Source organism: Callithrix jacchus, chromosome 21, assembly GCF_049354715.1.
Source record: "Callithrix jacchus isolate 240 chromosome 21, calJac240_pri, whole genome shotgun sequence".
Classification (NCBI taxonomy): Eukaryota; Metazoa; Chordata; class Mammalia; order Primates; family Cebidae; genus Callithrix; species Callithrix jacchus.
Window position 1 is genome coordinate 27271878 of NC_133522.1, and position 121896 is coordinate 27393773.

General features: G+C 34.9%; 1 pseudogene; it reads right to left on the bottom strand.

Moving 5' to 3' along the window:
• Positions 1-49760: 49760 nt before the first annotated feature.
• LOC100403769 (condensin complex subunit 2 pseudogene) lies at positions 49761-118460 on the bottom strand (annotated as a pseudogene).
• Between the last annotated feature and the right edge of the window lie 3436 nt (positions 118461-121896).

Consider the following 121896-nt stretch of genomic DNA (forward strand, 5'->3'; position numbering starts at 1 on the left):
CCTGTATTTTTTTTTCAATGATTATCAGAGTTCTTTCTACAATATGGGTGTTGAGTCATTATAAGTACTATATAATATAAATATGTTGTCCTATTTAGTGGCTTGCTTTTAACTTAATGGTATCTTTTCATAATCGGAAGTTCTTAATCTTAATATAATCCAATATATCCATTTGTACTTTTATGAATAGTGATTTTGTGTCTAGTTTTAAAAATTATTACCTATCTGAAAGCCAAGAAAATATTTTCTTGTATTTTTCCCAAAAATCTTGCTTTATCTACATTTTACTTTTTGATGAATAATCCACTTGAATCTGATATATCTTTATGTGAGTTGGAGTATCAGGTCGTTTTTTTTCATATGACTATCCAGTTAACCTTTTTATATAGTTCTACAGTGTCATCTTCATCATAAATCAATTTGTGATATATGTATAAATCTATTGATGAATTCTATTCTGTCTGCTTCATTAGTCTGTGAATATGCCAATACCACACTACCTTGATTATTTGGCTTTATAAACCTCAATGTCTGAATTTCCTCAATGTTTCTTTCTTAATCTTTCTTTCTTAGCCTTAGAATTGATTATCCTTGGCTAATTGAGTTTCCATGTAAATTTTATAATCAGGTTATCAATTTTTACAAAAAACTTACTGGAGCTTCATTAGGGTTTAACTAAAAATGTAAATCCATTTTTGGTGAATAGACTGCTTTACAATGTATCTGATATATTCTATATTTAATTATTTTGCAGTTTTGAAACTAAATTGCTTTATCACATTCTGAAGAGAAAATCCCTATATTAAATTTCAAATTGCCTTACCTAAATTAGAGAAATGAAAAACATATTTCAAATGAATATACATGAGCAATTGGGCTTTCAGGAATCAGGCCTATCATACAAGTAGAAAGGTTTTGCATCCTATTTCACAGTTTATGTGGGAAATATTTGGAAGCTCACATAAACATTCCAATTTCATTGATTAGTTTAATTCTTATCTTGGATTTTATAAGTACATTAATTGTCAATCAGATACCAGGATTCAAAAGAGATATTGAGAGAAGACAGAAGATAGGAAAACCAATTAGCTACTTTCCCTTGTAGTGGGCCCTACTTTTTATTGAATTGTGTAATTAAACTGTATATGAAGACAAATGAAAAGTTAATTAAGTCAGAATACAAACTAATATATAACGAGTTAAGATAGAAATAAAAGAAAACGAATATTTTTTAAAAAAACTGAAACTGTTCTATTCAGTTCAAATCATAGTCTCAAGATTTCAGGTCAATATTTCATCTCAACAAATTACGCAAAAGATCTCTGGTATAATAGACTATAAAAAGCAGCCAAGTAAGCCAGTTGTTAATAACTGAGAAAACTATATTCTCTTTATCTGTTTCATAATTTATTTATAATATTGTATCATATTTATTGACTGATTCTGATAGTATGTGCCTAAATCATCTCTAATTGAAATTGTGCATTTTAACTCAACATATCAACCAAAATTGCATCTTTCCTTTTGCTCGGATAAATTTGGCAAAAGAGATCATTTTTACGCCCAGTTTTCACTTGAAAGGAAATGAAATGTACTTTCTAATTGCATTTAACATTTTTTACGTACTTTATTTAGTTCCTTAGATAAATTAGATGTCTGCAGACCGCCTATGAACAGTCAAGAAGAACAACACTGCTCTCTTTCTTAATGATATTATTTCTTTTATCTCAACCATGAATGTGTGTTGTGAACAATCGGTCTATTATTAACAGAGAAAATATTTTAAGATAGAATACAGTATTGTTGAATTTGGACAACATAAATTGAGCATTGTTGAATTTGGGCAACATAATCATGCAGGTAAATGGATGATACCTACTGATCTTACTCAGTCTCTGAACTTGCTCAGCTAATTAAGGGAACACTTTATATTTCTGTATCTTAATGGGTTTACCAAAAAGGCAGACCTTTTAAAAATTAGGTCTTACCTTAAAAATATACAAAGGGATTTTTCTTAATGTGGCTTCTCTCTTTAATATATGCCTTAAATATTTTAAATAAAAAATGTCTTTTCCATGCTTTTTGAAACAAAATACTGTTTTTCAGTTATATACTTATCAAATTACTTAGATAAAATTTTCTTTTTTTGAAGAGAAAACAAAATACATGTTCCATACCAGTAAGCATCCATGATGTCCATATGTCTAATGATTCTTCTAACCATATTTTAATAGGGTTAAGAATAAATCATAAGATTCTAAATCTCCAAAAGTTTATTTTCTGCCTTTCTTAGATCGAAAGCACATTTAGCACTTTAGGCACTTGCTCTCAGGCATCAAAAACGACCATAAGTTATAAATTAACATGGCCTAGTAGAAATAGCAACAAACAGAGAACTAGAGGATGTGCTGTTTGGTCTAGAGCTGTCACTCCTCACAGTAGAATGTGGACAAGGTGCTTAACCTTCCTGAAGAGGCCATGTTTGAGCAGAGTTTTGACTAACAAAGGGAAGACAACTAAGATCTGTGTAAAAGGCTGAGGAACTACATACCCTGCCTTATGTTCCCTCTATGGCTACATGCATGAGATTTGTAGGATATATAGTTCTTATGCTTTGTGGAATTATTAATATGCTTTTTCTTTTTTAATACACCCCTTCAATTCTCAGAACATAATGTTACAAGTAAAAGATATTGGGGTCAAACTTAGAGACCTAGAGTTATTAATTAGGTTAAAAAAAACAGCATTTTATATTTTTATCTTCCTATACAATGTATTTTTTTCTTTTTTTATTTTACTTTAAGTTCTAAAAAATATGTGCAGAAAGGGCAGATTTATTACATAGGTACAAATGTGCCATAGTATGATAGTATACTACAAAATTTGGTTTACTTTAAATTAAATTTGTACATAAGCCTTCCAGTGTTTTTAAAAAAAATTCCTATTTCGATATCTCAGAAATCCCATAATAAATCTTATCCTGTCCCCAGCATCATCAGTATGGTGATTTGCTTACCCAAAGATTCCGATATTTCATTCCTCTTGATAATCTTGAATTCTCGGAATAACCATGAAATATGGCACTGGGACATTTAAGTCCCAACTGAAAATACCATCATCTTCCTGAGGACAGTATTTTCTAAGAAATAAAAGCTTATTTACTGAATGAAAAATTTTCAGTTTTATTCATTAAACATGTATGTTAGAAAACGATTAGAATAATTCAAAGAAGAGTAAATAAATTATCTAATTTTATTTAGTGCACATTTGTAAGTTATATCAATTTTTAAAAATTAATTGAAAGTTTCAGATAACTTAAAAATCTTAAAATTTAGGTTGTCTTTCACATAGGAAAACCTAAAGTTATTCCAAGTTTCTAAAATCCTAATTAAAATTTGTGCCTTTTTTTTCTCTACCTAAAAGTCCCATTGAATCTGAGGACCCAGCCTAGATTTTCTTGTCAAGAAACAGATAATTTTTGTGAGATTAATGAGTAATAGTAGAAAACTTATTTATACAGTTGTGTGATGACATATGTCAGCTTATAAATAGTTGATTTTTTGTTAAGAAAAAGATTGTTTTCCTGTATTCAGAATAGTAGACACACAAAATATTAAAGTTATAATTTTATCTAAACTGTAAAAGCTACACTAATTACATTTGCCAAAACATAAAAGTGGCTACAGGAACATTGGTGCAATTCAAGACTTTCAATTCTATTAGAAAATTCTCTCAAATAACAAAGCAGAAATTACAAAATTGACAGAATAACTTTGATTAGGTCAAGTAATTTGTAGATGGGGTAAGATTATATTCATAAATCCTTCTGAAATATAACAACCTATTCAGTGTTACTTTTAACAAGCCCTTCTTGTATCTCACACATGATGATGAACTGTAGAAATAAAGAGATTAATGATATTAAGACCTTTTCTCTCAAAAGAAAATGACAAAAACAAAAACGTAGAGCTCTTTCTAAGGTTGAAATCAGCTGCTTTTTTATGGAATTCATTGTGGATTTTCATCTGAATACTTCCAACCAATAGAATAGACTGTTGCTAGAAATTCATTATGATGTATACATAAATATTATTTATATAACCCAACCGTGCTGTGGTCAATTTTAATAAATTACTTACATACTTTCAATGTTTATGTTTAACTGAAATATGCCAATGCTTTTAAAGTTTGTTAAATTTGGAAAAAAGATATGCATGTATACAAGAAACTTGACTATATCTTACCAATTTAATGAAGTTTGATATAAGGCAGATATATTTTTCACCCTAGTCAAAAAGCATTAATTATAGAGTTAATGATGATCCTTTTCTTACACATCATATTGCACATATATATTTTAAAAAATAACATGAAGTTCCTTTGGAAACACAATTTTGTTTCAGTTGTTAATTTGTTTTAAATGCATTTTGGAAAATGATTGCACACTGGGAGGACAGTCCAATCATTTAAGTGAAATTGTAATTTTTTAAATAAAAAAGAGTTACTGAATCTTGACTAGATCAATATTTACTGTATAAGAAATATTATTTCAGTGGTTATATTATGGACCCAAATAAAGAAGCTTAATTTGAAACAGATTTTGACCTGCATATTGATACCACCAGAGAAGCCAAAAGCACAACACCAAGGTGTAGCTCACTGTTCAATTTATTTATTTTTTTCATTATAACAAGATTTTTAGAAAAATAACAAGAAGACAGAGGGAACTAGAGTAAGAGTGAGAGAATCCCCCGTAGTCCAATAGGATTTGGTCTGGCATGAAAAAATATTTCAGTTGCTTATGGTAAATAACATTGCAAATATTTGAATATAGGAGTTAAAGACTGTGAAGAAAAAAAATGCAAACCTCATTCGATGTTTTGCTGACCTCCAGCCTGGAACTTTTCACCCACTTTAATATTCAAAAAAGCATATCAACCACACAGCTCAGAGTCAAAATAGGCATCTTTATCGTGAATGGCATTAAAAGGCATGCTTTTTGTGTGTGTGATCTCATTATGGACTCTGTTTTTTGAGTCTAGCCTCTTCATTTCATGTAATGTATAACATGGGCAACTAGCATTTGGGATTCATGTACTCCCAACATCTCTGTACCAAATATATATCTATACACACACACACACACACACACACACACACACATATACGTACACACACACATATGTATATGTACACACACACACATATACACACACTTATGTGTACACACACACACACACACACACACACATATATGTCATTGCAATATTCTAATTCAGGCCACGTTGACTGAAGAATAAAACTATTATGTATACCCTATATCAAAGTGTAGTGGGTTTTGAAAAATTCCAATAAGTAAAAATATGGAATTATCTACAGAAAAACAAATGTTGAATGCAATACTAGGAATATTAATAGGAGTTATTAATTGATATGGTTTGCATTTGTGTCGCCCCTCAAATCTCAGGTCAACTTGTAATCCCCAGTGTTATTGGAGAATCCTGGTGGGAGGTGACTGGATCATGGGGGTGGATTTCTCCCTTGATGTTCTCATGATAGAGAGTAAGTTCTCAGGAGATCTGGTTTGTAAACTTCCTCTTTCTCTCTCTTCCTCTTGCTCTGGCCATGTAAGACGTGCCTGCTTAGGCTTTTTTCTTCTGCCATGGTTGTGAGTTTCCTGAGGTCTCTCCAGCCATGCTTCCTGTAGAGCCTGTGAAACCATGAGTTAATGAACCTCTCTTCTTCTTAAGTTACCCAGTCTCAGGTAGTTCTTTGTTGCAGTGCAAGAATGGACTAATACATTCATTATAAAGGAAATATCCAATAGCCAAATGGAAGCAAACTACAAAGTAAAGTGATGGGGCATGTTTGTGATAGCAATAACAACAACAACAACAAAACAACCTGTAGAAACTAAGCTTTTCATGGAGAAATGCAGAACAAATAACACAACACTGGCCTTTGCCACTTCTGGGGACTGACAATACAGGTCACCCCAACTCTTTCTGTATATTGCTCTTTATAAGCCTTCGCAAAAACAAAACTCAGAACACCCTTCTAAAAAAAACTAGTCTGGGATTTCCATGAACTAGAGTTGTAAGTGGATTCCAGGACTAAAATATTTTAATGCTTTAGATCATCAAAATATGAAAAAATAGTTTTCAACAATGTGTTTGCAGTTTTGAAAGATTGTTAAATATAACTGTTTTTTTTAATTTATGCTGGACTCTTGGCCCTTTTTTCCCCCCTACCATCCAAAACCTTTAATAAGAAAAAGAAAATTCCATAGTTCACATCATGTTTTCTTTTATAGATAACAGTTACTATATTTTCCCAAAAAATATAAATCTAGCTTAGCATTTTTGTGATTTATAAAAGCCTCATGGACTTTTTTGAATAGAGCTATGTCACTGATATTAAAATTGGCAGTCTTAAAGGGGTTTCTTTTATTTGACAAAACATATTGTGTTCAAAGTTAATAATACATTTCAGCAATGTACACAGTGCTCTTGGCAGACGTGTGCTCAGTTTCATCATTTTGATAGGCATATTCCATTCTTTTCTTTTTCATAATAAGTAAAATCCTGCCAAAAGTTAATGCTCTGAATTGCTTTAAAATTCATTTTAATGTAAATTTGGATAGAACACTCTTTCCTTGCTATCAGACTAGCTAGTCAGTTTAAAAAAACTGGTTGGATGGAAAGGAAGTTGGTAATTTTAATAGGAAACTCTCTACAAAACAATAAGTGGCATAAAATCCTACTTTCATGCTTCTCGGAAAAGTCTGAAAGGTTTTGTTTCTTAGGGGGAGAGAGAAGATTATTTCTAAAACCGAATCCCAAGGCACCTTTTATCAATAAAAGCATAATACTAAATGTCAATATTTTTAGCAAAAAATAACAAAGTGCATGTATTGAGATTCTGGAGGACATTACACAAAATGTTCAATATAAATATATATATATTTATAAACAATCTTACTGTTCTGTTACTGGAGTTCATTATAAATATGGCCTCTAAAAGTAGTGTTTAGGTCAACCCACAATTAAAACAACATAGAATTAGGATGGGTGTGATGGCTCATGCCTGTAATCCCAGCACTTTGGGAGGCCCAAGTGGGTGGATTACCTGAGGTCGGGAATTCGAGACCAGCCTGACCAACATGGAGACACGCCAACTCTACTAAAAACAAAAAAAAGTTAGCCAGGGATGGCAATGCATGCCTGTAATTTCAGCTACTTGGGTGGCTTAGGCAGGAGAATCACTTGAACCTGGAAGGTGGAGGTTGCGGTGAGCCGAGATTGTGCCACTGCACTCATGACTGGGTGACACGAGCAAAACTCTGTCTCAAAAAAAGAAACAAAAAAACAACGTAGAATTCCAACATGTTTTCTCTCATTGAAAGATAAAACTTAATTGTCCTACTTTGCAAAGATTATGAGTCTCATTTTGTTTGGCATCAAAAACTGCAAAGAAAAAAATCTACCATAAATTAAAAAATATTTATTGGACCTTCATAAATGTGCCAGCTTCAATGCCAGTTATGGGAAAACAGATTCAATTATGTTTCGTGCTATTTTGGTCTTAAAGTGTATCTGGAGAGCAAGTCAATGAAAGTAGGATAGCAGCAGCTCCTGCTATAATTGTCTGTGATTGTTTTGCAGAAATTTTAGGGTATTGGCATAAAAGAGACTGTCAATAGTAACTTTTTCAGAAAATTTCTCTACAGGCATTGTGATTTATAAAGAACACATTTGGACAGCTTGAATGGAAATATTTATCACAATGGTTTTCCATCTCTCTGTTCCCCTCCATACCACCACTCTCACTATTGAGAGTTACTTAAGAAAGAATGCAAAACTTATTGTTTTCTAAGTACTAGAAATAGAAAAGATAATCAAGAACATTACAAAAAATTATTTTGTAGCCTTCAAACTGGCATGTTTTTAGTTTCATAACTGTTTCCTAGTATTAGCCAAAGATGACTAAATTGATAAAATATTAAAGAAGTATAAAAATACTTGAAAAGGCAAATAGTCATACACATCCAAATTAAAAACATTGAGGAAGAACTAAGAGATCATGCAGAAACTGTTCTGTTTTTGACCTTATACACTTTACATATATTCTTTTAAAAGGAGTTAAACTTTCTTTTCTAAACCCTGGACAGGACATCTGTATTATCACAATGTTGTATGCAGATTAGAATATGTTGTCAGGTCTTGAGTAAATTGAGTTGCAACCTCCCAGGGAAGTTGAACTTGTCATTCTGACTCCTCCAAATCAGCTAGTGATGCCTATCAAGTAAGAACCTTCTGGGCTGGCTAACAGGACACCCTGGCTGAAGAGTTAGTGCAGCTTCCAAAAGTTCTCACATTCAGTTTCTCACTGGAAAATCTGGCTCATCACACATCCGGAATGTATGAAGCAATTTAGATCTACAGACAATAGCCAGATGGGCTGCCTTGAAGACAAAAGTCTCTTGTTTAAGGATAAAGTAAGTAGAGAAATGCCACCTAAGTGCAAATGCCCAAAAACTGCCTAGGCAAGCTTCAGAGGGCTAAGTTCCCAAACTCAGCCTGCTGTCTCCAGAGGATATATTTTTATATTAGAATGTATTACAGAGTTCATGAGAATTGATTGTATTCTATTGAAGCAACAGCTCATTTTGCATGGATTAGAAAGCCTTTTACAGAGATATGTCATGAGGAAAAAAAGTTGCCTTTGATATAACAAATAAGCAGAATTCACCTTGAAATGAAGATTATAATACATTATAATGCTATGTAGAAATTATCACTGAAGTCAGAAGTAAGTTTGTGAAGAGAGTAAAAACCGTGACAACACTAATTCTTTTTCATTTTTTTCCTAGAAGAGAGATTTGTTATTTCTCACTTTAAATGATGTAGGGATGAAAAGAAATCTCATTCTTATATACTTAAAATTATTCACTTTATGTCATTGAAATGAGACAGGTACATAACAAGATATCCTACCCCTGTTTCTTTAAAAAAGAAAAACAATAGCATCTTACAAGAACAGTAATAAAATAATAAATCTCCTAGATGATGGCTTGGATTTGAAAAATAGTCAAATTTTATCTTGTTTCCTATATAAATTTTTGAATCTACTGCTCCTTATCAAATTTTGTAATAGTTTCTTCTTCCCTTCTAATGCATCCTTTTGGGGAGTCAAGATTTCTTGAGTTTGGGAAAATGTAATCAACTCAAATTTGTTCAACAGCATAGAACATTGCAGCATTTATGAAGTGAAAACACAGCCTGCTGGGAGGTGTTGCGTCAAAGAAAAAAAAATAATTAAACTTTAAAAATCCAAAAAGCCTAGCCTTGGGGGTATAAGCATAAATTTGTTTGTGTGTGTGTGTGTGTGTGTGTGTATATTTTTACATAAATGAATATGTCTGTTAAAAGTGGCCTATATATCCAAAGTATAAGCTAGGCATAAACACTTGGGGTCTGTAAATAGTATCTGGTAATGTGTTATAAAATGTAAGATAGCACTATCTTGAGCTTTGCTTTTTCCAAGAAGAAATTGTCTATATCTGAGTCGAGTTTGTAAAATAAGAGTAATTGTAAAAGCAACTATTTAAAAGATGTTTATCTTTAATTATCTTATTTAAATTTTAACCCAAGGTCAGCAAAGCAGTGAAGAACAGGTTATGTATTTTAAAGGTAAGAACCACATTGCCATGTATGTACCTATGCAATAATCCTGCATGATCTGCACATGTACCCCAGAACCTAAAGTGCAATTTAAATATATATATATATATTTTTTTTTAAAAAAAAGAATACTTCTATCCTTATAAAGAAGTGGATACTATTCCAATCTCATCAGAAAAAAAATAATCTGCAGGCATAGAGAAGCCTTAATCAGCATGTATTGAGCATCTACTTAAGTGCAACATTTTTGTTAGACACTGTTAAGGATAAATGAAGAAATAAAACAGCGTCTCCAGGAAAGGTGACTCTAAACTTTCCCTGAGCATTAGAGTCACCTGAAAAGTCTTTCAAAATACCAATTTATGTTATCAGTCTAATAATTCTAAATCAGATTCATCTGATTCTAGATCAGAATCTAAATCAGATTCCAAATCAAAATCTAATGATTCTAAATAAAATCATTTGACTGTGGAATTCAACAATCATATTCCCCAAATGATGGAGGGACGATTCATCTAGAAAAATACAGTATAGGAGAGATTCTTCCCAAATATCACTGTTCATAAGAATCACTTGGGAATCTTGACAAAATACATTTTCTTATGGATAGGTCTGATTTCCATGCAGAGATTCTGTGAGAAGCTACAATCTTAATGAGGTCTACGTATTTATTTAAAGTTGGAATTTAATATTTAGATGACAGAAGAAACCATAAAGTAACCAAGTTTATTTAAGTGATTCCAGAATGATAGTGCACTAATATATTTCAGATGAAATATACATTCCCTCTGTAGTAATTCACCACTATTTTGACACTCAAATAATTCCCACAAATAAATTGTAAAAAAACAAAGACTTCAGGAATAACACTCTTTTAAGGTAGTGATCTTCTTTGCTGAAGTAAGATTAAACTGAGCTTTATTTTATAAAAAGATAGTTTTGATGGTTGGGGGGGAGGAATATTTGAAAATCTAGACTAAAAATCTGAACTGAAAAATGACGCTGGAAACTGTTCATAGTAAATGTTAAGTGGAAAAGAGAAAGCTACAAAATTATGTACATGGTGCAATCCCATTTGCTTAAAAATATGTATATATAAAAAAGAGGTAAGAGCTAAAAATTCACACACCAAATGTTAACTTGTCTCCAGGATAAATAAGCATGTACTACTTCATAATCAGAAACAAAAACCAGTGTGTTCTCAAAAAAGTGGAGCACTAAGTCTGACTTCTTGCTCTCATTGTTGACAGTATGTTTATGTTAATTCAGCACCATCAGTGGCCTCCTAGCCAAGCATATCCTGTTTGTGACAGCATAATTCATTGTAATGGAAAAGATTATGATGCACTGGCCTGATCTATGACTTCACTGCATTCATCAGCAACAGAAAACAAAGACATGCATTTTTTTTTGTATAGTTCTTTTAGTAATAATTGACAATTGGAGGAAATGAATACCAGAAAATAATATGGGCCAGACAAGATGGTCAGCAAATCAAACTGGGAAATGTATCGGAGCCAGTCTCAGCTTTATTCATGTGGTGATTTCAGAGCATTACAAAGATATTATTGTTTTGTTCTCTGTCTACTCCTGAAATCACTGTTTTTACCAGAAGTTTCACAATTATTTGCTGGCAGCAACGACCCCCAGCGTGTTTATAATTCAAGAATCCAGTAATTCCACAACAAGGATTTGGTGCTGAACTTTTTCTGTTTAATAACATTCAGGGTCATTTTGAACTCCTCCCTGTTCACATATCCAGTAAAAATGTGCAGTAATGTTGTGGTAACTTTTCCTGCCTCTGACTAGCTGCCTGATGCCCAGGCATAATATCTTAAAAGTTTTATTTTCTATTAAACTTAAAATATCAAAAGAAGAGTCAGGATAGAATCATATTGACACGTAATAGACACGAAATTGCATAGGCCACCAGAGGCTTTCAGGAAAACTGTAGATGTTGGGAAGGTCTTTCAGAGCCTACCCCTAGAGTCTTTGCTCTGATTCTGTGTCACAGACAAGGAAAGTGCATTAGGGATTTCATGGGTAAAGGCTCTAGTAGAGAGAATTCAGATGTAGATCCTGAAGCACATGTGACTGGGTCTTGCCACTTTTTTGTGAATGGTGTTAAACCAGAAATAACAAATTTATTACACAAGCAAAAACTAGAAGGAAAATTAGTTCCATTGCCAGACTTATAACAACAATCTGTGCATTTTGAAGAAGGCTCACAAAAATAAATCTCATAATGAACTGTTGGCTTTTAGAAAACAAAACTTGGGAATGACCCTACTGCAGTCATTAACTACAGTAGGATAAAGGATTCTCTTGGGAAATATTCTTATAGATTAAAAAAACAGAAAGTACTTTGAAGAAAAAGTTCAACTTATATTAATAAGCTAAAATTTAAAAATTGAGTGATCAATGGAGGTGCTTAAAGGTAAAATCAGAAGCCCGATTTCTTGTTTTACCCTTAAACTCACAAAAACACATTTCTCTAAATAATAAAGGATAACATTACAAGATTATTGCTGATACAGGTAGACAAATAAAACTTACCGTTATATAGCCTTTCGCTAAGCATCAACAGATTATTCCCCTGGTAATAATCCTTAGATGCTTCCCCTGTCCCAGCCTATAAATATCACTTCTGTAATTAGAAAATATTAATTTTTCCCCTGGGAAACTACACCTAACTTAACAGGAAGGAATCCTTTGTACAAATAGAATTGCCAGAATAGTGCTCTTCTAAATATTTTTATCTTGGAATCCCTACCCGAAATAGGTCATAGCTAATTTTGAAATAAACTTATCAGTATTTTTGTACCTACATCCCAGATTAAAAATTTAAAGTTGATGATGGACTTTCTATGAGCAAAAAAATTCTACCAATTATAGACACGAGTGAGTATTTGGGCTTAACATATTTAGTTTCAGCTTGACCCAACTAAACTTCTAACCAAACTCACAAAATAACCTCTTAAACTTCAAGACAAAGAAGGAAAAACTACAGTTGAAGGCTAATTGGTTAAAAGATTCATCATACCTTGCACCAGGCCTTTTAACACTTGAATTTTCCTGTTCAAAAATCCCAGTATGCTATTCTCGAGTTCTCAACCAGAACTTGTAGAAAGGATTTTAAATTTCTCTTTAGTATGTAGATTTTATCTCATGTGTGGTGACCTTCTGTAGTAATCCAAAAATATGCTGAGCTCTGAGTCTGATTCCATTTACCTACTTACACTTCCAGCTCACAAAAGACAAAATGTTTCTAAAGACAAGTGAACATTTCATCCAAAGTTCAAATCCAGACCATAATTTATCTCAAGGAAACTTTTTTTTTCTCTTGAGAGCATGTTGACTATTTATAACTTTTCCAGACCCCATAACTAAGAGAAAATTTGGAGTGTTTTGGGATCTTCCTAAAACCTGCAGGCAATGAGGTCCTAGGGTTTTCTAAAACATCCATGGCACTCTATGACAGCCAAGTCGTCAGATACTTCAGTGAAACTGTAACACAAGTTGTGATATACTAAACATGGTCTTCCATTCCTTCTGCTGGAAGCTACCTTGCACTTGCTTTTCTCCCCTGGCTAGCTTCCTATTGGTCACTTTTGCGTGTTCATGCAGTCAAGAGTAGCTTATGCACAATCACAAAAATCAATGTAAAAGTCTGAACCTAGCTCACTCCTGGATCCCAGAGAGAAAAATAATTTTCTTCCATATTCAAGTTAGTCCTGCCTCAGTGAGCACCTCTGATACTGCCTCAGAATTCAATCTTTCCAGCATGACATATATGTTTCAGAAATTTCTAAACACTCCACAACCTTAAAGCTCAGTCAAGATAACAATACAGTAGTTCAGTACTTCCTTTCTTAAAGTCATTATTAGATACTATTTTTTTAAAATCTCAGGTTATGCATTTATTTGCCCAGACATTAGTTTATTATAGGCTAAAAAAGATGTTTAAGAATATGCTTGCAATAATTTCCATCCAAGTGCCACCTCTCTAAATACCTGCTTATGGAATTATACAATATAAACATTCAAAGTTTTCTAGGAACAGAAAATACTAGCTCTAGAATAATAATAAAGGTATTTATTTATTTATTTATTTAATTTTGTGGGTACATAGTTGCACATATATTTATGTGGTACAAATGATATTTTGATACAGGCATGCAATGTGAAATAAGCCCATCATAAAGAACGGGGCTATCCATCCCCTCAAGTATTTATCCTTTGAGTTACAAACTGTCCAATTACACTGAAGCTTTTTAAAATTTACAATTATTGATGACTATAGTCACCCTGTTGTGCTATAAAATAATAGATCTTATGTATTCTTTCTAATTTTTTGTACCCATAAAGGGAGCATTTTTGCCATAAAGCTGTAACTGTCAAGTTTTATATGAAATTTGTTTGTGGATAAGGTTGGAAATGAATTTTGACACACCTTGCAGAAATTGATTTGTTAGACTGCCATATACACAAACCATATACATTAACCAGAAGAATGGCAAGAGGAAGAAAAATAATAATAATAAGAGAAGAATATTTTACCAGGGCAAGGGGAACCTGCGGAGGATGTGGAAAGAGATAAGCAGAAAAACATAAGCAAATTTTTAAAAATGCACATATATATTTTCTTTCTTATTTTTTCTTCACTGAGTTTAGATTTTGCCAGTTAAGATGTTATTGATATTAATAGTTGCAACTTCTGAGGGAAATGTCAACATCAGACTGTGCTGTTGATGCCTAAAACATGGACCAGTCAATTGAATGATGCAAGTTCAGACCCAAAGAGTACAGGCATGAGATTTAAAAGTGTATGAAGACATCTTGCTGTAACTTCAGAGGACCTGTCTGAGACAGGTACTTGTAAGAATTGGTGGATCTTCTGAGAAGATCACCATTTTAGGTTGAGTTATACAACAACAGGTGCTACTGGAGGATCTTAGAATCAGCAAGTTGGATGGAGAACAATAGCAGAAATTCAGGATCTGCTTCTGTCAGGGCAGATGAAGCCAAATCAGTAAGCAAAAGTTGCCAGGTTTTGAATCAACTGAAAAAGACAAATTAGATGATGAGTTCAGTCAAAAATGGATTTCACTTGAGGTGAATGTTATAGACCCAGTGAAGGAGGTGTCGGAGGACAATGCAAAGATATTCTGGAAAGCCAAGTTCTCTCTCTTTGTCAAACACCCCACGCTTATGTAAAGGAGTGAAGCAGGTGCACATTTTAGAGAGGTGTAGATAGCTAAAAGCTTGGATACTTTATCTAGTTAACAAAGCCTTATATATGAAGACTGTTTAAATTAGTATCTATGATAAATGTCACTAATGTTTTAATGTCCCTGCTATCCCTGTCCCTGTAAAAGATATGAATTCATCTTTTTTTAATGGCTGCATAGTATTCCATGATGTGTATGTGCCATATTTTCTTTATGTAGTCTATCATTGATGAGCATATGGGTTGGTTCCAAGTCTTTGCTATTGTGAACAGTGCCACAATAAACATAGGTGTGCATGTGTCTTTATAACAGAATGATTTATAATCCTTTGGATATACACTCAGTAATGCAATTGCTGGGTCAAATGGTATATCTATTTCCAGATCCTTGAGGAATCACTTCACTGTCTTCCACAATGGTAGAATTAATTTACACTCCCACCAATAATGTAAAAGGGTCCTATTTCTCCACATCCTCTTCAGCATCTCTTGTGTCCTGATTTATTAATGATTGCCATTCTAACTGGAATGAGATGGTATCTCATTGTGGTTTTGATTTGGATTTCTCAAATGATCAGTGATGAGCTTTTTTTCATATATTTGTTGGCTGAATAAATGTCTTCTTTTGAAAAGTGTCTATTAATATCCTTCATCCACTTTTTGATGGGGTTGTTTTTCCTTGTAAATTTGTTTAAGTTCTTTGTAGATTCTGAATATTAGCCCTTTGTCAGCTTGGTAGATTGCAAAAATTCTTGCCCATTTTGTTGGTAGCTGGCTTACTCTAATGATAGTTTCTTTTGCTGTGCAGAAGCTCTTAAGTTTAATTAGATGCCATTTGTCCATTTTGGCTTTTGTTGCCATTGATTTTGGGGTTTTAGTCATGATGTCCTTGCCCATGCCTATGTACTGAATGGTATTGCCTACATTTTCTTCGAGGGTTTTTGTTATCAAATTTTTATCACTTTGTTTTGTACTACACTGAGTCTTCCTCAAAATTCGTATGTATCTAGTATCTCAAAATGTGACTGTAATTATATCTAGAGTCTTAAAAAGGATTGCATTCATATGAAGTCATTAGAGAGGACCCTAAGCTCATGTGACTATTGTACTTATAAGAAGTGAAGATTTGGACACAGATGAGATAGAATAGGAAGGCAACTTAAAGAGACAAAGATGATGTGAGTACACAGAGACAAGATGGCCATCTTCCAGTCAAGGAGAGCTGCCCTAGAAGAAACCAAACCTGCCAGCATGCTGATCTTGGAATTCCAGCTTTCAGAACCATGAGAAAATAAATTTGTTGTTGATGTCACTCAATCTATGATATTTTGCTATCGCAGACCTAGCAAATGAATGCATGCTGTTTATGCAAATTGACTACATTTATCAGCATCACTATTTAGCAAGTTATTTTACTATCTTTACTATAGACCTCATGTGGCTTATTGTAAGAAGTATATATTTAAATTGACAAATGAAAGCAAAGAAATAATAGAAAAATATTAAAATCATAAAGTTACATATTATAAAACATCAGTTGCACATTATAAATTACATATTAAGTTTAAAAAAAGATGATTACTATTAAATCACATGATATTTGGGTGCACTAAAGGAATTTTTCTACTTTTGAAGAATACTATACAACCATTTTATGTAAAATAATATTTTTTCAAGAAAGATTTTAAAAACATATGTTAACTTATTGAACAAAACTAAATATACCAGTTTTTACTATTAACCATCCAATTGTAGTTTCTGAAGAAGTCAATATAACAGGTTATTACAAGTTGAAAATGCTGTTTTCCTTATATATCAGAGTTTTCATGAACAAATTTAGAAACCTCACTGTACATGCTTTTATTATTGTTGTTTCTTCCACCTCCTACATTGAAAAAAAATCTACATAATTTTAATTTTTTGTCTAATTTACTAGTATACTGCTAGCATTTAAGTAACGCCTGAGATACAATATGTACAAAATTATCATTGTTAACTAAACTAATCAATATTTGTTGAAGATTTTTGCTGCTTCTTTTGTGAGTAACTCATTCCATTTAGTGCAGCTACATTATAAAATTCATATTTTTACATTAAAATATGTATCTTTGGTAGAAAATGATACTTTTTTTCTAACATAGAAACCTTCAAAATCAACCAGAAAAAAAAAATGTTTCCTCCAAAACTAAACACAGAAAGGGAATACATATAAGCACACATATGCCTCAAAGTAAGTTTTGACAATATAAATATTAATAGACAAAAATACACAAATCATTTTTAAATTTACTCTATAAATACAGATAAATGAGGGAAATTTCAGGCACTGATAAAACAAAAAAAAAGAGTACTTGTTTATTTTAATAATTTCAACTTTTATTTTAGATTCAAGAAGTACATATGCAGGTTGGTTAAATATAGGTATATTGCATGACACTGAGTTTTTGAGGAACAAATAATCTTGTCACCCTTGTAGTGAGCATAGCACCCAATAACTAGTTTTTCAGCTCTTGTCCTCCTTCATCTCTTCCCCTTCTATTAGTCTTCAGTGCCTATTGTTCTCATCTTTATGTCTATGTGTACCCAATGCTAACCTTCCACTTAAAAGTTTTGTGTTTATGTCTGTGGGTACCCAATGCTAACTCCCACTTATAAGTGCCTCCACAACTCTGTGTCATATATACCCATATTAACAAATCTGCACCTGGACTCCTTGAAACCTCCACTTATAAGTGGGAGACTAGCATTGGGTAGCCATAGACATAAAGATGAAAACAGAGTATTTAGTTTTCTGTTCCCGTCTTAATTCACTTAGGGAAATAGCCTCCAGATGCATCCAAGTTGCTGCAAAGAATGTGATTTTATTCTTTTTCATGGCTGCATTATATTCCTTGATGTGTATTTGCCACATTTTCTTTATCCATCCATAACACATGTTGTTTTTAAATCTCAAACAGCTTACAACCTGCACAGTGTACTACATATGAGTAAATACTTGTGTAAGTAATGATAATAATCATTCACAGATTTTAATATGTGTCCTATATTGTTCAGAACATTCATACATATTTCCTCATTTAATCATTAATACATTGTGATTTATTGTTATTATTCCTACTTTTAAGATAGAGGCACTCAACAACTGAGAGCCAAAAACTCTGCTAATATTACAGAGTTTAGAAATTTCACACCTGGTACTAAAACACAGACCATCTGATTTCAATGCCCCTCCTCTTAAATTCTATCCCAGTAAGTCAAAGAGAAAACTGAAAATTGGCCAGAAGCTAGAGGGACTATTACATACAGTGCAACATTGTCATATGGCTGACTTCTCAGAAGTAACGGAGACTAAAAGGTAATGAAGTCACATATTTAGATTTCTAAAACATTATTTTTAATCTATCTATCCAGAACTATCTATCTAGTGGAACAGTCCTTTAAAATGAAGCAAAAACAAAAGAATTTTCAGACAAAAATGCCTGAGAGATTTTGTACACAACAGAGAGAAACTGACAAAAAATGGTCAGTGAATGAAGGGAAATAATATCTGATGGAAATGGAGAACTTCAGAAAAGAAATTACTAGGAAAGTGAAAATTGAAGCTTACTATGTATTACTTTTTAATTATTTTTATGAGTAATTTTATGTGTGTGTATTTATATACAAAAATTTCTAAAATATTATAGACTGAAGCAAAATGTTCCAGATATATTTCAGGTGTTACGTCATATGGAAAATAAACATGTACAAATAAAAAAGCACAAAGGATTATGAAAAATGTAAATAGAATCATACTCGTGAGGTTTTCACAATAAACTAGCATAATACTATTTGTTGATTCAATGTGCTAAATATTCATACTACAAACTTGAGAGTCACAATATATAACAAAACTTTCTATGATGGTGAAATTTTTTGATTAATTTATGCTGTCCAATCCTGTGACCACTAGCTACATGTGGCTAATAAATCTTTGAAGGTGGCTAATGTAGCTGCAAAGATGATCTTTCAATGACATTGAGTTTTAATTATGTTAAGCTTTCATTTAAATGGCCACAGGTGACTACTGGCTTCTCTTTTGGTCAATCCAGTTTTTGTACAACCAATACAATTCAAAACAGAGAGGCCTAAAGGTTAATACAGCAGATGAAATGGAATAATAAAATATACTTACTATATCCAGAGATATGGGAGGCATAGAAGACAAAAGGAGCAAAAAAACAGCTGTATTCACAATCCAACAATGTAAAGACGTTAGACTTCAACATACACATATTAACAAACTGATTACATAAATGAATTGAGTCCTCCAGTTAATAACCAATATTTTTAGACTACATAAAAATGTATGATTTCAAGATAGGAAGGGGAAGATACTTTAAGAATAAATACAGAACGATATTACAAAATAAATATCAGAATACATACCAAACATCACAACGTTGGTCTGGCTATACTTACATCTGTAGAAATATCTTCAAAACTTGCCAGACATGAAGTAGGACATTTCCTCATGATAAAAGTGTCAATTATCAAAAAGCCACAGATCACTAAATTAGCATGCACCCAAAGTTAAAGATTCATATACATGACAAAAAAAAAAAAAGACAAATCCCCAGATTTTAACCCTCTGTATTCAGTAACTGATAGAAAAGTAAACAAGGGATTAGGAAAAAGAAAGAAGCGTATTGACCAAATTGACACTGACAGAATGTACATCCAACAACTGCATAAACACCTTTTAAAAAATAAACATGAAATATTCAACAACAGATCATACACTGAGTCATACAATTAATCTTAACAATATTTTTAAATGGAATTGTTCAGAATTTGTGTGCAGAGTACAATAAAATTAAATTAGAATCTAATAACTATAAGACATCTAGAAAAGTTGCCAAGTACAAACATTTCATTTTATTGCATTTTGTTTCATTCTACTTTAGATATTTCATGTTTTACAAATTGAAGATTTGTGGCAACCATGTGTTAAGCAAGTCCTTCTGCACTATTTTTCCAGTGGCATGTATTCATGTTTCTGTCTCACAGTTTGCAAATTCTTGTAACACGTTAGGCCTTTTCATTATGATTGTATCTGTTAATGGTGATCTGTGATCAGCCATCTTTGAGGTTATTCTTGTAATTGTTTGAAGCCACCACAAACCACACCCACAACATACTGTGAACTTAATTAATAAATGCTGTGTGTGTTCTGACTGCTCTACCCTCTTGTCATTCACCCATCTCTCTCCCTCTCCTCAGGACTTCCTATTTCCTTACACCCAAGAATATTGAAATTAGGATAATCAATAAACCCACAATGGCCTCTATATAGTCAAGTGGAAAGAGGTTGCATGTCTCACACTTTAAGTCAAAAGCTAGAAATAATTTGGCTTAGTGAGAAAAACATATCAAAAGTTGAGATAGGCTGAAAGCTAGGCCTCTTGCACTATATGGTTAGCCAAGTTTTGAGTGCAAAGGAAAAGTTCTTGAGAGAAACTAAAAATGCCACTTCAGTTAACACACAAATAATAAGAAAGCAGAAGTGGTCTTCATAGAAGATCAAACCAGGCACAACATTCTCTTAAACAAAAGAATAATCCAAAGAAAGACCCCAACTCTCTTCAATTCTATGAAAACTGAGAGAGGTGAGAACACCACGGAGTAAAAGCTGTTAGACAGTAGAGGGTGGTTCACGAAATTTAAGGAAAGAAGTCACAACAACAGCACAAGATGAAGCAGCAAGACCTGATGTAGAAATTTCAGCAAGTTGGCCAGGCGCGGTGGCTCACGCCTGTAATCCCAGCACTTTAGGAGGCCGAGGCGGGTGGATCACGGGGTCGACAGATGGAAACCATCCTGGTCAACATGATGAAACCCCATCTCTACTAAAAATACAAAACATTAGATGGACACGGTGGCACGTGACTGTAATCCCAGCTACTCAGGAGGCTGAGGCAGGAGAATTGCCTGAACCCAGGAGGCGGAGGTTGCGGTGAGCCGAGATCGCGGCATTGCACTCCAGCCTGGGTAACAAGAGCGAAACTCCATCTCAAAAAAAAAAAAAAAAAAGAAACTTCAGCAAGTTATAAGATCTAGCTAAGATAACTGTTGATGGGGTTACACTAAACAAAGGAAATTCAATGTAGATGAAACAGCTTTCTATTAAAAGAAGATAATATTTAGGACTTTCATAGCAAGATGGGGGAAGCAAGAAGCATCAAAGGACAGGGTAACTCGATCTTGTTAGGAGCTAATGCTACTGGTGACTTTCAGTAGAAGCCAATGTTGATTTACCATTATAAGAATCCTAAGGCCTTTAAAAATTATGTTAAAGGCACTCTCTCTGTGATAAATAAATAGAACAATAAAGTTTGAATGACAGCACATCTGTCTGCATCATGATTTAGAGAATATTTTAAACCCACTATTGAAATCTACTATTCAGAAAAAAAAGATTATTTTCAAAATACTACTGCTCATTGGCAATGCTCCTGGTCATCCAAGAGTTCCAATGAAGATGTGCAAGGAGATTAATACTGTTTCCATACCTGCCAACACAATATCCAATCTGCAGCCCATGGATCAAAAAGTCATTTTGATATTCAATCTTATTATTTCAGAAATACATTTTGTAAGGATGTAGCTGTCATAGATGGCAATTCTTCTGATGGATCTGGGCAAAGTAAATTGAAAACCTAGGAATGATTTATCATTCTAGATGCTTCTAAGAACATTAGTGATTGATGGGAAGAGGTCAAAACATCCACATTAACAGGAGTTTAGAGGTTTATTCTAACACTCATGGATGACTTTGAAGAGTTAAGTACTTCACAGGAGGAAGTAAATACAAATGTTTTAGAAATAGCAAGATAACTAGAATTAGTAGAGCCTGAAGATGTGGTTGAATTGCTGAAATCTGATGGATGATACTATAACATATAAAGAGTTGCTTCCTATGGTTGAGCAAAGATAGTGTTTTTTTTGTTTTGTTTTGTTTTGTTTATAATAGAGTCTACTCCTTATTAGAATGCCAGGAACACTGTGGAAAAGACAACAAAGTCTTTCGAATAGTACAAAAAATCTTAGTTGATAAAGCTTAACAAGGTTTGAAAGTATTGACTCCAATTTTGAAAAAAGTTCTAATGTGGCTAAAATACTGCTATATAGCATCACATGTTACAGAGAAATCATTCATGAAAGGAAGGGGTCAACTGATGTGGTAAATTTCATTGTTTTATTTTAAGAAATTTGCCACAGCCACCACAGTTTTCAGTAAATATTACCCTGTTCAATCCTCAGCCATTAACATCATAGTAGTTTACTAGACCCTCCCTCAGGCAAAAGATGGTGCCTCAGGGAAGGCTTAGATGATTGTAGCATTTTTTTAGCCATAAAGTGTTTAAGGTATATATATATATATATATAATGCTATTCCCCAGCTAATAAACTAGTATATTCTACATACAACTTTTATATGCACTGGGAAACCAAAAACTTGTATGCCTCACTTTACTGAGATATCTGTTTATTGCAGTGGTCTGAAACTGAACCTGCAATATCTTCAAGGTATACCTGTTATTTGACACTTAAGCTATATTTTTCTATGTAAATTAGGTGTCAAAATTAATTACTGAAGAATGTAGAAAACATTTCAATGTTTTAAAAAAATATACTATATGTCAGTATATGGCATTAAGAAAAATAAGTGTTTCAGAATAAACTTATAGGCATAAATATAGAAAAATGGGAATGTATAAACTTAGGGATCTAAGTTTTAATCTTAAAAAGCTAGAAAAACTAGCCAATATTATACTAAATATGTACAAGGAAGAAAATTATAAAGATAGAATCATGAAACAATGAATAGAAACAGACCAGAAAAAAAGTCAACACATTTAAATTAAGTTAAAGAGATTAATAAAATCAGTGAACGTTCATCAAGACTTCTCTCAGCAAGGAAACAGGGAACATCAGTCCGGATATCATCAATGTTAGAAGGAATATGATAAATAACTTTATGCCTATGAATCTGAATATGTTGAAATGGGCAAGTTTTTTTTTTTTTAATTACAATTTACCAACCTTGTTTAAGAAGAAATTGAAAATGAAAACCTAAATGGCCTAAGGTTTACTAAAGAGATTGAAATTAAAATGAAATCTTTCTGCCTGAAGAAAATTCCAGTTAATTAGAGAAAACTTTTTCTAATGGAATCTCGCTCTGTCACCCAGGCTACAGTGCAGTGGTGCAATCCTGGCTCACTGCAACCTCCGACTCCCAGGTTCAAGCAATTCTCTGCCTCGGCCTCCTGAGTAGCTGGGATTACAGGTGCCTGCCACATGCCTGACTAATTTGTTTTTGCATTTTTAGCAGAGACAAGGTTTCACTATCTTAGCCAGACTGGTCTTGAACTTCTGACCCCGTGATCCACACACCTTGGCCTCCCAAAGTGCTGTGATTACAGACATGAGTCACCGGGCCCTGTCCAAACTTTCAAATTATAATTTATAACAATTAGAACATTGAGGGAGAGAAGGAAAGGTTTTCAACCCATCTTAGAAGGTTAGAATACACCTAATAAAATAACTGACAGATACTAACAAAAAATAAAATTATAGATCCAAATGCGTCATGCAATAGATACAAAAAAATGTTGAATATATTTGTGAATAAAATTCAGCAATATATAAAAATGAGGATACATTAAAAGATGAAGACATCAAATTTAAAATGAATGCAAATAGATGAAACAAATACAATATTTGTAAATGTAAGATATATATTCAAATATATCAATATTTATATTAAAACTAAATATTAAAATAGGTGTAAAATAGATGGAAGAGAATAATAAAGGTAAATTATGATTATAAAATATATCAGAAGCAATGTAGGGAAAAGGCAAATTAAAAGACCCCTAAAAGGTATAATTGTTTCAATTATAGCTTTCTTGGAAATATCAAGGCAATGCTATATTGAAGTGTATAGAAGGAAAAACGAAGTATGAAAAAGGAGCTAGGGGTTATAGACTTACTTTTTCTAATAATAGTTTTTTTTAAATTTTTAGTACAGAGAATAGAATAATGTAACAGTTCAAGAAGATAATACGGTCAAAATAGAACATTTTGTAAAGTGAGATTGAGTGATTTTATATGTATTTTTTTTAAGTCCAGGCATAGTGTCCCATGCCTGTAATCCCAACACTTTGAGATGGCATAGATAGGAGCATCATTCAAGCCCAAGATTTTGAGACCTGTCTGGGCAACATGGAGAGATATGTCTCTACAAAAAATAAAAATTATCTAAAAATGGTGACACATGGCATACACATGTAGTCCCAGCTACTTGGGAGGCTGAGACAGGAGAGTCCATTGAGTCCCAGAGTTTGAGGCTATCATGGCTATAATCAAGCTACTATGCTCTAGCCTGGGTGACAGAGCAAGGTGATGTATTGAAAAAGAAAAAAAAAAAAGATTGGAAAATGATTAATTGGATCTACGGATATGAAAGAAGTAAGAATTGTTGAAATAAATGATTAAAGAATACAAGTTTCTTTATAATGAAAACCATGTGTAGAAGAGATTTAAATTGTCCATATTTGAAATAATATTTGTCTTTATGATAACAGCATAAAGACAGATAAAAAATAATCATACATTTGGAAGTGGAACAGAGTAATTTGGAGAGGTTTGATCCTAGTTTCTTAAAGTCATGAGATATTGGGTCATCTGCTGAGAAGTTCCAAGCAGAGGCAAAGGGGAACCCCTTGAGATTATGAGAGGGATCAATTTAGAAGCACTATTTTGACATGGGAGAAGCAACTGTACAAAATCATATAACAGAAATGAGAGAGAGAGAGAGAGAGAGAGAGAGAGAGAGAGAGAGAGAGAGAGAGAGAGAGAGGGCAGGCTGTAGAAAAAAAGCCAAAGATTATCCTACAGAAATTCTGTGTTTTATTCAACCTTCCTAAACTAAGGAAAACCATATATAGAAGTATCATCTAAACAATCACTTAAAATGTTTATTTGGATTTTATAAAGAAATATCAATGTCTATTAGAAGGATTATAAAAGAGAGATTTCAACACATATTTCTTTTGTCCCCTTTATCATATTATGGTACAAATGTCACAAATTTTAGAGTCCTAGTAATGCTTTAGTCCAAAATGTATTTTCTTTTATCCAAAAGAATATCACCCTAAAGGAGGTGTGCATGTGTAATATAAATTACTTGTTATGTATTTCACTTTCAACATGTTTAAATATGCTCAAACAACTCTTTGAAACAATTACAATTAAGCCCTACTAGGCCAGGCTTGAGCCTGTAATCCCAGCACTTGGGAGGCCATGGGAGGTGGATCACTTGAGCTCAGGAGAGTCATGACTAGCCTGTGCAACATGGTGAAACCCCCTAAACTCCACCTCTACAAAAAGCAAAAAATTAGTTGGGTGTGGTGTTGCCTGTCTGTAGTCCCAGCTACTTGGAAGGCAAAGGTGGGAGGATGGCTTGAGCGCAGGAAGTCAAGACTGCAGTGAGTCCTATTTGTTGTGCCACTGCACTCAAATATGGGCAACAGAGTGAGACCCTGGCTTATAAAAAAACAATAACTACAACCACAACAAGACATAACTAAACCTTACCTGAAGAAAAAGGAAAATGGAGCATAGAAAAGTTGAATGGTATATACAAGTCAACTAGAAAATAAGTAGTGGAGACAAGGTTTTGAACTCTAGATTCAATGTTGGGAGATCCAGAATACCGGGTCTCTCTTTGAGTCATTTTACCCAGCCTTTCTATTAAACCATGGTGAGAAAGCACCATGTAATGGTAATTTGGGCAGATTAAGTCTTCCTTGTGCCAGATTGTTTCATGCCTTGCAGAATATGTAACATCCCACTATAGTTCAGAAGCACCCTCTTACTCACTGTGAAAAAGATTTGAACATGTTCTAAATTCACTCCTTTTGATGGTATTGCCACAGGCAGAAAGTTATTCCAAATGTTCCTATAGCCCAGGGCTGTAGGGAACCAGCCCTACATCACCCATGGGTACCCTGTGTTTGGTGGTGACAAAGCAATGAGAAAAAGACAGATTAAGAGAGACAGTGGAACCAGGTGGCCATCACTTATTACTTTGGAGGAGACAGTCAAGGCCCCAAACTCTGATCATCCTCACTATTTATTGGTTACCATCACTTTGATCTATAGGGTAGGATTGGAGTGATGGTGGAGAGAATCAGTGAGCCAGAAATTGTGTGTTATCCTAAGGATTGATAACAGTGGTGGTTTGGGTGTTTCGCTAAACAAGAACATGTGGTTATCTTTAGTCTATTATCTATGTACAACTGGTAGAATGCCAGCCTTACAAGGAGCGTACAAGTCTGGCTTCCTCGTAGTGCTACAAAGTGGTTTTACATCCTTGAGCACAATGTATATGGTAACAGAGCCTAGATCACCCTGCACCAGAACATGCGGCATGGAGAGGCCTTCCTTCTCAGAGACCTCCTGCGGTCTTCACAGTTTGTTGTTCCTTATTTATATGTCACTCATAACCAATTTATGTAGGCACTCTGCAGGTCCTTTCTCCTTTGCTGCTTTTCCCAATACAGGGCCGTCTTCCCTCCAGTACATTCCTGAAGGCAGGGAAAGAAACAAGCCCCACTGATCCCGAACTTCTTAATGTACCCTACTCTCATTCACACATTTCTTTTTCATATCTTCTGCTTTCTTGAGGTGGCTTTTACACTCCTCCCTATAATGTAATTACAGAGCATGCCAGAGAAAACAACCAATAAAGGGATTCAAAAATATTTTCCGTATGGATACAGGTCTGTCAAATCATTGGTCATCCAATTAAAGAATCATCTCCACTACAAGAGTCTGGAAACATGTATTCCTTCATTCAATTTCTTATTATTTCGAGTTGTACCAAGTATGGGCAAAATTACAAATGCTAAATATATGTAAGGCAATTATGTATTGCACATTCTGTGACATGCTGCCTAATTTTCATACTATTCCATGAAATACTCTATTTTGAGCTTTATATTTTCCTACTAGCTGCCTTTTAAACATCTGTCCTTGTAGTTCTCTATTGGAGGTTTTAAATTGAGGAACTAGTAACACAATAATTTGGGACAAAAATGACATTTCTGACATGGAGCATAAAATAGAATTCCTTGTTCCCTGTGCAATACAATTTGACATATATTTCACTCAAAATACACACAGACATATACAGGCTAAACAAATTGATACATACACCCTGTGGCCAAAGAAAATCAGCATTAATATTGTTGATTTCACCATTGCTGAACATGCATTACAGACGAATTTTTATGTCTCATAGTTATTCACTATATTGTTTCTATTAGATGTTCCCTTGTACATCTAAAGTGCCTAAAAAAACCACAAAAGTAGAACCTTGTACAAAAAGGTTGGTGCAAAAGTAATTGCAGCTTTTGCCACTACTTTTAATGATAGAAAATGCAATTGCTTTTGCACTTACCTAATAAGAACGATTGTAATGTGTAGGTGATCTTATGGACCAGAAATCTGTGCAAATCATTGTGGGCTCAGCTCGGTTCCACAATGACTGAGCTTAGATGGTTTTATGGAGATTTTATGGACCAGAAATCTGTGCAAATCAACCAGAAATATGTGTAAGTCATTGTGGATTCAGCTCGGTTCCACAATGACTGAACTTAGATGGTTCAAACAAGTGGAAATGACTGTCATGGCTTACTGAGGGCCACATAGATGAGGACTTAGCTTTGGCTTTTGTTGATCCAAAATGTCTTATTCAATCACATATCTGACACCTGGGCTAGGCTAGCTGGACTAGTGGAGGTAGCCTGGGCACCCTTTTCTCCTTGAATAGTACAAAAGTCTCAAGGTTGGACTCTTCACATCACAATGGGGTTCTCCCAGCAGCAGCATTCCAAGAGGCCTGGGTAGAAGCTAAAAAGTTCTTTGTAAATTTGCTTTGAAAATCTCAGAATGCCCTTTTCCACAAACTCAATTAATCAAGTAAACAATTAAGGCAAACCCAGATTCAAAGGAAGTAGAATTAGACTCCACCTCTTAATGGGAGAAGTAGCAATAATTTGAGGCCATCTGCACCATGTGGCAGACTCTGATGTGCCTAATGTGGCTCAGAACACACAGTGTTGAAGAAAAGTATAATCAACTTGATTACACAGCTGTCATAGTTTAATTCATGCAAATCATACTAAAATACTTCCACATGTTGACTCGTTTTCTAGTCCCTGATTTTATTCTGGGTTTTGTTTTATCAAATTATTCACATCAGCCAACAATTAAAACTTTTCCCCTCCTCTCACTCTTCACTATTAAACAAGTTTTATCTCATGTAAAACTGTTAAATGTAATTCATTTTTATTGTAATTTCATACCCAGAGTTTTATAGGCACTATGTCTTTGAAACTATTAGCAGAAGGATATAATTTTCCTGAGCTCCCATCAAATGCTGTTCCTATATTGTATCTTTTTTTTTTTTTAACACAATGCAAGAGACACTTAAGGTCTCAGCTGGGCATGATAGTTTATGCCTGTAATCCCAGCAATTTGGGAGGCTGAGGCAGGTGGATCACCTATGGCCAGGAGTTGGAGACCAGCCTGGCCAACACGGTGAAACCCCCATCTCTATTGAAAATACAAATATTAGCCTGGAATGGTGGTGAATGCCTGTAATCCCAGCTACTTGGGAGGCTGAGGCAGAATAGCTTGAACCCTAGAGGCAGAGATTGCAGTGAGTCATTTCACTGCACTCCATTCTGGCCGACAGAGGGAGACTCTATCTAAAAAACAAAACAAAATTTAAAAAAAAGATACATAAGATCTCAAGGAAAATAAAAGCAAACACACAAACAGGAAAAAAGGAATGAAATAAATAAAGGAGTGATATTGGATGTTATGTTCTATTATTACATGTCTACCTAATTGACTCAAAAAGGATTATTTTAATATAAACTAAGTAAATGTATTCTGTGTATGGTACTCAGTTGCTCTAATTTTTGAAATGTATAGAGACGAAATTTTTTAGAGACTACATTTTACAATTTTAATGGATTGTAAAATCCAAGCTTTCAAATACTATGGTGAGATTACCTGCTTTTTAGAATCATACAATTTCTTAATTTAAATTTGTCTGGGTGGAATTTAATATATTAACAGGCAACTGATAGAAGGAGAAAAGAAACAGAGCAAAGTGCGACATATTTTCCATTTCAATTTAAGAATAGTTTTACTTAGAATTGTTACCAAGATAATCCTCCACAGCTTTGTTTAACAATTATGGCAACACAATTTGAGTAGCACAAGCAGTGTATCTAGGATACTGCAAAACAAATTATATGGCTTTCCTATTGAGAATATATTAATAGGTTTAAAAATGGTAAGTTCTAGATATATTAGGGCAAAAAGAAAAAATATCATAATGATATTTATCCTCAAGTACTTTATTATTTTATCTTATAGAAATCAAAGTGAATAAATATAACCAAAACTTTATTTTTTGAGTATTTCTTACTTTGCCAATTGATAACTGTCAAAACTATATAATTCAGTATTTGGCTATTCTATAAGCTTTCTGGTAGCTTTTTCATAAGAAATTCATGTGTTGATGTACTTTTTGTCCATTTATTTAACCCATATTTTATCATATAAAGGTAAAAACAAATCAGAGAACATATGATAACAATACTAATTTGATAAATTGTCTTTCTCACTAGTAGAAAAAAATGCATTTGATACATAAACATGAAAAGGAATATGAAATTAGACAAATATGCATACACACATATCCATAGTTATATAACTAGATAGAAATGATTATATATCTCACAATTGTTAAGTGATGAGAAAAGTTCTATAATAATGTGCACAACAGTTAAAAGATTCTTGTTTCGCTTTTTCTACTGTGAAATGAAAGATATTTTCAGCATAATACAATTCTTCCATTTACTTAACAATTTTCAGTTATTAGAAGCAGATGGTGTTTTGGTGGTAAACACAATTAATTTACATTTTAGAGAATTTACTTAATTAGAATTGGACTCCATGTCGTGCATGCATTGGATTTCATCATTATACACACTGTTTATAATTCTGCCAGCTGTCATAAATGTACACTTATTTTTTCAATTCATAAAAATATAATTTCTAAATAGGAGATAATCTATCCATTTTCTTGCATAACATGAAAATAAAATATCTTGTTTCAAAATTTCTTTTAAAAAGATGTTTAAGCCATCAATTTATCTTGTTTTAAAATGCATACAAAATTCAAAGTATGTACAACTTTAAGTACATATCTTCATTTGTATTTTCTCTTACATTTCTAAAATGTTAACTGAAGAATTTCATACTTTGTAGAGCTACAAAAATACTATTGATGACAAAAACACATGCTTATTGAACAACAGAAACATTCCCAATTAATTCACTTTATTTCCCCAAAATATTACCAAAGTAGACTATATAAAAGCATGAAATAGTCTGATGAAAAGCAAAAACTCTACCCAATTTCAGATGCTGGTTCTATATAATGCTATTCATTGACAGGACTGATATTTTACACTTTTTTGATTTTTTTTTTTTTTTTGCTAGCTCTGCTGCCCAAGCTGGAGTGCAGTGGCAGAGTGCAGTGGTGTGATCTTGGCTCACTGCAATCTCCACCTCCTGGGTTCAAGCAATTCTCCTGCCTCAGCCTCCTGAGTAGCTGGGACTACAGGTATGTGCCACCATGTCCAGCTAATTTTTGTGTTTTTAGTAAAGAGGAGGTTTCAGCATGTTGGCCAAGCTGGTCTCAAACTCCTGACCTCAGATGATCCACCCCTTCTGTCTTTCAGAGTGCTGAGATTACAGGTGTAAGCCACCACACTTAGTCTATATTTTACACTTTGTATGTGCATGCATGTGTGTGCATGCCCATGTATGTGTCTCCTCTTAATCACATTTGGTATTCTAATTTTATATTGCTGGATTAAATATAACACAGACGTATTAATTCAAGTTTTTAAAATTTTAATATTTATAAAAATGCTCCTTCTTACTATTTCATACTTTATTTTACTTGTATCATACATTTATTCTAAAAAATAAATTGTTATGATAACATTTATTTTATGACTTTCTCATGGTTATAAGGTCTCTTTTACCTATCATGCAACATCAGCAAAGGGTTACCTTAATACTTTGAGCATATTGTTGTTTTGCTTCACGAAAATGCAATTAATAGTTTACCTTGAATAATTTCTTTTAATAATGAACTCTACTTAGCGAAAAGGCCTATGATTAAGAGTTATGTACCTAAAAGTAATTTTTTAAGAGACATGGTCTTGCTTTGTTGCCCAGGCTAAAATTGAACTCCTGGGCTCAAGCAGTCCTCCCACCTCAGCATTCCAAGTAGTTGGGACTACAGGTAAGTGCCACTGTGCCCCAAAGAGTTATAAACTTTTAATCTAATTAGAATAAAATTCTAAAGAATAATTTAAATTTGTTTTAAACACCTTAAGCTTAATATTTCCTTAGAAACTGTTCTTAATAAGTTTGGGGGCATAGGATTAGATTTGATTTTTACTTATCTGACACCTAAAAAATTAATTCTATATCATTAAAAATGATGTCCAGATATTATGAATAATAATTTAGGTTCCAAAAGGTAATAGTTAAAAGGCCTGATAACTTCCCTTAATAGTAAGATGCTATAATCAATAGGATTATATTTTACATCTAGTTAGCAGGCTTTATTGAAACACCAATAAAGCATCAGTAAAAATAAATTGTTGGTGATTATTTACTTGACTCTGTTATGTTATTATTTCAGACATTAACTTGTCATTTTTACCCCCATTTAATGAAAAGCTTATTTTATTTTCAGAAAAAAATATGGCACCTATCTTTCCACAAAAAAAGAAAACCTATCAAGTAAATATATTTAAGGTAGTGACTGGTATTAAACTTTTTTCTACACCATGAGTTATTTTGGATTAGGGGAAAACAGTGTTAAGATGCCTATTTCAATATTCAGCTCCAGCTCACCCTACCCCTAACATTGTTAAACTTTTCATCTTCTCAGATTTATCATTTATCTATTCTGGTATCACAAAGCAGTCAAGTTGAAAATCTGTAAGCATTAGAATTTTGAAAAGCACCACCATATTTCTGCCAATCTAAAATGTGGATTGAATATACCAGACTGTCCACATACCGGGGAAGACCTGGAGAAGAGAAAGGCTCCAAGCACTGAATTCTGGCTGCAAAAGTAGGAAGTGAAAACTAAGGCTGTATCATAAACTGTCTGCAGTTTGAATGTGTGCCTTCTTACACTGATCCCCTTGTCAAAGGGTGAAGAACATCGTCAAGGCATTTAAGGAAATCTGGCCAGTCATCAGCCAGCTAATATATGATGCTTCCAGATGTGAATGCAAGGTTGGTAAACTACAAATATAAAATAAAAACAGGTACTTTAAGAAAAGTAGCAGAGATCTCAATGATCACACACTGCAGAGGACACACATTATTCCGGAAAAGCTGTTAAACAAACACTCAGCAACCAGGACAAAAATAATCTCTGAGGATGGAGGAGTAAATAAGGGTTGTTACAATACATTATTTAAAATTGACAATGTCTACTTTTAAGATTAATTTTGTGGTATGAAAATAAATAGGAAATTATTTAAATCTGCAGGGAGGAAAGGAGGTAATTAAAAGTTTATCTGAGGAAAGTTCCCCAGATTTGGAGTTAACATGTAAATAATTTAAATCACCAATATAAGTGTGTTCAAAGAATAAAGGAAATCATTTAAAAAATGAAAACCTAAAAGAAAATATGACAGTGTTTCTATCACCAAATAGGGATTATCAATAAACAGAAATTAAATAAATGAGTGAAACAAAAATCGTACAATAGCTAATTACCAATATAAATGTTTTTAAAGAATAAAGGAAAACATTTAAAAACTGAAAAAAAAAGAGTATGTCAATGAGTCTATCACTGAATAGGGACTATCAATAAACAGAAATTATAAAAATGAACCAAATAAAATTGTATAAGAGTTAACTTAAAAGATGGGTGATCACTAGAGGAACTCAATGGCAGATTTGAGCTATAAGAAAGTATCAGTAAACATAAAAGTAGATCAATATAATTTATCCTGGCTGAGCAGTAGAAAGAAAATGATGAAACATAAATATAGCTTCACAGAACTGTGGGAAATATTGACTGTACCAGCACATGCATAATGAGAATCCTAGAAGGTGAAGCGAAATGAGCACAGATTATGATTGGAAACTATTTATACTTGACAGGAAATACAAAGCTTATATATTCAAGAAACTCAATGAGTTCCAAGGAGGATAAAAACAAATAGATCCACTCATACTCCCCATACTCGAATTTTTATAGACAAAGACAAGAACATTTTTAAGGCATTAAGACTAAAATGACTCATCAACATGAGAGGACTCCAATCAGATTAAGAACTGACTTTTCTTCAGAAACTGTGTAGGACAAAAGGCAATGGGATGATACTTTCGAAATATTAAGCAAAAATAATGTCAAGCCAACATTTAGGATACAACTAAATTCTTTCTCAGAAAAATTAAGGATATATTAAAATATTTTCAGATATACAAAATGGAGAAAATGTATTGCCAAGAGACTTTTCATACAAGAAATAGACAAAGGAGTTTTGTTTTGTTTTGTTTTGTTTTGTTTTGTTTTTTGATGAAATCTTGCTCTGTTGCCCAGGCTGGAGTGCAGTAGAACAATCTGGGCTCACTGCAATCTCCACCTCCCAAGTTCAAGTGATTTTGCTGCCTCAAGCTTCTGAGTGGCAGGGATTATAGTGTCCAACACCAAGCCTAGCTAATTTTTGAATTTTTAGTAGAGACAGGGTTTCTCTGTATTTCCCAGCTGGTCTCAAACTCCTGACCTCAGGTGATCCACCCGCCTCAGCCTTCCAAACTGCAGCGATTACAGGCATGAGCCACTGCACCTGGCTAGACAAGGGAGTTCTTTGGCTGCAATAAAAGTAAACCAGGCAGTAACTCAAGTCCATGTGACGAAATAAAGAGTGTCCATAAAGCCATCTTCATAGATATTAAAAAAGACAATACAAATGTTTTTTATTGTATCTACTTTTTCTATGTTGTAAATACAACAGCATGAACAATTATCATAAAACTTCACTGATAGACTTAGAGTGTTTACATATGTATTTTGTTTGACAGCATAATGAATTAAGAGTACAACACAAGACGACAGCAGAATACACATTCATCTAAGTGCACATGGAATGTTCTTTAGGATAGACTGTAATTTTGACTATAACATTAACTTCAAAAACTTAAAAAAGAGTGTGGTCTATGATCATAGTGGAATTAAGCTGGAAAACAGCAAAGGGAAGGAATTTAGTAAACTCACAGATAAGTGAAACTAAACAGTTAACTCCTAATTAACCAGTGGATCAAAGAAAAAATCACAAGAAACATTAGAAAATACATTCAGATAAATAAAAATAAAAACAATATAAAATTTAAAAACAAAATAATTAAAACTAAAAGGGGCTTAGCTAAAACAATGCTTACAGGGAAATGTGTAGCTATAAATCCCACTGTTAAAAAACAAAAGCAATCTGAAATCAATAACCTAGCCCATCACCTGGAAAAAGACAGGGCAAGAAAATTAGCACAGATATAATGAAGCAAATAAAAATTGTATTAAATAATACAATAAATGAAACATAGAAAAGAAAAATAATAGAAAAAAATTAACAAAACTAAAGTTGTTGGAAAGGTCAACAAAATTAATGAATATTTAGAAAGACTGATAAAGAAAAAAGAAAGATTTAAATTTCCAAAATCATACATGTAAAAGAAAATATTATTATTGGCCTTATAGAAATAAAAATGGTTACAGGGAAATATTATGAACAACTATGTATCAGCAAATTAGATAACCTAGATGGAATGGATAAGGCCTAGACACAAAATATTAATAGTAACTTAAAGAAATGCAAAATCTGAAAAGACTTTAAAAAGTAAAGACATTAAATTAGTAATCAAAAAACACTTTCTCACACACACACACAAAAAAAAAGCCAGGAGAAGATGAATTCACAAGTGAATTCTGCCAAACATTTAAAGAGAAATAACAGCAAACTTTCTCAAACTATTTTAAACCATAGAGAAGGAAGGGAAGTTTCCTTATTATGTCAGGCCAGTATTACTCTGATACCCAAATAAAACAAATACATCAAAAGAAAAGAAAAACGTAGACTGAAATTGTTATATAAAGAAGCATTGGCTATATGTTGCTTTTTTTTTAAAGCCAGTTGGGACCATTAGTTATTTCAAAAGTACACTGGTAACAAACTTAAGTTTTACCTGTCCAATTGCTTTACATGTAACCTGAAATAAGCAGATTTTTACCCATTTAGAGTCTACCTGTTTCGCACACTCCAAAAAACTCCACCGCATATGCTATCTATAGATAAGAAAAAATCTGGGGCCATAAAAGACCACAAGCCACTGCTGCTCTTAGGAGTTCTCTGACTCAGAGACTCCCATCATGCTGTTCCATGACATCACTTTAACATGTAAGGCCCTCTCTATTCCCTTGTCTCTGAGGTACATTTTCCTTCTTCTCCTTCCCAGTAGTGGCCTTGAACTTTTGTGTCTGGAAGAACTCATGCTGTGAGGTACTTACACTCTCAAAGGCAAGCCTGGCAAAGTGTCATCCAAGGAAGCCTCATTGTGTGCTACTGCCTCCTAGTGGAGGCACTACTTCTCCTTGATCAGCCCTGAAATCTCAAACTTAAGAATATCAACGCAAAAGTTTCAAATGCAATATTAATAAAAAATTTCATCCATACATTAAAAAGATGATACACCATGAATACATGGACTTTATCTCTAGAATACATAGAGGTTCTACTTAAAAAACCAATATATTTAATACACCACATTAATAAAATAAAGGATAGAAACACATCATTTCAATTGAAGTAGAAATAACATTTGAAAAATCCAGAACATTTTCATTTAAAAAAAATAATTCAACAAACCAAAAATAGATAAAAATTTTATATATGACCCTGTCCTCAGCACAGGGTCATATATAAAAATCCCACACTTAACACTCAATGGTAAAAGATTGAAAACTCTTCCTAAAATCAGGGATGAAACAAGAATGTCTGCCCTTGCCACATTTTTCAAGTTTGCATTGGTGGTTCTAGCCAGGAAAATCAACCAAGACAAATAAATAAAATTCATCAAGGTAGAATCAAATATGTAAAACTATCTTGTTTTGCAGATTACATGATCTTGTACATAGAAAACCCCTGGGGAATTCATAAAACAACCCTAATAAACAAGTCTATCATATTTACAGGATACAACACTATCCTTCATTGGACTTCATTATAATTTACAAATATTGTACTCCTAAAACCCCTTGGAAAGTGAAAAGGCTACTCAAGTAATAGAAGAAACTTTTTGCAAACGGCATGCCTTAACAAGACTCTACACTCCAGATTATGTACGGAACTCCCACAACTTAATAATAAAAATGACAAATAAACTAAGTAAAATTGAGTAAATAATTTGAATAAATACATCTTTCTCCAAAGAATATATAACCATAAAAAATAAATACCTGAAAAACATCAACATTATTTATCCTTATGAATATTCAAATAAAAATTCCAAGCGAATACCACTCATCATACACTAGTATGGCTATAAGCAATAAAACAGATAATAACAAGCAATGACAAGGATATAGAGAAGTATGAGCCCTTATGCATTGCTGGTAGAAAGGTCAATGGTGCAGAAATTTCAGAAGACACGTTGGCAGTTTCTCAAATATAATTATTTAAATTTATTAAAATTATTTGAACATAAAATTAACATATTACTCAGCAATTCTGCACATAGCTATGTATTAAAGATAATTTTAAAAATGTTTACACCGCATGTTCTCACTCATAAGTGGGTGAACAATGAGAACACATGGACACAGGGAAAGGAACATCACACACCAGGGCCCATCTGGGGGGAGGTGGGAGGCTAGGGGATGGAGAGCATTAGGAGAAATATCTAATATACATGATGGGGTGATGGATGCAGCAACCAACCGTGGCATGTGTATACCTATGTAACAAACCTGCATGTTCTACATATGTACTCCAGAACTTAAAATATAATAGCAAAAACAATAAAAAAAAATATGTTTACAAAAAAGTTGTATACAAATGTTCAAAATAGCACTATCTAGAATAGCCAAAATGTGAAAACAACATACATGCATATTAAGTGATAAATAGATAAAATGTATATCTATCCAAGGGAATATTATCTGGCATAACAGTAATTATGGGTACATATGAAAACATAGATGAATCTTGAAAATATTATATTAAACAATAGAAGTCATGCTCAGAAGACTAAATATGTATAAATTGCTTTGTATGAAATGTTCTGAATGGACAAATCCATAGGTATAGAAAGTAGATTAGTGGAATTTGGGACCAGGTTTGGAGAAGGTGGTAACAGGAAGGAGGAGTGATTGTTAATGGGCACTCGGTTTCTTTATGAGTGACGACAACTTTTAAAAATTGTATTATGGTGATGATTGCACAACCTTGTGAATATACTAAAGACAATGAGCTGTATCATTTAAATGGATAAATTGAATTGCATATGCATTATATAAAGCTGTGAAAATAAATGTTGATATTTAAAATATGACTACTTCAAGCATTTTTCTATCAGCTCTTTTTAATTAATGTGGTCTTTTCGCAAAACATATATACAATTCAAAAATATAAATAAATCAATTAAATCTACCAATAAATTAAATGTAACCCTTTCAACCAAAAACTTCCACTGTAAAAGTTTACTTTTTCTATGTGCTCAGTGGTCTCTACAGCCAAGTTGCCTAGAATTGAATCCTAACTCACTATTTAACTTTTGTGTTGCTTTGGTCAATGTATTTAACATCTCTGTGCCTCAATTTTCATCTTTGTAAACTCAGAAGTTTCTACCGAAGACTAAATAACTTAATTTTTGTAGCGTGAGTTAAACAATACCTGGCATATAACAAAGGCCACACAACTGTCAATGTTATAACAAAAACACATACAAGCACATACACACACAAATGTCTTTGAACATAGAATTATTAAAATGTGTGTTGACACTACATGCTAGATATTATTAGCACTTTGGCTATAAGAATAATCTAACTGGGATTTATAAAATTAATGACCTGAAGTTTTTTCACTTAAATGAAAGCTTTTCACTTTCATTAAGGTTATACAAAAATTTATTTTGTTTTATGCAACAATCATTGGTTATTAAAATTCTAGTTCATAGAAATTTATGCAGAAACAATAAAAGAATATAAAGGAAGAACACATGTCAGGTTGAAAACCAAAGGGAGACTTAGAATAGATGTTTGTGATGTGTTTGATAGCATTTCTTGAAAAATATTCCTTGTAAGAATATACTAATAAGCTTTTCAAAGTCTATTTGTATAGGTGTTGACTTTTAAATGAATAAAAATTTTTAATGTAAACTGATCTTATTTCCTATGAGCTTATGTCTCCAGCAAATCAGAAAATTTTGAATCTAAAATATTTTATTTAGCAAGGTATTATTAGTCATACTTGGGATTGAAGATATCTTTCCAAATAATTAATAGATTTAATATCAAAAGAACTATAATACTGCCTCAGGGAAAAATAACAAAATTCCTGTGGCCATTTATACATTTTCTTTTCTGTATTTATATGTATGGAAAACTGAAGGCTGAGAGATAAGAAATAAGAGAAAAAATAATAAAATAGACAAACAGAAAGTGAAAAACAATTATTAAAACGTAAAATATATACCAGTTAACTAATCAAAAGAAAAATTATTTATGCTCTTTCAATGTAAGTATTCTGTCTAATAAATTGTTTTCACTGGTTTATGTGTATCAAATAAAATTGTTTTAATGTGTCTGTCTGGGTGTGTTCTTATGTGCTAATGAACAAACAAAAGAAAAATTATCTGAATTATAGGCCATTTTAACTACGTTGTTTTGGAACTCATTAAAATAGTGTATTTTTGAATTCTTATTGATTTTTGTCTCTGAAGAGGCCACTGAACCCATCAGGCATGGAGATATTGCTTCGGAGGGCAACAGATTTATCTGGGCAATTACTATATTGACTAAGAAACCAAGGAGGTTAAGTCCCTTCTTAACACAATTGTTATTTCATTGACTAGTGTTACATGAGAGACAAGAAGAGTCAGAGCCCAAGGACACTGGAACAATTATGCTCTCCTGGGAATGAAGTGTGATGCTCCATAGAGACTTGAATTATAGAATAAATCACTGGAATTGTGTTGGCAGCAGTATGGATCCATTGTTTGAAAGTAAATTCATCACAGTGGTTGCCATGTTGACTGAAATAAATGCCCAGCAATATACAAACTCAACTATTGTTCCCCAGTGGGAATTATTTTAGTTCTTGTTAGTGTGTTTTTTGTTGCTTACATTATATCTAAGAATGCAACTGATATTTAGGAGGCAACTAATGTCACAAACAACAAGATGTTAATTTAACAGTGTTACATTTTTTCTAAGTACTAATTTATTTAAAATGTAGTATCACGGCCCATAAAATACTTACTTAAGCTTCAAGTCAATTTCTCAAAAAGAAAATGATCAATATTAGAAGTTATTTTCACTGCAACAATTAGTGTTAATGAGAAAAGTCACACATATGCTGGTGTTTAAATACTCAGTGTAAAAGTATTGTCCACTTATTCTTATTACTTGATGAATACTAAGGGAAAAATAAGCCTGATGGAAGAAATAAAGACGTTTTGTGGGTTAAAAACTACAAAACTGGCCAGCACAGTGGCTCACATCTGTAATCCCAGCACTCTGGGAGGACAAGGCGAGTGGATTACCTGCGGTTCCCTTCAAGAATTCTCTCAGCTATGAGATATAATTTATCTACTAATTTTCCTGGATATAATTATTGCCGTTCACTTCCAGATTGCATTTAATCTTTTTTTCGATAATAATGAAATAAAACATATTTAACATAATTTTCACTATGCAAAATTCTTACATATGTTATGTTTTATATCCTATTGCAAAGCAAAATGTATGTAATTAACTCCTATATTCCAGGAAACCACTATTACTTTCATAGATAGGTGTGATTTTCTTTATTAAATTGTATTTTACTTAAAGCTCAAATCAGCCCAATATTTTATGTTAGTTAAGTTTTTCTACTCAGTCATGTGAACTGTTCACTCAAAGATGTAACAGGACATTGTTAGTGGAAAGAATTTCAGAAAAGTATGAACCATTTACAGTTAGGTAATACCTATAATGGTGAGAAATACATTTCAGAAAAAGTAACAATGTTAATATTAAGTATATCATGGTGTCTGTAATACCAGAACATTGAGGCCAAGGCAGGCAGATGACCTAAGGTCAGGAGTTCGAGACCAGCCTGGCCAACATGGTGAAATCCTGTCTCAGCTAAAAATACAAAAATTAGCCAAGCATGGTGGCTTATGCCTGTAATCCCAGTTGCTCAAGAGGCTGAGGCGGGAGAATTGCTTGCACCTGGGAGGCAGAGGGTGCAGTGAGCTGAGATTGTGTCATTGTACTCCAGCCTGGATGGAGTGAGACTCTGCCTCAAAATAATAATATTAATAATTTTAATAGTAGAGTAAATCAAGCTAAAATTAAAGTGCATTTAGCAAAACATTATCAGAATGCAATGTCAATTGTGAATAAGAATGAGTTTGAAAGAAATGGCATAAAAGTTAAAAGTGAGATGGTGAGATGTTAATAAAAGTTTTAAATTAGAGTATTTTATAATAAGGATGATAAACCACCAAGCTTATCTGTTGGAATTTTCAAGTTGATTTATGAATTATTTCTAATAAGAAACTCAGAAATTCATCAAACTCATTTAAAATTCTATAAAAATAACTAACAAATAAGTTTATTCCTTTAAAAACAATCATACCCACAAAGAAGAAGAGCAAATTAAAAAATATATATATTAAGTAAGTAGAAAGAGATGTGAAGCCTATCTCATTTTTGAAAGATAAAAATCCTACCAAAATTGGGACTCTTTTGTGGCATATCATGAAATCATAATCGAACTAAATCCATAGTATATCCATAGCTGAGCGCTGTGAATGAATGACAGATAAATGTACACAAAGAGTATGACTGTGGAGTGCACACATCTGTCTTATATCAATGAGAGGAATCATATGATCATCAAAATTACTTACTCATTAGGGTTTCTTTCTAAATCTGGTTTGTTGTTTCTTTTTATTTTTTATTTTAAGTTCCAAGATGCATGTGCAAGATGTGCAGTTTTGTTACACAGGTAAACATGTGCCATTTGCTGCACGGATCAACCCATCACTTAGGTATTAAGCCCAGCATGCATTAGCCAGTATTCCTAATGCACTCCCTCCCACTCTCACCCTCCCAGTAGGCCCCAATGTGTGTTGTTCCCCTCCTTGTGTCCCTGTGATCTCATTGTTCAGCTCCCAATTATATGTGAGAAGAACATACAGTGTCTGATTTTCTGTTTCTGTGTTAGTTCACTGAGGATAATGGCTTCCAGTTTCAATCCATGTCCCTGCAAAGGACGTGATCTTGCTCCTTTTTATGGCTGCATAATAATGCATGGTGTATACGTACCACATTTTCTTTATCCAGTCTATCTTCAATGATCATTTGGGTTGATTTCAAGTTTTACTATCATGAGTAGTACAGCATTGAACATATGAATGCATGCATGAATCTCTGCAATAGAATGATTTATATTCCTTTGGATATATACTTAGTAATGGGATTGCTGGGTCAAACGCTATTTCTGGTTCTAGATCTTTGAAGAATTACCACACTGGTCTTCCACAATGGACTAAATCTTCCTCTTTAAATTCTCCACTTATGAGATAAATATTTGAAATATTTTCATTTGAAAGAGTGTACTGAAGAAATGTCTGTGTAAAACAAAACACTTCATTCTATATCATGTGGAGTCAGAAATCACTCAGAAATGTCCATTAATTCTTGATATTATTGAGATTACATACAGATCATATTGACAAATATTCTTTTTAAGTGAACCTCTGAAGAAATGTTCTTTCTCTCTTGCTTCTAAGTTTGAAACAGAGTTGAGGGAACATTGTGTTATCGCTGACGAAGGGAATTAAAGCTGGACTTCAGCTTAGATAAGGTTATTTTCTAAAGGGATGCACTTTCAGTAAGACAGCAAACTGAGTTCCTATGAAGATGTAAAACATGTCTGTGACTTCTTATTTTTACATATGACAAGTTTACTTTCAATACGTAATTTCAACTACATCCAGAAAAAAAAATGAAATACATTTTATACCTATAGACTTATCTAAATGCTAATCATACTTAGAAGATGCGACAGTAAGATATATATCATATATGTGAGATAATTTTATATAACACACTTTCATAATCAGCCAAAATGGGAAAATATTGAATGGCTTGCATAAGGAACAATCCAAATTAGCTTCTCTTCCCTTTTTAGGCAGAAAAGTATGGATATAAAATTGCCGGGTACTTACGGAACTAAATACAGGAAGTTCTTGTGACATGCATTAGGATCAACTGGAATTGTTCAACATTTAGTGATATTATATTAGAAACAGGTTATGTGAGTAATAAGGCAACCACTTTCCTTCCTTTCTTCCCTCCCTCCCTCCCTTTTCCTTCCTTCCTTCCTTCCTTCTTTCCTTCCTTCCTTCCTTCCTTCCTTCCTTCCTTCCTTCCTTCCTTCCTTCTTTCCTCCCTCCCTCCCTCCCTCCCTCCCTCCCTCCCTCCCTCCCTCCCTCTCTCTCTCTCTCTCTCTCTCTCTCTCTCTCTCTCTCTCTCTTTCTTTCTTTCTTTCTCTCTCTCTTATTTTTTTCTTTTTTTTGAGACAATTTCCCTCTTGTCTCCCAGGCTGGAATGCAGTGGAGCAATCTTGGCTAACTGCAACCTCAGCCTCCTGGGTTCAAGCAATTCTCCTCCCTCAGCCTCCTAAGTAGCTGGGATTACTGGGATTACAAGCATGCGCCACCATTCCCAACTATATTTTGCATTTTTATTAGAGACGGGGTTTCATCAAATTGGCCAGGCTGGTCTCTATCCCTGACCTCAGGTGATCCACCCACTTCAGCCTCCCAAAGTGCTGGGATTACCAGCGTGAGCCACTTGTCCAGCCAAGACAGTCATATTTCTTAAAATGTTTAAGATGGACAGAGAAGTCAACTGTTACGGTGGGAAGGTACAAATGCCATGGCAGTGAAATGATGTCCGTTCTATAGTATCTGGGAGACAATAGGACAGTCTTTGCAAAATTGGAAAAGAAAAAGCACTTCACATAAAACTAATACACACACGCAAAGTCTAATACTTTGTTTCAGGGTAAAGAATTATGGCAGAAGGGGAATCAGGAAACATTTATGCCATCATAATTCTGAGGCATTTGACAAGTCCCCTTACTTCTCCAGTTGATCTCTGGTTTTACAAAGTATTAATTTGAAAACATCATTTAAAATATGTTTACTAATGGAGTGAATTTTTGCATTCCTCTTTAAAGGAAGCTCACTGACAATGGAAAAGTTGACATGATTTAATGTATTTCCCATTCACATAATACTCATATTCACAGCAATAAAACAGCTATGCCATTATTATGCTTTCTATATTTATTGACAAAAAATAGCCGGGCATGGTGGCTCATGCCTGTAATCCCAGCGGTTGGGAGGCAGAGGCGGGCAGATCATGAGGTCAGGAGATCCAGACCATTCTGGCTAACACAGTGAAACCCCATCTCTACTGAAAACACAAAAAAGTTAGCCTGGCTGTGGTGGCACATCCTGTAGTCTCCGCTAGTTGGGAGTCTGAGGCAAAAGAATCTCTTGAACCTGGGAGGCAGAGGTTGCAGTGAGCGGATATCGTGCCACTGCACTCCAACCTGGGTAACAAAACAAGATTCTGTGGGAAAAAAAAAGAAAGAAGAAAGGAAGAAAGAAAGAAAAGAAAGAAAGAAAGGAAGAAAGAAAGAAGAAAGAAAGAAAGAAAAAGAAAGAAAGAAAAAGAAAGAAAGAAAGAAAGAAAGAAAGAAAGAAAGAAAGAAAGAAAGAAAGAAAGAAAGAAAGAGGAAAGTACTATTGCTATAACTAATGACAAATTTTAAAAGATTGTATTTATTGGTACTTACCACAGGCAAGGTACTTTGCTGAAATCGTTGCATATACCCACTTATTTAATACTTGAATGTACTCTGAGATTGGACTTTCTATCATTTCCATTTTATAAGTAAGAAAACGGGCCAGGTGTGTTGGCTCACACCTATAATCCCAGCACTTTGGGAGGTTCAGGCGGGTGGATCACTTGAGATCTGAAGTTCGAGACCAGCCTGACTAACATGGTTAAATCTCATCTCTACTAAAAATACAAAAATTAGCTGAGCATGTTGGCTTGAGCCTGTAATCCCAGCTACTCGGGAGGCTGAGGCAGGAGAATTGTTTGAACCTGGGAGGTGGAGGTTGCAGTGAGCTGAGATAGCGCCACTGCACTCCAGCCTGGGCAACAGAGCAAGACTCCATCTCAAAATAAATAAATAAATAAATAAGAAAATGAGTACAGAGAGAAAAATAAACTTCCCAAAGTCTCCCTGACAGTTAAATACATTAAAATATCATGTTTTACATTTTTCACTAAGGCTTTTAGGCCAGAGGATATAAACTCATATTGATTGCTGTTCCACTGGAGGCAGGCCAGTACAAACCTACCCCAAAGTCCAAGGAAGCTAAGAAGACAGGGAAGAAAGAGGCTGACATATCCAGTTTCTCAGAAAGAAACAATGAAAAAGTCATGTCTGTGTCTTGAACAGCAGTGAAACAAGATGGTGAATTCCTGTGCCATTATACCCTACACTCAGGGATTCTATACCATAGGGAAAGGTCATACATGATTAAGAAGTGATATGGTGTGCAATTGAAGTATGATAAAATCAAGATTGTTTTGAACTAAGGGCAGGATTTCCATATCTGCTCTTACCCAAGGAACAATAAGTAAGCTGGATATCTTACACCTTCCTGGAACTAGGGTTAATTAGACGCCAATATAGCAAATTAGCACCCAAGGTGGAATTACTTTAGACTCCATAGTTCCATTACATCAATGTCCCTAGCATAAGCCCTTATTTATAAGTACCCAGTGTGTATTGTAAAATAACATTTTAACCAGTCTTTTCATTAAAGACCATTTTAATCATTCTTCCAAACATATGTTGCACTATTTTAAGACTATCGTATGTTTATACAGTAATGCAAGTAGAATAAGAAGAATATTTTCATACAGCACTATTAGATTGAGAGCAGTAGATACAATTATTGAAAGTATAATAAAATACGTAAAAAAAACTTGAAAGGATGCTCTATTACCCTTTAAAATTATATCTAACTGCCATGTTTGCATGGAAAAAAATAAAGAGTACATTATTCGTTATTTCTTAGCCAAAAAGAAGCCTGTGACTATACAAAGGATATCTAATTAAGGAAAAAATGTAATCATAGCACTTAAAAGTACATTAAATATAACCTGAGTTTCAGTAGCAGCTCTGTTGCTAAGAAGCTGTGAGAAGCGTGAAAAATCATTTAACTCCTCTGAGCCTCAATGCGCTGATCCATACTGAGGAATCACAAATAGGAATTACAAATCTCTGAGGTCCCCTCAGACTATGATAAGCTATAATGATATGAAATCAGCAGAGTTTGAATAGAATGAAGTCAATAGAGGTAAACATGCCAATTACTGCATACTAATTTAGTGCTTCTCTCTCTCTGAAAGGCTTGTGTTTAAAAAGACATACAGCAAATAGAAAAGATTTATGTAGAGATATTCAAACTATTTCCCACCATATTTTACTTGCAGAAAAATATTTCCCAGATCAAAAGTCTTAATACATTTGAAACGTGATAATAAAATAATTATCTCTAGGGAGAAGAAAAGCAAAGCACACTGCCATGTGTGTACCTACGCAACTGTCTTGCATGCTCTGCTCATGTACCCCAAAACCTATAATCCAATAAAAAATTTATAAAAAAAAAAAAAGAATGTAAAATGATACAACCAAAAAAAAAAATAATAATTATCTCTAGTAATTTTAAAAGATTTGGGGTTATGTAAAAATTACTTCGTATCTATTTGCAACAGGAAGAATTCTCCATTACAAGTTGTATGTGTGGCTGTATTTGTGATGCAATCTTTTCACTAATTTCTCTTGTGTGTTCTATTCAAACAGCTGATTTTTGTTAGATAAACATTATTATATCTATTATACTCCTTTGCTCTATATTAAAGCAAACTTATATACCACTAAATTCTAACATCATACATTGGAATTTGATTGATATTGTAAGCATGTCTATTACTTGTATAACCTTTTTGAAATTTTTTTAAAGTGTACTGAAAATTTTTCTAAGACAAGTAGGAATTATATTTTAAATGGAAACATGCTTATTTTAATAGTAAAAAAAGATTCTCCTAGTATTCATCTCTCAAATTCAATTACACACTATGACAAATTTAAATAGGAGAGATGTGTTCCTTCAGAAAAAAAAAAGGCTCTAAAATATTTGGGGATCATTTTCCTCCCACGTAAAAAACCTCAATATTTAAAAATGTGGAAAAAATACTACATATGTGGAAGCAATGAGTGTTTCCATGGAAGAAAAGATTGACAACTCCAAAGACAATCTACATTTTCAAGGCAATGATGGGTAGCTTTAACATGACTTGTGAGACAGAAGGATTAGTTCTTCCATCTTTCACTTTGACCAACACCTACATCCTTATTTTCCACAGAAGGAGAAAGCTTGGAGGGAGTACAGCTCTGCATAAAAGGCTTTGCCTCCAAATATAAAATATAGCTTCTGCTTGAATTCCTTTGATTACAAGATGTTTATGTGGTCATTTCAATTGGCCTTGCAATGTAGCCAACTGCAAGGATAACTAGAAAATAACTGGGTGCTCACAAAAACAGAGCAAAGAAAATTGTGATTACCAGTTAGAGATTCAAACATATCTGTGGGTTTTGTATTGTTTGTTTTGAACTGCTATCAGTTAATTCTAACTTTTATGTTATAATGCTGAATAATCAATGTCCTTGAATTAACCTCCTAAATCTTTGAGGATAAAAGCCTATATTAACATATTTTTACAGAAAATGTAAATATTCTAGCTAATAAAATAATGAGATCAAATTATAATTGATAAATTACTGGTGTTTAAATATTTTTAAACACTTAAAATTGGAACAAACTTATTAAACATTAGAAGAATATTTTTGTATCTTAAAAGGAATTGCCAAATGTAGTAGCAGTTATGTAAATACCGAAACACATGCTTATTACCTTATGTAACGCAAGCCTTTATCACAGTGACTGAAGTTTTTCCTGAGCTATATATCACAACAGAAGGTCAGAAAACTTACAAAATCATTATTCTAAAGTAAATAAAAACTAAACTGTAAAATCATTGTTTTTTTAAGATAAAGTTACTGAAGTGATTTAAAATGCTAAATTCCACATTTCATCAGTTACCATTGTACTTGTGGAAAAATATTGTCAAAAAGTATCACTGTTCATACAGGAAAACTTTCTCCAAAGTTTAGAATAAGACAATAATCAAATATCACATTATCATGTTGAAAAAGATGGGAAGTCAATTAATATATACGCACTTTTTAATTTACTTGTTAAGCAAAAAAAATACGTATCTTTTCTAACACACTAAGTTAGAATTTTCAAATATGAAACTATAAAATATAGAAGGAATTTTTTTTTCAGTATTTTACAGCAGATAGCACAGGATGTGACATTTGAGACAAGTACATAGAAAGAGGTGGATCCCATATTGGCCCCTGATTTTTGTCTGAGAGAAGTTTCTCAGCAAAAGTGTCTTAAGCCTTTTTCAAGTTTTGAACCTTAACTCCTCTTCAGCACAACTTGCCTGGCTACATCTGGAGAAAGGTCTGTGTTTAAAATGTCATGTGATTAGATTGGGCCCACCGGAATAAGCTCCCTATCTTAAAGTCTGTAACCTTAATTACATATACAGAATCCTTAACAATTGTTTTCTTCCCTTTTATTTTTAAAGATTGACATCAATTTAAAGCAAAAATAAAAAAAGATAAAATGACTTTATGTAATTTAATATATGTTACTATATGAAGAAGAAAAATATACAGGAATAATAACATAAATTTGGGGCCAAGAGGCAAAGGAAATTGTATTATTCTCATTTTGTTATGATTTACCTGAAGTGGTACAGTATTAATTCTTAGCAGACACTTGTAGAGGATGCATATTTTGATCCCAAGAGCAGTTACTTCCCAAACAAAATACAAAGCAGTATTGCTAGAAAGCAAATAGAGGAAATAAATGGAAACTATTTAGAAGTATTTAATTAACTCAAGACAGGAAAGAAAAATAAATAAAAGTAAAATGGGCAAGGCAAAAATACTGATAGATGGTATGTAAACATAAACCAACAATAAAAGACTGAGATTGGCAGGTTTTATGTAAAAAGCAACACTTAACTTTTTGCTGTATTTAAATTTTGTGTGAAAAATCAATCAATAGAATTTACCCCAGGAACCTAATAGAGAAGCAAACATATTCCCATTGATGAAGAAAAACAACTTGACAAAATGTATTATTTAAACCACTAAGCAAATTAGAAAGAGAAGGGGAGTTCCTCAGTTTGAGAAAGGGCATAAATGAGAAACAGCTAATACTGCACTTAATGGTGAATGACTGCATGAAGCTCCCCTGAGATGAGAACAAAGGCAATAATGTTTATTATTGAAAGGTCATACATCTCCATTAGTATGGAGTCAATTCAAGCAAAATAAAATTTCTACAATTTTTATACTTTTATTTTAGATATTGACAAGCTGTTTCCAAAATTTGAAGAAATGCAAAGCAACAAAGCCAAAATAATTTGTATAAATATATATATATTATAGACATATATATATACAGAGAGAGAGAGAGAGAGAGAGAGAGAGAGACAGATTCTCACTCTGTCACCAAGGCTGGAGTGCAGTGGCGCAATCTCGGCTCACTGAAACCTCTGACTCCCAGGTTTGAGCGATTCTTCTGCTTCAGCCTCCCAAGTAGCTGGGCATGCAGGGGCACACAAACACAATTGGCTAATTTTTGTATTTTTAGTAGAGAAGGTGTTTCACCATGTTGGCCTGGCTGGTCTCAAACACCTGATCTTGTGATCTGCCCACCTTGATCTCCCAAAGTGCTGGAATTACAGGCATGAGCCACTGCACCTGGCTAAAAAAAATATATTTTTTTGCCAGTTAATTATTTAGAATTTTATTTTAAAGCATTCTACATACATTTTTAAGTGTACATATGATGTATTTTATGTACATGGATTAGGAAGTTCTTTAAGGGCAACATTAAGTGCCTACTGAAAAATTTTCTACAAGACTAAAGTTTGGAAAATAATAGATCAATTTAGGAGACTAAAACTATACATTGATATAAAGAATGAATACAGATTTTCTCAACTCAGAATAGCATCCTCACCCTCACTGCCCTCCCCTCTCCTAGATGGTCACCATAAGGCAGTAAAGTTTAATCAGTCAAGCACAGAGCTTCAGGGCGCTGGCATCCAGATTATGTTGGAGAGAAGGAAAGAGCAACACATAAACAGGGATGCTGGTTGTTGGCTACAACCTGGCTATAAGTACATGGCATCTTGTTCTACCCAGACTGGGGATGCCTTGGCAACTAAGCGATGGGTCTCCTGCTGCTGACTTCTCCACAGGGTACTCAATCTCCTTGCCTCAAAGGAACCTCTGTTCCTTTCAGCTTTAGATTCTTTTCATTGGCTAAATGTAGGAGACAGGCAAAAGCCAGAGGAATGGAGAGGTTTTGAGCCATGACTGGGGCAGGCTCCTCTGTAGGTCCTTCGTGAGCCTGCTAAGCATCTTCTCATCAGCCACTTCTGCTGCGACCCCTTCTTTTCCAGCTTCCCTGTGGTTTGCCTCTATGTCTGCCTCCTTTCATGAGAGTGCTGTCAGCAGGCTCCACATGCTCTGCTTCAACTTCTTTATGTCCATCTTTTTGGCAGTCTTGGCATAGTGAATTTCAATTTTATTTACCTTCTGAGGCTTACCTATCAGGTTTGACTCGCCATATGTTATGATGTCTAATCCTTGGGTTTCAGGAGTGTCACCATTCTGTTGTGCTCTCTTAGGTGAATGGCAAGGATAAGGTGAGAGGCCAGAGTTTCCAACTGCTCCCACAAATAAGTCATCTGACTCTTCATCATCACTGTCAGCAGCCTGTAATCCAGGGCAAAAGTTGGAGGTATCATTAGGGTTGTTGTAATCATAGTCTTCAATTTCTTCATAATGCTCATTATCTGCCCTATGGCCCTGGGCCACCCTGAGTAACCTGGTATCTGGTTTGAGGTGAAGCTGGACCAGAGTGTCGACATCATAGTTGAAATCTGTAAGAAGGGTGGTAGCTCTCCAATTCCGGTTCTCCAAAGTGGACTTTGTCAGAATAGTAGCAGCCTTTGTTTTTCTAAAATATACATCAAAGTCAATATCATCTTCAAAGTTAATTTCAAAATCTTTCTTTGTCCTTTTCTTTTTTTTTTCTGATTGGAAGGGAGCATCTTGTTTGCGTCGAGGCCTAAAGTGCCAGTGATCCAGGCCAGCCCACATCGACATGGTCTGAGGACAGAAATAAGAATATTCTCCAGGTTTCATAGACAGAAGGGGGCACATGGTCCTGATGTCTCCATCCCCAAGGGAAATAATTTCTTCATGGCAGCTCTGAATCTGGCAGGGTTCCTTCCAGCTCCTGAACTCTTCATGATCCCCCAACTGCAGTGTGGTCAGGTTCATTATTGGCATCAAAGTCATCCTCCAGGGACCCATCAGGGAAGCCTCCGCAGTCACTCTCCTCAACCTCGGCGTTGATGTCAAATACCTGGTCATTCTTCTTAACCTTGTCTACCAGGGCCGACACGGACTCATTATGTGTTTCACTGTCCCATTTAGTAAACTGGAATCCGGCCAGGGAAGGGCAGATCTGGCGATCTTCTGCACACTGCTGCAAGGGCGCTTTTAAATCTGTCATCTTTACCCAACCTAACTCTGGCAACTCGAGAGGTTCTCCAGTGGAGAGTCTGGACATCAGAGAGAAGGAGCAGCTCGCTTCTATAGTCCTGGCAGCGCAGAGTGGACAGAAACACCCCTGCCGTGCTGCACTCATCAAACGAAGCTGCTGTCTTCTGAAACATGGGATCAATCTCGCACTTCCTATCTGCTTCGGACACATTGAGGTTGTTTATGTTCTGCTGGATGGTTCTGTGTAAGTGCTTCTTCTTTGGCTTTGGAGCCTTTTTGGTTGTTCCCATTTCAGTAGCACTTCCATCTGCATCATGGCCTTCTGCTTCTTCCAAAGATGGTGCATCTTTGCCCAGCCCCCAAGGACTCTTTATACATCAGCATGGACGGCATCCACACGCACAGCATATATCTTGGTGCTGGCATCCAGAGTACCAGCAGCCACTTTAAAGTTGGTTGGTTCGGTGTCTTTCTGTTTAAGAATCTCTGACACAAAATCAATCAAATGCAAACCAAAAACATTCTTGGTAGTGATTTTATTTTCTGTGGATAGTTTGATCCAGGTGGAGTAATGTTCTGTAATCTGCGTGTTTGTAAACTTAGGGATAGTAGCTGAAACATCAGTACTCCTGCTGGACTGGGAGGTCAACAAGCAAGGCGAGTCAGTGCTGAACTGCAGATCAAAGACCCTGGAGTGCCTCCGCTGTAGCCGCTCCATCTCATCGTCATTCTGAGGAAAGTCTTCAAGGACTGGGGTTCCAGGAATGTTAAGAGGGGCCTTCCTGGGCAGGGGCGTCGAGAACACCCGCTCTGAAGGGGAGGAGGCACTGTGTGGCTGTCCTCCGGTCTCTAGGCCGGGGGATGGGGTCCCATCTTCAAAATATTTTAAAAATAAAAAAATTTGCTGAGAATGTTGGGGAATTGGGGAGAGATAGCATGGGGAGAAATACCAGATATAGGTGACTGGGGGGAAGGCAACAAATCACACTGCCATATGTGTACCTATGCAACAATCTTGCATGTTCTTCACATGTACCACAAAACCTAAAATGCAATAAAAAAGAAAAATACAAAAATAATAAAAAAATAAATAAATAAATTTAAAGAAAATCAATGTCTGATTTCACAACTTATTATAATGTTACAATAATTAAGAAAGTGGTGTATTGGTGATAGGAGACGTAAATATGTCAATAGAAGTAGAGAACCAGAATATATATATATCCAAATTATTTTTATAGAGCTGTGAAAGCATTTGACATAGGAAAGAGTGTATTATCAATAAATTGTCTTAAAGAAAGTGAATATCAATAATAAAAAATAAAACTAATTTTACCTCATATCACACTGTAATTATAACTAATAAATATATCATTAATTATATTATAATTATAGTTATAATATAATATATAATTTTATATTATACTATAGTATTATAATTAATAATTACATACTCCAGTTAATAAGTAGCTATAATTATTATAATACTAGAATGTAATATTATAGTATTATAAAACATTATGGTGTTTGCATAGAAATAATTATTTTAATATAAAATTATAAAAATGTTGGTTAATGCTAATAGCTAATAAAATTGTGTATTAGTGTTGAAGATAATATTAAACTTTGTAATCTAGAACTCTAAAAATTATTTGAAAAATTATTTTTGAAGTTTTGTAGATAACCCAATATTACAATTTTACAGAGGACACAAACATTTTTTAAAATGATCAATTGGACTTCATTTAAACCAAAAGTATCTTTGAAAAACAACACTGGAGATGGAGAGTGAGAGAGAGTGAAAGAGAGAGAGAGATTTTAAAAGGAAATCATGCCCTAAAATAAGAGAAAATATTCACAATATATATTTGTAAAAACCGAATTGAATCAAGTATCCAGAATATAATGAACAATTAATTTTGAGACCAAAAAAAAAACTAGTTAAAGTTCATAACAGACATTGCACAAAAAAATGTTATATAAATTACACATCATTAGCTATCAGTAAAGTGCAAATTAAAACCAGAATAAAAAGTATTCTTTTACCTTTTTTATGTTTACATACACAAATACTTACCATTGTGTTACAGTTGTTTACAGTATTTCATACAAGTAACACAATATACAGGTTTATAACCTAGGAACAATAGCACACACCATGAAGCCAAGATAAATAGGAGGTTTTTATATGTATACACTATAATATTCACATAAGGACAAAATTACCTAATGACACATTTCTTGGGATATATTCCCATCATTAAGTGACACTGTATCATTGCTGAACTGTCTAGTTTTTACATCAGTTCTTTCAGTTTCTATTTTATGTCTTTTGTAGATTTGTTGTTAAGTACATATATGTTAATGATTGCTATATCTTTCTGATGAATTGACCCTTTTATAATTAGGAAATGTCCCTCTGGGAATATTTTTTTCTTTAAAGACTGCTATGTTGTCTGACAGCCTTATGATGTTTGCATGGTATTTTTTTTAAATACTTTTACTTTCAACCTATTTCTGTATTTGAATTTTGAATACATTTTCTTTAGAAAGCCTATAGTTGAACCTTGTTATTTTTTTCAGCCTGACAGTCTTCACTTTTGATTGGATTATTTAATCTATTCATATGCTCTCATTGATAGGATTTGATTTATATTGTACATTCAGCTCTTTTTTTTATACATCTTGTATTTTTTAATTTATTCTATTTGTTCTTTCTTGCTTCCTTTTCCATTAAATAAATATGTTCCAGCCTAGCTTTTTAATTCAATTTATATTTTATTTTTATTTTCTTAGTAGATATATTAGAAATTATAGTACAAATCATAACTAATTATATTCTAACTTTACACTGATTCAGTTACAAGGAAATGTTAAAATATTCCACCCATATTGTTCATTCCCTTCTCCACTTTTTTATGCAGTTACTGGCATATATACTGTTCATATTTGATATAGACCTAAAAACACATGGTTATAAATATTAGCTTTGTATTACCTTATGGGTTTTACAGAGGCTAATGAAAGAAGAAAAAGACATTTTTACAAATTTTGTTATAGTAACCCTTTTATTTGCTATTTCTTGCTCTCTTCATTTCTTGAGGATTTGAGCTACTAATTAGTATCATTTGTTTATGCCAATACAGCTTTTTTCCATTCATCTGTTGTCTGCTGTTACTGGCAAATGTATTACATTTCTAAATGTTATAGGTCCGTCAGTGCAAGTACATACTTATACTTTGAGACAATTGCATTTTAAATCAGTAAAGAGAAGAAAGGAGGAAACAAAATGCAATTATACAGTCTTTTGTAGCTACCGACATAATTATCTTAACCAGCACTCATTGTTTTTTATTTTGAAGAACTTCCTTTATAATGCCTTGTAAGGTATGTCTGTAAGCAGTGAGTATGAAGCTAAAATTCTCTTTATTTTTCATAATTTTTAGAATTTAGTTATAATTAGTAAAACATGAATATAAGAATCTTGATTTACAATTTTCTTGTTTTGTCCTACTATAATCTCTTTGAATATGTTGTACCATTCTAGAATTCATTGTTTAGATAAGAAGTCAGCCAACAGTCTTATTGGGATGCAAACATGCATAATGAGTCATTTCTCAATTTTGTTTTAAAGATTTTCTCTTTGTTTTTAATGTTTAACATTTGATTATGACGTGTCTGAGAGTAAATCTCTTTGTGGTTATCCTATTTGGAGTTTACCATAGTTCCTGAGTGAGCAGATTACATTTTTGTTAAATCTGAGATTTTCAGTCATTATTTCCTGTTGCTTCTTTTTCTCTCTGCCTTCTCCTTCTAGTCTAATTACACATATTTTCCTGGATAAGTGTTTGTTACATTCTTTCAGGCACTACTTTTTTTTGATTGTTCTTTGGTGCTTCAGATTACATAATCTCTATTGATCTGTCTTCAAGTTTGATTATTCTTTTATTCATCCAACTCAAAACTTTTTAAATTCCTCTGGTTAATGTCTAATTTGGGTTATTGCTTTTTTCCAACTGCAGAATTTTTATTTCATTGTTTATAGTAATTTCTATGCTTTTATTCATACTCTGTATTGAGTAAGATATTTTCATTTTATCTTCTTTTCTTTTTTAGTTTTCTTTACTTTTTGAACATATTTATGGTAATTGCTTTCAGGCTGATTTTATGATGAACTTTATTGAGACAGGAAGTGCCAAAATTGTCATTTCTAGGAGTGTCTTCAAGAGTTTTTCTGGATGAAACTAGCATTTGAATCAGTGGAATCAGTAAATTAGATGCGTTGCCTCCAAACACAGGTGAATATTGTTTAATCTCTTAAAGGCGTGCATGAAATAAAATGGATGAGGAATGAGAAATTTGCCCTGTTTTTTCTTCCTGCCTACCTCCATAAACTAGGGCCTCAGTCTTCTTCTGCCTTTGTTTTGGGATTTATATCATCAGCTTCTCTGGTTCTCAGTCCTGTTGAAACAAATGGCCTCATTGTCTGGGTGCCACTTGAAGTTCTTTGTCTCACAACTGAGGAAATCAAGGACACAAACACTCCAAGTATGAGGTTAGAGCAGAAGTTTAATAAGTGAAAGAAAGCTCTCTGCTGCAGAGATGGGTCCCAAAAAAAGAGTTGCTGTTATTACAGTTGAATGCAAAGCTTTCGTAAACAACCAATGAAGGCTGGCGGGGGTGGGTCTCATTTGCATAAGGAGAAAATTTCTGGCAGCTCCACCCCACTCTCTTGTGCATATGAGCCCTTAGCTTGAGTTACCCCATATTGATTTGTTTCCCTTACTGCACATGTGTTAGGGGATGGAATTTTCCATTGTGGGCATGTCTGGGCAAGTCACATGTGCAGCCTTTCTTATCTATGTGGCTGTGGGCATGTCTTAGATAAGCCCCTATGTGCAAGTTCCCTTATCTATGCCTGCAGCTTGATTTTCCAGGCTGTTCTTTAGTTTGAAAGAATCTAACCAAGGACCCACCATAACTGACTGCCTGACCAGTTTCTTCCTTTCTCCTCTCTCATTGCAGACTCAGATGCCACTAGCTATCCTGAGTCTCAAGCTTGCAGATGGCAGACTGTGGGACTTCTAAGCCTTCATAATTGTATGAGCCAATTCCTCATACTATATTTTCCTATCTATATATCTATATCCATCTATTATCTGTTTATCACCTATTTCCTACTGGCTCTGTTTCTCTGGAGAACCCTGACTAATATAAGGATTTTGTCTTTTAGTTCCATTATCGGGGCCCCTTTGAAGACAGATTCAATTTTCTGCCTTTGGTTTCTTAGTATGTATACACTTATTTGTTTATTTGTGTGTTTGTTTTTAGAAAGCTGACCATTTTTTATGATACGGCATAGCAACTCTACATCCTGAGAGTCTCTGTCCAGAGGCTGCTGTTGTTGTTTGTTGCTTGGTCACTTTTTGTTTGTTTCTTCATAGATTTTACTGAACTAATCCTGTAAAATCCATTTTCTTTGCATTTGGAAACCTCTGATATTCCTGCTCAAATTATTTGTTCCTTATTTTTATCTTTCAGTTGAGTTCCCATGAATCAGTAGTTTCCATCACTCCAGAGTTGACCTAGCTGTTTATTTTATTTTATAAAGGCTTTTCATAAAGTACCTAGGCCATTTAGATTTTACTGTATTCAATTAGATGATGCTGTGTGTGTGTGTGTGTGTGTGTGTGTGTGTGTGTGTGTGTATGTGATGTTTTAAAGTTCTAAATTTTAGCTAAACATCACTAGTTTGAAGTCATCCTATTTTATCACTCCTAAGTGAATTCGGCCTTAGGATGCACACAGTATTTCAGAATGCCAGGAATTAGGTTATTTGTTTTAATCCTAAGTGTCTAGAATCACCCGTGGTTCCCAGTAGATTTTTATTCAATTAGAGGTTTTATTTAAGGCCATGTATTGGTGGATCTTTTATCTTCTGTTGATGAGTCTGTTTGTGGCTTGTGGATATGCTGGAGTCAATCCCACATCTTGCTCTGATTTCTCCTGAGTGGGTGCAAACTAGTGCATGTTACAAACTAGTGCTCAGGCTCCATAATTCCCAGGGTATCTCTCAATCCAGGTCTATTCTTGACTTTCTCATTCCTTGTTTCTCTCTATTAAACTTATGATGGAGCTACCAAATTCCTCTTATTTTTTCTCTAACAAGATCTCTTTCGTTTTTTTGACATTATCCTTTGGCATGAAGTTTTCTATTTTCTGATACAAATAAAGTGTAGGGGAAACAAAACCACCTTAATGCTCTCAGGGTTCCAACAGGGTCAAATAATTAAAAATGACCTATGGTATAGATTAATAGAGGAAAAACCTAATGTAAGTTTCATGTAGCACTGGAGCCCTCATAAAGAAATGAAGACCCCAAAGAAACAAAGTCAGTTACTTATTTAATGAATGGGGCAAATAGTCCATTTGAAAATGTGATAAGACCAAAGGTCTTGGGTTAGCATAGTTAACGAGTTAGAGAAGTAGCTAAAAAGGTAAGAGTTGGTGTACCGAAGATTAGGTCTCAACTTTCTTGTCCTTGATTAGAATGTTTTTCACTAGTATAGTGAAGGTATCTTTTACATGGGAATTTCCTCTGCTTTTAAGAAACAGCATGAAGGTCAGAATAATCTCCTTGCACCTGCTATTTTTCATGTACCTTTAATTTATATGCCAGGATGGTATATTTTTGACTCCTTCAAAAGTCAGTGCCCTCAGGCAGAGCTTTTTCTGGAGGTTCTCACTGTCTCTACAGTGTAGGGATTTTTTAAAATACATTAAAATAATGCTAAGTACTTCCTTATTATGTATAAGCAAACTGAATTTAAAAACTAATCTCAGATGAGGGTTAGCCATGTGTTTTGTTTTGTTTTAGCCTACATAGTGAGATATTTTTAAATCTGTGCATTATTTGATTTTTTTTTGGCTTTTGCAATTTCATAGCACATTTTTGAGGGATGCTTAACATAACCTGCTACTATTCACTAAATATCAGTAGTACTATACCAATCATTGTGACTATCAAAACGCTCTAGCAAATTTATATACATTTTTATAAGAATGTGACCATACCATTTATATATTCTATAACTGCTATGTTTATGACTGTAATATATTTTGACAAAATTTAATTTTAGTTTGTGAAGATCTACCTCATTTATTTAACTGCTATTTAGTTTTAATATTATGTATATTTATAGTTTTTTATTCTAAAACTAATATCAAGTTGCCTTCTATTAAAATTTTCCAGGTAGATTTGATTCCACAGGTTCTTATTTAAAAACTTCTAAAATAATGTCTTTCGCCTTAATTTGTTATCATCGAAGTTAGCCCAAACAAAAGTTACTTTAAAATATATCATCATGCCTTTTAGATTAATTTTACTTTTCACAAACATGGTCTCTTTTAATTTTCACAACTGCTGAGATTCTATTACGGTATGTTGTAGAGGAAAAAAGAGAATCAAAAAAGCTAAGCTTTTTAATGCTGACTTTTTTTGAAGTGACTGAACAAGATTAAGAGTCAGAGGGAAATTTAATACAAGGTATTATGGCTCTTCTTTTGCACTCTATAGCAGGGCCCCTCTCCTATGCCTGATAGATCCACTTCACACATCTACCAATAGTCTTGAAATATGGTCTTTTAAAATATTCTTCCTTCATCCAACTACCCTGAGAAGGACCTAGCGTGTAAATTGAAATGTCTCTTCCAAAGAAAGCCTATAAGCAACAAAATTGTTTAGAAATTGGGGAAATGTCTGTTACCTTGCCTACAAGATCCTATTCCATTTATCAATTGCAACTGCCTAGATCAAAGCTGAAGGACACATGAAATTCATTATGAAGCCTGCAAACTGCAGAACATGTGGCATTTATTTCTTTAGTTTGTTACAGTACAAAACCTTGAAATTTGCCCTTGTATTCTGAACAGATTTTTAACAAGCATTATTTCTATTTTGTGTTTAATATCAAACATAAACAAAGACAATTTCCTTGAAAAAATATGCTAATTGCTTGAAAAACATCAAAAACGTTTATACTTCTTTTAATGAGTAGATAATTTTGCATTGTTTTGTGAAACACAAGCAGTAACTGACAAAGAAATATGCTAGACCTCTATTGGTTATATTTTGCTTATATTTTTTTCTAAGTAAACATTATGAGTGCTATGTTTCTATTGTTACACATAAATTATTTTATCTGTAGTTGACAATGAAAAACAACAGACTAGCCAATTATATAAAAGGGTCATAAGAGAAAATATATTTTCTTTTTCTGGAAATTATATTTCTACCAAATCTCATCTTCACAGAATCTTCAAATTCATTTTCCTCAGATTAAATTGCTTTCAGACAAAAATTCAGAATGATATTTGGAGTATTATCTTCCTACTTGGAAGTAAATAATAAATACAATTTTTTTCTTCTATTTAGATAATAATAGTTCTTAACCAAAATAGGAATCCAGCAAGGAAAATCAAAGGAAGAGAGTCACATCATTTGACTTTCTTGACTTTCTTTCATTTTTTGTTTCCATATAATAATCAGGAGATTATTCTGATTGCATACATCAACTGGTAAGGGAATACCACTCATTCAATTGAGCCTTTGCATTTCTAAAGGCCATTTTTATCCTCAACCTTATAGTCAAGTTTCTTGGCTATAATCTCAAGAGTTAACTCTAAATTTAAAGATATTATGGGAAGTTAAGGGATCTAAATAGCATATGAATAGGCTGAGGTTATCAGGGAAAAAAAAAACAGCCTGTCATTTATGGAATAACATTTTGGGCTATTTAATGTGAGTTAAAAAGAACATATTTTACCTCCACTAATAGGACGTTAAATTATAAAAACAAAAAAGATCAAAAATATGCTACTAAAATAGAATTAATCTGGAAAAAAACCCTAATAATAAGAAATGTGGTTTGAAAATATAAAAGAACTCATACTGAGGAAAAGCCTTAAGAATGTTAGAAATGTGATAATGTCTTTAGTTGTTCCAGTTCTGTCTGATGACATAAAATAAACTATTCTGGAGAAAACCTTTATGAATTTTTGAGTTGTAAGAATGTCTTCATTTCTCTCACATCCATTCAGAGACACATGATAATGCATACTGGAGATGGACCTTGAAAATATAAGAATGCACACCTAATTGAAACATGAGTAGTATGGAAAGTACTGAAAAGCTCTCCATTTCAACAATTATCTTAAAAGTCACATGAAAAATACTAGAATGAAATTCTACAAATATAAGCCATATGGAAAGCCTGAAACAAGTTAATTATTGCATAATGATTGAGAAAATTCAAAACATGAATGAAATAGTATATGAGTCACACATGTATTGTGTTTATCAGTGGTACATTATTAAAGAAGGTCTCTGCACTAAAATTTTCACTGCTTTTATAAGGGAACATTGAGGTGAGGATTGTGTAAATACTTTTCAATCAATAGTAAGAGTTTAACAGGTAGTGGTTTTTTTTAAGCCAGTTAAATTATTTTTCTATCAATTTTAAAGTGTGTTGAAGATGTTGGAGAGGATGTGGAGAAATAGGAACACTTTTACACTGTTGGTGGGAGTGTAAATTAGTTCAACCACTGTGGAAGACAGTGTGGCAATTCCTCAAGGATCTAGAAATAGAAATACCATTTGACCCAGCAATCCCATTACTGGGTATGTACCCAAAGGATTATAAATTGCTGTCTTATAAAGACACATGTGCACATATGTTCACTGTGGAACTGTTTAGGATAGCAAAGACTTGGAACCAACCCAAATGCTCATCAACGATAGACTGGATAAAGAAAATATTGCACATATACACCATGGAACACTATGCAGCCATAAAAAAGGATGAGTTCATGTCCTGTGTAGGGACATGGATGAAACTGGGAACCATCATTCTCAGCAAACTGACACAAGAGCAGAAACCAAACACTACATGTTTTCACTCATAAGTCATTGTTGAACAATGAGAACACATGGACACAGGTAGGGGAACATCACACAACAGGGTCTGTTGTGGGGTGGGAGAGCTAGTGTGGGGTGGGTAGTTTGGGGAGGGATAACATTAGGAGATATACCTAATGTAGATGACGGGTGGATGGATGCAGTAAACCACCATGGCATGTGTATACCTATGTAACAATCCTGCAGGATGTGCCCATGTACCCCAGAGCTTAAAGTATTTAAAAAATTAAATAAAAAATAAAGTGTGTTGAATCTTGGAGTGAATTGAAATGTATTCCTAATATGTAAGTAGACTTAACTTTTATATAATTCTTTAATTCTTCTGTGATTAGTAGGCCATTGAAAAATGAGTATTTGATTATTTTGAGATTTTTCTTACTCATCTCTTGTAAAAAGTTCTGAATATCTTCAACCATTTTATATATTCCACCTGTTACTTATATGTGAAAAACTTCTCTTTTTTGGTATAAAAATGTTTATCTTATCTTATTTGCTAATACAGAGTTGGGGTTAATCTTGAAGGATGTAAAGTTTATCATAAAGTACAGTCTCATGGGAATTATTTTTTCATATATTTCCCTTCACTATTTGTTATTATTTCTGCTTGTTGTTTGGATATTTCACTTTGAATTAGAGAAAACTGTGAGAGAACAATATGTTGTGTCTTATCTGAGAGACAAAGCATTCAATCTCACCAACAAGTATAATATCAGATCTGGGTTTTAATAACTGCCTGAAGGTTGAAAAAACAATTTTGTTACAAGTTTAGTCAGTAGTTTATACTATATGTACTGTCTTAAGATAAACATTGGTATTTGTAATAGAAGTTAAGAGTTGTGTGTATGTGCGTGTGTGCTTGTGTGTGTGTATACATATGTCTCTGCGTGTCTGTGTGTATGTATGTGTGTGTTAGAATTAAAATGAAATCAAGAGGCTGAGGTGGGAGAGTAGCTTGAGCCCAGGAGTTTGAGTCTACAGTTATATGTTCACACTCCTGAGCTTCAGCCTGGTCCACAGAGTAAGACCGTATCTCAAAAAAATAAAAATAGAAAAAGGAAACATTGCACTTGAGAATACATGAAACTCTCTTTGTGTTCATTAGCCGCAGAATGTTTTATTGTTTGAAGTACCCTAAAGTGAAATGTTAGTCTGCAAAACTATATAGTATTAACTAAAAACACATAATTAAAAACAAATGGACAAAGAGAAAATGTGTAAGGGCCAGTATAGCAGAGTATATTTGTTTAAGGACTTTTTTACATAATATAATTGGCTGTTAGATAAACTACAGCAAATATTCTTTTGAAGTCACTATTATGCTATGGGTCTTAAACACAACAACATCCTATGGGTCTTAAAAACAACAACAGCAACAAAAACAACATATAGACCAGGCATGGTGGTTCACACCTGTAATCCCAGCACTTTGGGAGACACAGGCAGGTGAATCACAAGGTCAGGAGTTCAAGACCAGCCTGGCCAATATGGTGAAACCCCATCTCTACTAAAACTAATTAAAAAATTAGCCATACATGGTAGTGTACCTCTGTAGTCCCAGCTATTCAGGAGGCTGAGGCGGGAGAAACCCTTGAACCAGGGAAGCAGAGGGTGCAGTGAGCTGAGATCTCACTGCCACACTCCAGCCTGGTGAGAGAGTGAGAATCCATCTCAAATATATATATATATATATATATATATATATATATATATATATATATATAAACTTATCATTCATAGGGTGTGCAGAGCAAATGCTAATGCCAGAGTGAAACAAAGAAAGGCAGTGAGTCTATGAAATATTCCAAAGTTCCAACATGGAGCTAAACCTGAAAAGTCTTCTTTTTTTTTTTTTTTTTAATTTTTTATTGGATTATAGGTTTGGGGGTACATGAGCTGAGCATGCAAGACAGTTGCGTAGGTACACACATGGCAGTGTGCTTTCTTTTCTTCTCCCCTTCACCCACATTTGGCTTTTCTCCCCAGGCTATCCCTCCCCACCTCCCCCTCCCACTGGCCCTCCCCTTTTCCCCCCAATAGACCCCAGTGTTTAGTACTCCCCTTTCTGTGTCCATGTGTTCTCATTTTTCATCACCCACCTATGAGTGAGAATATGCGGTGTTTCATTTTCTGTTCTTGTGTCAGTTTGCTGAGGATGATGTTTTCCAGATTCATCCATGTCCCTACAAACGACACAAACTCATCATTTCTGATTGCTGCATAATATTCCATGAAAAGTCTTCTTTAAGTCAATATTCAATAAGAGGGAATGGTCAATTGCTTTCATGACATAGATATTATTTATCCCTCGCACAGCAGTCCATAGGCGAATTATCCAATATTGGTAGAGTTTCTCCTCTGTAAAATTATCCAGGAGCATAAAATGACAGATTGACATTAGCTCAGTCATACTAAGCTATGACTTCCATCACTAGGTTTACAGGTTAGTATGATAGAAGCCGTTTCTGTCCAAATGATTGGTAAAGATGGCAAAAAGATTATCAATTTTCATGTACTTTTGAATAAATTTAGGGTATTTGAATTGGCAATATGTATCAATATTTGAAACATGTATACATCTTTGGTACAATGATTCTGCTTCTAGAAATTATACCTATAGTGAAATTATATAGATGTGTACAAATGTGAACAGTAATGTGGCATAGCATTGCTTATATAATCAAACTAGGTAATTTGTGCTGTTTTTAATTGTATGTGTTGCTGGTGATTTAAAGTAGCCTTATTTTACAGATGTTAGTTAATAAATATAAAAGAATACATAAGGAGAGTTTTCTGAAATGTAATTTTAAGAAAATATTTTAAAATATTTAAAAGTGGAAAAGTTTATCTTCCTTTCCAGATATTAAAAAGCCAGAATCCCCCAAATTAAAATGCATAATGTTGTGTATTATGTATTTGTGTAAATTAATTGCTTATGTATATATGTATACATATGTGTATAAATGCACATATACACACATATGTCTATAACTAAATGAAGTTGCTAGAAATCTGAACTAATGAAAATAATAGTGTTAGAGAAAGGGCATGGGCTTGGAGAAACATTTATCTCAATTTGAATCCCACCTCTACTATCTGTGAGATTTTCAACAAATTATCGATTTTCCCTCATTTTCAATTTCATTACTTGAAGAATCAGTCCAGTGAAGACTTTATTTGTGTAACCATGGATACTAGACGAGCCACTATTTGTAAAGTACTCGGTACAATGCTAAGAAGTAAGTGCTCAACAATGTTAGTTTTATTGTTGTTTTTGTTATTAACATTGTTGTTACTGACATATATATTTATGAAAGTGATCTCTGAAGTCATCTATGTCAATAACTGTACATGTCCCGTTTTTAAAGAGGTTAACCAGGCTCTGCTACAATATTTCCAGGGACAGGGACACTATATAGTAAAAGATCTCACTACCTGTAATTGTTTTAACTGTATATAATTCTTGCTATACAAAATATACACCAGTATATGTTAGCAAAATATGTAATTTTAATATTGTAAATATATATTCAAAATTCTTGTGTTCTCCTAACAATTTATGAGTAAGTAATTTATACATTTAAGGTATTTTATGATTTAGAATAAGTTCAAAGATAACTATAAAGGATAACTAGCATATAATCAATTAGATGGGACAATATGCCGTTATGGATTTCCTTAGAAAACTGATTAAAAAAAACATATATTGTAGATGGAAGGTTCATACCTTGCAAAACAAGGCTTATACTTAAGCCATTCTTTTAAAATAATGTTCAATATTTAGGAAATTGCAGAATTGTACACTTTCATATTTCTGTTATAATAGATCTATTTTGAAAATTAGATTTGCTTGTCAACATGTTAAATTTCATTTTGCTGAGAGAGGGGATTAATGAGCTTGAAGCATCAACTACCTAGGCGTATGCAAGGAAAGCACCCATATAGAAGAAGACTTTGATTTCAGTTTTCTTAAACACAGATCACTTAGATTGCTTTCTTTTTGCACACAGCTAGAATATAATTAAAATAGATAATTAGAGAAAGCAATTACTGACTGCTTCTTTCAGTCTTCGTGCATTCATTAAGGATTATATATAAATCTAAATTAGCCTGAAATGTACAGTAGTTGACAGCTTGAAAACTATCTTGAAGTATAACATTAAGAGCAGTCATTTTTTTCTCATAAATATATGTGTTTAATTTGGAACTAAGTACAGTACTATTAATTTGTATAATTTGGTTTTAAAATGAGGCAAAATAGTGAATTACGGCCTGGCAGAAAAAATCTAAATTTATATTTTATATTTATTTCAAATAGAAAAACAGAATTCTTTTCCTTATTCCATTTTACTTGTCTATAATTGTATATCCACAATGTTTTGCTGAGTCATTATTATTTCTATAAGATAAACGGTATGCAAATAGATAGCTTTTCCAACTTAATTATCATGTTCAAAATATAAGCTAAGGGCAATTATTATTTTTTATTAAAAGCAAAGGAGAACCAAACAATATGAATTGTTACTGCATTATAGTCACTGATGTCTCCTACCAGGAGTACTCTCCAAATATGCTAATTGTATAGAATTCCAACCTAAATAAAGAATCATAGAAGAGTCCCTAGTGTTACTAGATATTAATATTTGCAATATTGAGTAAATTAGATTGTGATGTGAATGGAATTAATTTACGGACAAACCTTATTATATTGCACTTCCTTTTATTGCACTTTGCATACCCTTTTTACATAAATTGAAGATTTGTGGCACCCCTCCATCCAGCAAGTCTGTTAGCAACATTTTTTCAACAGCATATGCTCATGTTGTATATCTTTGTCACATTTTGGTAATTATCACGATATTTCAAACCTAATATTTATTATTATTCTATTTATCTTGATGATCTATGATCAGTGATCTTTGATATTACTACTATAATTATTTTGGAGAACCCCAAAACAAATTTACAAAAAACAGCTAACTTAATTGATAGCTGAGTGTGTGTTCTGACTGCTCTACTGACCACTCTTTCTCTGGTCTTATTACTTTCTCTTAGGGTCTCTCTGTTCATTAAGATAAAACAATATTGAAATTTAGCCAATTTAAAGTCTCTAAGTATCCAAATAGAAGGAAAAGCTCCATATTTCACATTTTAAATCAAAAGCTAAGAATGATTAAGTCGAGAGAGGAAGACATGTTAAAAACCAGGAAAGGTACAAATTAGAAGTCTTGCACCAGTTAGCAAAGTTAGAAGTGCAAAGAAAAAGTTCCTAAAGGAAATTAAAAAGTGCAATTCCAGTGAATACACAGATAATGAGCAAAACAGCTTTATTGCTGATATGAAGAAAGTTTGAGTGATCTGGGAAGACAATTAAACCAACCACAATATTCCCTTCAGACAAAGCCTACTTGAGAGCCAGTCTTAACTCTCTTGAATTCTAGGGAAGCCAAGAGAGACAAGGAAGCTTCAAAAGAAAATTTGAAGCTAACAGAAATTAGTTCCTGAGTTTGAAGAAAAGAAGTTGTCTACATAACATACATGTTCAAGATGTAATAGCAAGTGCTGATGGTCGTCATAACAGAAATGCTCAGGATGTAACAGCAAGTGCTGATGCAGCCAGTAATTCACAAGATCTAGCCAAGAAAATCAATGAGGGGGGCTACACTAAACAACAACTTTTTGATGTAGGTAAAGTCACATCAAATAAGCCACCTTGGGGTTTTATAGCTTGAGAGAAGACAATGCCTGGCTTCAAAGCTTCAAAAAATAAGCAGCAAGATGATGGAATAGAAAGCCACCAAGGACTACAGCTCTCTGTGACTCCAAGTAAACCTGAAAGGCATTCTAGGCCACAAGAACTGCAACTCTTAGGTGAGACCTACTACTGAACTAGGCCCAGAGAAGGGCGACTGGGGAGTCACGTGACATACTGAGATACAAGCTGGGGTAGCCAAGGGAGTTCCAGCATCACCTCTAGCATCACCTCTCCTCTAACCTCAGGTTGCACAGCTCAGAGCACCAAAAGCAACTCCTCCCTTCTGCAGGAGGGAAGCAAAGGTCTTGCATTTTGGATACCAGTTCAGCCACAGAAGAATAGGGCACCAGCCAGAACTGTGAGGCCCCTATTCCAAGCCCTAGCTCCAAGCTGTCATTTCTAGACATACCCTGGACCAAAAGTAAATCTGCTGCCTTGAAGAAAAGAACCCAGTCCTGGCAGCATTCATCATCTGCTTCTTAAAGAGTCCTTGAGCCCTGAATAACCATCAGTGATACCCAGGTACTACATCAAGGGCCTTGGTGAGCCTATAAAACTTACTGACTTAATGTGAGACACAGCATATTCATGTGGCTATAGGGCAAAACTCCTTCAGCAGAAATCAGAGCAAAAATTAAAGGGGACTTTGTCTTTCACCTTTAGGTATCGGCATGCTCACAGCAGCATAGAGCACTAAGTGGGCTCTTGGGATCCCTGATTCCAGGACTAAACTCTTGGATGGCATTTCTGGACCTGCCCTAAGCCAAATAGGAGCCCACTTCCCTGAAGGATGAGTCCCAGGCCAGGCAGCATTCAGGACAAACTGACTTAAGAGACCTTGGGCCTTAAGGGAATATTGGCAGTAGTCTGGAAGTGTTCTTCCTGACCTAGGATGGTGGTGCCTCTGGTGTGAGGCTCCTCTGCCATTGGATTAAAAAAAAAAAGGCAAGAATGAGAAGGACTACATCTTGTAGTTGGAGTACCAGCTCAACTGCAGTATAATACCAGGTAGACAACTAAAGTTTTGAATCTAGTCCCTTACTACTGGACTATAATTCTTGACTCACCCAGGGCCTAGTGGACCTCACTATCCTGAAGGGAAGGACACAAGCCTGGCTGGCTTTGCCATCTACTGATAGTTGAGTCCCAGGGCCTTGAGCTAACATAGGTAGTTGCCAGAGAGTGGTTACAGTGGGCCTTGGGCAAGACCAAGTGCTGTGTTGGCTTCAGGTCTGACCCAGAACAGTGATGGTGATGGTGGCCACAGGGGTGCTTATGTCACTCCATCCTCAGTTTTAGGTAACTCAGAACACTGAGAGAAAGAGAGAGAGAGAGATTTTGTATGTTTGGGAGAGTGTAAGGGAAGAGAACAATAGTCTCTGCCTGATAATCCAGATAATTCTCCCAGATATTGTCTGAGAACTTCCAAGGTGCTATGGTACCTCTATGAGTCTGTAAGAACCACAGTATTAGAGTGACCCCTAAGGCAGATGCAGCTTAGATCACCCAAGTCCTTTGAAATACTCAGAAAGCCTTCCCAAGAAGAATGGCTACAGACAAGCCTGTACAATGATGACTGCAATAAATACCCAACTCTTCAATGACCAGAAAACAAAGAACATGTACTAGCATCAACACCAACCAGGAAAACACGGCCTCAAAAAATGGACTAAATAAGGCTTCGGGGACAAATCCTGGAGAAATAGAGATTGGTGACATTTCCAATAGGTAATTCAAGATAACCGTTTTCATGAAACTCAACAAAATGCATGATAACACTGAAAAGGAATTCATAACTCTATCAGATAAATTGAATAAACAGATTGAAATTATTGAATATAATCAAGCAGAAATTCTAAAGCTGAAAAATGCAATTGGCATATTGAAAAAAAAACATTAGAGTCCTTTAATAGAAGAATTAATCAAGCAGAAGAAATAATTAGTGAGCTCAAAGGCAGGTTATTTGAAAATACACAGTCAGAAGAGACCAAAGGAAGAAGAACAGAAAAGAATGAAGCATGTCATAGGATATAGAAAATAGCCTCAAAAAGGCAAATCTGAGAGTTATAGGCCTTAAAGAGGAGGTAGAGAGATAGGAGTAGAAAGTTTATTCAAAGGGATAATGACAGATAATTTCACAAACCTAGAGTAAGATATCAATTGCAAGTACAAGAATATTATAGAACACCAAGCAGATTTAACTCAAAAATGAGTACCTCCAGGCATTGACTGAAATTAATAAGCAGAATATAGAAGGAGCTCAACCTACCAATCAAATTATCAAAGATCACAGATAAAGAAAGAATCCTAAAAGCAACAAGAGAAAAAAATAAAATAAAAACAGTATATAATGGAACTCCAACATACCTGGTAGCTAACTTTTCAGTGGAAACTTTACAGGTCGGGAGAGAGTGGTATAACATATACAAAGTGCTGAAGGAAAATAACTTTGATGCTAGAAGAGTATATCTGGTGAAATCATATTTCAAACATGAAGAAATAAAGACTTTCCCATACAAGTACAAGCTGAGGGATTTCATTAATACCAGACCTTTACAACAAGAAATGTTTAAAGAAAAAAACGAACATTAATGAGCAGTAAGCAATCACCTGAAGATACAAAACTCACTTATAATAGTAAGATAGAAAATGCACTGGAAATAGAATTATAACACTGTAACAGTGGTATGCAAACTACTCTTATTTTAAGTGGAAAGCCTAAAGGATGAACCAATTCAAAATAGTAACTACAACAACTTTGCAAAATATGTTCAGTATAATACAATATAAATAGAAACAACAAAATGTTACAAAGCAAGGGGGTGAATTTAAGGTATATTATTTGTATTAGTTTTCTTTTTGCTTGTTTGTTTATGCAAATAGGGTTGTTATCAGATTAAAATAATGCATTATAATACAGTATTTGCAAGACTCCTAGTAATCTCAAACCAAAAAACATACACTGCACACACAAAAGGTATATCACCAGATAAAATCACCTTCAATAGAGAAAGTCAGGAAGGAAATAAAGAAGGAAGAGAAAACCAGAAAACAAATAGCAAAATGGCAGGGGTAAGTCTTTCTTATTAGTAGTAACATTGAGTGTAAACGAACTAAACTCTTCAATCAAAAGTATAAACTAGATGAATGAATGAAAAAATAAGACCCATTGATCTGTTGCTGGCGAGAAACACACTTCACCTATAAAGATACACAGAGAGTAAAAACAAGAGCTAGAAAAATATCTATCATGCCAATGGAAACCCAAAAAAAGCAGGAGTCACTTCGCTTATATCAGACAAAATAGATGTCAAAACAAAAACTATGAGTCAAATAAATTTACTATATAATGACAAAGGAGTGAATCCAGCAAGAGAATATAACAATTTTAAATATATATTTACCCAACACTGAAGGACCCAGATATATAAAGGAAATATTATTAGAGCTAAAAAGCTGGATAGACCCAAATACAACAGTGGCCAGATACTTCAGTATCCCACTTTCAGCATTGGACAGATCTTCCAGACATAAAATAAAGAAACACAAGACTTAATCACCTCTGTAGACCAAATAGAGCTAATGGATATTTACAAAGCATTTTATCTAATAGCTGCAGAATGCACATTCTTTTCTTTAACGCATGGATCATTCTGAAGGATAGACCATACTTTAGGTTACAAAACAAGTCTTAAAGCATTCCAAAAATATTCAATCATATCAAGTGCCTTCTCTGACCATAATGGAATAAAGCTAGAAATTAATAACAAAAGGAGTTTTGGACACTCTACAAATACATCAAAATTAAACAATATCCTCCAGAATCACCAGTGGGTAGATGAAGCAATAAAAGATAAAGGACAAACCAAACCCAAAATTAGTAGAAGAAAATCAACATTAAATATCAGAGCAGAAAAAATGAAATTAAATTATAAAAACAATGCAAAAGATCAGTAGAAAAAATGTTTTTTTTGAAAAGTGAAACAAAATTGACGTCAGCCAGACTAAGAAAATGAGAAAATCCAAATAAGTAAAAGTAGAAATTAAAAAGGAGACATTGAACTGATACTGCAGAAATTCAAAGGATTATTACTGGCTACTTTGAGCAACAATATGCCAATAAATTAAAAAATCTAGAAGAAATAGACAAATTTCTAGACATATACAACCTACCAAGACTGAATCAGGGTGAAATCCATAACGTGAATAGACCAATAACAAGTAACAAGATCAAAGTTGTAATAAAAGTGGCCAAATGGGATGACTTCAAGTTAAAAAACTTCTGTAAAGAAAAAGATATAATCAATAGAGTGAAAAGACAACTCACAGATTGAAAGAAAATATTTACAAACTACTCTTCTAACTAGGAATTAATGAACAGAATATAGAAGGAGCTCAAACAACTCTATGGGAAAAATCTAACAATCCAGTCAAAAGATGAGCAAGAAATATGTATAGACTTTTCTCAAAAGAAGACAAACAAATGACATTCAGACATATGGAAAGGTGTTCAACACCATTGATCATCAGAGAAATGCAAAGCAAAACTATAATGCGATATCATCTCACCCCAATTAAAATGGCTTATATACAAAAGACAGGCAATAAAAAAATGCTGGAGAAGAGGTGGAGAACAAGGAACCCTTGTACACTGATGGTAGGAATATACATTAGTACAACAACCATGGAAAACAGTTTAGAGGTCCCTCATAAAACTTAAAAATGAGCTGTCATATAATCCAGCAATCTCACCACTGGACATATACCCCACAAAATGGAAATCAGCATATTAAATAGATAGCTGCACTTTTATGTTCATTGTAGCACTGTTTACAATAGTTAAGATTTGGACCTATTGTCCATCAATAGACAAGTGAATAAAGAAAATGTGGTCCATGTACACAATGAAGTATTATTCCACTATATAAAAGAATGAGATCCAGTCATTTTCAACAATATGGATGGAACTGAAGATCATTATGTTAAGGTAATCCAAACTGGAAATTCAGGAGTTAAATTATCCTTGTTTGCTGATGGTATGATCTTATATTTGGTAAAACCTAAAGACTCCGCCAAAAAAACTATTAGAACTGATCAGATTTATTTCACAAACATAATGATCTCCAGTTCCATCCATGTTGTTGAAAATGACTGGATCTTAAATGACAATCATCACATGTTCTCACTTATTTGTAGGATTTAAAAATCAAAACAATTGAACTAATGGACGCAGAATATAAACAGGGTTACCAGTGGCTGGGAAGGGTAATGAAGGGTTGGGGGAAGGTGGGAATGATTAATGAGTAAGAAATTAGTTAGAAAGAATGAATAAGAACTACTTTTAATTGCACAAGAGGATGACTATACTCAATAATCATTTAATTGTACATTTTAAAGTAACTTGAAAGGCTGGGAGTGGTGGCTCATGCCTATAATCCCAGCACTTTGGGAGTCCGAGGCGGGCGGATTACCTGAGAGGTCAGGAGTTCAAGACCAGCCTGACCAACATGGAGAAACCCCGTCTCTACTAAAAATATAAAATTAGCTGGGCATGGTGGAGCATGCGTGTAATCCCAGCTACTCGGGGAGGCTGAGGCAGGAGAATCACTTGAACCCGGGAGGTGGAGGTTGCGGTTGCGGTGAGCCAAGATCGAACCATTGCACTCCAGCCTGGGCAACAGGAGTGAAACTCTGTCTCAAGAAAATAAATAAAGTAACTTGAGGAGTGAAACTAGATTGTTTGTAACTCTAATGATAAATGCTAGCAGGGATGAAAACTTTACTGTCCATGATGTGTTTATTTCACATTGTATTCTTGTAACAAAACAACTCATGTACCCCATAAATATATATACCTACTACATTCTCACAAACATTAAAAAAATAAAATAAAATAAAAACAAAATTAAAAAAAAAAAGCTTCAAATCCAGGCTGACTTTTTGGTAGTGGTGAATGCAGCTGGTCACTATAAATTGCAGCCTATGCTCATTTACCATTCTGAAATATTTAGGACCCTTAAGAATAATGCTAAGTCTACTCTGCCTGTCCTGTAGAAATGGAACAACAAAACCTGAATGACTGCACATCTCTTTATAGCCTGGTTTCCTGAGTATTTTGAGCCCAAATTGAGAACTACTGCTTAGAAAAAAATATATACATACATATATATATATATATATATATATATATATATATATATATATATATAATTTTTTTTGAGACAGAGTTTCGCTCTTGTTATCCAGGCTGGAGTTCAATGGCGCTATCTCGGCTCACTGCAGCCTCTGCCTCCTGGATTCAGGCAATTCTCCTGCCTCAGCCTCCCGAGTAGCTGGGATTACAGGCACGCCCCACGTGCCCAGCTAATTTTTTGTATTTTTAGTAGAGACGGGGTTTCACCATGTTGACCTGGATGGTCTCGATCTCTTGACCTCGTGATCCACCCGCCTCGGCCTCCCAAAGTGTTGGTATTACAGGCTTGAGCCACCACACCTGGCCCGAAAAATATCTTTTCATGATATTACCTCTCATTGCCCATGTATCTGGTCACCCAAGAGCTCTGATGGAGATGAACAAGGAGATTAATGTTGTTTTCATGCCTATTAACACAACATCCATTCTGCAGCCCATGGATCAAAAAGTCAATTTAATATTCAATTATTCTTATTTAAGAAATACATTTTGTAAACTATAGCTGCCATAGATACTGATTCCTTTGATGAATCTTGGGCAAAGTAAATTGAAAGCCTCCTGGACAGAATGTATCATTGTAGATACTGTTAAGAATGTTTGTAATTCATGGGAGAAAGTCAAAATATCTACATTAGCAGGTGTTTGGCAGAAGTTGACTCCAGCCTTCACTAACGACTTTGAGGGATCAGGGCTTCAAGGGAGGACAAAACTACAGATGTAGTGGAAAGAGCAAGATATAGAATCAGAAGTGAAGCCTAAAGATGTAGACTGAATTCCTTAAATCTAATGATAAACTTGAATGAATAAGAAGTTGCTTTTTATAGGTAAGCCAAGGAAATTGCTTTAATACTTTTTCATTGTTTAGGGACAGGGTCTTGCTGTAACCCAGGCTACTGTGCAGTGGCAATACATAGCTCACTACAGCGCAGAACTCCTGAACTTAAACAATCCTTCCACCTCAACCTCCCAAGTGGCTGAGTCTACATGTATGCATCATCATACCCAGCTAGCTTTTATTAATATGATTACTATTATTTTGTAGAAACAGGAACCCACTATGTCACCCGGTCTGGTCTCAAACGCCTGGCCTTAAGTAATATGCCTCAGCCTCCCAAAGGGCTGGGATTACAGATGTGAGCCACCACACCCAGCTAGAAAATTGTTTTTTGAGATGGAATTTACTCCTAATGAAGATGCTCTAAATACTGATGAAATTACAAAAAAGAATTTAAAATTTTATTTCAACTTAGTTGATCAAACAGTAGCAGAATTTGAAAGGATGACTGTAATACTGAGATAAGTTCTACTGTGAGGAAAATGATATCAAACAGCATGAAATTCTATAGAGAAATCTTTCCTGAAAGAAAGAGTCAATCCAACAAACTTCATGGCTGTCTTATATTAAGGAACTGCCACAACTCCCTCAATTCTCAGTATCCACCACCCTAATTAGTCAAGAGCCATTAACATCAAGGGCAAGACCTTGATTTCTGATGAAGATCAGAAAAAAAAATTACAACTCACTGAAGACAAATTTAAAGACAAATTTATAAGTAAATTTGTTATTTATAACAAATTACTTTTAAATTAAGATATATTCAATGCTTTTGTAAGACATAATGCTATGGCACACTTGATAGACTACAATATAGCATAAACATAACATTTATATTTACTGGAAAACTGAAAAGTTCATGTGACTTGCATTATTGCAATATTTACTTTACTGTTACAGTCTGGAACTGAACTTGAAATATGTCCTAGGCATGTCTATAATTTTATAATTGCACTATTTCCTTTTATCTCCCTTTATTCTACTCATAGATACCTGCCATATATTGCTTATGTATCCAAGATTCATAAATAATTTATTTTTCCATCAAATGTCATATATTTTATTTAAAAAAGATGTAGAAACTAAACAAGTATGGTAAAAGTATTGAAAAATAAGATTTAGTTTTATCAGGTCTGTTTCATTATTTTAGAGAAATCAGTTCTGGGCAATGTATACTAGACATGGCAATATGAATATGTATGTATGTTTATATATATGTATGTGTGATGTGTGTGTATCTTCTCCCCTTACAATATGAATATTAGATATCCATATTCAATTCACATTCAATGTGAATATACTAGCTATTCATATTCAATTCACATTCAGTATGAATACTAGATATTCATATTGTAAGGGGAGTAGATACACACACATACATATATATAATATATATATATATATATATACCCACATAAATATATATGTACACATACATCTATGCACATATGTAAACAAATTAAGGTATACAAAATAAATTTTAAATTTTTCCCTTAACTTAAATTTTGATTTTTCTTCTGTGTTGTCAAATAGCAAACCACAGTAATCTTACCTTAATCACACAAGTAGAGAAAATGTAAAGAAATGGAAGATTTGAAAGACATTTATGAAGAGAAGGAGAAAGAAGAAGCTGACCCTACAAAATATTTGGAAATTTTATACCTGTAGTATCTGATATGGTTTGGCTCTGTGTCCCTACCCAAATCTCATCTCCAGTTGTAATCCTCATATGTTAAGAGAGGGAGGTGACTGGATCATGGGGCCACTTTCCCCCATGCTGTTCTTGTGATAGTGAGTGAGTTCTCGGATCTAAAGGTTTTGTAAGTATTTGGAAGTTCTTTCTTTGTTTTTGTTTCCCATGACTTCTCGTAAAGAAGATGACTGCTTCCCTTTCTGACATAATTGTAAGTTTCCTGAGGTCTTCCCAGCCATGCAGAATTCTGAGTCAATTAAACCACCTTTGTTTGTAAATTACCCAGTTTCAGATACTTCTGTATAGCAATATGAGAACTAATACAGGAAGCTGGTACTGGGAGTAGGGCACTGCTATAAAATAACCTGAAAATGTTGAAATGACTTTGGAACAGACAGAGGTTGGAAGAGTTTAGAGATCTCAGAAGACAAGATGTGGGAAGTTTGGAACTTTCCAGACACTTGTTGAATGGTTTTGACCAAAATTCTGATAATAATCTGGACAATAAAGTCCAGGCTAAAGTGGTCTCAAATGAAGATGAAGAACTTATTAGGAAAAGTAGCAAAGGTCACTCTTGCTATGTTTTAGCAAAGAGACTGGCAGCATTTTGCCTCTGCTCTACAAATTTGTGGAACTTTGTATTTGAGAGAGATTATCTGAAATTGGAACTTATGTTTAAAAGAGAAGAGGAGCATTAAAGTCTGGAATATTTGCATCATAAAGATGTGATAGAAAAGAAAAAACGTTTTTCTGAGAATAAATTCAAACCAGCTGCAGAAATTTCCATAAGTAATGAGGAGCCAAATGTTAATCACCAAGGAAATGGGGGAAAAAAATCTCCAGAACATGTCAGAGACTTTTATAGCAGCCCCTTCCATCACAGGCCCAGAGGCCTAAAAGGAAAAATGGTTTCTTGGGCAGGGCCCAGGACCCTGCTGCTGTGTGCAGCATCAGGACTTGGTGCTCTACATCCCAGCTGCTCCATCTCCAGCCATGACTAAATGGGGCCATGGTACTGAGGGAATGTGCTCTCTTTATGGGTCCACAAGTGGGGGTACTTTTAGGGGCAAGAACTTCCCAGCACCATGTCCCCCTCCCATGTCTCTCCATCCCAGAGATTTAAAGGTTTTTGTTTTCATTTTCATGGGCTCGGGAAGAATCAAAAGTCAGTCACTCCAGTGGAAATTCTAAGGAACTCCTTTCACTGGCCTGTGGTCTTAGAGAAGGTGGAAGTTCCTCCCAGGTTAAAAATCCCCTTCTTCCACACCCTTTCGGACTCCATGTTTGGGTCCATTTCCACTCCCTTCATGGAAGCCATCTTTCTCTCTCCTGGATTTCCCCTCTAGAGTCCCCTTTCACACTCTCTCATGGAAGCCTGTCTTCCCCTCCTAAACTCCATCTCTCTCTATTCCCTTCCACTCAGTGTGGAAGCTGCTTTCCTCTCCTGGATTCCATCTTTCTGGATTTTCTCAGTCAGTGTGAGAGTTAACTATTTCTTTCTCTCTCCTTCTCTAGTTTCTCTCTCTCTCTCTCTAAATAAATCACTTTCCACAAACAGTTTTGAGTCCAGAATTTACTGTGCACTGTCCTTAGTCCCCTCTCTCATTCTTGAGAGGGCAGGAGACCAAGAACCTGGAGAAACATCCTCTCAGGGGAGATGAGGGTACCTGGAACTCCTGAACCTGGAAACAGTACAGCTCAGGCCATTGCTTCAGAGGATGCAAATCCCAAGCCTTGCTGGCTTCCACATGGTGTTGGGTCTGTGGGTGCACAGGAATCAAGAATTGAGATTTAAGAAACCCTGCTTAGATTTTAGAGGATATATTGAAACACCCAGATGTCCAGGCAAAAGTCTGTTGCAGGGGCAGAGTCCTTATAGAGAATGTCTGCTAGGGCAGTGTGGAAGGGAAATATGGGGTTGGACCCCTCACACAAAGTCCCCACTAGGGCACTGCCTACTGGAGCAGTGAGAAGAGGGCCACTGTCCTCCAGACCTCAGAATGGTAGATCCACTGACAGCCTGCACTGTAGGCCTGGAAAAACCACAGGCACTCAATGCCAGCCCATGCAGGAGCTGCTCAAGGTGTTGGGAGCCCACCCCTTGCATCATCATGTGCCAGATGTGAGACATAGAGTTGAAGGTAATCATTTTGGTGCTGACTTGTTGAATTTTAGACTTGCATGGGAGGTGTAGGCCTTTTGTTTTGGCAAATTTCTCCCATTTAGAATGGATGTATTTACCTAATGCCTATATTCCATTTGCATCTTGGAAAGAACTAACTTTTTTTTTTATTATACAGGTTCATAGGCAGAAAGGACTTGCCTTTACTCAGAAGAGACTTTGGACTTGGACTATTGAGTTAATAGTGGAATGAGTTAAGAATTTGGGGGCCTGTTGGGAAGGCAAAATTGGTTTTGAAATATAAAAAGACATGAGATTTGTGAGAGGCCAGCATTGGCATAATCTGGTTTGGCTCCGTGTTCCCACATAAATATCCTCTTGCATTGTAATCCCCACATGTTGAGGGAAAGACCTGGAATCCCCATGTCAACACATGGGGGTGGGAGGTGATTGGACCATGGAGGCAGTTTACCCCATGCTGTTCTCATGATAGTAAGTGAGTTCTTATGAAATCTAGTGGTTTTAAAAGTCAAAGTTCCTCCTTCATTCTTCTTTTTCCTGCTCCCTTATAAAGAAGGTGCCTACTTCCCTTTCTGTCATGACTGTAAGTATCCTGAGGCCTACCCAGCCATGTGGACCTGTGAACCAATTAAACCTCCTTTGTTTATATTAATAAATTACCCAGTCTCAATTATTTAGTTATTTATAGCAGTGTGAGGACAGACTAATAAAGATTCAAGACAGTGTCATAAGGATGAAAATAGTTTAATGAAACACAAAAGAGAGTAATCAAAAAGACACTGCTGTATATGAACATCTGATGTATGACATAGATAGAAATTTACATTGCTGAAAAACACATACTATTCATGAATGAGACAGAGAAAACAAGTTTACCCACCAGACTGGGAAAAAAAAGTAAATGGCATTCAACTCTCAATTGTTGATAATATGGGGAACAATGGAAGTATGCACACACTGCTGAGAATAAATTGGTACCACCATTTAGAAAATCAACTTGGCATTACATTATCTCATAAAATTGAATGGACACATATTTTACTGTCCAGCAATAACATTTGTTGGAAGATAGTCTTGTACAGAGAAAGTCATTCACCATCTGTATTGTCTATAATAATAATAATAAATAACCAGGGAATAACATGGAAAAATGGCTATCATTTGTGAAATAAAATCTGACTTACAGTACATTCATATAATGCAAAATTAAATAATATATAATTTGGGATACTTACCTACTAGATAGAAGTGCAATGTTAATAAGCAAGGCATTAAACAAAACACAATGAGAAATAGTAAATTCTACTAAAAAGAAGCACAAATGAGATTCAAGTTTCACTTAATGCTTCAGTTTTTAAAAATTTGGCAGAACACAGCCATTTATTTCATGTATATATATACATATAAATGTATATATATAAACATTTCATCTTTAGTGTGCAGGAAAAGAAATATAAATAAAACACTATGAAAACTGGGATATCAACTGTCTGTAAAGCTAAAATAATGAAAAGGTAAAATAGAATCTTTAAAGAAATTTAAACATAATGGAGTAATGGAGGAAATCTAAATTATTTTATTAAAAAAGTATTATTATAATAATTTTATTCCATCACATTTAATTTTTAAATAACTAGTACAGAGTTGTGGTATATGTTCAAAGCTTCAAAACTGTTTTAATATAATATTAATATATATATATATATTTTTTAAAGAACACATTGAGTATCCTACATTAGTATAGAAGAGAAGAGTTGAGACTTACAGCAGATCTCTCAGCAGAAACCCTACAAGCCAGAAGAGAGTGGGGGCCAATATTCAACATCCTTAAAGAACAGAACTCTCAGCCCAGAATTTCATATCCTGCCAAACTAATCTTCACAATTGAAGAAAAAATAAAATATCTTATGAACAAGCAAGTACTCAGAGATTTTATTACCACCAGGCCTGCTTTACAAGAACTTCTGAAAGAAGCATTACACACAGAAAGGAACAATCAGTATTAGCCTTTCTAAAAATATACCAAAATGTAAAGAACATCAACATAAAGAAGAATTTACATCAATGAATGGATAAAATAGGCAGTTAACATCAAATGGCAATAACCCTGAATTTAAATCGACTAAATCCCCCAATCAAGAGATACAGACAAAACCTAACGGTATACCACATTCAGACCGATTTTATATCCAAAGATACACAAAGACTCAAAACAAAGGATTAGAGAAACATTTACCAACCAAATGGAGAGCAAAAATAAATAAATAAATAAACAAAAAGCAGGAGTTGCAATTCTCACAACTGATAAAATAGATTTTAAAGCAACAAATATACAGTGGTAAAAGGATCAATGCAACAATAAGAGATCTTAATACCCAGATACATAAGACCCATAACGAGATTTAGACTCAACGAGACCGAAAATTAATAAGGATATCCAGGACTTGAACTCAGATCCAGAACAAGTAAACCTAATAAATATTTATAGAGCTCTCCACTTTAAATACACAAAATACACATTCTGCACTTTAAATACACAAAATATTGATCGGCCATTATTAATACCCATTTTTAGAATAAAGCAATATTCCCGTTCTCTCTCCCTCTTTTTCTTCCTCTTTCTTCCTCTACTTCTCTCCTTTAAAAAAAAAAGACTTGGAAAAAAGACTGAATATTCCTGAGTTCATACTAATATAAATCAACAACTCATAAACAAATCGGGGAAAAGAAACAAATATCTCATGCAGAAGAATTCCAAATAATTTATGTGATACTTGCCTTTCAAGGAGGTGGAATTTAATTCCCCACTCTTTGAGTTTAGGCCATGCTTTGTGAAGTTAATTCCAAAGAGTAGAAAGGTTGGGGGAATAACTTTTTCAGGGCAGAAATCTGAGAAGCACTACTTCGGCCAGGTATTCAACGTCAGTCTCATCAGTAATAAGTCATGTTTATAGCATATACTACACTTAATATAATATGATGTAATCTCACTGAAGGGTGTATCACTTTTATAACATTTCTCCAAAACCCCATATCCCCAGTGTCACCATGTGAAAACATTAGATAAACCCCGCTTGAGAAGTATTCTACAAAATACTAAAAAAAAAAAAAGAAGAGAAGAGTTGAATTAGAGTCCGTAATTATTATGAGACATTATTTTCTTCCAGTCAACAAATGGAGAAGCACTCTTTTAATAAGAAACATAGTTTTTCAGTTTACTCACCTTTATAGTGCAGCCCACTCCTTGTCTTTATTTCTAGACAAATTGCAGTGGCTCAATTTGTGTCAGACTGCCCCATCTTAAACTACAAACAATATTGGTTAATTTATTTATCAAGAATAATACAAGTTTACTAGAGTTTACCTACCACATCAGTTAGTGTATTTCAACATATATTTACAAAATATATCATTGTATCCCCTTAAATAAAGAGGCGGTCTTTCTACTGAATTCAAATGAAAAATAGAATCTGGTGTGATTAGTACATATTAAAAGATTACTGTGCAGCATAAAGCATAATTTTAAGGAAAATATTTCTATTGAGGAATAAAACATGAACACCTTTTTGTCATTTCCAAGCCACTGTATATATAAATACAAGTATATGTATAATGTGCATATAGATAGATAGATAGATGATAGATAGATGATAGATAGATAGATCATATGGGTTGAAGTGAATTATTAATTATATTTTATTTAATGGCAGTTATAAATTAATAGAATAATTGTATTCACATGCCAATATTTAATTTTTCACATCATCACAATGGAAACAGAGTTTATTCTCTTTTTACTTCTAAGAGCATGGTTTGGAAACAGTATGAAATTGTGACATTATTAACCTAAAGCAAAGATAACATTAATTGTGCAAAATTCATCTTAAAAGTTAATTAAATGATGGCAACAGAGATTTAGCAAGTAGCCTATAAGTCCAGACCAATGTATTTAAAAACTAAAAGAAATAGAGAAATATATTTTAAAAGATTTATCAGTGAGATATTTTTCTCTTTACCTAAAGAGAAATTAGAACAGGTAAATAATGCCCCTCGAAATTGCAGTTTCAATTTTTTTCCTTTAATACTTGGGTGTGATAAAGATGAACTAGATTTCATATTATTTTTCTTAGAAGACAGGCTTGAAGAAGGGCATTTCACTAGAAGAAATTGTATTACTTATACAATTTAAAGAGCAATCCATCATGGTAAGTGGAAGATTTTTTTAAAAAGCCATATCCCTTTCTTCAGTTTTGGAGTGCACTGTAATAACATAACCTCTAGTTTGTTCTTTCCTCTTTTTATTTCTGCAATGTCTCTTCTCTGAATTCTTTTGCTGATAATCTCTGTAACCGCTTTAGAAGTTATGCTGCTGCCTAATTTTCCTTGATGGTAATTATTTCATTTCTCTTATATGTTACTTTTCAACTAGACTGTAAGCCCTGGGAGAAATATCTCTGATTTAGGATAATCTCTCAGTTCTCCCACCTTCATGGAGCGGCCCGCCCCTTGACTTTATTTCTAAAGGGAAGAAATTATGGTGGCTCATTTGTGAGAGACTATTCTATCTTGAACTACAAACAATATTTGTCCATTTATTTATTAGGAATAATACAGGTTTATCCAGAGTTTTCTTTCCCCACTGGTTTATGTATTATCATATATATTTACTTATGAATGTTATTTCATACACTTAAATATAAAAGCAATTTTCCAACTGAAGAAGAGTTTAAACAGAAATCTGGGGTTAGCAGAACTTTGTGCAACAAGAAGTTTCATTTTAAGAAAAGAATTTATTTGAGTCATAATGCATTGTTTCCCTTCAGTATCTCCTAATTACAATAAAATATGTATTCATTAAGATGAAATAGGTTGAACTATATATTAAACACTCTTAAGATCCATAGGACCAAAAAATGAGTTATGTCTGGTCAGACTTCAGCTGAGCCTTAAGGAACAGAGAGTAGATTCAGGACTACAAGAGAATGGAAAACAGGCTGCTGAAAATGAAATCAAGGATTCAGGAAGTGGGACTAATTTAAGAGAGGGAAACCAGATAAACATTTTAATTTAAGTAAAAAGAAGAGTCTCTGTTATTAATTCAGTCTAAAAATATTTTTTGAGCACCACCTTCTTTTCTGAGACGATTCTCCATGGCTCCTTATGTTTCTGAACATCTTGCAAGCAGAGGTACTGACAGCTTTTTTTTTTTTCAGACTGTATTTTCAAGGATGTCTATATAGTTAATATCCCTAAAAGATACAGATAGTGTCTTTCTCTAGGGCAGAGATAATTTTGCTGGACACAAGTAAAAAAGCTGGTCTTCCTATGAGGCAAAGTTTGGGCAGGTTTGAGTATATCGCTTGATGGAAAATTGGCATTTTTCTGAAATTGAAATTCTCTGAATATGAGAAAAACATTGCAAGTGCTTAATCCATCTAGAACAACTGAATCACTGCCATGAGACCTGAGAGGCACAGAGAGCCTGAGCAAACATGAAACTCATGGTATCTGTTTTGCTGTGAATTAAAACAACAACAACAACAAGATTATCTTTATATCTGATATCTGATGCAGGGGACTTGGGTTAGCTTTGAAAGAAGAATAAAAACTCAGCCCATGTAGTTTTTGACACTTACTATGTACCAGGCATATTTTTAGGCATCGGAGAACATGAGTGAACAAAATAGAAAATGAGTTCTGCTTTACTGAGATTTGCACTCTAGGGATGCAAAATTTTAATTTCCATGGTTAAAATTTGTTTTTAAATAAATAAAATATAAAATATGTAAATATTAAAATTTTAGCAAAACAAAATTAAGTCTGGAGTCAAATTTTTTCTAAGGTAGTTGCCTGACAATGTAACATTGGGAAAAGGCTGCAAAGATGCTGTTTAGTAGATAACGATGGTAAATACATTATGACTGCAGTCTAAAATGAATAAATTAGCATATACTTTGTAGCTAACTAGACCCCTTGTAGGCTCATATTTTGAAATTATTGATCATAGTAAAGACAGAAAAAAGGTAATCATTTGTGTTTCAGAGAAAGTTGTGTAATTACAATTGTAGCATTCACTTTAGAAAGGGGCTAACATAGATTTCAAAAATAATTGTTAGTCTGAAATTGAAGGAATCGAAAATAGACAGGATAGCCATGAAGATAAAACTATGATCTTGAAAATGAGTAATGTGGAAACTGATAACTTGAATGAAAGAAGAAAAATAAGAAGGAATTTCACTGCTATTTTAGGCATCTTGAGTGTGAGATGACAGAAAGTGTAAGGGCTCATGAGACACATAAAAATTTGGCCCATGAATTTAGAAAAAAAATTTAAATATGAGGCAAGATTTTGGTATCATTCTTGTGGTGTAGATTTCTAATGCTTTGAGAATAGATAAATTCTAAAAGACAGGGCTAAAATGGAAGAACAGATGACTAATGACCTGATGCTGAATCACACTCACATTCAGAGATGTATAAAACAACCAACTAAACAGAAATAGAAGAGGAGAAAGAGAACAGGAAGAGGAAGAGAAAATTCAAGATAGTACAGATTCCTGAATACCAGGAGAGGTGAGAGCATCTGCACAGAGGGGATGACCACATCGCAGAGTGACAAAAGTATTTTAGCTCCAGAGAAGAAAGTATAGGTAACCTTCAATTTGTAAAAGTAGAGGTTACAGATTTCCTAGATATGAACACAAGACAGTTTTAAAACAATTATTTTAAATATTATCTATACTTAACTAAAATTTTAAATATATATATTATAATTCTCTATTTTAATAGTTTGAATAACAGAAATAATTGTATTACATGACATACTTGATATATAAAGAATCATTTAAGCCAAACGTATTCTTCTGTATATGTCATGTTCCAATGTTAAAGCTAATAATGATGGTATCTAACTATAATTTTCTTTATTTTCCACAAGTCCTTTCTTCTTTACCATTGCTGAGTTTGAAAGAATATTTATGAGGTTCTTTCATCCAGTCAGCTTATAAGTGGATAAAATGATGAAATCACTCAGTATGAGCAAAGAAATATCACACTGGAATAGCAATAAAAATATCTGGTATTTTTTCTTCACTTTAAGAATTTAATTAACTTACTGGGTATCTTTGGGAAAAAAATCTATTTCCACTTCAATTTTTAAATTTTTCATATAGGGATAATAAAACCTGCTATAAACTTATCTAAAATTATATAATTGATTTCTAAGCAAGAGGAAAAAGAAGAGACTGGGAGAATATAATGTAAAGTTTCAGGAATGTTTAAATAGTTGGGAGGAATTCCTTACTGTATTATTTGGTTTAGCAGTACCACCTTACTATATTAAGCATTAATATGAAAACATATATGTTTTTTCTAAAATACATGTAAATCCCTAAGTCTCTATCTTCCTAACCTAATTGTGTCCAGGTTTATTAATAGTCACTGAGTTCATTAGAAACTACTGATGTGTGCAAAATAATTTGATAGTTCATAACTTCATATATTTGGCTTTGTGAAAAAATATTGTAAATTCTATTAGACTTGATGGGGCTTTTAAAAGCCACATTTTTATGTGGGTAACACCTTTTGCATCAACTGGAATGAAAATTGAAACACAGTGCTTTGTTAGAATGATAATGTTTATGACTTTTTGAAAAGGCTTTAGTAGACTATTATATACTCTGTACTGGAGAAAAGAAAACAAAATAACACTACAGATTATTTACTGTGTTTTATGCCACCATGGTGACCTCATAAGCCTGGTAAAAACTCAGTCATTTCACCTTCATCTCTTTATAATTTTCATTTTCATGCTTTTGTGAGAAATGATCATTTACAGACCAGAAGAATGGACTAAGAAAACAGCAGAAAGATATTCCAAAGCTCTATTTAAAGCAAAGATAACAAAAATAAATCAACATATACCTGCTACCACCTACAGCTTGCAAGTTGGCATAAAATTTCAAGGACTATCAATCCAGGATATAAACTATTGCCCTATGGGGGTAGTAAGAAATATTACTCCTGAATTATATTCTGTATAGGTTGAGATGGATCCTTCATGTGTTATTATGACTAAAATGCTAGATTTTGAACCATGTGGCACTACTTAAAATTAAAATAGTTGCATTAAACTACAAACTCACAATAAATTGGGAGTTGACTATATTCTAAGCACTATATTTGTGTGCAGGTTTTCATTTAATTCTTAAAATAGCTACATATCCTTGGTGTTATTATCCCCATATCTAAGTGAAAAGAAAGAAAGAAGGGAAGGATAAAAGGAAGGAAGGGGAAGTCTTAACAGCATATAAAACAAGCATGACATAATTGCAGTATAATCTGTTACATGAATTAAAAATGCATATTAACCATTTGTAGTTATATGTTGCCTAAAATATCACTGTTAACTAATATGCAATATGAGCAAGTAAACATTTCTATGTTTTTTAAGAATTATAGTGAACATTCTCATGTAAACTCCAACATTAATTGGAAAATTCTATTTTTAATGAAAAATAGGTTTATTCTTGTATGATGTAAATTACAAGTACATTTTTCTCTCCCATCCCTTTGCTCAATACCAGCCTCATTTCAACAAACAGGTGTATTTTCTTGCCTTTTCAACAGTTACATACTCCAACTGTAGATAGCCAGATTATATAATGAACAAATATTAATCAGTTTCTGCTTGAACTGGGATACTTCATATGATAAGAAGCAATTTTGTTTTCATTTCATTAAATTAGCACAGATAATAATCAATATAAACAAGCTTGGTCAGTACTGAAATATCCTTCCATGTCATTCACATAGGTTTACTCAGGAACAGTGATCCTTCCAAACTTTTAATCAAAGATTACATTTTACTTACCATTGTCACAAATATTCATGTATTAATTATTAAATCTCCATGCTCTAACCTATTATTATTTTCCAACCAATTTATGTTTGATAGCCTGACTTAAAAAAAAAAAAATTTGTAACCATGTGTCAACATTGGGAATTAGAATTGAACATGAGATTTGGATGGGAATAAAAATCCAAACCATGTCATTTCACCTCTAGGCACTCCCAAATCTCACGTCTTTCTTACATTTCAAAATATAATTATGTATTCCCAACATTTCCCTGAAGCCATAACTTATTTTAGAATTAACCGAAAAGTCCACAGTCCAAAGTCTAGTCTTACTCAAGTCAAGTCCTTTCTGCCTATGAGCCTGTGAAACCAAAAACAAGTTAGTTGCTCCCAAGATACAATAGAGGTATAGGCATTGGGTAAATACTTCTGTTCAAAAAGGGAGAAATTGGCCAAAGAGGCCACAAGCTCCATGAGAGACCATTAGAAAGGCAGTCATTAAACCTCAAAGCTCACAAATAATCTCCCTTGATTTTGTCTCAAACCTAGAGCACACTGGTGCAAGAGGCCAGCTCCCAAGGCTGTAGACAGCTCCGCCTCTATGGCTTTGTAGGGCTCCGCCCCCTGCAACTGCGTTCATAGACTGACATTGAGTGCCTGCAGCTTTTCCAGGCTCAGAGTGCAAGCTACCAGTCGATCTACATTTCTAAAAGTCTGGAGGACAGTAGCTCTCTTCTCACAGCTCCACAAGGCAGTTCCAAAGTAGGTATTCTATGTGGGGGCTCTGACTCCACATTTCCCCTCAGCAGTGCCCTACTAGGGGATTTCCATTAGGGTTCTGCCCTACAAAGCCTTCTGTTTTGACCTCTAATATATCATCTGAAATCTATGCAAAGGCTCCCAAGCCGCAACTCTTGGATTCTGCACACCTGCAGGCTTAACCCCACATAGAAGTCACCAAGGTTTACAGTTTGCACCTTCCGAAGCAGCAACCAAAGCTGTACCTGAACCCTTTTAGCAACAGCCAAAGCTAGAGTGGCTGGAATTCATGAAGCATTTGCTGCAGTTGCCCAGGGTAGCAGGACCCTAGCTGCTTGCAAAGGTCTCTGAAATGCCTTCCTTCTCCCCATTGTTTTGTCTTGGCTGACAGCACTTGCCTTCCTTTTATTTATGTAAATTTTTGCAGCCAGTTTGCATTGCTCCCCCGCAAATGGGCTTTTCTTTTCTACCACAAGGCCAGACTGCAAATTTTCCAAACTTTTATCCTCTGCTTCCTGTTTAAATATAAGTTCCAGTTTCAGGTCATTTCTTTGCTTATGCATATGAAATAGGTTGTTAGAAGCAGCCAGGCCACACCTTGAAATTTCTTCGAAATTTATTCCACCAGGCACCCTAAATCATCACTCTCAGTTTCAGTTTCACAAATCTCTACAGTAGGGGAACAATTCAGCAAAGTTCTTTGCTAAGGCTTAGCAAAAGTGGCCTGTACTCTAATTCCAATAAGTTTCTCATTTCCATCTGAAACCTCCACAGCCTGACCATCTCTGTCCATATCATTATCAGCATTTTGGTGGCAAACATCCTACAAGTTTTTAGAAGTTCCAAACCTTCCCTCATCTTCCTGTATTCTTCTGAGCCCTCCATACTCTGGATCTCTGCCTGTTACCCAGTTCTAAAGCTGCTTCTACATTTTCAGGTATTTTTATAGCAATGCCTACTTCTCCATATCAATTTTCTGTATTACTCTGTTCTTGCATTGCTATAAAGAAATACCTGAGACTGAGTAATTTAAATAGAAAAGAAGTTTAATTGGTTGGTGGTTCTGCATAGCTGTACAGAAAGCATGATGCTAGCATCTGCTCGCTTCTGGGGAGGCCTCAGGAAACTTATAATCATGGTGGAAGGCAAAAGAGGAGCAAGGTGTCTCATATGGTGTGAACAGGAGGAGGAGGGAGAGGGTGGGGGGGCACACACCTTTAAACAACCAGATCTTGTGAGACTCTATCATGCGCACAGCACCGAAGGGATGGTGGCAAACCAGTCATGAAGGAATCACTTCCATGATCCAATCACCTCTCACCACACCCCACTTACAACACTGAGAATTACAATTTAACATGAGATTTGCAAGGGGCCAGAGATCCAAACCATAAACACCATATTATAAATATCTTGAAAACAATACATGTTCAGTAAGTATTTGGTATTAGATTTCCAAGTATTTTGCTTAGCGACTGTATTAGTTCATTCTTGCGTTGCTATTAATTACCTGAGACTGGGTAATATATATATATATAAAGGTCTAACTAGCTCACAGTTCCACAGGCTGTACAGGAAGCATGGCTGAGGAGGTCTCAGGAAGCTTACAATCATGGCAGAAGATGAAGGAGGCACATCTTAGGTGGTGAGAGCAGGAGAAAGAGAGTGAAAGGGGAGGTGCTGCCCACTTTCAAACAACCAGATCTCATGAGAATTCTATCATAAGACAGCACTAGGGGGATGGTGCTAAACCTTTAGATTCAATCACTTCATGATTCAATCACCTCCCACCAGGCCCCATCTCAAACACTGGGGATTATAATTCGACATGAGATTTGGGTGGGAACAAAGCCAAACCATATCAAAGAGGAAACCAACACCACTCACTTGCCACTGTTGCTACTTCTACTTGCTTTTTATTTTATAAAACTAGAGGAATATTTCAGCTTCTGATTGAACTGAGACATCCCAAAGAATATCAGAAGTATAATAATAAAAATTTCAAAATTCTTCTAAGTTTCTTATGTTACATACCAAAATTACTATTCCCTTTGGATTTAATTCTATGATATAGTTTATTTATGACACTACCCCATTACCTTCCAATGAGCTCATCAGAGCATTTGGCACTTTTTACATGTAAACTCAATGCTTCTTTGTAAACAAAGCCAACAAAACATATATTGTATCAGAAAACCCCTGATGTAAGTGTTTTCATTGACATAATTTTTTTAAGTTATTTCCATTTTGTTATGATATCAGAGACAAGTTTTTCTCCTGCTCCTAGATCCAGTCTAGCTTCCATTGTAGAAACAGGTCCTAAACAGTGTGAATTCATTAGTTGTTTTTTTTTTTTAAATAACTATAAATAGATTTTTTCTCTCTCATGTTAATTTTGAAAATATCTAAATACTTCTATTCATATACTATAGGTACATTATTGTTACATAATGTGATTAATTGCATTTTCTATCTCTGTACTTCTTATTTCATAATTGTAAATGCCAAACAACTGTTTATTTATATCAGGACTGCAAATTTTGCTGTGCTGACATACATCTCTTCTGGATTACAAATATATTTGAACATGACTCACTGAGGAGCAAGAGCAATTTACAGAAGGAAGGCAAACAAAGCAGAGCATATGCTGATATTAAGAAAAGTTTATGAAACATAAAAATTCACTGAAGTAATCAGAAGAGAAAAGAAGAGAGATAGTAGGAGAACATGTACACAAGGGAAAAGAAAAAGATGAAGGTTTCCCTAAGGGAAAGGAAGAACGGTAAAAGTTGCAGAAATTATATATTTATGTAAAATCTCCTGAAAAGGCTCCTGATATTTCTGCTAATAAGCAATATTTATTACATATAATTCAAATACATCTCCATATTTACATGATCCCATTTAAAACAGATCTTTAACAATCAATAAGTGAGTTTTAATGTAATTAGGAATTTTGGTTAAGAAGTTTTTATGTATCTTCTGCTGGTTGACATGTTTCATGGAAAATAATGAATGTGTACCAGGAATGCCTCATAAGTCTGTTGATATATATTTTTTTAAAAACTTAAGGTGTCATCAGAGTAAAGTTTAGCTTTTTTTTATTTTTAAGAAGTAGTTTTACAATAAATACTCTTTTATTTTCTGTTCATAACAAATAGTCTAAAAGCAGAACAGACCAACTCGAGCCAACTGTGAACTACAGGAGCCCTGTCAGAATCAACTAGTAACAATCACTATTTCAAATTTGAGAAGAGTAATTAGTTTTCATATTTTAAGAACATATAATTTATAAGTCAAGAGATGAGTTGAAGAAGAATATTCTTTATCCACTATATAATACAGATAATGAGAGAATTTGGATTAATGTGTTCTTTATAAAACCTAAACATTTATTTATTTATTTATTTATTTATTTATTTATTTATTTATTTGATTGATTGATTGATTGAAACCTGGGAAGAGTAAACTCCGAGAGGCATTTATTTACCTCACTCTCTTTTTTTTTTTTTTTTTTTAATGGTTGGAGGTTTCAGTGAGACAGGAGAATCACAAGGAATCAGGTGTTCAGAGGAATGTATTGAGTAAAGATGAGGAACTAGGATGTTGAAAAGTAAAAAAAGGAGAGAAGGAGAGGAAGAAAGAGGAAGAAAAACAGGGAGAGAGAACAGGAATATTACTTCATTCTAAAAATGGGTATTAATAATGGCTGATCAACATTTTGTGTATTTAAAATGGAGAACTCTATATATATTTATTGAGTTTACTTGTTCCGGATCTGAGTTGAAGTCCTGGTGGATATCCTTATTAATTTTCTGTCTCGTTGAGTCTAAATCACGTTATGGGTCTTATGTATCTGGGTATTAAGATCTCTTATTGTTGCATTGATCCTTTTACCACTGTATCTTCGTTGCTTTGAAATCTATTTTATCAAATGTGAGAATCGCAAATCCTGCTTTTTGTTTATTTATTTATTTTTGCTCTCCATTTGGTTGGTAAATTTTTCTCCAACACTTTGTTTTGAGTCTTTGTGTATCTTTGGATATACTGTTAGGTTTTGGCTGTATCTTTTGATTGGGAGATTTAGTTGATTTAAATTTAGGGTTACAGCCATTTGATGTTAACTGGCTATTTTATCCATTCGTTGATGCAAATTCTTCTTTATGTTGATGCTCTTTACTTTTTGGTATATTTTTAGAAAGGCTCATACTGGTTGTTCCTTTCTATGTATAATGCTTCTTTCAGAACTTCTTGTAAAGCAGGTCTGGTGGTAATAAAATCTCTGAGTACTTGCTTGTTCATAAAAGATTTTATTTTTCCTTCAATTGTGAAGCTTAGTTTGGCAGGATATGAAATTCTGGGCTGAAAGTTCTGTTCTTTAAATATGTTGAATATTGGCCCCCACTCTCTTCTGGCTTGTAGGGTTTCCACTGAGAGATCTGCTGTAAGTCTAATAGGCTTCCCTTTATGGGTAACCTGGCCTTTCTCTCTGGCTGCCCTTAGTATTTTCTCCTTCGTTTTAATCCTGGTGAATCTAACGATTATGTGCCTTGGGGTTGCTCTTCTTGAGGAATATCTTTGTGGTGTTCTCTGTATTACCTGGGGTTGACTAGTGTCCTGCTTTGCTAGATTGGGAAAATTTTCCTGGATAATACCCTGAAAAGTATTTTCCAGCTTGGATTCATTCTCTCCATCACATTCAGGTACACCAATCAAACGTAGATTGGGTCTTTTCACATAGTCCCATATTTCTTGGAGACTTTGCTCATTCCTTTTCATCCTTTTTTCTCTATTCTTGTCTTGTCATTTTATTTCATTAAGTTGGTCTTCGACCTCTGATATCCTTTCTTCTGCTTGATCCATTCTGCTATTTAAACTTGTGCATAATTTACTAAGTTCTCGTGTTGTATTTTTCAACTTTGTTAGTTCATTTATATTCCTCTCTATATTGTCTATTCTTTTCAGCATTTCGTCAAACCTTTTTTCAAAGTTCTTAGTTTCTTTACATTGTGTTAGAACAAGTTCTTTTAATTCCCAGAAGTTTCTTATTATCCACCTTTTGAAGCCTACTTCAGATAATGGAACACAGTCCTTTTCCATCAGGGCTTGTTCCGTTGCTGATGAGAAACTGCAATCCCCTGTAGAGGGAGAGGGGTTCTGATTTTGGGTATGCTCGGCCTTCTTAGGCTGGTTTTTTCCCTTTATTATAAATTTATCCATCTGTTGTCTTTACAATTACTGCCTTTCTAATTAGGTTTCTGAGTCGACGTCCAATTTATTGATTCCCAGTGCTGGGATTCAAGCAACCCCCTGCGCCGGCCAAAATAGCAGTGATAAGACTGATGGTGCTCTTCTGCCCAGGAATCTCTGGTCTGGCTTCCTTCTTGAGTCCGCAACAAGTGGCTCTGCCTTCCCGGAACTCCAAACACCAGTCAGCAAGGGAACCAGTCCCGTTTACTCTGCATGAAGAGCTGCCGCATCAAGGCGCCGGCAAAACTGCTGCGCCGGCCACAAGAGTCACGCTGGCGACCCGTGGGCTCCTCCACTAGACATCTGCTGGTCCGTGAGTGACAAAAATTCATCTGAAAGTGTGGCATCCTCTCGTTCTCTGAGCTTTCACTGGGAGCTACAATCCTGAGCTATTAGTGATCAGCCTTCTTGGATCTCTCCCTCAAAACCCAAACATTTAAATTAACCTTTTCATTTCAAATAAGACCAATGTTTGAAAGTTTGCATTTTTAGTTGCTACCAAAATGTCATAGTGTCTCAGCTACATCACATCTGGTGCATTTAATTTCAGCCAGTCTCATTATGGATGGATAGAGATAAGAGATTTTTGGAAGTGATTGTCTAAGTTGGCCTTAAAGAAACAAAATGTGGAAACCGTCATTCTCAGCAAACTGACACAAGAACAGAAAATCAAATACCACATGTTCTCACTCACAGGTGGCTGCTGAACAATGAGAACACATGGACACAGACCCACGCATCCACACTGGGGTCTTTGGGGGGAGAATAGGAGAGGGACAGCATAAGGGAAGAGAGGTTGGGGAGGGATAATGTGGGGAGAAATGCCAGATACCGGTTACACAGGGATGGAGGCAGCAAACCACATTGTCCTGCATGTTCTGCACATGTACCCCAGAAGCTAAAGTGCAATAAAATATATATTTATGAAACAAAATGCAAACTTACACAAGTAAATTCTCAGCAACCATATATGCAAAAATGCAACTCTAAAATTCTGTACCTCAATTTAATGCCAACATAAATTCCAATTCTTCCTGGCATTTTTAAAAGGATTTATGATTGTTCCATGTAAAAAAATAAACTTCAAATGAGGGTTTTCTTAGTCAACTTAGCATTTCCTCTTCCCTTTCTTCCTATGATAGGTAAGAATTATGAAAAAACACATGGATGTTCAATACGTAAACGGAAAATCATCCTTTCGCTCCATGTTTATATACAGAGTCATACATAGTGGGGAAATCATGTAATCTGGTTCAAACATTATCATTTAAATCCAGTAATATCAAATGCTTCTCAGCCTTATGGCTGAAATTAAACATAGTATCTTTTCTTATCAATGAATCCAGTAGCATTCACTGAGATATTTGGCTCAGATCATATGTCTAATGGTCAATCTTCTATTTGTTACAGCAGTTTTCCTGCTCAAACTATGAGATCTCACAAAGTCCCACTCTTTGTCATACATCTCAGGAACTTAAGGATCTTTTGATTTCATGTAACAGAATAGTTATTTAAAGATAGTTAATGAAGAGAGGTTTACTTTAACATATATTATGAAGTACAGGAGGTTGAGTGTGGTGGTGCACACCTGCATTCCCAGCACTTTGAGGGGCCTAGGGGAATGGATTCCTTGAAGGCAGGAGTTTGAGACCAGCTTAGACAACATGGCAAAAATTCCTCTATACAAAAGATACAAAAATGAGACAGGCATGGTGGTCAACACCTGTAGAAACAGCTACTAGATAGGCTGAGGTGGAAGAATCACTTGAGCCCATGAGGTTGAGGCTGAAGTAAGCAATTAGCATGCCACTGCACTCCAGCCTGGGTGACAGAGGCAGATACTATCAAAAAAAAAAAGTACAGGAGTAATTTGTTCTATAATTAGCTCATTAAGATGACAATGTCAAGGCTAGGGGTGACTTTACTCTTCTGGTCCTCTCCTTGTGTCTACAAGTTGGATGTTATAGTTTCAAATATTGTCTAATCTCATAATGGTAGTAACTGAAAAGCATCTACCCTAAAGACATGATTGAGACACAAAAAGTTGTACTTAATGAGCATCCTGTATGTCATTTATTTCATCTATTACACACTACTAAAGATGTAGTATTTTACCTATTCATCTAAAATATGAAATTACTCATTAGAAAAACATAAAAGTAAAAGCCCTATATAAGAAGTTAATAAGCCCCATGAAAATAGTCAAAATTGGAAATACTGACCTTGAAAAACATGAACACAGATATGTGCAAAAAGTGGGGGAGAGAACACTCATACTTAAAGGCTTATAGAATAATTGTTTTCATAGTAGCCCAAATGACATAACCCAAATGTCCATCCATCAACAGGATAAGGAATAAACTGAGCTATATACAAATACTTTGGAATACTACTGAATCATCAAAGGGGAGAAAACACTACCTACTATATTTCCAACAACATGGGTGATTTTAAACAACATCTGAGCAAAAACTACTAGAGCCAAAGAAAAATTACATGCTGTGTGATTTTATCCATAGAAAGTAAAAAGATAGGATTAAAAAAAATAATAGTTGGTTAGGGGATTGTCAAGGTAAAGACTGACGGAGAAAAGGTATAAGAGGTCTTTCCATCTGCGATGATGCAACTCTTTTATATCTGATACCAGGGAGGGTCATTCAGGTCATTTAGGTATATGTCAATATACCGAAGTGATGTCTCCTTATGTTTCCCAGGCTGACCTTGAACACCAAGACTCAAGCAATCCTCCTGCCTCAGCCTTCCAAGTAGCTGGGATTACAGGTACAACCCTGCTTGGCTGTAAATCTCACACTAACTACAGAAGTGTAAATACACAGACACACACACACACACACACACACACACTCATATAGCTAGAGAATTTTAATTTTCCTGAAGATACTCTAAGCATTTTCTTGACATCAGACATTCATCGGTTGAGGTAGGCTGTTAACACTATCATGTGTTATCTAAAGTAAAATGGAGAGTGTTTATACGAGATTTAAAAAAAAAAAGATAAAACTTATACTAAAGATTTTCCTGCAAACAAAATGAAAAATTTCTCTGAACTTCAGTGTTATTTCAGATCTGTATCAGGACATGCAGAAAATTTTTCACTACCTTAGCTAATAACTAACACTTCATTGTATCAAACAAAAGCTAACTGCCATGTATACAATTTGTTCATAAGTATTTTTGATAGTTTATTTTTTATTTGGATCCTATTGTTTATTTAAAATTCTATTCATTGGACATTTTGCCCTATTGAAATTAAGAGATCTGAATATGCAATTAGGATAGAAAAACATTAGTGAGCAACCCATGATTAAATCTGAACAAGCCACAATAGAATGTGAAAAGTGACTTTTTTTGATGCCAGAATTGTCTATTATCAATATATATCATTACAATTGCTTCATGTAACAAACTTTTAAAATTCAGGTAACTTCAAAAAATTAATCAATTGCAACATTATATTAACAAAACAATATAGAAACTTGATTTAATTGTGTAATACTTAGACATATTTGAGCAAAGTTTTTTCCATGGTTGAGGGAGACACAGTATTTTTAGACAACTTTAGAAAACAAGAAAGGAATCCATTTATAATAATTCTTACTACTAAATTAAATGCTTATATTGTTCTACCTGTAAAGTATATGCTGTCTCATTTTAACAACTTGCCTTTAATGACCCTGTACATTTAATTGAAAAGGACACATTTTTTTCCATACATATACACATTTTTTTAAAAGTCTAGATAAAATCCACTATGACTCAAATTCTTCCTCTCTCTTCATTGTGGCATTTTCAAATTTTCCTTTATTTTTCTTTTAATTTCAAACAACCCATATGCAGATTAAAAGTAGAAACATGGTGAAAGATTACAGAGGGAAGCAAAATAACTTTAATGATTATAAAATCAGGGGGGAGGACTCAAGATGGCGCTGTGAGAACAACCCAGGATTGGAGCTCTTCTCGTTGAATCCGCAAACGGTGAGTCAGAGCGGCATTTCCAGACTGATCTTTGTTGCCCACAGAACGGGGAAACTCCCAAGTATAAAAAAGACACGGGACGCCAGGCAGTAGGTCTGCCTGGCGAAGCCGGCAACCGGGGCGGCGGCGGCCGGCCCTACCCAGCAATCCCCACAGGGCGCGCTTGTCCGGGTGCCCTGTTGAACTGGCAACCTGAGACTTGAGAGGGCTGGACTTGAGACTGAACGAGACTTGGACACTAGGCCAGCCCAGGGGATTGCAGGGATTGGGATACCCAGTGGGACCAACAAAACCGCGATTTCAAACTATCCCGAGCAGATGGTCCGAGACGCTCAGTGGGGGAGGGGCGTCCACCACTACCGAGGCAACATGCCCCAACTGAGATACACGCCCACTGCTGACGCAGCCAGCCATTGCCGAGGCAACCTGCCCCAACTGAGATACACACCCACTGCTGACGCAGCCAGCCGTTGCCGAGGCAACCCGCCCCAACTGAGATACACGCCCATTGCTGACGCAGCCAGCCGTTGCCGAGGCAACCCGTCCCTACTGAGATACATGCCCACTGCTGACGCAGCCTGCCGTTGCTGAGGCAACACGCTACAACAAAGAGACTCAGCCGCAGGGCGTGGCAGAGACCACAGCAGAGCTGGCAGGAACAGCGCGAATCACACAACAGCAGGACGGAGCCTCGGCAGCCAAACAGTGGCTAGTCTGCCTTCTAGCTGGGCAGGACACCTGATCGGACATCCAAAAATAAAGCCCAAACCCCTCAACACAGAGCATTTGAGAAAAAAAAAAGGGTTTTTTAATGAGCTCTGTTGCAGCAGAATAAAACATAGCAGCCTAACAGCCCTGAATGAACAACAGAGTGCACAGCTCAGCAATTAAACCCCTATAGAGTACAAACTGTCTCCTCAAGCAGCTCCCTGACCCCTCTATATCCAAAAGACTGACATTAGGCAGGCATCATCCTGGGACAAAGAGAGCAGAAAAAGAAACTGGTAGCATCCCTCACTGTGCCACAGCTACTAGAGGTGCACCCCAGACAAGCAGGGTCTGGAGCGGACCTCAACAGTCGTACAGCGAAGGGGCTAGACTGGTAGAAGGAAAACCAAGCAACAGAAATACTTCATCATCAACATTCTGGGTGTCCACTCAGAGACCCAAACGAAAAGTCAGCAACTACGCAGACGACCAGTGGACAAATCCACAAAGATGGGAAGAAACCAGTGCAAAAAGGAGGAAAACACCCGAAACCAGAACACCTCGCCTCCTAGAAAGGACCAAAACTCCTCACCAGCAAGGGAGCAAAGCTGGACGGAGAATGACTGTGACGAAATGACGGAATTAAACTTCAGAAGATGGATAATGAGAAACTTTTGTGAGCTAAAAGATCATGTATTAAATCAATGTAAAGAAACTAAGAACCTTGAAAAAAGATTTGAAAAAAGATTCGAGGAAATGATAACAAGAATGGATACCTTAGAGAGGAATATGAATGAATTAAAGGAGCTGAAAAACACAATACGAGAACTTCGCGAAGCAAACACAAGTTTCAATAGCCAAATTGACCAAGCAGAAGAAAGAATATCTGAAGTCGAAGACCAACTCAATGAAATAAAACGAGAAACCAAGATCAGAGAAAAAAGCGCAAAAAGGAATGAACAAAGTCTCCAAGAAATGTGGGACTATGTGAAAAGACCTAACCTACTTTTGATAGGTGTACCAGAAGGGGACGAAGAGAATGAATCCAAGCTAGAAAATACTCTTCAGGACATCATCCAGGAAATGTCAACAAGCCAACACTCAATTGCAGGAAATACAGAGAACACCACAAAGATATTCCACAAGAAGAGCAACCCCAAGGCACATAATCGTCAGATTCAACAGGGTTGAAATAAAGGAGAGAATACTAAGGGCGGCCAGGGAGAAAGGTCCGGTCATCCACAAAGGGAAGCCCATCAGACTAACAGCAGATCTCTCGGCAGAAACACTACAAGCCAGAAGATAGTGGGGGGCAATATTCAACATTCTTAAAGAAAAGAACTTTCAACCCAGAATTTCATATCCAGCCAAACTGAGCTTCAGAAGTGAAGGAAGAATAAAATACTTTGCGAACAAGCAAGTACTCAGAGATTTTGTCACCACCAGGCCTGCTTTAATAGAGCTCCTAAAAGAGGCACTACACATAGAAAGGATCAATCAGTACCAGCCATTCCAAAATCACACTGAAAGCTAAAGAGCTTCAACATAATGAAGAAACTACAACAACTAACAGGCAAAACAGCCACTTAGCATCAAAATGGCAGTATCAAATTCACACATAACAATATTAACCCTAAAGGTAAATGGACTAAATGCACCAATCAAAAGACACAGACTGGCAAATTGGATAAAAATCCAAAACCTATCAGTGTGCTGTATCCAGGAAACCCATCTCACATGCAAGGATACACAAAGGCTCAAAATAAAGGGATGGAGGAAGATTTACCAAGCTAATGGAAAGCAAAAAAAAGCAGGAGTTGCAATTCTCATCTCTGATAAAATAGACTTTAAAGCAACAAAGATCAAAAGAGACAAAGAAGGCCATTACATAATGGTAAAAGGATCGATACAACAAGAAGAGCTAATGATCCTAAACATATATGGACCCAACACAGGAGCACCCAGATACATAAGGCAAGTTCTTAATGACTTACAAAAGGACTTAGACTCCCACACAATAATAGTGGGAGACTTTAACACTCCACTGTCAATACTAGACAGATCAACCAGACAGAAAATCAACAAGGATACCCAGGGCTTGAACTCAGACCTGGAGCAAGCAAACCTGGTGGACATTTACAGAACTCTCCACCCCAAATTCACAGAATACACATTCTTCTCAGCACCACATCACACCTACTCTAAAATTGACCACATAATTGGAAGTAAAGCACTGCTCAACAAATGCAAAACAACTGAAATCATAACAAACAGCCTCTCAGACCATAGTGCAATCAAGTTAGAACTCAGAATTCAGAAATCGACCCAGAACCGCACAGCTTCATGGAAACTGAACAACTGGCTCTTGAATGTTGACTGGGTAAACAACGAAATGAAGGCAGAAATAAAGAAGTTCTTCGAAACCAATGAGAATGAAGACACAATGTGCCAGAACCTCTGGGACACATTTAAAGCAGTCTCTAGAGGAAAGTATATAGCAATAAGTGCCCATATGAGGAGAATGGAGAGATCCAAAATTGACACCCTATCGTCAAAATTGAAAGAGCTAGAGGAGCAAGATCAAAAAAACTCAAAACCCAGCAGAAGACAAGAAATTAGTAAGATCAGAGCTGAGCTGAAGGAGATTGAGACACGAAAAACCCTTCAAAAAATCAATAAATCCAAGAGCTGGTTTTTTGAAAAGATCAACAAAATAGACAGACCACTAGCCAGATTGATTAAAAAGAAAAGAGAGAACAACCAAATAGATGCAATCAAAAATGATAAAGGGGAAATCACCACAGATTCCACAGAAATTCAAACCATCATCAGAGAATATTACAAACAACTATATGTGCATAAACTAGTAAACCTGGAAGAAATGGATAAATTCCTGGACTCCTGTGTCCTCCCAAGCCTAAACCAGGAGGAAGCTGAAACTATGAATAGACCAATAACAAGGTCTGAAGTCGAGGCAGCAATTAAGAGCCTACCTCACAAAAAAAGCCCAGGTCCAGACGGGTTCACAGCCAAATTCTACCAGACACACAAGTAGGAGCTGGTACCATTCCTTCTAAAACTATTTCAAACAATCCAAAAAGAGGGAATCCTTCCCAAATCATTTTATGAGACCAACATCATCCTGATACCAAAACCCGGCAGAGACCCAACGAGAAAAGAAAACTTCAGGCCAATATCCATGATGAACATAGATGCAAAAATCTTCAATAAAATATTGGCAAGCCGATTGCAACAGCAAATCAAAAAACTTATTCATCATGATCAAGTGGGATTCATCCCGGGGATGCAAGGCTGGTTCAACATACGCAAGTCTATCAACGTAATTCACCACATCAACAGAACCAAAAACAAAAACCACATGATTATCTCAATTGACGCAGAGAAGGCATTTGACAAAATTCAACAGCCCTTTATGCTAAAAACCCTCAATAAACTCAGTATCGATGAAACGTATCTCAAAGTAATAAAAGCTATTTATGACAAACCAACAGCCAATATCATACTGAATGGGCAAAAACTGGAAGCATTCCCTTTGAAATCTGGCACTAGACAAGAATGCCCTCTCTCACCACTCCTATTCAATATAGTACTGGAAGTTCTAGCCAGAGCAATCAGGCAAGAAAAAGAAATAAAGGGTATTCAAATAGGAAAGGTGGAAGCCAAATTGTCTCTATTTGCAGATGACATGATAGTATACCTAGAAGACCCCATTGCCTCAGCCCAAAAACTCCTGAAACTGATAAACAACTTCAGCAAAGTCTCAGGATATAAAATCAATGTGCAAAAATCACAAGCATTCGTCTACACCAATAACAGACTTAAAGAAAGCCAAATCAAGAGCGAACTGCCATTCGCAATTGCTACAAAAAGAATAAAATACCTTGGAATACAACTCACAAGGAACGTAAGGGACCTCTTCAAGGAGAACTACAAACCACTGCTCAACGAAATCAGAGAGGACACAAACAGATGGAGAAACATTCCATGTTCATGGTTAGGAAGAATTAATATCGTGAAAATGGCTATACTGCCCAAAGTAATTTACAGAATCAATGCTATCCCCATCAAGCTACCATCGACTTTCTTCACAGAACTGGAAAAAACCACCATGAACTTCATATGGAACCAAAAGAGAGCCCGCATAGCCAAGTCAATTCTAAGCAAAAAGAACACAGCGGGGGGCATCACACTACAGGATTTCAAACTATACTACAAGGCTACAGTAATCAAAACAGCATGGTACTGGTACCAAAACAGAGATATAGACCAATGGAACAAAACAGAGGCACCGGAGGCAACACAACATACATACAACTATACAATCTTTGATAAACCTGAAAAAACAAGCAATGGGGCAAGGATTCCATGTTTAACAAATGTTGTTGGGAAAACTGGCTAGCCATGTGCAGAAAGCAGAAACTGGACCCCTTCCTGACACCTTACACTAAAATCAACTCCAGATGGATTAAAGACTTAAACATAAGACCTGGCACCATAAAAACCCTAGAAGGAAATCTAGGCAAAACTATCCAGGACATAGGAGTAGGCAAGGACTTCATGAACAAAACACCAAAAGCATTGGCAACAAAAGCCAAAATAGACAAATGGGACCTAATGAAACTCCACAGCTTCTGCACGGCAAAAGAAACAGTCACTAGAGTGGATTGGCAACCAACAGAATGGGAAAAAATTTTCGCAGTCTACCCATCTGACAAAGGGCTGATATCCAGAATTTACAAAGAACTCAAGCAGATTTACAGGAAAAAAACAAACAAGCCCATTCAAAAGTGGGCAAAGGATATGAACAGATACTTTACGAAAGAAGACATATATGAGGCCAACAATCATATGAAAAAATGCTCATTGTCACTGGTCATCAGAGAGATGCAAATCAAAACCACATTGAGATACCATCTCACGCCAGTTAGAATGGCGATCATTAAAAAATCTGGAGACAACAGATGCTGGAGAGGAGGTGGAGAAAAAGGAACACTTTTACACTGTTGGTGGGAGTGTAAATTAGTTCAACCATTGTGGAAGACAGTGTGGCGATTCCTCAAGGCCTTAGAAATAGAAATTCCATTTGACCCAGCAATCCCATTACTGGGTATATATCCAAAAGACTATAAATAGTTCTACTATAAGGACACATGAACACGAATGTTCATTGCGGCAGTGTTTACAATAGCAAAGACCTGGAATCAACCCAAATGCCCATTGATAATAGACTGGATTGGAAAAATGTGGCACATATACACCATGGAATATTATGCAGCAATCAGAAATGATGAGTTCGTGTCATTTGTAGGGACATGGATGAATCTGGAGAACATCATCCTCAGCAAACTGACACAAGAACAGAAAATGAAACACCGCATATTCTCACTCATAGGTGGGTGATGAAAAATGAGAACACATGGACACAGAAAGGGGAGTACTAAACACTGGGGTCTATTGGGGGGAAAAGGGGAGGGCCAGTGGGAGGGGGAGGTGGGGAGGGATAGCCTGGGGAGAAATGCCAAATGTGGGTGAAGGGGAGAAGAAAAGCAAAGCACACTGCCATGTGTGTACCTACGCAACTGTCTTGCATGCTCTGCTCATGTACCCCAAAACCTATAATCCAATAAAAAATAAAAAAATTTAAAAAAAAAGATTATAAAATTAGATTGTTTAATTAATGTCCTTTATTAAATATGTGACTTATTTTAAATTTGCCTTCTCATTTTAAGAGTCTAAAAGTAAACATGTTCTCAAATTCTCCAAAGATATTTGATCCAAAATATTTTTCTCTGCTTCATTTATCAATTTACCTTAAACAAGCATAACATTTATTTTATGAGTATGTAGGAGTAGTAATCTATTATCTAATGGTGTGATTAAAAAGATCCATATTCTTTTTAGAAAAAATATGGATCTTTTAGGTGGTATTCCTATGTGTTCTTATAACATTTTATAAGATTTTAAACAAACATTTTATGTAGAATTTATTATACTATATTTAACTCACCTATTTACTTATATATTTTACCTACTAAATTACAAGCTTTCTAAATCCAGGAACTATAGCTCATTCATTACTGTATTATCAATAACATAGGAAACAGTGTAACTGCCCAACAGGTTCATTTTACCCACTGTCCAGACACAACCTATCCATCAAGACAGACACTGCAGTAGATAAAGAGTTTTATTCATCCGAGTCAGCTGAACAAAAGGCCAGAGTTTTATTATGACTCAAATCAGTTTCCCTGAAAATTCAGCGTGGGGTTTATAAGGGTAAGTTGATGTGCAGGGGATCAGGAAGTGGGGAGTGCTGATTGGTTGGTTTGGAGATGAAATCATAGGGAGTCAAAACTGATCTATTACACTGAGTCCTTTCCTTGATGGAGACCATGAAACCGTGAGACCCAGTGTATTGATCTGGGTGGTGTCTGCTTATCCTTCAATTGCAGGGCCTGAAAAATATCTTGAGCACCAGTCTTAGGTTTTCCAACAGTGATGTTTTCCCTAGGAGAAATTGGAGAGGTTTGCAATCTTGTGGTCTCTGTCTGCATACTCCTAAATCATAAACTCTAATCTTGTGACTAATTTGCTAGTCTTACAAAAGTAGTCTGTTTCCCAGGAAAGAAAGGGGTTTGTTTCAGAAAGGCGATGGTATCATCTTTGTTTTAAAATTAAACTATAAACTAAGTTCCAGTCAAAGACAGTTTGGCATACACCCAAGAATAATCAAGGGCAGCTTGGAGGTTAGAAGCAGATGGGATTAGTTAGGTTAGATCTCTTTCACTGTCATAATTTTCTCACTGTTACAGTTTTTACAAAGGTAGTTTTAATAGCCAATAAATATTTGGTAATTAAGAAGTATTCTTTACTCAAAACATTTTCTAGTCACCAAAATCCTTTTTTTAAAAATTTAATTTGGTAATCTTAGTTCAAATATTATCAATTTTTATTTGAGTTCACGTTTGCTAATTTATAAAATAAATAATGTGAAAGTTTAAAGTACTGTCAGTTTTGTACAACTTGTTTTACTTCTAACATACTTGATTTATTATAATATCTTGAGGTAAATAAAAACTGAGGTAAAAATGGATATCTTTAGTAAGTATATGGTGATGGAGGAAAAAAAAGGATCTTTTCAAATATGTATAAAGTAGGGAAAGTGGCTTTTGTAAGGCTAATTGACTGAGTCAGAAAGTTGAGGTATACAGTAATGGGAAGAAGTAGAAGTTGATGATGGAGAAATAGGAGATTACCAAAGATAAACATCCTGTATTTGACATCTTTGCTAGGAAATGTGAGGCTGTTCTCATTCCCCTCTACGTCTTTCACTTCCTGACTGACTCATTACAAACATATGTAGATTTGTTTCATCATGTCCATTTTTCTCTCATTTTTTACAATGAAGCTCAGTCCAAATTCTAGCTACTACACATGCTTTAATATTTTAAAACAGGATACATGAATAGAAACTCTCACAAGGATTGTTAAAAGTATGTGTGTTTCAATATCACATTTTCAAGTTTAATGTGGTATTTCTTTTAGGGCTTCCCCGAAGCAGTGTTTTTCATATCTAGCTGCCTATTCCTACAGCCTAGAGAGATTTTAAAATACAAGTAGAAACACATTAGTATATATATTTAAAGCACTCCTGGTGATTCGAACACTTAGCTATAGAAGGAGCTACTGCCATATACTGACTAAAACAATTGATACACTTAGTGAAACTTTTATATATAACAGATGATGTCTTCAAAATCAGGCAAGAAAATGATTTGTTAGAATGTTTTCCAAATATAAACTGAGATACAAGTCTTTACCATGTTTACCCAAAAAGACTAAAAATATCAATTTCCAAGATGAAGATGCCAGAAAATACCTTTAACATGCATTATGTGCTTCCTCTTTTTTTAAAAAAAAAAAAATAGTTTACTTTTAAAAGCAAAGACATTATATTTGCCCTCTTCCCTCTCTATTTTTCTACTGCCATAACAGCACAGAATTTACAGGACCAAATATTTTTACTTTTCATATATATATAAAATTAATTGCACTTTGGGTTCTGGGGTGCATGTGCAGAACATGCAGGATTGTTGCATAGGTATATACATGGCAAGGAGGTTTGCTGCCTCCATCTCCGTCACCTATATCTGCCATTTCTCCCCATGTTATTCCTCTTCAACTCCCTACCCCCTGCTGTCCCTCCCCTAGTCCCCCACAACAGACCTCAGTGTGTAGTGCTCCCCTCCCTGTGTCCATGTGTTCCCATTGTTCAATACCTGCCTATGAGTTCAATACCTGTGGTGCTTGATTTTCTGTTGTTGTGTCAGTTTGCTGAGAATGATGGTTTCCAGATTCATCCATGTCCCTACAAATGACACTAACTCATTGTTTTTTATGGCTGCATAGTATTCCATGGTGTATATGTGCCACATTTTCCTTGTCCAGTCTATCATTGATGAGCATTTGGGTTGGTTCCAGGTCTTTGCTACTGTAAACAGTGTGGCAATGAACATATGTGTGCATGTGTCTTTATAACAGAACAATTTATAATCCTCTGGATATATACCCAGGAATGGGATTGCTGGGTCAAGTGAAATTTCTATTTCTGGGTCCTTGAGGAATCTCCACGCTGTCTTCCAAATGGTTGAACTAATTTACACTCCCACCAATAGTGCAAAAGTGTTCCTATTTCTCTACATCCTCTTCAGCATCTGTTGTCTCCATATTTTTTAATGATCACCGTTCTAACTGGCGTGAGATGGTATCTCAATGTGGCTTTGATTTGTATTTCTCTAATGACCAGTGATGATGAGCATCTTTTCTTATGTTTGTTGGCCTCATATCTATCTTCTTTTGAAAACTATCTGTTCGTATCCTTCACCCACTTTTGAATGGGTTTGTTTGTTTTTTTCTCGTAACTGTTTTAGTTCTTTGTAGATTCTGGATATCAGCCCTTTATCAGATGGGTAGATTGCAAAAATTTTTTCCCATTCTGTTGGCTGCTGGTTCACTCTAATGATTTTTTCTTTTGCTGTAAAGGAGCTCTAGAGTTTAGTTAGATCCCATTTGTCTATTTTGGCTTTTGTTGCCAATGCTTTTGGTGTTTCAGTCATGAAGTCCTTGCCTATGCCTATGTCCTGAATGGTTTTGCCTAGGTTTACTTTTAGGATTTTTAAGGTGCTAGGTCTTATGTTTAACTCTTTAATCCATCTGGAGTTAATTTTAGTGTAAGGTGTCAGGAAAGGGTCCAGTTTCTGCTTTCTGCACCTGGCTAGCCAGTTTTCTCAACACCATTTATTAAACAGGGAATCCTTTCCCCATTGCTTGTTTTTGTCAGGTTTGTCAAAAATCAGATGGTTGTAGATGTGTGGTGATGCCTCCGCAGCCTCTGTTCTGCTCCATTGGTCTATATCTCTGTTTTGGTACCAGCACCATGCTGTTTTGATTACTGTAGCCTTGTAGCATATTTTGAAATCAGGTAGCATGGTGCCTCCAGCTTTGTTCTTTTTGGTTAGGATTGTCTTGGCTATGCAGGCTCTCTTTTAGTTCCACATGAAGTTTAAGGTGTTTTTTTTTTTTTCAGTTCTTTGAAGAGGGTCATAGGTAGCTTGATGGGATAGCATTGAATCTATAAATTACTTTGGGCAGTATGGCCATTTTCACAATATTGATTCTTTCTAACCGTGAGCATGAATGTTTTTACATCTGTTTGTGTCCTCTCTTAATTCCTTGATCAGTGGTTTGTAGTTCTCCTTGAAGAGGTTCTTTACCTCCTTTGTTACTTGTATTCCCAGGTATTTTATTCTCTTTGTAGCAATTGTGAATGGCAGTTCATTCTTGGTTTGGTGCTCTTTAAGTTTGTTATTGGTGTGCAGAAATGCTTGTAATTTCTGACATTGATTTTGTATACTGAGACTTTGCTGAAGTTGCTTATCAGTTTTAGGAGATTTTGGGCTGAGATGATGGGATCTTCTAAATATACAATCAGGTCATCTACAAATAGAGACAATTTGACTTCCTCCTTTCCTAATTGAATACCCTTGATTTCTTTTTCTTGCCTGATTGCTCTGGCTAGAGCTTCTAATACTATATTGAATAAGAGTGGTGAGAGAGGGCATCCTTGTCTAGTGCCAGATATCAAAGGGAATGCTTTCAGTTTTTGCCCATTCTGTATAATATTGTCTGTGGGTTTATTGTAAATAGCTCTTATTATTTTGAGATACCTTCTGTCGATACCTAGTTTATTGAGAGTTTTTAGCATAAAAGGCTGTTGAATTTTGTCAAAGGCCTTCTCTGCATCTATTAAGATAATCACATGGTTTTTGTCTTTCATTATGTTTATGTGGTAAATTACATTTATAGACTTGTGTATGTTGAACCAGCCTTGCATCCCTGGGATGAAGCCTACTTGGTTGTGGTGGATAAGCTTTTTGACGTGCTGTTGGATTGGGTTTGCCAGTATTTTGTGGAAGATTTTTGCATCTATTTTCCTCATGGATATTGGCCTGAACTTTCCTTTTCTTGTTGAGTCTCTGCAGGGTTTTGGTATCAGGATGATGTTGGTCTCATAAAATGATTTGAGAAGGATTCCCTCTTTTTGGATTGTTTGGAATAGTTTCAGGAGTGGTACCAACTCCTCTTTGTATGTCTGTTAGAATTCAGTTGTGAACCCATCTGAATCTGGGCTTTTTTTGTGGGTAGACTATTAATTGCTGCCTTAACTTCAGCCCTTGTTATTGGTCTATTCAGGGTTTCAACTTCTTCCCAGTTTATGCTTGGTGGGGGGTGGGGCGTGCAAGTTTCCAGGAATTTATCCATTTCTTCCAAGTTTATTTTTACTTTTATAATTGTGGAATCCTTTAAAAGAAAGCATGACCCATAAGATAAGTGGTGCTTAATATGGCACAGCAATTCTTTTAATAAATGCAATACTTGGATTTCAGTAACTTAAATTTGAAAAATAAGTTTTATTTTGAAATACCTTATAAAGGAAATTAATTTGATAAGTTTAACTTCAAAAAAAACAGAAATTAATAAGAAAAAAAGTGTTTATAAAAATAAATACAACACGGAAATGCATATATTCTGCTTTCCACAGGGCAAAGTTGATTTGATATCTCAGTTTGGCCTAGAAAATTATTTTTTTATGTCCTATTCTGGGAAAAGATCAAGCTAGATTGGTTTACTTCAGAAATAAGTAATGTATGTATTTTCTTAGCAATATATCTAAGATGACCTTGATTTGTGCTGGTTCTCAATGTGATTCATGATTCTTTATACATTATGCAAAAATTATTCAGTTTTCTAGGAAACATATAGTCTCAAGGGTTTGATTTTATTTCTATGAAGAAATCCTGAATTTCAGAAAATTTCAGGTTTTAAAGATATTTCTGAACTTATATTGAGACCACAGGCTTACTTCAGGAAATATTGATTTTTAAATAAAAAAGATTCACATAATCTGTAAGCTCTTGTTTCAGAAAGCTTCTGCATCTCTGGCTTTCCATTTTCCTGTGGAGAAACTTCAGCTGAAGTAACACACCTGCCTCCCTCTTACGTTTCAGTCTCTGATCTCCCTAGGAGGTGACCTGTGGTGAGCTTGAGAAGAAGAAAAATATCTGAGCACATCTGGTTCTCTCCTCTACTCTTTAAAAATTTTATCTGGCTGAAAGAAGAATACATTCTGGTTTATCCCTTAAAATAATCTTATCAGAGCATGTTCCCTTTTCAGTGTGGATGGAAATTCATGGGATGAAAGGGGTTCTGGGGAAGAGGACTGAATTGTCTACCCATGCCAATAACAAGGTAAAAAAACACATATATTCTTGTGATAAAATATTATCAAGCTGTTTTGACTGAAATGTTAAACCGTATTTACACTGAGTTTACATATAACTGAGCTAACATTTTGATCTCTATTTGCTAGTCTTGTCTCTAACTTTTGATTTCTTCTGAAATGTGGAAATGAATAGATAAATCTTATTTAATTGGCTTGCTAAGACCTTAACATTTTGGCACATTAACCACAGAAGTAGATAATAAGAAGTGAGATTTGGAGAACAGAGATAGAGGATCCTGGTCCATCACAGGAGGTGGTTCTAAACATATGCCTCATGGGGTTGAACATGGTGAGTTATAGCTAATTTCTACTACTTGCTGACTATTTTAATGATTGCTTGAATGGTTTTAATTGCAGGCAGGCAGTATGTGGATAAGCAAATACCAACTGCTTTGGTAAGAATTCACAAATCTGATTTAGACCAGACCTAGTCATGTGTTACTCAAACAGATTCAACTAGAAGGCAGAGAGAATGTTTGCATATCTAAGCTTCTATGTATCCATGGACTTAGTTTCTCAGCCAGGAGTGCAAAAACACTTGTTCCGTTTTGGAATTTCTTACAATATTGCCAAGTGCATTTAAACAAACAGCCCCCAAACTGCTTATTCTTTATGTTAATTTGAACTATTTCCAGGGCCTGTTTTGGGATGAATGTTTATATCATCTCAAAATGTGTAGGTTGTAGCCCTACCCCCCAATGCAATGGTAAAATTAGGAGTTGGAATATTTGCATGGTGATTAGGTTATAAACGTGTGGGGTGGGGGTCACAATGGAATTAGTGGCCTTATGAAAAGTGGGAAAGACATCAGCACCTGATCTCCCCACTTACTTTGAAGAACGGTCATATGAGCATACAGTGAGAAGACAGCCAAGTGAAAGCCAGGAAGAGATTCCTCACCAGAACCTGACTATGTTGGCACATTGCACTTTGGATTCTCAGCTTCTAGAACTGCTGTGAGAAAATAAATATCTGTTGTTTAAGACGCCTACTCTATGTCAGTTTGTTACAGTAGCATAAGTAGGCTAAGTTAGGGCCAAAAGAAGAAACTGTGAGTAAGCTAACCTCCTGTGTCCATGTGACTCTTTGACAGGCAACAAACTATTCCAGTACCACATGGTCTCGACTTAACTATCTACATAAACTCTGAATATGGCGTTAGGGAGCAGACATCAAAACTCTTTAATCACCCATGGAAGAAAAAGGTTACACATTTTATAAAAAGAAGAAAAAAATAAAGAAATAGAGCATGTGATATTATTTAGTTGAAGCACATAAAAATCTTGTTGAAATTATTGTAAATTAAAGACAAACATTTTAAGACATGGCCACCATAATATGAAAATCAATTTTATTCAAGAAATTAGAAAGTCTTGGGTTGATTTGAGTTAAAAAATAGATTATTGATGTTAAAAATGAATGAAAGAAAGAAATAACAAAATCAAAATAAAATACTGTGGTATGTGACCCACTTGATAGAAGCACAGATATTCAGTTCCTCAAAACTTCAATAACTGGGAATGGCCATGCTTTACAAAAAAAACTCATTTTTAGAAAAGGGTGCATACGAAGGTATTAGTGTTCCCTCTACAATCTCCCAGAGGCTCAGACTCCAGGAGCCTCAGTTCAGGAAACCACAGAGGCAGTTTCTTCAAAATGGCTTAATTTTCACATATTTGTAGATATCCGGCATTTTCTCTCTGATCTTGATTTCTGATTTGATTTCATTGTGGTTGGAGAAGATACTTTGTATCTTCCAGTCCTCTTAATTTTACTGGAACTTATTTTATGACTTACTATATATCCTATCATGGAGAATATTCCATGTGTACCAGAGAAATAAATGTTTTGAAATAAGTACGGATTTTAGGGTAAGCAGTTTTATACTAGAACTCAGAGAAAAAGCCTAAAATACCAACTCTCAAGAGAGGGGAGGACAGCAGTCTTTTGTCACTCAACAAAGTCATACCCACTGAAGACCAAAGACCAGGAGTATAGGGCTCCATGGGAAAGGGTGACTTAGGTTTTGGATTTGCTGCAGATTTGTCAGCTTTTCAAGAGGGCACTGATGTATTCAATGCCTCTCTGTGAGAGAGAAGACAACCCCTCTGCTACTTGATAATTGGATGATGCCATAATTGCTGTTTAACGTGCAGTTCCTTCAAACAGAGACCGTGTATACTGGCCCCAGTCTCTGAATAACTGACACAGAGGACTGGCTTACAGGGAAATACAAATTTATCACTTTCTCATGGAGCACTGAGCCTCTGCAACTGTATTTGGCAACAGAAATGAGGGTCAAGATTAAGCAATGAATGCTGAGTTTCAATCCATTTGGGGAAACTGCTATAGTAGTGAAGGTTTCTGTGGTTTTTTTTTTTTTTAATGTTATGCATAAAGATTGATTCTGAGATGGTCTTGTGTGTTGCACTCTTAAAGATACTGAAAAATGAAGCATACTAAACAGTTTGAACTAACAGAACTTCTGAACTAGAAAGGAACCCAGGCCACCAAGTTTTACTGGCTTTGGAAGGTCCCATGGAAGACACAAAAGATTATATAATTATTGAATTAACCACAAATCCACTAAGACAGTGGCTGTTATTTGGAAAGCAGTTTCATGCCAAATGGAAACCAACTGCTCTGCAATTATGCTGGTTTTGGCACAGGGATATTACCATATTCTGATGAATCATAGGTTGACTATTAAGCCCAATGCATTAAGAAAGAAAAATCTGTGGAATAATAAGAGGTATCACCATTCCCATGGTTTCAAGTTATCTTTGCAGGGATTCCCATGAATAATTTTTATGATCTCTTTCTTCACTTTTCTCCCTGAGTGTAATTAATATCTTTGGCTCTACATCCACTAATTTCAGTAAGTTGAAAGTACCATCACCTTACTTGTACCTAAAGCAATAGTGTTGAAAATCATAGTCACACTGAATTCTTCAACTTCCAAATTAATGTTTTTAACCACATTCTTTGAGCAACACAATGTTTAAATTATTATATGATCCAGCAATTCTACTTCTAGGTATACAACCAAAGGAATTGGAGGCAGGGACACAAACATTTTTATCTCATGCCATTGCACCATTATTTACAATAGTCCAAAAGTGGATGCAACTTAAGTATCTGTCTGTGAATACATGGAAAAACAGGACATAAATATAACAGAAAATAGAATAGGATAGAAAAGAATAGAATAGAATAATTATTCTGCCTTAATATAGAAGGAGAGGATTTTGACATATGGTACAACATGAAAGAACCTTGTTCTAAGTGAACTTGGGGATAAGGGAAAGAAGCAAGTCACAAAAGGACAAATTCTGTATGATTTTATTTATATGATGTACTTCATATAGTCAAATTCAAAGAGACAGAAAGTAGAATGGTAGTTGCCAGGATCTGAGCATGTGGGGAGCAGACAATGGAGAGTTACTGTTTAATGGGAAAAAAATTTCCATTTTGGAAGATGAAAAATATTCTGGAGGTGGATAGAGGTGGTTCCACGAGGATATAAATGTGCTGACTGCCCCAGAACTATACACTTGAAAATGATTAAAACTATAAATTTTATTAAGTATAATTCACAGGAAACGTTAATTTTAAAAATCTTATTAAATAATGCAATTCTAGTATATTAATATTACATATGCAACACTGCTCTAAAATCATGTGTTTGAGCTTCTGTTGCTAATTTCTATATGTTCATCCAGTGTAGTGGTTTTCTTATTAGATTTTTCACCAAAAATCCCTTATGATGAATAAGTTCTTTATTAGGCTGGGACTTTATTGTATTTTTTTTCTTAATCACAGCTACTTAAACAAGAAAAAATACAACTTTCATTTGATTTGTGTGTTTATTTTCTGTAATCAGCATAATCAAATAACTTGCACATTAAAATAGTTCTGCTGAGTTAACTTCTTGAAGTACTTTCAAGTATAAGTCTAAATGATTCACACCTGAGCATAAATAAAATAAATCAGCTCCTTGGAAATTGTCTCATGTTTTACTTCTCATACAAGTTTTACTTCAAAATATACATGTATTTCTCTGACCAGAATTGGGTTTCAACCATAATAAAACCAATAGAGTCAAATAAACTATCCCCAGTATTTTTCAAAACAAATCCACAGGTTAGGCAACTATGAAAAGATTAGTTTGTTGAGAACAAAACTAAACCAATAACTCGTCAAATTAATTATTAATAAGAGTAGTAAATAAAATTTAGTTTAGTTTTTTTTTCCTCATGAAAACTTTGAAATGAACAAAGGAAGATGTTTGACAGTATGAAATGTTGCACACTCCAAAAACATATTATAACTATGGGCATTATTTTTGTGTCTACATATATTTATGTTTAATGGTGTGGGTGTATATGTGTGTGTATCCATCCTTGAAATTTAATCCCAAGTTATAATCTTTCTTTTTTTCTCTACAGCTGCAGAGCACTGACCAAGTTATTATCTTCAACTCTCTCAAAGGGTGAAGAGAGAGAAGCAACATTGGGTCAACTGGCTTTTTTTAATCCCTTTCCCTTCTTCAGTTGTGGGCTGGAGAGGGATGTAATTCCAAGGACATTGGCAAGCCTTTTATTATATGGATATGCTTTACATAACTACAGTTTATCCATCAGAATGAAATATACACAAAAGCTGGAAAAAAATCAGTCTTCTTAAAAGATGGAAAGTGATTCTTTCTGTTTCCAAATAAAACTGAATTATAACATTCTTCATATTTCTCTTGGTACGCACTTTGTTTAAAAATTAGAAATTAAATTTTTTAAGTAGACCAAAGTTTGTATTCAGAGAAAGACATTTTTACTGCTATAGTGATCATTATTATAAAATGCTTCTAAAGTCCAATCAATGATAAATGTTAAAATCATAACGGAATATATTGTGTGCTACATGAAAGATAAAATACATGGAGAAAATCCACTTTAAATAGTAAAAAAAAAAGAAAAAAAATTATTATAGCTTTTCTCTAGGAAATATTCTGTGAAGGGAAATGACAAAGTTGTGCATTAGTTCAAAGAGTTGAATAAATAGTGGAATATTTTTTATTTGCTTTCTGCTTTTTTCAATCAGTGTTTCACTGAGTATGATTAATAGCACCATTTACTATTACTAGAAAACTGAATTAGTTGGGTGCACCTGTGGCTCCTACCTGAATAATCCCAACATTTAAGGAGGCCAAGCCAGGAGGATTGCTTGAGGGCAGAAGTTCGAGAAAAGTCTAGACAACATAGTGATTCCTTGTCTCTATAAAAAATTAAAAGAAAAAAATTAGCTGGGAGTCTTGGCACAGGCATGTAATCTTTGCTTCTCAGGAGGTGAAGGTTGGAGAATTGCTTGATTCCAGGACTTTAAGGCTGCATTGAACTGTGACTACACCACTGTACTGTTAAGGAAAGGTAATCAAAATATTTGAGAGCTTGCATATATCAAGAACTTTATGATATCATATTTAATATTCATATTAGTATTCTAATGTAGATATTATTTGCAAGAGGTGTGTAACTTACAACATTCACACAAACTGCTGGCTTTATTCACTGGCTCCCATTACCCTCCTTAAATAATAGGTTTAAAAAATGCTGTAGGATATGTATTTGATGAAGTAACATTTGGCTGTGATACTGAATTGGAAAAAGGTACAGGAAAAACGTATGCAAAACTAAGAGATTTCAGAATACTTGTCAAAGGTCTCTGTTGAATTTTTAGTCTCAGCTAAATTGTGGCTGAGCAAGCAGTAATGCATGAGAGTCCAATTGAGGTTAAAAAGGACCATATGGGTCAATGCCTGGGAGCTTAAGGACAATTTCCTCTGAGAACCTGTGTGACTAGGAACCTGGAATCACACAGTTAATAGAAAAACAGAACTTTGTAGATATGTGTTGAGAGAAGTGGAATTAGATCATATGGGGATTGTGAAGTCATGTAAATCAAAGGCACAGTTTGAGGGCCCTGCATCTGCAGGTCATGTTGACCTTCCTGGCCAGGGGGTCTCATTGTATACGTGTTATGAATAGGTTTTGAGGATTCTGAAGGAAAAGGGTTTGAGGAAAACTAACTCTTTCCAGTGTTTACAGAGTTATATGAGAGGCCGAATGGTAGTAAAATTTGATGAAAAAAATACATCTAGCAGGAAGGCAGAAATTGTTTAAAGTATCTGTGGAAATGGAATTAAAGTCATTATCAGGACGTAACTGTGGTAGAAAGAGGGATGTGTTGCCCAGATGCCTCTTCAAGGAAGAGCTTTTGCTCAGCTCTAGAGAGTGCAGTCAGAAGTCTTTCCCCCTTTTATTACCTGGTGTTGGTTCTTATTAAATGTCATTCATACCAAATTCTATCTCAGAATCTTCTTCTGGAAGATCCAATCTGAAAAATATAAAGTTATTAAATCAATGAATGTGTTTCAAAAAAGAAAAATAAAAAAGAAAGGATAACATGTTTCCAATAATAAGATGCAGTGCTTACAGAGGCTCTAAAATGAAGGTCAATCTTAAAAAAATAATGAAATCTCCATCTATGTATGAAGATCTCAGAAAACCTTTAGTCCTTTCAACAGAGAAAACATTGAAACTGGAAAGAGAAGACTAAATTTAGTCTTCCGGATTCTATCCTATGTTGAGTTAAATAAACGTGAGCCAGTCACTTATTATTAGCGAACCCCAATTTCTTATTTGGTAAAATCGTTCACTACATAGCTAATCAGAGTTCACATTCAGTTTCTCCTTTGGATATTTATTATTGCTCCAATATCCTTTGTAAATTGTACTAGAATGACCTAGCAACTAGAAAAAATGATAGGTATGCAATAAATAATTTAGATGTATTATATATAACATATGACTTTCTAAAACACCTGATCAGTAACGCTTCAGTTGTTTTTCAGAAAATAAAGCTGCTCTCAAATTCCTTAATTTTACCTTTGGTAATTTTGAAGTATTTGTCCAAGAACTTGTATAAATGAACTTTTTTCTTCTAATTGAATTTAGGACATTGGGACAAAATAGATTTTATTTAGAAAGCAAGAGAAAACATTCCTTATTCAATGCAATTTTTTTTAAATCCCACAAGAATTCTTCTTTTAAGTTATGTATGATGGGTCACTGACATTATGATGATGCCTATAAGCTGAATAAAGCTGACTATTCCTTGCTTTTCCCTTTCAGTGTATTAGGACTGCGATTACTTGTGAACCAACCTAGTACATGTGCATTTTTGTATGTTTCTTTTAGATAGACTATGAAACCTCAAAGGCAATGACTACCTGGGCTCTGCATCCCCAGCAGTTTTCAAGTGTTTGACATATGCTAAGGACAAATATATGTAATAAACTAGTTATGAGTGACTTGGGTATATACCGCAATAAACATGTTTAAATTGTTCTGAGTTGAGTTACTTATTTTCTAAGATGGCAAGAGCAAATGGAGGATTATTCTCTGTTCTTACTCCAATCACAGAATTATTATAAGTAGTTTAGACCAGTAAGAACCCTGGTTCATTACATATTTGTGCAAATCCTGTATTCTACTTCCACCACAGTCAACAGTGTGAGCTCACAAAACTTTTATAAACTTCAAGGACTTTGTCTTTGCAATGGGTGTAATAATGTCTATCTAAAAATGTAGTTTTAAAAAATAAATAACGAATGCAAAGTCTTAATGTGGTATCTGGCTACTGTTAGTATACCACAGCAATTTTTCTCTCTCTTTTTTTTTTTTAACTATCCATGGCCCAAAAAGAGCTACCTCATGTGGTGAGTTTCCTCCAAAGTACTAGAAGATGGTGTAGCTACCAAGATCACTTTATTGATAGAATGTTGGTTTTGAGGGTATAAGTCTCAAAGAGTTCATTCTGGCTCTCAGAATCAAGCAATTTATTAATGTTATGATGTCTGTCACATCATGGAAACTAGGATATGGACTTCTGCACAACTCATGCGTACATTTTCTTATTAAGACTCATAAAATAAAAAAAAGTACTTAGCCTAATGTAATATTGATGTCTGAGGCAGCCCATCTGGAACACGATGCCAACTGCAGTGAGGGAGGTTCAGCCAGGGCTGTGTGCTCTCTGGAGCTGACAGGAGCCATACCACCTTCTGAGATAAAAGGATGGGATCCCTGCCCTCCAGGGAACAGCTATAGCTTCCCAGCTATAGCTGCAGCCCCAGGCATTCCTGTGCTTTCTGGAGCCCCAGAAGTATCCTTGCCCCAGAGTCTTGGAAATGCATGCTCTTCTTGCCTGTACTCTCCCTGCTCCTGGTGCTCATTCCAATTTCAGAGCAAAGTGGTTGCTGAGCCTAAGAACTGTTGCTACCTGGCCAGGTGTGTACTCACTCAGGGCAGTGCTGGCTCGCCAGCTCCCTGCTGCCTCAGATCCTTCTAGACTTTGGGCTTCAATGAGCACAGGAGGGAAACCAAGTGGGGGCAGAGAATAGCTCAGAGCAGACCAACAGGAGACCCTCAGCACTAACAGCTGGGGTACCATGGATGGCAGATTGATAGTGGCAAGAAGCAGACAGGCTTCTGGGCAGAAAGGGGTGGGCCATGGTGAAGCCCCAACTTCAAGCCAGAGGTGGCCTGAAGCCTGGGGACTGGGCTGCCATTTCTGTGACCAGAGTAAGAACTTATGGTGCTTTTTATGGACCCATCCATTGCCACCCATGGACCACTCAGCATGCATTTTCTGCCTTCTGAAGCCCATAAAAACCCAGGACTCAGCCGGACTTGGACAATGAAACAACCTGTTTGCAGATAGGAGCTATTCACTGTGTGTTTCCTCTCTGCTGAGGGCTATGTGGATGATGGGATGTCCTGCTATCAGAAAGGAGCTACCCACTCTGGGCCTCCCCTTCACTGAGGGCTGCAAAGACATTGGGACTACCAGTTGCAGGAAGGAGCTACCCACTTTAGGTCTCCTGAGAACTGTTTTGCCCCTCAGTGAAGTTCCTCTCTGTCTTGCTGACCCTCCAGTTGTCTGCATACCTCTTCTTCATTCCTCCTGGATGTGAGACAAGAACTTGGGACCCACTGAATGGTGGGACTAAAAGAACTGTAGCACAAACAAAACTGAAACATGCTCCTTGCTCAGCACACTGTGGGCAATGAGAAGGTGAGAAGAACTGAGGCCTTTTGTGAAGCCCAGACCTAGGGGCTCCCCAAGCCAGAGCCGTGACTCTCTTTTGGGGGTTCTGCAGTTCCTGGCATCTGCAAGCTTCTGTCACCACCGTGTTTCCTTTTTCAGCCATGGGTGCCCTCAGTGGAAGTCACATGCAGTACATATGGTCCAGCCATGGTTTTGCATGGAGCCAGCACACCCCTTGCCACTCTGTACTTGGCTCGCACTTGGCAGATGTGGGATATGAGCTGGTAAAGGGAGCCAAGCTCAGCCTGTTGGGTCAAGTGGGTAGAACAAGCCCAATGAGCATGAGCAATACTCAGGTAGAAGGTGCCGCAGGCCACAGAGGATTATGACTGATGAAGGGACACTTCAAGGATCCTGTGACAGTATTTCCCTCTCTCTGTTCACTTTTAACTCCTTTCTAAAAAGTGATTAGCAAGTTCTCCACCACAAAGTTAGATTATAATTCAGGAATATCTTCAGGTTTCTTATTTTCTTGCTGTGTACTCATTTTATCTGCCATCAATAGTGAGTCAGAGATTCCATTTCCTCATCTGAAATTATGGTAAGACTACATTTACAGGAATTTGTGGTAATTAAATGAGTTCCAGATTCTTATAAAACTAGAAATAATTTATTTCATCTGTATGTTTAATACTATTATGTTATTACTGGGACCCTTACTATTGATTTTATTTACCTACACTTTCTAGCCACATAAAGCAGAAATAAAATTAAATTACATAAATTCTCTATGACAGCATGAGAAGGAATGTGTAATAGCAAAAGAAAATTGTATTAAAATAAAAAGTCTACATTTCTACAGTCTTATCTCATTTTGTTGTGCTTTACTTTATTGTGCTTCACTTGATTGTGTTTTGCAGATACTGCAATTTTTTACAAATTGAAGGTTTGTGTCAACCCTGCATCCAACCAGAATATTGGCATCATTTTTTCAACAGCATGTGCACACCTTTTGTCTCTGTGTTATAGTTTGGTAATTCTCTTAATATTTCAGACTGATTCATTATCATTATATCTGTTAACAGTGATATATGATCAGTGATCTTTGATGTTACTATTGTAATTGTTTCAGAGTGCCAAGATCTGTGCCCCAAAAAATGTAGCTAACATATTCAATTAACGAAGCCCCGACAGACTGAAATCCAGGCCTTTTATGCCAAACAGTTAAACATGTTGTGAACAAAAAGAAAAGTTCTTGAAGGAAATTAAAAGTGCTACTCTAGTGAATACATTAATAATAAGAAATCAAAACTGCCTTTTTTGCTGACATGAAGAATGTTTGAGTGATCTGGAGAGAACGTCAAACCAGCCACGTAATTTCCATAATCTAAAGCTCAATCATGAGCTTGACTCTGTGAATGCTGAGAGAGGTAAATAAAGCTGCAGAGGAAAAGTTGGAAGCTAGCAGAGGTTGGGGAGGTTTAAAGTAAGAAGCCATCTCTGTAGCATAAAAGCACAAAGTGAAGCAGAAAATACTGTTGTAGAAGCTGCAGTAAGTTGTTCAAAAGATCTAGCTAAGATAATTAAGATGGCCACTCTAAAAAACAGATTTTCAATGTAGATGAAGCAGCCTTCTGTTACAAGAGAATGCAATCCGGGACTTTCATAGCTAGAAAGAAGTCAGTTTCCTGGCTTTAAAGCTTTAAAGAAATGGCTGGCTCTCTTGTTAGCATTTAATGCAGCTGATAACTAAGGTGAAGCCAATGCTTATTGACCATTCTGAAGATTCTTGGATGTTTAAGAAAATACTAATTCTTAAATGTAACAACAAAACCTAGATGCCATCATGTCTGTTTATATCATGGCTTACTGAATATTTTAAACCCACTATTGAGACGTATTGCTCAGGATGAAAGATTTATTTTAAAATATTACTGTTCATTGGCAGTGCAGCCAGGCACCAAGAGCTCTGGTGGAGATGCACAAATTTAATGTTGTTGCATGCCTGCTAACACAACATCCATTTTGTAGACCATGGACCAAGGAGTAATTTCAAATTTCAAGTCTTGTTATTTAACAAATACATTATGTAAGGCTATAACTGCTATAGCTAGTGATTTCTCTGATGGATCTGGGCAAAGTAAATTGAAAATCTTTTGAAAATAATCTACCATTCTAGATGACATTAAAAACGTGATTCATGAGAAGAGAGCAAAATATAAACATTAGGAGGAGTTTGGGAGAAGTTAATTCCAGCTCTCATGGATAAACTTTAAGGGTTTAAGATTTTAGTGGAGGAAGGAAGTGCAGATGTGGTGGACATAGTAAGATAACTAGAACAAGAAGTAAAGCCTGAAGATGTGACTGAATTCCTGCAATCTCATGCTAAAAAGTTAATGAATGAGAGATTGCTTCTTATGAATTGGCCACAAAAAAAATGGCTTATTGAGACAGAATCTACCCCTGGTAAAGATGCTGTGAACACTGATGAAATGACAATGAAGCATTTAGAATATTACATGACTTATTTGATAAGCAGTGGTAGGATTTGAGAGGATTAGCTCTAGTGTTGAAAGAAGTTCTACTATGGGTAAAATCCCATCAAACAGCATGGCATTTTCCAAAAAAGAAAAAACTTGGTGGAAGAAACAGTCAATCCATGAAGCTGACTTCATTGTTGTCTTAGTTGATGGAGTTGCCGCAGCCACCCCAACCCTCAGCAACTACCATTTGCTCAGTCAGCAGCCATTGAAATCCAGGCAAAAGCTTCCCTCAACAAAAAGACTATGACTTTATGAAGGCTCAGGCGATACCATTTTTTAGTAACAAATGTTTTTAAATTAAGTACTTTTTTAACATTGCCAACTAGCAGACTACATTATAGGCAAACATAGCTTTTATATGAACTGGAAAATCAAAAATAAATGAGTGATTCACTTTATTGCAATATTTGTTTCATGGTGGTGATTTGGAGTAGAACCCACAATATCTCTGAGGTATGTCTGTACCACTGTACATCTATTAGAATGGTCAAATCCAGAATATGCATAACACCAAAGGCTGGAGAGCATTCAGGACAGCAGGAATCTTACTCATTGCTGATGGAATGTACTGGTATAGCCACTTTGGAAAACAATTTTGCAGCTTCTTACAGAAGTAATCATACCCTTAACTTATGATTCAGAAATTGAACTCCTTAATATTTACCCGAAAGAATGCAAAATATGTATATATACACCAACATCTGCACTCTGTTTATATAATGATAGCAACTTGATTCATAATTGCCCAAACTTGGAAGCAACCATGATTTCTCCTGTAGATAAATGGATAAGTAAATTTTGTTACAAACCAACAATAAAATATTATTCAGCACTAAAAGAAATGTGCTATCAAGCCATGAAAATATGTAGGAGGAACTTAGATCCTTATCACTAAGCAAAACAGGCCAATTTGAAAAGGCTACATACTATATAATGTTAACAATATGACAGTTTGGAAAGTGAAACTGTGCAGACAGGAAAAAGAGTAGCTTGTAAGGATTGGAGAGAAGGGAGGGATGAATAGGTAAAGAGAGGATTTTTATGACAATGAACTAC